At 38.0% G+C, this 142745-nt stretch overlaps 10 protein-coding genes and 1 long non-coding RNA gene across 11 annotated transcripts in view; 6 read left to right on the forward strand and 5 right to left on the reverse strand.

Annotated features, from left to right (window-relative positions):
* The first annotated feature begins 12340 nt into the window (after window positions 1-12340).
* Window positions 12341-22502, forward strand: LOC145214200 (katanin p60 ATPase-containing subunit A-like 2). Its single transcript, XM_080082686.1, has 14 exons — window positions 12341-12527; window positions 13049-13180; window positions 13455-13597; window positions 13994-14136; window positions 14569-14702; window positions 15238-15340; window positions 15788-15942; window positions 17250-17426; window positions 17852-17949; window positions 18504-18614; window positions 19138-19227; window positions 19625-19697; window positions 20206-20313; window positions 21164-22502. The coding sequence occupies exons 1-14, from the start codon at window positions 12471-12473 to the stop codon at window positions 21293-21295; spliced, it is 1656 nt and encodes a 551-aa protein (XP_079938812.1). The 5' UTR covers window positions 12341-12470; the 3' UTR covers window positions 21296-22502.
* Window positions 22503-25138: 2636 nt separating this feature from the next.
* LOC145214144 (uncharacterized) lies at window positions 25139-30719 on the reverse strand. The gene is made up of 6 exons (XM_080082609.1): window positions 30501-30719; window positions 29482-29561; window positions 29247-29419; window positions 28920-29030; window positions 26716-26901; window positions 25139-26053 (listed from the first exon to the last, which is right to left on the reverse strand). Exons 1-6 carry the CDS (start codon window positions 30680-30682, stop codon window positions 25907-25909), a joined length of 879 nt encoding a protein of 292 aa, XP_079938735.1. The 5' UTR covers window positions 30683-30719; the 3' UTR covers window positions 25139-25906.
* A 1403-nt stretch (window positions 30720-32122) lies between these two features.
* On the reverse strand, window positions 32123-37797 carry LOC145214222 (uncharacterized). Its single transcript, XM_080082709.1, has 6 exons — window positions 37507-37797; window positions 37073-37152; window positions 34763-34929; window positions 33881-33991; window positions 33260-33445; window positions 32123-32729 (listed from the first exon to the last, which is right to left on the reverse strand). Exons 1-6 carry the CDS (start codon window positions 37674-37676, stop codon window positions 32541-32543), a joined length of 903 nt encoding a protein of 300 aa, XP_079938835.1. The 5' UTR covers window positions 37677-37797; the 3' UTR covers window positions 32123-32540.
* Window positions 37798-38389: 592 nt separating this feature from the next.
* On the reverse strand, window positions 38390-42275 carry LOC145213874 (uncharacterized). Its single transcript, XM_080082283.1, has 6 exons — window positions 42005-42275; window positions 41686-41765; window positions 41455-41624; window positions 41091-41201; window positions 39573-39758; window positions 38390-38954 (listed from the first exon to the last, which is right to left on the reverse strand). The coding sequence occupies exons 1-6, from the start codon at window positions 42175-42177 to the stop codon at window positions 38766-38768; spliced, it is 909 nt and encodes a 302-aa protein (XP_079938409.1). The 5' UTR covers window positions 42178-42275; the 3' UTR covers window positions 38390-38765.
* Window positions 42276-42551: 276 nt separating this feature from the next.
* Window positions 42552-50845, forward strand: LOC145213780 (cilia- and flagella-associated protein 53-like). Its single transcript, XM_080082170.1, has 11 exons — window positions 42552-42741; window positions 42818-42937; window positions 43575-43684; window positions 44127-44300; window positions 45687-45896; window positions 46359-46529; window positions 47120-47312; window positions 47983-48148; window positions 48424-48526; window positions 49779-49929; window positions 50621-50845. The coding sequence occupies exons 1-11, from the start codon at window positions 42673-42675 to the stop codon at window positions 50717-50719; spliced, it is 1566 nt and encodes a 521-aa protein (XP_079938296.1). The 5' UTR covers window positions 42552-42672; the 3' UTR covers window positions 50720-50845.
* Window positions 50846-51468: 623 nt separating this feature from the next.
* On the reverse strand, window positions 51469-58129 carry LOC145213779 (cholecystokinin receptor type A-like). The gene is made up of 7 exons (XM_080082168.1): window positions 57917-58129; window positions 56621-56840; window positions 55961-56137; window positions 55398-55536; window positions 53253-53710; window positions 52623-52819; window positions 51469-52229 (listed from the first exon to the last, which is right to left on the reverse strand). The coding sequence occupies exons 1-7, from the start codon at window positions 58002-58004 to the stop codon at window positions 51598-51600; spliced, it is 1911 nt and encodes a 636-aa protein (XP_079938294.1). The 5' UTR covers window positions 58005-58129; the 3' UTR covers window positions 51469-51597.
* A 7230-nt stretch (window positions 58130-65359) lies between these two features.
* On the forward strand, window positions 65360-68106 carry LOC145214998 (transcription initiation factor TFIID subunit 11-like). The gene is made up of 3 exons (XM_080083652.1): window positions 65360-65651; window positions 66700-66856; window positions 67434-68106. Exons 1-3 carry the CDS (start codon window positions 65449-65451, stop codon window positions 67587-67589), a joined length of 516 nt encoding a protein of 171 aa, XP_079939778.1. The 5' UTR covers window positions 65360-65448; the 3' UTR covers window positions 67590-68106.
* Window positions 68107-69947: 1841 nt separating this feature from the next.
* On the forward strand, window positions 69948-71412 carry LOC145215049 (protein phosphatase inhibitor 2-like). Its single transcript, XM_080083692.1, has one exon. The coding sequence runs from the start codon at window positions 69995-69997 to the stop codon at window positions 70442-70444; it is 450 nt and encodes a 149-aa protein (XP_079939818.1). The 5' UTR covers window positions 69948-69994; the 3' UTR covers window positions 70445-71412.
* Window positions 71413-72370: 958 nt separating this feature from the next.
* On the forward strand, window positions 72371-81293 carry LOC145214620 (RNA-binding protein 28-like). The gene is made up of 9 exons (XM_080083178.1): window positions 72371-72389; window positions 72471-73256; window positions 73542-73786; window positions 74467-74706; window positions 76185-76342; window positions 77448-77555; window positions 78158-78308; window positions 79269-79429; window positions 79936-81293. The coding sequence occupies exons 2-9, from the start codon at window positions 72484-72486 to the stop codon at window positions 80737-80739; spliced, it is 2640 nt and encodes an 879-aa protein (XP_079939304.1). The 5' UTR covers window positions 72371-72389; window positions 72471-72483; the 3' UTR covers window positions 80740-81293.
* A 4079-nt stretch (window positions 81294-85372) lies between these two features.
* On the forward strand, window positions 85373-87950 carry LOC145215437 (uncharacterized). Its single transcript, XR_013857305.1, has 3 exons — window positions 85373-85452; window positions 85533-85608; window positions 85749-87950. It is a non-coding gene; the product is annotated as an uncharacterized LOC145215437 (long non-coding RNA).
* A 53731-nt stretch (window positions 87951-141681) lies between these two features.
* The window catches only part of LOC145213743 (solute carrier family 2, facilitated glucose transporter member 1-like), a 21767-nt gene continuing 20703 nt past the window's right edge, over window positions 141682-142745 (reverse strand). The window contains exon 10 of the mRNA XM_080082130.1: window positions 141682-142745. This exon is cut by the window's right edge and continues 2089 nt beyond it. The gene's annotated coding sequence lies outside the window, so the exon portion shown is untranslated.

Here is a 142745-nt window from a genome sequence, read left to right on the forward strand (position 1 = left end):
TTTAACCTTTTCTCTACTTGTTTTTCGCCGAAAAATAAATGTGTTTTTTATTGTAAAATGGTTTTTTTAAATCTGTATCAATGCAGCTGAACATACGTCAGTAGCATTCGCGTTTACGCTGCTAATTTACCCCATGTGCATTGTAATTACCATATTTTAAATTGCCCAATCAATGCACACTTACGTATCAAACGCGAATACCTAATATATGTGCCATTCATCAAAGGTATCGAACTGTTTATTGCACATTCCGTACGTACAAAATAAGTGGCTACGCAATGTTATTTCAAAGAGAATAATTCCCAGACACTAAATTGCAAAATGTTTTTAAACTTTAACATGAAATTGAATAAAATAAACCGGGTAAAAGAACTAAAATCGAAGATGGCAATAGTTAACTTCGAAAGTTGTAATATTGCGTACAGATTTCTGGGTTGCTTGTTTTTAGCCATGACGTTACCCTTTTATGTGTTTATAAGATTACTAGTAGCATGCAACTGCAGGGTTGAGATTTTAATAAAACTGGGTTGCTCAAAAACTATTCAACAGAAACGAAAGCCGCGCAACTTGCAACATTTCGAAACACGTGAACAAATCCAACACGCGCGGTTGGCGTCGACCAACAACATAATTAACCTCAATGAAATTACGGGAGCCATTGTTCAGCCCCAGACGCCCGGTTTAAAACGTGTGTTGTCTCAAAACTGAGTGTTCCGGGAGCAGCCATGCGTTACCGGTCAAACAATCATAACACCCGGTGAAATTTCTTGCCAATTTTCTTCAATCAGTTTTTCCTGTAGGGTTTCAAGCGAAATTTGCAAAATGATCGGTGCCTATTTTTGATATAACCGATTCAGTTATGGATATAGTAATGTATTTGAGAGAATAAACAATACAAACGCCTAATCCACAACCTTGAATGACTAAAAATAAATTGTAATTATAAACACGTCGTTGATAATGCTTATTAGCTGTGACACATAAACAAACACTTTACAAAAAGATTGTTGTTGGCGAAACCATGCTTTCTTTAAATCTAAAATATTTTTTATTTTTTTCATTATAGTTTAAACAAGTCAAAGTATAATCAAAGTTTAGAAGAAACAAGTTTCACACTTAGTTACTTTTACCATTTTTGAGCAGAATATCGATACATACTGTTGTGTTATTAGTAAGTTTTTGTAGAACTCATATTTTATCTTTATAGTTTATATCGCGTTTATAAAGTGATTTTATTTTGCTTAAAAAATCACAGGACCATTTTTGTTACCACCTAAGCCTAAACCCTAAAGCATTGGCCAAGGTGCATCGATGCCAAATAACTTTGCAAAGAGTTTTGGTCAATGTGTGGGGCAACGAACAGTCAAAAGCTCGAAATTTCACACGTCTTAGTCTCAAACCATTCATATAAACTAAAAGTCTTCGCTGAAATTGAAAATTTGAGGTTTAACATTCATTTGGTTGGATTACATCGAAACGCTCCTGTTTATAGCAGCTATATCTTCGGATTTTGCTCTTCAATTAAACGGAATCGTGAGGAATTTTACGGCAATTCGTTCAACTGTTTAACCTTTTTGCCCAAACTGAAGATTGACACCTGAACTGACGAATGTTCGGAAGGGAATTTGGCGCGTAATGTCAAGGTCAAGTGAAGGTTAACTTGTTTCACTTGAAAATTGTCAAACGATTTTATGCCACTACGGTCTACTACGGAGAACGTGCAAAGTTGTGAAACTGAAATTGTTAGTGCGAATTTATTTTCTTGTTACTTTTGTCAAATGTTTCTTCTGTGAAACAAACTTTTTTTCTGTGAGAGTTGATTTCATTTTTACCAACTTTCCGCAGATTTTACGATAACACAAGTATTAAGAATTTGCGCTTTGCAGTTTTTTCTGCTGAAGTAAAATTGGTTATTTGTACATAAACCAAATATTGTTGGTTTTTTCAAGTTAAAATATTTATCCAAACGTTTTGCAGTTTAGGGTCAAACAATATTTCTCTTTAAAATACCATTGCATATCATATACTTTATACGTGCAAAATGCAATATAAACTGATCAATATATTTGATGTATGGCACATTTATATTCGGCATTTGCGTTGATCATATCTCCCATCTGTAAAACACAGGTGCGTGTATTGATTAGGCAATTAAAAATAATGTAATCCCTAAGTGCAGGCGTTTAATTAGCAGCGTAAACGCGAATGCTACTGACGTATATGTCAAGCTGGACAATTGCGGAATAGAGAAATATTGTTAATTTGGAAAACGCAACATGCATCTTCTCCTAATCTATAGAAAAGTATACGTGTTAACACATATCTTTCAATTTTCGGACATTTTTTGGCTTGTGTATGATATTCTCAAAATAATTCTTATATCTGCAAAAATGTTTACATTAAGGCCTGTCCTAAACTATCAACAACACCATATATGTAGGGGCCGCTGTTATCTGTATTTCAGTGTCTCTACTTTCAAAAACATGGGGTGAATTTGGTGAGGTTTTCAATTCTGATTGATCGGACAAAAGCATCAAAGCAACGGTGTCAAGTTACAATAAATGGTGGCCCACCCAAATACGATGTTTGTGTTCAACGCGGTGAAAACAGCCTTTTTACATTTCCATTGTAAACATTTAGTTTATACATCATTAACTTTATGAGCAATTTTTATTTTTGAGCAAAATTAATGCATTATTCTGACGTCACAAAACGCAATAGTTTGCGAAAAATTTTATATTGTTACTTTTTCATGCGTCATTGCCTGCACGTAGAGAGGTAATTGTAACCTAATAAACCAGGTTATAAACTAAAATTTATGTTCTGTGGCATCATAATTATACTCGTATTCTATTTAATACAAGATTTAGTGGCTTTTATATTAAATTTTATCACGATTTAAAGATAGGCTAATGTCGGGTTAGTTCATTTACAAATATACTTACGGTTTTCTAAATGGTATTTTACTTAATTAAACCTTCCATTGGCTTATTGGAACTGTAATTTGTTTGAGAAGCAAATGTTCAGTGCATATTGCACCTATTTTATAACTTGTTTATTTATACAGTAGCACAAAGTTCTGTAAATTAGACCAAATACATCTTTATTTAAATGAAATGAGTGCAATGATATTTAAAAACTTAAAATCAAAACAATGTTAGGAAAGCTCAAAGAATTCTAACACTTTGAACATAGCGAAAATACATAAAAATGTTAACAAAAGCACATAAAAAGTAGGTAACATTTTACCCACCAGAGACAATATTAAATATCACAGGCGGATTTCACATAATTCTTCAGTTCTTTCGAGTTGTGCACGCGTATAAAATGACAAGATGCGAATCTTACCAGAAAACCCTCACGTTGAAATCTGACCACAGAGCTTAAGATGTGATGATAGTGAGTATTTCATTTCCCACTGTTTGCAGTTAATATATATTTTTCCTACCAAATTGTATTATTAGGTGTAATAAATTTATTGTGAAGGTATAACATTAAATTACAAAGTTTGTAGCTTTTATCAAAGTTTTATCAAACCGATCAGATTTTTTTTGGTTACTGCAATAAACTGTTACTATTATGCTTTACATTTTGGTAACTATAAACATGTACATAATTATGTGACTTTTTTATTGTTTTAGCAATGCAAATAAAAATAACCAAAACTATGAGATTTGGACTCTTAAATGTTTAAACTAAGTCGGGCGCATAAAATCGACATTTATGGAAACCTTTTCCCAATGACGCAAAATTTCCCTGATAAAATCGAAGAAACTATAAAAATTATGACGCACGCTCATAAGTGTGAACTAAACTTGACCTGAGGTGACCTTTCGCAGATTTGCGCATGACCCTAAACAAAAGGTCAAGTCTTCGATGTCGGCCGCCAGTTAAAATTCCTCACTACAATTCAATGAAACCCGATCTGCGAGTACATGACGTCATAATGACTTACGTGACGTCATAAAGCGCGAGGAGAAACTTGTCGAAGTTGGTTTGGGGGATTAACTGGGAAGCGCTCTTGTCAGTTTGAAAATTCGTGTTTGGTCGACTCTTGCGCGCAAATTAATTTTGTTTTTCAGTCACCTTGAGAGTAAGATAACGTTTAAGTGAGAATCGTGATTTTTGAAACGATTAGTAGGGTTTTAAAACTGTTTTTTTAATTCTTTCTACATTCCCCCTGTTTTTGACGTTATTCTTTTCTCGCTGATTTTGGTTCGTTTTTTCCACTAATATAAACTTACTGTTTTAAAATAACGTTAGTAGAAATGTTGGTGCCTTACTTATCAATATTTGCTGATCGGTATATTGTCACTATTTGAAGGTAGTGTTTTAATTAATATGTTTTGGTAAGTGTTTCATTTAGATCCTTATTATTTTGCATTCATTAAACAATCCATTCTGAATTCTTTTAAATTTACCAATTTATCAAACACTACAATATGCATTGCAAAAATCGTGTATAAAACAAATTGATGTTTGCAGACAAAAATATTCAATTCAAAATGCCCACAAATTAAAATATCATTTTCAATCAAAAATGAATCGAATGTGATATAAAGTTTTAAGTATCTGTCTGACAAACTGTCCAAATCAACTGTGATTGAAAGCAAGGGCTTATACATAAGGCGCAAAACTACAAAAAGCCACCTGTTGGCCTGTAAAGTCACTGTCTTTGTCAAATCAATCAAACTGAAACTTAAAACAATACTTTGATTCAAGACCAGGAAAAGGGTAATGCGTCAATGGCTTAGATTCGTTTCAACTTACAATAAAATTGATAAAGTGAAAAGGTGAGGAACCTGTTAGCCGACCCAGACAGTTCATGTAATCACTTCGTTAACCACATCAGGGAGATTAGACGCCGACCGCAGCACTTTGGCACCTTTTTATCCGCGGAAACTCGTTAATCTTACTGGCCTTTCTCACTACGGATCATATCATGACATCATGCGAAACTAAACCGCATGTAGCCTCAAGTAATTACAAAAGATTATGAAAAGTTACGCAATAATTATGCAAATTTCCATAAAGTCACCAAAAATGCTTCAATTTTGCAGTTTTAATTGATAACATATCAAAATTGTTTTAGCCTTTTTAGGAACGCCTTTTTTAGTGTGAAACAACAGTCCCAAAAAAGCAATTTTCGAACAAATTTCATGTGTGCCTTGAAAGTTAAAGAACAAAATCAACCCATTGTTTCTCAACGGCAGCAGATACATCAAACGCTTGGCCCAGGTGCTTATATGACGTCACAATGCTCGAAAGCGTGACTCGAATTTGATGTCATACTTCTGATAAAGCTGTGGGTGATTTGTTACAATCCAAGCTTGAAGTTGTCTGTATGTTAGATTGCAAGACTAGATAGACACACATAGGTGCTTGCAAAGTAATTTGTAACGGAAATGAAGTTGTTTTCTTAGGTTTTGGAAACTTTTCAAACGTCTGCTAAGTCACGTTTACATATTTATAGGTAAATATTTTGACTGTAAGTGCATGCAAGTTCATGTTTTTGAAGGAAACATATTATTGATAAACCTTCATATATACATATTCAGTTTACACATTATCAATTTATTTAACTTATATATAAACGCTTCAATGTAGTTTTAATCAGTAGTGTGATTCAAATTTGTTGTCAGCCGGTTCTGTCACAAAAGTCATATTTTTCAGCCGGTTGTGTTACAAAAAGTCCATTGACAGTAACCAGTAATGCCAACCGGTTCGTTAATCTTATAAAATTTCGTGAGACGGTTCCATAGAACCGGTGCGAACCGGCTGAATCCCACCACTGATTTTAATTGACTTCATACAATTGTCAGTAACGGAATTAACATTCAACAAGATCACTTAAGAGATTTTAAACCACACACGTATTTAAGTACGCCAATCTCTGTTCAAAACAGTGGGAATTTTGGCAACTGTCGTATTACAAACCACAAACAATGTTTCTGTACTTTGTGGGAATTGGTATTAAAGTTGGCATATTCGCTTTGAATTATTGACCGTGATTTATATGATAAACCTAAGGTGCGGTCAGATCGACCTAATATCGAACTTTTGCAATCAGCTCAACGTAAAGTGTAGGTAATTCCCAGTTTTGATGAGACCACACACAAGGTTAACTTACTACGTGTTATGTCAACGTTGTAGTGTAAATTACCATCTGTCTTTCGGATTTCTATAGACTTTCTTGCTACTTGTTATTGACGTGCTTTGTATAACTATTAAAATATGCATATTGTATAAGTATAATAATTGTGCGTATTAAAACTATGTGAAATTCTTGAGCACTGGTTTATTACGAAGATCAAACATTAGGCCATATTGTATTCAGTTTACAATGTTTTGAAGTATATGCCTTCTTTGTACCTTGCCATTCAATCAAGCGAAGGGTTTTGTTTCAAATCTCACGCAACACGCTACATAATAGCAAAAAGCAAGTTTCAGAAAACGTTAAGCTAGTCATATACATACATCTGATGCGAAGTAAATCCTTACCCAACCTTCCGTAACTAAACAATGTTTTCAGTGCATTAAGTTTATTCGACTCTAAAGTCGGGTTTACCCGGCATGAAATACTGTAAACAAAAGCAGAAAATGCATTTCCTGTCCTTTGGTTTGGTGTATTTTCTGTCTTTTGTTTGGTGACTATTTTCGGTCTAAATGTTTAAAATATCGATTTAAACAGAATTACATAAAGGAAAAAAAATTTTGAACATTTAAAAATTGAAATGATTATCAGTTATAAGTTTTGAAATACTATAAACAGATCTAATTTAAAGCAAAGCAATTGTTGTCTGCAATAAAATGCGTATTCACTATGTGTACACTATTTTGATATGTTGTATGCATTATACAAAATAAACTTTAAATACAGACGCGTTTCCAACAAAAGCGTTTTCAAAACAAACAATTGTTTGATTTCTGACACAACGCAAATAAACATGAAACCGTTTAAACGTTGTCAATCGCAAAAGTTTTCAGATTAGAAACACAAAATTTCGCTGTCACTACAAACTCAAGTTTTGCAACATTCGACCTTGAATGCGTCACGCAAGTTAGGGGTCACAGAAAAAATTCCCCACAACCCGACATTATTGTAACCCTAGGTTTCGCGTGCAACCGCATTTCTTTTCCCCGAGCAAGTTTATATTGGACAAATCCGTTGAAGCTTACAGTTTGCAGATGTTCACTATAATTACTTCACGTGGCGTTGCAACTTAAAAGCAGATGTATTTGTAAGGTGTTATTACACTAAACTTTAACTATATGCTGCCAACTTGACGATTTTTTGCAAAGTTGTGTTTAATATGTTGCCAAAGACCAAACAGAATCGACTTTTATACATACTTTGTCACGTGATATATATTTGAAGCCTATTGTTTTTGAATTATAACAAATATTAACAAAAAATTGCTAATTAACTACTTGCAGTAAAGCAAATGGACTTTCAGTATTTACAGTTCGGCTTACAAAGCAAATGTATTTGTGCAAGAACTTATCAAGCATTTCTTTCTGATTGCAGAAAAGGTAACATCTGATGTATTGTTACCTGTGTTTACTATCACAAAGACTATGAGCGGCATTATTTTGTAAAATAATTTAAAACTTTATTTTCCGTTTGGTTAATTCTTTTGAATAAGAAAACCATTTCAATGGAACTCATATTAGTCATAAAAGTAGCTTTTTGGAGATCTTTTCTATTTCTAACATCAAGCAAATGACATCTGAGTCATAAACACATTGTCGGCGTTTTTTCTCAAGTTTTATTCTTTAAATAGTGTAAGAACATGTTTAAAATATCAAGCACGAATTATTTTTACATCGGGCCCACTTTTACCAGTCAGGGATACGAGAAGTACCGTCAATAAATGTCAACTTAAATTAATCATCAGGTCGTATTTTAAGTGGAATCCACGTTAAATGGTGCCGAGCTGTTTTTCAAAGGAATGTATTCAGACTGTGTAACCTTGCAACAGTTTGTGGTAGCGTGGTTCTGTTAACTCTTTTTAATCTGATTCAACTCCAATTCTCCTTTTAGGTCATACCTATTTCGTAAGTCGTAATACCCCTTGTTACACTGAAAACGAATAATACGTGCCCAAGAATGTACAAAATCAGTGTGTTTCATCAAAGACCTGCCAACTTTAGACAAACAAATTATAAACAATAACTCCTGCGCATAGATTGAATGCTGAACAATGCAAATGTGCTCATGTAATCGTATTACAAAGAGATCAGAACTTCTCCCATACGTCAGTTTAAAAACCACGTGATTAGGAGATGTCCAATGGGGTGTTAGCTGAGTTGATCTGTTGACAAATATCCGTCTAACGCGTTTCTTACAACCTGCAAACCAATGTCATGTCAATGTGGTTTGAATTTATGAATACAAATTCTTGGATTGTATATACACAATGACTTCGCCTGAGATAATTCAATAAACTCAGAGATCATTTTGAAACGGTTTTTCTGACGCTAGCGGCATTCGAACACCTCATAAAAAGGTGGACATGTGGTATTTGTAAACCAAAATAAGAAATGTGCGCTTAATTTTTGTCAAACTTTGATTTGTATTTACTGTTAAGCTACGTGCAAAGTTTTGTTGATAAATTGGTCATCCCTATACCTCAAACTAAAGTGGTTTCTGATCCATTTTAAGCTCGTGTTGGCACACAACTTCTAATCTGCACGATTTCTATGTGGATCAACACTTTATGTCTTCATTCACCACAATCCTGTTGTCAGCACAAATAAACGATGTAATGAAAAATCTATTTTCGAATTCGGTTTTACATTTTATAAGTTGGAAAACTTCGTAGAGACACAACACAATTTTTACTTTTAAGTAAGTGTATTTTGTTGCTATGGTCTAGAAGTAATCATACAAACTTTTACGGGTAAATACTAATTGGAAATTATTAAAATGTACCTCCTTAAAATTTTGGGTATAAAATATGCCACATGAAAAGCTATAGTTTGTTGCAAAGCAGACGTAGTTTACTAGTTTGCAGATAAAACTTGACCTAGATATTAAAACTTATAACTGGGTTTTAACCTCAATTTATTACAAGTGGTACAATTAAGTTTCTACGTCACCTAATGTCAGGTCCTTTTTCAAACACGCTAAGCGACATCTGACAAACGACTTTCACTTTGTAGTTGCCTGTTCAGTGGGATTTAAAGGTAAAATAAAACTTGTTATCTGTCCCATAAGCAGCCCACACACAAAGTGAAGATTTGTGTCGAATATGCGACATTGAATTCGGTTACAAAGCCCAACTCGTTTTAAATAATATAAGTGGTGAACCTGAGCACAAAATAAAACTACACTATGCATGGAATATTAATATTTTTAACATTTCACGTACTTAATTTAATGGTTTGTGACCTAGTGCACTTAAATTAATGGTGAAATATTATATCTCCAAAGTCTAGATGGCTTTGTGACCTAGTGTAGTAGCCTAAAACCATTGCATTATTTCGGTCCTTTTGACTTGGACATGATATCTGCAATACGTTAAAAAAAGCACAAACCACTAAGGGTGGTATATTTCTTCACTTGGTTAGAGGTATTTATAGTGAAAACCAAATCAGTGGTTGAGGCAGAACGACACTCACGGAAAGTTGTGGTTTTGGTTGCGAATTTTTTTATTTCACACCTCACTATGCGTAGGAGCTTGGTTTAATTAGCATATTGCCTGTCTGGCGTTAAAGGGCAACACCACCGTATTTTTCTGCTAAAAATATCTTATTCAGTAAACAGAATTTGATGTAGGCCTAATATTGGATTAATACGCCGTTAGATGCTTATGTTAACGAATATTTCTAAACTTGATTTATTTAATGCATAAGTTTTGAAAAAAAAACATGTTACAAACAAAAGAAACTGAAAAAGCATATTGTTAAAACATGGGCGTATTTAAACCAGAATTAGTTTCACGAATGTTGGTTTTAAATTATGGTTTTGTGCCACAAACTTCCATCAAATAAACTGCACATCTGTATATCTCTACAAGTTTGGTTGGCCCCACCCAAGAAATGTGGTTATACTTTGTCCGACATTTATCGGCGAGATCTCGTAAACTTCAATTACTGTCAGCAAATTACAGGCCAAAGTCGTGCTTGCAGAATTCTGGCGGTTTTGAGAAATTTACCACAAAAGCCACAAGAGAGTTTAACGTCTTCCGACTTCTAACATCTTCTGACGCTTCATGTCAAACTTAGTGTTTTGTGAAGTTCGCGATCGGATCGTTCAGAGTGCAAGGTTTTTAACGCAATTAAAGTGTGGTCGCGCGTTTCAGTATAATTGCCGGTAAAAGGTTGTGGGTGTATAAAGAAGGAAACATCCCACAACTGAAATTCACAGCTGGCATGTTTGACATTTAATGAGATGTAGCTGCTTTGTAGTATATACGTCACTACCAGTATTGATCTGGGTTTAAACAACGCATGCTAAGTCCGTTGAAGTGATAGTTCCGGTTCAAATTAACACAACAAGTCTTCACGCTCTACAGAAGAGACCAAAACGTTTTCGTTTTTATGCGTTATCAAGTATTAGTAAATATTCCTCAAAGCACTTTCACTAAACACGGTTAAAAATTTTAAAATGTTTTTAGAAAAAATCTTTTGCCTTTACGGTTCCTCATATAAAACCACAAAATTTGTTCCTGAAATCCTTGGCTGCGCTACCCCCCTTGAGGTCAAAATTTTTTTATTTTTAAGAAGTAGGAACGATAATATATTACACTATAAGAAATGTATCATGCTTAGCTTTAACTTCCTTTGAAACATGATTAGATTATCTACTTGGTTGGCAAAAAAAGTTGAAAAAACAACACTTATCTTGCAATCCCTTATCTAAACGACAACCTATAACAAAAAGACGATAACATAAGTATTGGCAGCCAAGGGCGATAAAAAATCGGTTTTACGTAATTTTTTGGATTAAAATCCCACATCCAAACCCCTTAGGCTTAAATGCGTCACCGATGACACAACGATTACGTCACTTGTTACTTTCACACATGTTGAGGCGGTTTGTTCGTGAGATTTCTATGTTCAATGTTTACTTAAGTGCGCATTATTAGAATCCCAAACAGCAACATTGAAAACCGCCAGATGGGTTTGCCACTGGGTTTGGCATCTACAAGGATTTTGCATCAATATCCCAGGGCGTAAATACACCTTGATCTCAACCAAGTTTGCATTGCAGTGGTCTGGTAAATTTGTCGGTGGGATTTAGGGTCTTTTGAAGCTGAGATTTGAAAGTCATGAGATTGTGTTTTTGTTTCCTCAAAAGCCGTGTGAAGAGACATTGGTTAATTAAACGATGAATTGCTTTGTGTTTAGCCTTGGTGAATTTGTGAAAACTGTAGGAAGGTCTTGTACACACTTCGAGGTATGGGGATTATCGGTAAGATTTGGGAAATTGTAGTTTTGCACGCAATGTATTTGTTGGTCAAAGCCTTTCAATTTGCACTTTTGTTCTTTCAGCCATTCAAAAAGTTCACAAACTCATCTTTAAGCTTCATACAACATTTAAGTTGTAAACATAAAGGATTACATTTTGTGTACTACATTACCCGTTTTATATGTTTCTTTTATCTTAAGATTTATTTTGTTTGATTTAAAACGCGGTATAACCTTTGCTATATGACAGACTGCAAGTTGATGGTTTTATCCGAACAAAACCACACCCAAACGCAAATCTCATTTAGACAGCCAACAGTGTCTGGATACCGTCTCCCACAAAAATCATATAAGCGGATTACCGCTGATGACGTCAATAAGACCGCAACATCTGAGGAACATTGTCATTTTGGGATTTGTCGCAAATCGGGCTCGTGCTGAGATTGCTGAACTGTCAGGAGGTTTAACGTCGTAATTTCGAGCATTACTGGAGAAGATGATACTTGAGCTTGTAAACTTGATAAACCACTTGATAAAATGCTACGTTGCAAAACGTACTGTATGCAGTGGTGTGGGATGATTATTTGTTAAGCTTTTACCTAATGTTTGCTCTTTGTCGCCACCAGCTGATCAAAGAATTCATTAATTAGCGGTGAATATATCTATTGGTTAGTGTGTAAAGGTTTTAAGTTGGCTTAAACGCTAATAAATCTGTCAAAATGTATTATATTGTGGCACATGGCTGAGAAAACAAACTAAAATAAAATCCCCCTAAAAACGTATTTTGTACAACAAAATTCATCTTAGCTAAGCCTGTAATCGTAATTGGCTTTAATTGAATTAATTTTTTGCTTATAACCTTAGAAAAATCGGTTAAAAAATATGTGGTGTTAACAAAATTCAAACTTTATAGAAATGTTAATGCAAACAAATTTTGGTCTGTGTCGCTCCGGATTAAAGACGCAGCTTCCCTGACTACAGAAGTCGAAGGTTTTCGTTAAGTTTGTTTCATTTAATTTTTATTTTGTGTTGGAAATTACAATTGAAACAAAAGTATGGCCTTGGAATTAAGTTATCAATCAATTAAAACAGCCAACAGCGTCAGGGAATCGGTATGTATTGTTTAATAAAACTGTTGGTTGTTGATTGTTAACATATATAAAAAATGGGAAAATTAAATGCAATTTTTTTTGCATTTTTATGTCTTTCCTAAATAACAGCGCACAAACATTTTTGTATGGCAACAGTATGCTTGCTATGTCATCCATTTTTGTACCATCTATGCTACCAATTTGTCTAAAACTTTTTCATTTTAGTCAATTGAAAAATCTTATCAAAAAATATGACTCTTACATAAACAATGCCACCTCTTCTGGACTTTGTATCACACATCTCGTTGCATTAACTATTACTCTTTCCTTGTTGACTGAGAATAGAAAATGCTTTTCGAGTAACAGAAGCAGTCGATGATTTCTGGGTCTGTTACTTGGAAAATATTTTTCATTATCACAGTTATTTATAGTCGTAAACAGTGATCACCATGCTGTCTGTTGGAGGGTCTGATATTGCTCAGTATAGTCGCTTTCAGTTCTCTTGTTGTTTGGTTTACAAATATTATTTTCTATTCTATTAGGAAGATCAACGACAAGAATCAAGAAAACGGAATCTTCTTATTCTCATTTTGTCTCACCTCACTGATAATGGTTACCTAGAAACAGCTGCATCACTTGAAAAAGAAGGAAACATTAGTTTGAACAGATGGCAGGTATGTAGAGATATGGTGGTCTAAATTAGTGTGTATGCGTTTAAGATCTTTATGTGTGAGTAAATGTTACCGACTTTAAAAGGTTGTGAGTTTTAGAAACGCATTTTTATAGCTTTTATTCTTAAAGTAAAATAGTTTATGTAAAAGCATAAATGATAAGTAAGTTGCCGACATTCCACACTGTTTTCACCTATAATATCTCATCAGTGCAGCTGGTGACAAGACATGGTCATATTGGCTTGACAATTAAAAAATATTTTTCACTTTGTTACAGGTTTGTGACAATATTGATTTGGACAACATACTACAAGAATATGAGTCGTATTATTACATCAAGTTTCAAAAGAATCCAAAGATAACAAGAAAACTAACAACCAGCGCCGATACAAATAAATCAAGAATTAACAGAACAAGAAGGTGAATTAATCGATCGTTTTTTGTTTTTTTTGTTTTTTAAATGGAATACTAGAAATCTTTCTTACCAAACTGTTTTGTTGTTTTTTATAAAAAAATTTATAATCAAGTAGTTTTTAAGTTTAAAAATGTACTGCAACTAGTGTGAGGTGTATAAATGTTGTTTTAGTTCTGGTGTTTTCAATCAGTTGTACGTAAGTATTGTCAGAAAATATTAAAATTATACCTAAATAAGTGCCATTTTATCAACTGGAGGCTATTTGAAAGGCAATACTTGTCACACAAGTTCCAATATCAAACCAGTTTACACATTTATCCAAACATAGGAAATAGGTTAGCAATTTAAATTCAATGTAACACATTCCTCCATTGTTTGACACTTTTATTGATTTTCTACAGACTTGCGAGCAACCCAACTAATGACACAACATCACTTCCACGAATTTCTAATGGAAACCAAAGTGCTCCTGCAGGAAGGGGAAGAAGACCTGGATCGGGAGGTGATTCAAAAAAGAAAAATGTAACTTCAAGAACCACGACAGGTGACAATTTATTTCTACACAAGCATGCCATTCAAATGTTTATTAGCTTTGTTGGACAGAACTTTTGTTGCAATAGCAGACTAACACATATACTTTCATACTGAAGTGTGTTTACACCAGTCCCAAGATTTAAATTAAATGCATTTGTTTGTCTATGTTAAAAGCAAGTCTTATTGAACCTACATTGGTATGATTTGCTAGTTTAATTTTTTACATGCTTTCAAATCAGGGGTTGCTTTAGGACCTCAACTGAACATTATGTATATATTCCATATGGAATGTACAATGAATTATTTTCATAACTAATGATCAGCTACAGTTTCTGATTTGGTAGCAATAAACAGCTGGTTGTAAACAAACAAATCGACTGTGTACTACCATAAAATATGCCCACATGGTATGTAGGTTTAACCAAAACATGTTTTTGTTCAGATTACAGTCGGCAGAACAGCACGATAAGTGAATCTTCTGCCCCTGACAGTGTTTCAGTAAAAGCTTCTGATCTGGGATTAACTGTGTCATCAGTTGGAATAAGAGAAGAAAAAAAGAATGAAAAATGCAGAAAGGTACAAAAATAAATATAAACCAATGCTAAACACAAATTGTGCCATAAGATAACTGCCACAATTTAACATGTTATCCTTAGCAGTAGGGATGGGCCAAGTCGGAACCCGAGTATGCAGTACCTAGCATCACTCTTTTTAATGCTCGGTGCTCAGCGAAGCAGTTGCACAAACTGACCTGAGCGTTAAATTTGCATATTTACGCCCTGAAATGAAACTTCACCGTTTTACTAAATGGGTCAGATGTTGGAATAATGCATATCTCTGAGGTCTGTACTACTTACCGCTGCAAGGGACTTTGGAAAGCTATAAAACTAGCATAGGATTAGGAATGTTTATGACATCACAATGCACTGAGCATACTCGGCCGAGCACAAAGTATGAACATGAGGTGCTCGGTCAAGCAGAACATTTGCAGTTTTGGCACATCCCTACATAGCAGTAATGGGTTTTAAAGTTTTATGTCCTGTGCACATTCATTTATATCCCAATTATGCAATTTTTGGCTTGACATAAATCATTTGTGCATGATGTGCAGGAAATAGTCGATGTCGGTTCCATGTTGCGAGATGCAATTCGTGGTGCATCAAATGATATTCCCATGCACAGCAGCAGTGAACCAAGACTGGTGAAGCCGCTAGGTAATGCTGGTTTGCTTTGCTTTTATTTTAACTTATTGTAAAACAGGCATTACAGGTTCTTTTTAATGGTGATATAGGTCTTCACCTTAAAACAGATGGGTAAAATTTGAGTCAGTTTATCACTGAAAACTGAAAAAAGAGCCAGTTACTTACTTTTTAACACACATCTTTTCCATTGTAAAAGCATTGACCCAATACTTGTTGATTCAAAAAAATGTACACTGTTTCGACCCATAAGGTCTCATCAGAGCAACTCGTGACAAGAGACTGTATGAGCTAATGTAGCCACCTTATAGCACTTTAGTTTGTTGGGAGTACCTTTTCCTTGTTCTCAGAACACCTATCTTTGTAAAACTGTTCAACCAAATAGAAGTAACATTACAGACTGTATTAAAAAACAGATAGTTGAAAATGTTTTATATCGTAACTATATGTTTCTTTTTCCAGGGGGATTTGTTGGTTTCAACCATGAAATGAGGGAACTAGCAACCGTTATCAGTCGGGATATTTATCTACAAGACCCGAATGTTAAATGGAGCGATATCGTTGGGCTCGACCATGCAAAGTGTCTTGTGAAGGAAGCTGTTGTTTACCCGATAAAAGTAAGTTACCATATTACATGTAACAACTTGAACATAACTTTAGAATTTTGTGTAACTTGCTTTAGGCTAGAATATTGACTTAGCCTATGACAACTTCAGCTAATGAAACATTTTATGGCCTACACATGGGGTAAAAGTTTTTAAAGTGTTTGTAGATTTATGGACCAATGGAGATTTTATGTACCATGTGTCAATATAGGATAAGTTGTACGCTTGATGAATTATACCATTTGTATCCAATTTTATAGTCAAAAAAATTATGCCAATGTTAAATCTAACAGAATTAGTAGGGTTGGCAAGCCGGTCAATTGACCGGTCAATTGACAGCACTTTATTTAACCGGTCAAATACTATTTTTAATTTAAAAAATCAAATGTGTTAAATTAGTTTAATTTTTTGTGCCGGAATTAATGTCACTTTAGAATAAGTTAATGTCTGTACAATTATAATTAATACACATGTAGTAATACTAGGAAAAGTCAAACTCATAGCAAAAGTAATTTTTAAGAGGTGCAATTAGAATTATGTGACCTATAACTATTCAATTAAAATCTTTTTCACACATAATATGACCTCCTACAGTGGCCAATATAAAACTCTTATATCTGATTTGGAAATTCGATACAAATTCACCTCTCTTGAAAAGTCCATCTAGCATTCCAACAAACCCTTTCAATGTGACATTTAATTGTCCTTGTTCGACATATTATCCTTGTCTCGCTGTTTAAAACAACAACAATCAGACGCTTGCGCATGTTTTTACAGTACCCAAACGATAACTTACCTAACATGAAATTGCCGTCTTCACTTAAGCAAGCATAAACACTGAACCACGCTTTCAAAAACTCACAACCATTAAGTTTCTATGGATAACCATGTTAACATGACTGTGGTATGTTTTGTAAATACTAAAGTGTTTTAAAGGGATTTAAAAGTGCCAACATTTTGTATAATGACAGACAAGACCGTACAACACATTCACAGATTATACAAAGTACCACAAGGATGGTAGTCTATGACTAAAATATATAATATTTTCCATATTTATCAAACATTTAACTAGTTTAAATGAATGGCCCTACCATACCACTGTACAAAAAGGAATTCATCAAATTTAAATGATTCAAAATGTATTAAACACCCAGAAATTACTATCATGTGAATGGATCCCTTGCGGGGAATTATAAAGCTGTACATGATAAACTTTTAAGATTAACAACCTTTGTTTTAAAGTTTGCAATTTTCTGACACTTCTATTAAGAAATGGTTTGTAACCTATGTCTCAATCTTTCTTTGTTTTGTCACAGTACCCCCAACTTTTTACCGGCATTTTGTCGCCGTGGAAAGGAATTCTTCTTTACGGTCCACCGGGCACAGGAAAGACAATGTTGGCAAAAGCTGTAGCGACAGAATGCAACACAACATTTTTTAATATTTCTGCTTCAACTATCGTCAGCAAATGGAGGGGAGACTCCGAAAAACTGGTAAGTGCATGAAAAATATCTTTACTCCTGGTCTATTTATTTTGTTGATAACTTATGGATGCTTGTAATTGAATTTGGCGGTAATAGGCAGATTAGTAATGTGTTTAAACAGCTTCTAGGAACAGCTAGACCTGCATTTATATACTTTACCTGGGATATCTGGACATTTTTTCGAGCATTTGTGGAATAAAAGTAAAGTGGTACAAGTAAAAAAGTTGACTCAGGAAATCTTTTACAAATTTCAGTTGAAAATATTTTATTGTTTTTTGTTATACTGTACGTTTTAGGAATTATTTGTCTGATTTGATTATTTTATATTTGCACACAAAAGTTAGTAGCTTAGCAACAGTAGTCATGTAGTTGTTTGTGGTTACAATGCTTTCCAGTATTTAGTTTACAACATAACATTTACCTTTTTGTTGCAGGTTCGAGTTTTGTTTGAGCTTGCCCGATTTCATGCCCCTTCCACAATATTTCTAGACGAATTAGAATCAGTTATGAGCCAGAGAGGTTCAGGACCAGGGTAACTATGGTGTTTGTAATAATACATACATTAGTTTATTAACAACAATGATGAAACAACAGTGCTTTTACATCATAATTAGTACCGATGGGTCAAAACTGCAAATGTTCTGTCAAGCCGAGCACCCAGCATCTCACGTTAATGCTTGGTGCTCGGCCAAGCACGCTACATTGTGATGTCACAAACATTTCCAATTTCACACTAGTTTTGTAGCTTTCCAAGGTTCTTTCATTACAACAGTGTATTAAGTTGTACAGGCCCCAGAAGAACATGTTTTTCTACCCTCTAACACACCCTTTCGAACAATAGTTTTGTATATTAGCAGTCCATGAATACACAAATTTAATGCTTGGGTAAGTTTTTGCAACTGTTTGTCGAGCACCAAGAATCAAAAGCAGCGATGCTCGGTATCGAGTACTCGGGTCGGCCTATCCCTAATGATTAATCAACAAGTTTTCAAAACGAAGTATAAATTTTACCCTTGTGGACATCACTAGTCACTCTGCAAGTAACAAAACCATTAGCTTATGTTATGATTTTGATTTGTTGTGCAGAGGAGAACATGAAGGAAGTAGAAGAATGAAAACTGAACTGCTTGTTCAAATGGACGGACTCTCTCGATCAGATGACCTTGTATTTGTCCTTGCTGCTTCTAACTTACCATGGTAATAGCTAGGGATGTGCCAAAACTGCAAATGTTCTGTTTGGTCGAGCAACGAGCATCTCACGTTAATGCTCGATGCTCGGCCGAGCACGCTCGGTGCATTATGACGTCACCAAAAATCTCTTTCTACGTTTTAGCTCTACAAGTTCTCTTAAGACTTAAACAGGGCATAAATATGCAAATTTAATGCTCGGGTCAGTTTGTGCAACTGCTCGGCCGAGCACCGAGCATTAAAAACAGCGATGCTCGGTACCGAGTACTCGGGTTCTGGCTCGGTTCGGCGCATCCCTAGTAATAGCATAACATTTATCCTGTTTCTATGGCCGGTGGTCCAAACTTTTTACTTTTTTCGTTCAATGAGACGTAAAAAGACATGACTGGATGAACTTTTTAGTGTTGTTAACAGACCTTCTTGCAAGGATAATTATTAGCATTTATTATAGTGTGGTTGTAAATTTTTACACAAAATTCTATACTGGTTTGTGATTTTTCATTGATTTTTTAACTTGATTTTGTTTCGGCAGGGAATTGGATCATGCTATGTTAAGGAGATTGGAAAAACGAATTATTGTCGATTTGCCTAAAGAAGATGCCAGAGAGTCAATGTTCAGGAGGTAAATTTGTTTACCTGTTACCAAACTACTATGCACATCTTAAAGGATTTTGGACAAGGTTTTTCTGTCATTAATTACAGAATGTTAATTCTTAAATCAACGTACACACAAAATAGCATTTTTGTTGTTTAATAAACAATTTTCTAACTTTATTTTACAAGTCTCAGATAATGTCACAAGCAGTGTTTTTTTAAGGTGTTTTGGGGGACCGAAACAGTCGCCCAAATTTCTCCAGCGGTTTCCCAAAATTTGGACTTATGGCTATTTTTTGCAAATATGGCTATTTTTTGGTATGTAAATGAAACACTTGCGGTCTCTTAAACTACTTAGCGGTCACCCAAACCAATCCTTAAAAAAAACCTGGTCACAAGTACTAGCATCTTACATTATTTTTCAGGTTTCTTCCCCCATGTAACAAGGAAGGTGGACTTGTCATTAATACAAGGCTGGATTACACTAAACTCGCAGAGGTAAAGATGTGTTTACCACAAAGTATATTTGTATCTTTCATACAACCTATTTTGATGTAGAATATAGGGCTTTCCCAGTGATTTCCAAATGTAATTCGGTAATAAGCTGCAGACAGTGCACTCTATTTCGACTTATTGGCTCCCATTAGTACACCTGGTGACGAGAGATCGGCAGTACGAGCTAAGGTGGCCGAAACTCTAGTTTTGTTGGGAGCAGTAAGCTTCAATACAATGCTCCATCAACCTGTTTGATAAGAGTGCCGTATATGGCCAAACTCTCGCACCAGCTGCACTGATGATACCTTATAGGTTGTAACAGTGTTCACTGTCTCAACTATTGGCTCGATGCTTCATATTAATGCAGATGAATTTGGTAAATTTACATGTAGTTAAATCATGTCTTGCCTCTTATGCTTGACATTGGGATTTTCTAGGCTAGTCACTTTATATGTTGTGGAAAATAATAAGGCTTGTAGTAGAATGTCACATATAGGTTTCGATTTTTCAGAATACTGAAGGATATTCTGGTTCTGACTTAAAACTTGTATGCAAGGAATCAGCTATGAGAGTTGTTCGTAAAATATTTCATGCTCTCGAAGAACACAAAGATGGAGAGGTATAAATTTTTTTTATTACTGTCTTTTTAAAAAACTTTTCATAGAGAACGGGAAAACGATTGAAATTTTACAGATCCAAAAAGAACTTCGGTTTTACCTTTAGAATGAAGTAGCTAATATATGTTCTTTTCCCAACCCTTGTACATCTGCAGATTCAACATACTATTCTATAAGCCTGTATGAAAAAAACATTTCCTAATTAACTGTTAAAAGCAAAAACTCTCCTAATTAACTGTTAAAAGCAAAAAAAACTTTCTAGGGATGTGCCAAAACGGCAAATGTTCTGTTTGGTCGAGCACCGAGCATCTCATTTTAATGCTCGATGCTCGGCCGAGCACGCTCGGTGCATTATGACGTCACAAAAATCCCCTTTCTACGTTTTAGCTCCACTAGGTCTCTTACGTCACGGGCGGTGTTTTATTAAGCTGTACATGACTATGAAGTGCGCGTTTTTTTACCATCTGATACATTTGAAAAATTGTATCGTTTTTGTTCATAGACATGCCTTCAGAACACTAGTTACGTATGTCAGCAGGGTATGAATATGCAAATTTAACGCTCGGATCAGTTTATGCAACTGCTCGGCCGAGCACCGAGCATTAAAAACAGCGATGCTCGGTACCGAGTACTCGGGTTCTGACTCGGCTCGGCCCATCCCTAGTGCTTTCTGCCAACTAAAGATGCCACTTTTAATGACTACTGGTTCGGTACCGATGTCAAAAAATTATGTGAACATTTATCTGTTTTTTGTTGCCAATGTACACATCTTTGTAGATTTTTTTATATTTTGCATATTGTAATAAAGGACTAATAAGGAAAGATTAACAAAAACTGTTTCGTTTTTTACAGCAATTGCCCGACTTTGCCCTTGAAACCATAACAACGAGTGACGTATTAGATGTATTAAATCACACAAAACCGGCATCGGGCAAACTTACTCACAAATATCTGGAATGGAAAACTAAATATGAATCAGTGTGAGGATATATGATCTCTATATCGCATCACCAAAGCCACACAAAATTGAATATTGCACACACTAAGCTGGGAATTGTAAGTCCAGCTTTTAGTGGTGGGCTGGATAAAGACTGTGGTAAGCGTTATCAATTCGAAGAAATTTGTAGCCATATTTTTGTCCACAACATTCGTACTTTTTGTTGCAGAAGGTTTTTGACTTTTTATTGTATTTTGTGTCTAAATTATTGCATCACTCACAGTCTGAAATCACAGTTAACCAAGTTAGTATTCGGGCACTCCGTAATTTTCAGGCGAGTCAGTACTATAGAGTATCATTTTTTTAATACTCGGTAATCGACCAAAAAGTGCTGGTATATTGATGAGCAAAAGTTCAAGTTACGACGCAAAAGCAATAAACTTATTCTAACGTACAGTTTTTAAAGTCGTAAAAAAATAGGCCACTTAACTTCAAGAAGAATAAAATTAAAGAAAATCATCTTGTTTCAAGAATGTTGGGCCGACGTCATGTATGTGTGACGTCATATTTGACGGAGCGACAATTAAGTCTTAATTTGAGACGCGTGTAGTCCAAAAATTGGAAAATTGATTACTAGAAAGTTTTGATCATCTCTGGTTGCACGGTTGTGTTTTCTTGCTACAACTTAACGCGCTAAGGGTTGTTTTATTAGTGTTTCTATTCTTCTTCACACAGTTTATTTGTGATACACGGTTAAACTTCTTAATTTCAAATACACTGTTGCATTGCTTTGTCACTGACAATTGGTTTGGGTCGATGTTTTCTCCTGGTGCCTTCTTTTCAAATTTATATTTTCTATTTTCTGACTCTTTTTCACACTGTACAATCTCGCCACTGTAATTTTACCGTAGGGGGCGCCAGAGCATCGCATAATTTAGCCACTGTGTATTAATTACTTCATAGAATTCCCATTCGCCTATCCCGCTTTAGATTAGCATTAGGCTATAGATGAATTTTAGACCATCTTTTTTCTTCATTTTTCTTTACCGCATAATGCTTATTCGTTTTATTTTGTTTGAGATATTTTCAGTCGAAACTCGTGAGTGCAAAAATATATTAATAGGTATTTTTAAAAACGTTCTCCTTGGTTTATTATTTTTGCATTCCTGGATAAAGCGGCTCTCTTCAGTTTATGACACACTGTTGCTGCCTGACACAATATATAAACTAAATAATGCTCCTTTGGCAAACGTATTGTTTGTTTGTTTGTTTGTTTGTTTGTTTGTTTTTTTTGGGGGGGGGGGGGGGGCAAATATCCCGGGAATGATAAACTAATTTATGTGTTTTCATTGCTAAATATTTGTAGTTTTTTTAAGACCGGTCCGCGATAAAATTTCACTTTCAAAAACGGTTCGCAGAAAAAAAGATTTCCGACCAATGCTGTAAGGCAGGGGTCGGCAACCTTTATTGCACTGCGGACCGTTTTTGAAAGTGAAATTTTATCGCGGACCGGTCTTAAAAAAACTACAAATATTTAGCAATGAAAACGCTTAAATTAGTTTATCATCCCCGGGATACATGGGCAAAATGTTTTATAGCATTTAACCTGAAAAATTATACGGACCGGTAACGAACTCCTCGCGGACCGGTACCGGGCCGCGGACCGGCGGTTGCCGACCACTGCTGTAAGGAACTGACCTCATATTAAACTTCTTGAAAGGAATTTTTTAAAGATGATCTACGGGCCGTTAGCCCTTATTGGGATAAAACGGCAAAATGGTGCGATAAAAATTATGTCATTTCCTTTTCGCACCATTCAGTAATTAGCTATCCTGCGATGGGCGGAACAATCATTTTCTTGGTAAAATTTTGAGTACCCCTTTGTAACCGTGTACCCTTGTGACTGGTGTGGGGCTTTTGCAGTTTAAGAGCACCGTTGAATGCAATTCAGCCCATGCTTAACTGTTTATGATATTTTTTAAACATACTGTTAAAGCTTAACTTTTATTAGAGTCTGAAATTGGCTACCCATAAAACAGCATTTAGTTCTTGCTTTTTGTCTGTCTACGATTTTTCAAGTGCTGTTTTCAAAATGCTTGAGAAATTTTAACTCTGCGCACGAAATTATTGTTACATAGAATACTTATCCCCAAGTTATTAGGTCGCGTAATAAACCAAGGGGAATTATGAGTAAAATTGTGACACAAGACAACAACAAAGTTCCCTGCTAGTAACGACTCCATTTGCCCCGCCCCACAGCAATAATCGAATTGTGACAAAACGTGCTGCACCATTTGGCAGAACGTAACAAAACTTGTTTCTCTTACAACTTGACATTTCACGCTTGAATCACCAGCTGGCACGTCACAATATTACTCATTGTTCTGTCACAACACGTAATTGCCCAATTTATCATTGCTTAAAAAAGTCCCCAAACCAGCTTGTAAAAATTTTTGTTGGTTCGCAGCAAAGTTCTTGAACAGGAATAGTTTTTCATTTTAGTTGTTTTTGGTCAACCTATACTAAGTCCAGATCGATTTTTACTTTATCCATTGAGAAAGCTGAACGATTTGGCAATTAGTATAATATATGGGTATATTATATGTTTCTATCCCAGTAAAGTCCATTTAAACCAGTTTTTCAAAGCTAAATGTCTAGCAAAATAGTTTTCATCAATTCACGCCCGCCACTACAAGAAGTTTAATATAACTTACATGTTCACGGCCGCATAATTGCATTTCCGCGACCGCATGTGGCAGTGCGTCCGCAGGTTGTGCACTCCTGACCTATAAGGCATGGTCAAAATAAACAAAATTTCGAGTCTTTACATTGCATTTTTGCAAGTATTAGATTATTTATGAAGCTGTATTGTGCTATCTCTTGTAGTTGCACTAGTACATTTTTGACCCAATACAACGCTATGCGTTTCACAAATGCAATAAGCTCTCGCTTGTAACCATGGGCGCCGGCAGAATATTTTGCAAGAGGGGGCAAATTTTGGCTGATACTTTACCGCATCAAGTATTTGTTACATATGAAGCCATAAATCGTGTACTTCACAATTGAGTTGCCTAAAAGTTAAAGCATTTAACGATGTAACAAATCCCCACGCTGCCACTTTAATTAGGTTTGCTGCAAAATATGTTAAATTGAGGTACACTGAAATTCCAAGGGGGGGGGGCAAGTGCCCCCTCTTGCCCCTACGTGGCGGCGCCCATGCTTGTAACTATAAAAGTATATTACTGTAAAATGCAACACAATGCAAAAGGCAAGTAAATCGTTGTTTACCAGATTAAAAGTTCACATCGAAATGAAACAATTGTCATTCTAATCTAATTGTTATGTAATACAAAGTATTGTGGCGAAACAATATCATTACCACATCACGAATTTTGCAAGGTTTTGACATTCACAGGTAAGGGTCATTTCCTATAAAATTATGTCTAAAAATTCTGCAAACGAAGCCAAATTTTTGACGAGTATATTGTCTAAAAAATTTCCAAACGTGACCAAAATAATGACAAGAATTTGTTTCGCTTCAAACGCCTAATCTACATTCGCATCCCAATACGCCCAAATATTATATTTCCTATCTGATGAATTGTTGAATGCAAATTAGTTGTTCATTAGGGGTGGTTGTATTTTTAGTTCGTTGTTTTAGTTTTTGTAGCCAAATCGCAAAGCAGAGGCTACTTTTAATATTTGATTATTTCTCATTAGGGCGAGGCTAGGTCATAAAGTTAACTACTTCGTTTAAATATTGCAAAACAGCAATTTAATATTCAATCGCAAGCGAATACCATCAAACTCAATCGCAAGCGAATACCATCAACATCAAACTGACATGGAGGTATCTTAACTAAATCAAGTAGTCGGCAAATTATGCCTTTTTCATTTTTATTAAATCTTTGGCGAAAAAGTAGCGCAAAAGTTACAAATTTACAAAATATGTTAAACACCCCTGAAAAAACAGAAACATAAATAAACGAAATATACAACCAAGTATTGCTCAACCAGCAGTTTTATTGTAAACAATCGACGTTTCGACGTCCTATACAAGACGCCTTCATCAGGATAATGACATACCTTGCAGGACAAAATTCTTATAAAGCGACAAAATGCAAAACACACACAAAAAAAACAGCGATAACAAGATCGCGCGGCTGCAAACTCGCACCAACGCAAACGAAATATACGTTTTGCTTTATTTTTTGGCAAAACATAATGTCAATAAAGGCAACAATTAGGGCAGTTACAACTTTTTAATTAAAAGGCCCCCGAGAGTTTGCTTTTGAAAACCTCAAACCATTAAAAGTGTAAAACCCGGATGCACATTATGGGCTGTTTTATCAGAACATAGTTTCGTAGCATGCCTGATTGTCCTTGCAGAACATAACCCGTGTAACAAACCCATTTCCTTTCGGTTCTTTCCTAGTACGTCATCTTAGCGATGGTACTGAGTGACGGAAATTACAAGAAAGCAGGTTTCGGTGTGAAGTACCCTTTTTGTTCAGTTCATGCATTTCGCTTGTATTTGTTTCTTACTTGACCGAAAAACTTGAGGTTTCTAGTTCAAATCCCACCTCATGCAAGATTGTTTGAGTCACCTTGGTGTCCAACCGACTTTGAAACGAATAGTTCAAAATAGCGAAAGTGTCTCATACAATGTCGTGTTCGACCAATACCAGGTGTTTTAGACGCTCTTGTTCTTCAATAGAAAAACCGATTGCTTCGAGGTATTTAGGCGTAGAGCCATGTTTCTCATCGACGTATTCCAATAATTGTAGAATGACGTTTTCGGGCGTCTACAAATGCATTTTAAATTGAAAACGGCGTTTTGGCAAATTTTCGGATTTCGGATAACGCATCGTTTTATCCAATCACAGCTAATGTGCATTTTTCATGGCATTGTGACGTCATAAAGCGTCTAATTACTTTTTCACGACTTCACTGACTCATTTGCGACGATAAAATTCACAACTAGTCATACAGACAGATGTGTAAAGGGAAAACCCGACATGCAAATTGGAGTTCCTCGAAAAACTCATTCATAATTCTACGAATATAACTTAAACAACAATGTAGTAAAATAGTATATCACTAAAACTCTAATTCTAAAACGGGTTAGAGCATAATGATTGCATATGTACATTCAAAATAGGAAGTACTATTGAGCGAACGACCTTTTCTCTACAAACGAGTATTGCTCTTCTAGCAGTTTTATCATAAACAATCGACGTTTCGACGTCCATGCGAGACACCTTGATCAGAATAATGGCATATCTTGCAAGACAAATTTACCAATGAACTAAGTTTTACCACTCCGTTGGTGCGAGTTTGCAGGCGCACCATCTTGTTATCGCTGTTTTTGTGTCTTCATTGTCGCTTCATAAAAAAATGTCTTGCAAGATATATGCTCATATACTAATGAAGGCGTGTGTCTAATATACATTTGACAGTAGGCTACCTCGTTTTTGCTGTAATCCGCTGCAATAGTTTTTCGGTCAACCCCACACATTTCAAGCAGAAGTGCAGAAACGATCCCTGTTCTGTCTCTTCCCGAATGACAACATATCAAAGCTGGAAGGTTTTCGCTCTTGTTGAGTAATTGCAAACTTGTTCGAATCGAAACACCACAGAAATCGACAGTCATCTGTAAAAAAAGTAAATTAAATATTTGTCACAACGGTTGTTTGGCGCCACAAAGCACCAGGTGTAAAAAGTAGTTTATTTTGATAGAAATTCCATCTAGCTACCCAGTCTATACTATATTGGTCGTGTAAAGCCATTTACTTTTACTTAGCCTTCTCTGTTTAAAATGTGTTGAAGGCTCGAGATTTCACTAAAGTGGTGATTTTAAACTTGTTTAAAAAAGTAAGCAAATATTATAGATTGAATTGATGCCAAAACAACGTATATTATAGAGATACCATATCTGCGTGAGCTAAATTTCAGACGGTTTTAATAACTATTGACACCAAAGTTCCTTTACAATGCGTCATATAGCATGTTGCTACATGTTACCAACCCCCAAAGTGCTATTTTTGATAGAATAGCATGACTATCATAGAGACAAAACGCGCTGTTTTGTGTCATAATAAGTTACAAAACAGAAAAATTCCAGGCATTTAGTTGTCCCGGACATTCAATTAGTAAAATTCCGGATACTCAATTAGTAAAATTCCGGACATTTAAAGTGTTTTGAAAAAAGGTTTTCCGGACACAGATTTTACCCCCGAATTTGGGACACGTACGGGAAATTCCGAATGTCTGACAACCCTAACGTATCCATTACATCAGGGGCGGGCAACATACGGCCCGCGGGCCGGATCCGGCCCGCGACGGGATTTTGAGCGGCCCGCAGACAGAATCCGGTCTTACATGATAATGTGGCCTGCGGCCACAGTCTGCTGCAACCCCCACTACTTGCTTACTACGTCAAATTATAGTTGTAACGGACAGTAACGCTCCCCAATAGCAAAAAAAACTTTCCCGCAGTTGTTACCATTGCACCTTCCGTCCATTGTTACGACATAACTGCCAACCTTGTGTGGGGCCTGCTTTCACGGTTTCCTTTGTTTCCACACGTGTTGCCTAATTAGTAGGGCAAGTTTTTGTTGCACTTAAATCGTGAAAAAGTTGCACTTAATTTTAACAAAAGTTGCAGTAAAAAGTTGCATTAATGCACAAGTTTTTTAATATTGTTAGGGTATGAGATACTCGAAAGGTTCCGTTGTATTACCCAACAGTTTAAGATTTGCAGGGTGTGTGCTTGTTACGTTTCTTTCTTCGCTATTCAATCGATCATGTACACATTTGCATACATGTTCTTTAGGTTTGAAACCTACATGACAGCATTTCGCTGTCAGCTCCTGCAGAGCTGTCAAATTTGGTACTTTCCCAATTCACGGACGACCGCCGAAATTACACTTTTTTGCAAATCAAAGAGAATAGAACCATACTGGAAGTAGTTTTTTAGCATGTTTTTTAAATCACTCCTTAACATTTTGCGCAACACTTGATAAAAGTTGCATGAAAAATAGAAAAAAGTTGCAACATAAAATTCCTGCAAACAGCTCATAACACCATACTACATAAATTCTCAGTATTTAGGAAGCTGCCGGAAGCTGTTAAAAAAAGTTGCAAAAACTTGCCCTACTAATTAGTGTTTCAGCAGTATCTAAGTCTGTGGTGTATGCATTAAATTTGTTGTGGTAAATAATTTTATGTTATATCAGTTAGATTGTTTGGACTGTATTGTAATTGTGACGTTCTTGATTGTATTTGGTTTAGAAGGTCAAAATTCCGTTTTAAATCACTGGATAAATACGCGAATCGATTCAGAAATCCGGCCCGCCAAGCACTTCATTTTCCCATATCAGGCCCGCCGACTGGAGAAGTTGCCCGCCCCTGCATTACATGATAAGTAAGGCACCGACAGTTACACCACTGTTAAGACTCATATGCACGCTATTAATCCATTAGAACTGTTGTGACACAGGATATTAATAGTCAATGTTCTATTTGAAATGACCAAGTACACATTTTTCTGATCCTATATTCCTTCCCAATATCTTGATAATCAGTGAATACAATTTGGCATTGTACTTACAATTACAAACGGGGCTCTGGTGCAAATTTAACCAAATCGCCTTATGGACTATTACTAACCTTGTAAAGATTAAGAGGCCCCACTGATCTCATTAATCTCTTAATGGAACTCGCGAGCAATTTGGTCCCGACAAAAATCGACATCATCCATAGTACAAACATTCGAAATCTCTGTTCAACGAAAACAACATTTTTAAGTAACACTCAAACTTAAGTTTAATCCAGCGGACTTATAAGGTCACGAAAAGTGTTCTCACGTGCGTTTCGAATCAATTCAAAGGAAATCGTTAATCCCGTGAACGCCATGATAATTGACACGAAAATTGGTTTTCAAACAAAGGAAAATTTTTCTGACATGGTAAGAGGTGTAATTAAATCATAACTTACGCGGGACCGTGGGATCATGTCGGAAAACAAAAGCTTTCGCAGAAACATTGGTCCGTAACATTCCACCATGAAGTGACGAATCTCTCCCGTTGCCGTTTTATTTCTTGTTTGTTTCCATATGACGTCTTTTGCTGACTTCATTTCCATTTCACGCACGTCAACCACTTCAACAACTGCAAAGGAATTTGTTAAAACATTTTCTGAGCGAACCAATTATTATCATAACTTATCGTACCTTTGTCGGTTCCGTCTAACAACTTCATACCGTCCTCGTGTAAATATTCGCTTTCATAATTGCGTAAATCAACAACCGTTCTACAGAAGAAAAAAAACAATGACAAAATTTAGGCTCGGTTGTTTTAACCGAAGTGGTTCTGCCGATACTTTTCGGTGTATTGTAAATTAAGGTCACTACATGCACTTTTGCCATGCATTATGTTTACAAGCAAAATCTGCTTAATAATACACGGACTTGTAAGCAATGTAGTAACCGAATATACGTAAATAGTGGTATCCCAAACGTTTCAGCAAAAGACTTAGTGATATGGAATAAAGCGTTTCGCGATTAATGCATATTTAGGCCAAGTAAACCACTTTTCCAAAAACGCATCTGTCAAAGTAGGCTCGTTAAAAAAGCTAAAGAATCACTGGTTAAGAACTTTTTGAAACATGTGGCAAAATACTTCACATTCAGCTAGTCACATAACTGATAACTCCAGGCCCAAAAACTTTCAGCATATTCCGTGGGTTTACCCGACGCAACATAAACAACAAGACGAATTGCTTAACTGTCATTTAACGGTGTTTGACGGCCACACGACCCACAGCGCAGCACTTATGTGGTTTATACTCAAGTGGAATGAAATTTACAGAACCTAAATAACATTTAAGTTGTCATTCATGTATTTGCAAGGGAATAGCGAATGTTTGGAAATGTGCAATTCTTCGGTTATTGGCAATTACATAAGCATGTGTAACCATTTTAACATCAAAAACGGCATAAATGATCAAATATTTATTTTAAATATTCAGCAAAACATTTTTCCCACAAGAGAATTCACACTTATGTGTACAACCATGGCAAATTTGGAGTAATTTTTTTTTACTGACTATGGCCTTTTCAATAAAAAATGGGGCCTTTAAAGTGGTCCTATATTGTTTACGTAACTAATTTTGGCGTTATTTTGTTTTACCACATATGAAACAAAAAAAACGCTAATATGCATAAATTTGACTTGCTCGTAATTTTCGAACCTGATTCCAAATTCATTTTGAAGCTTTTCCAAATCCTCCTTCGTAATATTATCAGGCCTGGCACTTCTGTACACATTACCGATATGTTGGTGGGCAGCATATTGTGATGCTATGTTTTCATTGCAGTTTGCATTTAAGCAATCACAACCAACTGGCCTAAAGTTTTTCACCGATTTTATCATTACCTTTGTTTTAAATCAACGCACAAATGACTTTGTTAACGTCTGTAAGAGAGATAAATGTTATTTCAACATGTAGGATATACCTGACTGTATTGTAAACGTTTCACTGGAATAAATTTAACAAACACTATGCCTCTTTAGATTGCCACATATTATTGCAAAATTCTGATCAAAAATCCTATTGTATCCCATAATTTTATTTGAATAAGAAATTAAAGATGCCAACAAAGGTGAAACATAACCTAAACGATTTTCAAAACATATTTGTTGACTGATTTACAGATGAAAACATTGTCTATAATTGTTAATAGAAAAATGCAATCATCAAGACGTTATTACTAGTGATGTACCGAATCGACGAAATTTCGATTCGGCCGAAACCGAATATTCGGCGGTTTTGCCGAATAAATTCGGCTTGATCAACCGAATCTTTTATGACGTCACGCAAAGTCGTACGCTACGCGTTTGACATGAAAACACAAGTTTTCTTCATGGTTATTATTATAGAATGGTTGTGTTTCGTCCTTATTTTAGTTCTATGGGGTTTAACATTGCCTCAAGCATGATTGCCAACCCGACAATGAATTACTGATTTTTTGTCTGCAGTGGGAAAAGCGTCGATATGTTAAAAAATATAATGATTGACGCGATTTTCGTTGGTACAAAGAAGAAAGGACACGTTTATCGCTTTAAATGGGTGCTCGTAAAAAATTTTGCAAAGATTCGGTTTCGGCCGAATAATTGGTTGCGATTCGGCCGAAACCGAATCTTTGCAAAAGTGACCGATTCGGCCGAATAAATTCGGCAAACCGAATATTCGGTACATCTCTAGTTATTACCATGTTTAAAAGCCAAATGATTTTTGGCAAATTCTTGACAATGACATTTACATTTTTCCAACCGTATATTTTTTCTAACCAACTGTTACTGCTATATAACCTTTCCAAATGCCTATAGTTCTGTTCAAACATCGCAAAGTATCTATCGTACTGTTAATATTCACATTGCCGACTAAGCTTAAATAATCTGCAAACACGGAAAAGTCCCTTTGTAAGCACTGCTTAGTGCTTATATCTCAACAAAAATGCAAAACACGGAACCAATTTCACCGTCACTTCGCAAAGGAATGAATTTTTTTTTGCGCTATACAAACGTGCCAATTACAATTATTTCTGACTGTCACAGAGCGGCCTCTTGAATCTCAATTAATCGCTTTTGTGGTGACAATGCGTCTTGTGACGTCGACAATCGTAATGGAACAAGTTGTTTTTTGCCAAAAAATGTCAAACTCAATCTGCTAATGACACCAACAACTGGCACTAAACACTTCATTTATTGCATATTTGGGAATTAACTCTTGACCTATAATTCAACTTTTACTTGTGTAGTGAAATACTTGTTCTGGCTTTTGGATTGTTTTTTGGAGATTAAAAAGATAAGTATGCTGATCTCTATTTTATTAACAATTATACACATAGAAAAACATCAATAAAAATTAATTTTTATTTTGATATGACACTGCTGGTATGGTGTAAACCTGAGGTGAAAACATTTCAAGGTAAAATTGTAGAGGCGTAGGTTTTTTTTTAAAAAAAGAAAAGGCTGCATAAAGTACACGAATGTAACCAAAACTTTAAAACAACTTTAAAGCATCTTCAGAACGAAACAAATGATAGAGGTAAGTTTGCCAAAATATATTTTGTTTGTGAAAAGTAATGCAAAGGTAGGTGGCTTTTAATAAAAAAAACAGAGGCATTTGTGTTTTCATTAATGCAGAACATCATTGTAAACATACATACGTACCCAAAAAACGTAAAAATTGTAAACATTACATTAAATTTGAACCCAGGTACATAAACTAGCACAGAAGTAACTGTTTTAAATTTTCTTGTTCCTGCATTGAAAATCTGATAGAAACGAGATACTGAGGAACAGATCCGTATTTTTCATCGACGTAATTTAATAGTTGCGTCATAACGTGACGTGGAGCTCCTTTCATATTATCAGCATATCGAGTCAGTTCTTTGTGATCAGAACCAAAGGCAGTCTGGAAATGAGATAAGTTACAGATTATTAAAAAAAAAAAAAAAATCAGTCACTAAATGATTTGATATTGTACAACAAAACCCCACATAATGATAAGATTAGGAGCCTTAGTGTTTTATTTTATGGCGCAAAATGCCATAATGATTTCTAGTGCAGGATTGCCCAATTGGCCAGACAGTTGCTCTCTAGATTTATCGCAAAAAGGCGCATATTAAATAGTAGGTGTAGCAAATTTTGTGTTACAGGTTTGTTTGGAGCAGGGGCGTCAAACACAAACCACTTTGAGGCCAAAAACAAACTTTTAAGTAAGTCGAAGGCCGCATGATTAGAAAGTTAAATGTACATTAATGCCGTTACCTAGATTAAAAAAACGAGTAAAACACATAACTTCTAAAAGTTACTCCACGGACCGCGCATAAACTCTTGGTGGGACTCATGCGGCCCGCAGGCCGTGTTTTTGACACCCCCGATTTAGAGACACCCCTGTTTACAAAATTAAAATAAACCAAAAGTTTCAATAGATAATGTTACCTCAGTTAAGTTGTAATCATCGACTATAATCTTTTGATCAAACCCGCACATCGCAAGAAGCAAAGCTGAGATAATTCCAGTCCTATCTTTTCCAGCATGACAACATACTATAGCTGGCAGGTTCTCCTTGTTATTGAGAAGTTGAAACGTGGATCTGATTGAGACGCCACAGAAATCAACAATCATCTAATAGAAATCAAACATTATATAGTATTAGAGCAAAAAAATCCCAATTCAGCCATTTTAGTTTTAGCTCAGAGGTGTGAGCTTATTTTTAATGTAGCAAATTAGTCATAAAGTATAGCAACGCTTTTTGTAATAAAGCAAAACCAGTGGTGGGATTCGGCCGGTTCGCATCAGTTCTACAGAACCGTCTCACGAAATTTTATAAGATCAGCGAACCGGTTAGCATTACTGGTTAGTGTTAATGGACTTTTTGTAACAGGACCGGCTGGAAAATATGACTTTTGTGATAGAACCGGCTGACAAAAAATTTGAATCCCCACACTGAGCAAAATACACGAAATTTTAGAAAACCAGCAAGTTGAGGTAAAACCAGTAATTCCTTACGTTCAAACTTAGCATATTTGTAGCTGTTGTTATGACAAGCTTCTTTCTTACCTTGTAGAAACTCAACATTCCTTTAGTTTGCATCAAATACGAAGCATATTTCCACACTCCAGCAGTTCCGACAAAATTCGTGAAAAACCAAAGTACCAAGATTTTCATTTGCTGTGAAAAAAATATTTATTATTTTGCTGTTACCAGGAATTTAGGTCATAAGTCGAATATGTACACTCGCGAAAATCGAAACAAAACTATAAAAAAAAAACTGTATGCACACCAATACACACTAAATGTGCTGCAAAAGGTGGCACTATGTCCAATCAAAAACGACCTAAACGAAAGGAGAATTGTTCAACCATAATTCCGCAGGGGTAAATAACCACGTAAATTACGGTTTCGTGGCCACTTCGTGACATATAAAAGCAGGGCAATTTTCATTATCTTACATTTTCACAAAAACCGCGAATAGTTGTGCTAAGGGAAAAAAATTGGATGTACCTTCAAGTCAGTGGTTCTCAAACTGTGGTCTGCGTACCACTAGTAGTACGCCGGAACTTTTTAAGTGGTACGCGAGTAGCTTTCTGCCATACCTAATTTAAGTCCGATCAAAAATTGCAACTCAACTGATCAACCCTCAGCACTCGTTTGGGCGAAACTCGTGTTTTGGACATTCTTTGAAATTGCAAAATATGCTAGCCAGGTTGAGAAAACGGGCCTATTTCTTGGTCTATCTAATCAAACAGGGTTTAGGTTTAGGTGGATATACGCAGCGATAGAAAAAGTTGTCAGGTGGTACGCGATCTGTATAAGTTTGAAAACCACTGCCTTAAGTAGTAGGGAACTCTGGTCTGGGGTACAAGGTAGGGGCACCAATCCCATCTGGGGAACAATAATAAAAAACATCACCAGTTTGCAGTATCACACGCAGAAAAGCACCTGGAATATATTTAACGTCCCGCTGTAGAAAAGTTTCTCAACAAATTGTTTCTCGAAGAAGTTGACCATCACGTGTTGAATGACGTCACGTCTTTTGCTTTGCTTCGTCCACATGAGAATAGTGGAAAGGGTCTTCTCCATTTTGTAAATATCCAGTACTCCAACGTCTGTAAAGATACATTTGTTTTTCTGTATTCAATATTTAAGTTATACCCAATTGCAACGAATTGGGTAATTACAAGATAGCGAGATTGTTGGAGTCATTTACAATATAGGACAGTATATAAACTGTTGCTGGCGTGATATATGTACTTAATAATTCTCTCGTGGCAAGTTTAATCATGATTCGCGAAGGCTGCATAGTTTACAAGCCCCCACTTGTTCCAAACCTGCCCCGCGAGTCGATATTTATCGTACCGCTAAGAGATGGCATTTCCACAATTCTGTTTAGTTTGGCGGTTCACTTGTTAAACTGTAAAGTTTGTCTCATTTTACGAGCAATGCTTCTATGTTACTTCCGAAGTAGCAAAAGAAGGCAATTTTTCGCGCACAATTAAGTCTTGACTGTGACGTAATAAACTGACTTTTGGCCAATCCTGGACGTTGTAATCCTATGTAACTTGGTTATATTAATTCTACATGTCGTTGCAGGAAAACGTTCGTTAAAAGAAAATAATTTTCGAATGTTACAAAGTTATCAATACGATTTGGCAAACCAAGAAATACGGCTGTGGGCCGGATAAAATGACCTCAAAGGCCGCAGACATATGAAGAATTTTCACCTATAACTCGTACTTTTACTACAGTTTCCGTTGTGACCGTACAAAGGTGTGGCCTATCAAATGTATTGTGCCACATCCAATAGATTTAACTGGCCTGTAAAATTATATGAACACTCTAGTTTGTTTTGCTTTGAATCGGTTAATAGGCAGACATGACCTCGAGGGCCGGATCCTGCCCGTGGGCCGTACTTTGGTGAGCCCTGTGCTAGATAATGGGATTAACGAAATTTCGCTTGGTGAACGAAAACAAAAGCGACACAATTGCACTAAAACAATCACCAAGCCGGAAATAGCTGACCAACCAAAACTCATAGTAAAAAAATGCGGGTGTAGAGCACAATTTGTGGATAAATGCTACAGCTACTAACACAGGAACTCACAGACAGGCCTGCTAATTTCCAAAAGGTGGCGCAAGAGAATATAGGCCTTTACCATTGCAATAATTGCTGACTCACCAAACTCATGACTTCTAAAAGCCTATGCTCCGTTGCGTCACGTTTTGGAAATTAGCAGGCCTGTCTGTGAGTTCCTGTGTTAGTAGATTTTCCGAAAGCTAAGCGCACTGCAGCTACACCGTTATCATAATGTGTTATGTGATTTAAAAGAAAGTAAGATTGGCGCATTGAGGTAAGAAGTCAGCGTGGCAGCGCTGCACGACTAAAACATCAATTCTCCGATGTAAATAGCTTTATTGGCACAAAAACCTATTTGTCGTGATGGACTAATGAAGTCCCGACAAGGCTTGTCTAAAATGGCGATTGCCAACCTTGCCTAGCTTGCAGGCCAGAAAAAATCCAAAATAGCTCTCTTACACCACAATAATTTCAAACAATTTAAACTTAAAAGTAATGTACAGCAATGATATCTCTACAATCAGGGTTGCCATACCGTCCTTATTTCTAAGATTTGTCCTTATTTTGAAGGACTATGTCTTAGAAAAGTTCATTGTCCTTTTTTCTAAGAAATGTCCTTATTTTTGACTTGAGTCCTTCTTTTTTTTCAACAATTTCTGGTCAAATCCTTGCTACAAGTAAAAGTAAACCTAGACCTGAGAAGTAGTGAGATGTACAAAGTATTTTCTACGAACAAGAAGTTGCTGGAAGAGATTGTTTCTGGCCAAAATATTGCATATCATATGTCACGGCTCGTATAAATGCAAAGATTTGTTCAAGAACGCGTTTGTTTTGTTTCGTATGAAAATTTAATTTTTCGGTTGTCCTTATTTTTGGTGTTAAGTCGATGGCAACCCATGACTACAGTCTACACTACTGAAACTCAGCCTAAACATTCTGCAACAACAATCCCGGTTTATAACGTCATATGCATCAAATCACATCAAAATTTAAATGTCTGACAACCAATCCAAGATCTTTATTAGTTTGGGTGTTCAATTCTGAACTTATTGCAGCTTAAAAATCGTTTAAATAAGGTGGAAAAACATATTTTTAGGGACCGACCAAAGTTAAAGATAACCAGGGGTAAAAGTCTTGGTTGGTCAAAATATAAATATATTTTTGTTATAACTTACCTTGGTTATTTCCATCCAGTAACTTTAATGCCCCGTTATTCTGATATTCATGATTAAAAGACCGAAAATCAATCACCGACCTGAAACCAATAAAAATGTTTTGAACATTTTTTCTGTTTTTTAGCTACATAGGCTACACTTAAAAAATGATTTTTTTAGCTATATACACTTGTTTTTTTAGCTACATCTATTTTACATTTGTTTTTCCACTTTTGATTATTAATACTATCATTTTGCTCAACGAAGCAAAAAAGCCCGAAATACAAACACGCCGAGCAATTTGTAATATTAACCGTTACTTTTAATGACTTTTACCGTTTAATGATATGAAACAATCTTCCTTACAAAGCCTTAGCGCAGTACATATTATATAAGTATTGTACAAAAGTGTGTAACTGTTACAGACCATAAGCGAAATGACTGCAAATGCTTACTTAATGCCAAGTGTTTTACTCAGTAAATCCAAATCCCCTTGGGTGGCATTGTCCAATCTTCCACTTCTATAAACTCGAATCTTTTCAGCTTTGTTTTCTACATTCTCGGACCTAATCTCTGAAAACAGAAGCCCTCCAATCGGTCGAAAATTATGCATTGCAGTGTACATGTTCAGTAATATAACAGCAACATATCACTTCTACAACTACCAAAGCTCAACTAAACGACTTGGAACAGCTGCAGGCACGCAAAATTCCGCGAAAGAATAGACATAATTGGTAAATGCGTGACCAATTTTCAACAAACATACCAATTTCCTGAAATCGCAACCCTAAAACACAATGCTTTAACACGATGGTGGGAAAATGTTTGTGACGTAACATGTCTGTTTCCGGTTCCTGTGTGACTGATGATTGACCTTTGGTCGCAGACATACCAGGCATTTTGTAAGTCGTACTTTTACCACAGTTTTGAACTGAATGCCCGCGCAAAGGTTTGATCTAGAAAATGTATTGTTCCACATACAATAGAATTAAATGGTGTGTAAAATTACACGAACAGTCTAGTTTGTTTTGCTTTGAATGGGTCGAAACGCAGACACATAAAAAACGTGCCTAGCATTGTAAACACTGTATTTGGTCGGCTGGGTTCGGGTTTAGGTTTGCGCAAAACGTGCTTGATTTTTCGCACTTGGTCACGTTTGTTTCGTTTCACCTCGATAACTTTTGGGCCGAATTCTAGTCCCTATTTTTGAAAATCGGTTGGGTTTGTACTAAGGCGATTTGGGGTTTCGGTCCCAATTTCAGGGTGACTTACAACTATAGTTCATTTATGTCGTTGCATACCCGACAGAAACAACACCAGGGTACAAAACTAACATGCTTTACAGTGTTTCATGTTTTAATATTGCCATTTTTCCATGAAGCAAAATTAGAAGTAGAGTTTGGTCAGTACGGTGAAAATAAACAATCATACAGTACATTGGGTCCAGTACAATATCACATAAACTCCAAAACATATGTACGTTTCAAAACTGCATTTAAAAACTGAACAAAGTCTTTAACAATGTGTTTAAGCATGTAAAGCAGCATTCCGTTGAATGGAATATTTAGTTTTGCACAGCTAGTACAACAGCACATTTATATGTTATATATCAACTAAAATAAAATGCAAAAAACAAATTTTGGAACCTTTATAACTTGGTTAAAATCAATTAAGTGCAAAGCAATTACATGAAACTTCATTTACCGCACACAGCTCACAACATAATGCGTTGTTTTAGCTCATTTTGTTCTTGCACAGAGAAACCAATAGAAACCAGGTATAATTCAATTGATCCATATTTTTCTTCAATATATTCAAACAAATCTGACATTACATGTTGAGGTGCTCTTCTTATTTTTTCACTGTAATCACTTAAATCATTTCCACCAACAGGAAAAGCAATCTGAAATTCAGTGATGAATGATAAGTTGTAACAAATTGTTTCGAATGGTATTTATTTTTAAGACTAATTAGGAAAAAAGTGCCTGGTATAGAATTGTCTTGGAACTACAAATTTGTTAAATATGCAACGTGGTGGACAAAATGCTCGTTCAGCATTTTTTTACAGAATTGTTTGTGGTGCAAACACGTTTTCCTAATTTAGAGTAGTTATTCTAATTCTGGATCCAATCATAACCCTTGATTGACAAGGTTATTGTCAGTTAAGAACTGAATCTTTAAGCACAAAAAATAAAACAGAAAGAATTGTAACAGTGAGAAGTTTTTTATATATTTTAAAAAACAAAACTTTCTTAAAAAAGTGACATGCTTTATTATTCAAAAGTTTCAGCAAATGCTCATGCCTACATTCAACTTTTTACAGCGATTCAGGCCACTATAATTTAAGTAAAACTTCCATAACTTCTTGACACTTCTACAACTGGGTAACTTCTGAACTAGTAATTCAAATTATAGTCAAAAGCTAAACTAGTTTAACATGATTTGCAAAAAAGATTAATACAATGCACATGTACTTGTGATCATATTAAATCCTGGAATAAGCAATGGTAGTTATTCCCACCTCTGTAACAGAATAATCATAAACAATCGCCTTTTTGCTAAATCCACAAATTGCAAGTAACAGTGCTGACATAATTCCAGTTCTATCTTTTCCAGCATGGCAACAAATAATAGCAGGCAGATTCTCTTCAGTGTTTAATAACTGGAGACTTGTTCGTATAGAAACTCCACAAGTGTCAATGATCATCTACAAAGCAAACATCATTATGAGACTATTATGAAACAGACCATTATAACTAGAAGGGTGTCTTAGCACATATTGCCCTTGCACATACACTATGATCTATTTTAAAACATAAATATATTTCCTATGCTTATTTTGTATTGGGTGCCATATTAGCCATTGTCTTTTATAACCTTGGTTGTTTCTGCAAGCAAAAACTCATGGGTCCCCACACATGCAAAGTTGTAGATAATGCATTTCAACACATAACAATGAGTAAGTTTGGTATTGTGAAGACAAACACAGTGATTGGTACTGTCCATATCTAAATATGCTATATGGAGTAAAAACTAGTTAAATTAAAACACTCATTTTAGGGGGCTAGTATGATAACTAATGGAGGTTCAACACACACAAACTTAAAAGTAGGAAACCACAATGACTCAATTACTAGTACTGCAAAATTTCAGTCCAATCTGCCAACGTTTACAATTTCAACCACTAGAGGTGTTTTGAGCAACAACCGTTAATGTTTCTGACATCAAAGGGCTGTTAACAACCCCCAAACTGCAATGGCGCAATAACGATAATTGGCATACTTTACAAGCTATCTAAATTTTAACCAATTCTGACATTGTTTACAAACTCACCCCTTTTAGGGGGCTAGCGGGGTAAATACTAGGGTTATCCGGACAAACAAAGTGGGATGCACATCTACATAACTATATCTACCATCTGTATAAGTTTCAGCCACATCCATCAAGCATTTGATGGCAAACGAGTCAGACAAACTTTGGGGGAAAAACTATTTTAGGGGCTAGCGGGTTTAACACTGGGGTTACCAACAAAAACAAAGTGGGATGCACATCTACATAACTACATCTACCATCTGTGAAAATTTCAGCCGAAACCATCAAACATTTGATAGAAAAACAAGTCGGACAAACTTCGGGGGGAAAATACCCATTTTAGGGGGCTAGCGAGGTAAATACTGGGGTTATCAACAAAAACAAAGTGGGATGCACATCTACATAACTACATCTACCATCTGTGTAAATTTCAGCCAAATCCATCACACATTTGATGGAAAAACAAGTCGGACAAGCTTCGGGGAAAAATACCCATTTTAGGGGGCTAGCGGGGTAAATACTGGGGTTATCAACAAAAACAAAGTGGGTGCACATCTACATAACTACATCTACCATCTGTGTAAATTTCATCCAAATCCATCAAGGATTTGATTGAAAAACGAGTCGGACAAACTTTGGGTAGAAGAAAAAACAAGAAAAAAAACAAAACATTTTGAGTAAAATCAATATGTGTCCCCTTAAGGGAAGGGGATCCATAAATAGTTACCTTGTAGAGAAACAAAAGGCCTTTTTGATCAATTAAACTCCTAATGTAGAACCAAATTTGTCTTGTACCGATGAATATGGATAAAATGGAAAGAAGTAGAACCCAAAATATCTAAGATTGAAAATAAAACACAGTTAAAACTTAAATTGCAAGAAAGTGCATAAAATGTAGGCAAGAAGTGTAAAATTATAGAAACACTTCTTACATTTTATATTTAATTGTTTATAAGTTTATTTATCAAAATGTAGTTTCTTTTTAGAAACAATGTTCAAACAATACATACAGAAAAATAGTTTAGTTTGTTTAATTTAATCTGTTAAATCCAACAGAAAACCAAAATACATTTACTAAAATTTATCTTTACCTGCCATAGGGACAGTACACCTCCAAATGCCAAACCTTTTACAAACTCCTTGCCAAAAAAGTTGACCATTATATGCTGAATATCCTGATTCTTATCCAAGTCACTGTTTGTTTTCCATTTTATCGATGTTGATGACTTGTCCATGTTTTCTGTATCCACAACTTTTACATCTGAAACAAAGTGAAGAATAAAACTCACAAAAATAGATAATCACCGCAGATAAATTTTTACTTTGGTAGTTTCCATCTAACAGCTTTGGTCCATTTTCTTTTTTGTACTCTGTATTAAAAGCTCGAAAGTCAATGACTGACCTGTAAAAGTGTAAACTACATATTATGCAAATATTATTACTTTGCTTTTAGCCTTCTACCAATGCAATGATGTTCTTTGAGCAAAGTTTAAAATCATGTTAATATTTGTTTTAAGGTTGTGCGTTTGTGCCACACTTTTTCTGTGCTAAGTAAGGTGTGGCCTTAAAACTGTATTGTTTCGCGCACAATGAAATTAACTGGTGCAAAACTATAATAAACCAGCATATGCAACAACTTACCTTACTCCAAGTCTTCCAGCAATTTCATCCAAATCCTCTTTAGTAATGAAATCGGGTCTGGCGCTTCGAAAAACTTTCACTTTTTGTGTATTGAACTCAGACAATGAACCATAATTTCGTGAAGAAAACAATTCACCTCCAACGGGTCGAAAGTTTTTAAGTGACTTAAACATGTTCACTGCCTAAAATAACTCTGCAAGTCAGTTTGATTTGATTTTGTCTTTTACAACTGCAAATAAAACTTTACCTCGCAAAGTTTGCAGTTTTCTGAAAGTCAGTTTATGACTGGGGATTTTACCACTTTTGATAATTTTACCCAAAAGAAAAAAAACAAATATTTTAAACTTGGGAGAAAAAACATTATTTAGTGTCAAAAAATACATATTTCCTAAAAAGTTGTTTTATAAAGCAAAAATAATGCAAAATTACTTTTTAAATATTTTTGTACAAAATCCTTAAAAAAATCATTTATTGTGGCGTCACCAAGTGGCAGATCGGTTGTCTTGGCAACTTTCGTACAAAAGATAATTCGATTTGTTCAATATCGAATTCGCATTTGGGCGTTATCGCTTAATGTCATGAGAAATTATCAACGTAGCTAATCACATAATTGTTTTGTAATCGTAAGGTATCAAGTCTTCATTACCTTCTGACTCAAATCAAGCACAATGTTGGCTACGCAAAGGACAAGACGGACCCGTGAGCACACTGGACCAACACCGCATTCAGTTGCTATTGTAAGAACATTGATTGGATGTAATAAGCGTGTTTTGGCAATTTTTTATAACACTGTTTGACTTTTGGTGTATTTAGAGGGCAAAGATGCCTTCGGCAAAGCTCCCCGAGCATTTGATTCTGGAACGACGCAGGCAAGAAGATTTACGTGAAGAAGCAATTCAGATCACCAAATATAACAAAATGTTTGACCTAAAGGTACTTTGTTTGTGTTGGCTAGGTTTTTTTTGTTGATTTGACTCAATAAACCCTTCCACAGGTTAAAAAGTTTAGATCATGAAAAATGTATTGTCCTGCAAATTTTTTCATAAAGTTCTCTTTTGTAATGTAAACATAATGTGGACCCAGTCTGCAGAACATGGCAGTTCCCGACGAGATCTCGTGCATGCAGGACCTACATGTCCCGCGTGCGCGCGTGCACGACCCGTAAGTTCGCGTGCAAGACCAATTTCAGCAGGCGCAAAGCAAGTAAAAGGTCAAGACAGCCCAATTAAATGGCTTAGGGGCAATTTTCGCGTGCAAACCCCAAAACTTGGCGTGCAAAAATTGTTTTTCACAAAAAAACCTGCCACACTCTGCAGACTGGATGTGGACCATTTCTGATCTTAGTTTTAAGGTGACACTGAGAACCAGGGTGTAAATTACAGTGATTAAGATTTAGAAACACAGACTTGAAGAGTAATTTATATTGTGTTTGTGATTAAATAAAGATTTAAAAAAAACACTGTCAAATTTTTCTGTACATTATCACCTTAACATTATTATGTGAAGACAGCTACAAGATGTTAATTGAGCACACAACAAAAGTGGTTAATGCTTGTATTTTTATGTACAGAATGACTGGGAAAGAATCACAGATCGATCAATTCAGAAAAACACAATTCAACGTCGTGTTAAGGAAATTATGGATCAGGGAAAACTGGATTTAGATGAACGCCGTCAGAGGTTAGAACCTGTTTTCAACTGTTTGTTTTCTTATGTTTTATATCTTAATTGAGTGTGCTATTACATGTATGCTATTAAATAAACATATGTTGAACAGTTGACTTCAGTTAATTGCATACACAATTTGCCATAGTTTTTTTACAATTAATCAGGTTATGCAATTAACTGAACGTTCTTCTTAACAAATGGCTATGCTTAGAATTAAAGATCTCTATGCAATTAATCAACTGGATTTGTCTGTGCTAACTAGTAAATATTTAAATACAAAGCAAAATGTTTTAATTTTAACACTAATTTAAAAAGGTAAAAAGAGGATAAAGTGTTTGCAATGTTTAAAAAATATAAAATTGCCCATAATGCAACTTATTTTAACAACTTACAAAGTTCAAGCCAGATTGACTGAAGAAGATAAGTTTAGTGATTTGTATTTCTGTGTGAACAGACTTCGAGAAAAGTTGGCTGCAGAAGAGCAACAATATCTCGAAGAAATGGAAGCTAAACAAGAGACCATTGAAGCGCGTCAGGATAAAATGCTTAAACGAGCAAAAGTTTTGAAGGAAAAACGAGAAAAGGAACGATTGCAGATTGTTGAGGAAAAACTTGACCAGCAATGGAGGTAAACAATCTGAATAATATACGAACTGATAAGACCTTACAGGTCGAACTAGTGTGCTCTGTTTACAGCTTAACATACAAACTGTTTGTTACAAATTAAATTTAGATTGCTGCTTGTGTGTACGTGTTTGGTTAAAAAAAGTCTTGCTTGGACTTGTTTGGTTGAATTGACACAAATTCTACAGCATCCAGTAATTTACACCAACAATAGAGGGAAAAGATCACATGAAAACACATGTTGTATAATATGCAGATTTAAGTTAATAATCTCAAAGTGAAAGAATTTACTCCCTTTGTTCAATAGGCATGACATTTGGGAATAACCACAACTATCCACAATCCATATTTGAATTGTTCTAAATGTCCCACTGGGTAAAGATATCAGTCCACAATCTTTTTCTTGTCATGTGGCAATTTAGTTAACTTGTTATGTGTCTTTTTGTAATTGTGGTTTGTGCCAGATGATTCAAAACATAATCACTAAAAAAACAGTTCTCATACCAAACTAACTGAATATAAACTCGGAAATCTTTTGGCTGGCCATTAAATTTACCAATAAATCATTGCCCTCCCTTGGTTTAGGGATTCACACACTTTCAGATTCAATAATTTTTAACAACATGTGCCAATATCGCCAATGTGAAACATCATGAATCAACTACCGTATTTACTCGATTGTAAGCCGCGGCTTATACTGCTTTTTAGCTGCCGTTTGTGCAGCTTATAATCGAGGGCGGCTTACAATCGATGGCGTCTTATATTTTAATTTTATACCGAAATTATTTCTACACTCCAATATTTTAAATTATTTGGGGTTTAAAACATGTATGAGTGTACAGATTATACGTCGACATACGTTCTGTGGGGTACAGTTATCAACGTAACTAGCAGATATGGGCAAACAGTCATACCATATAACAACAGAATGATGTGTTGAGAAACAATCGTATCTAAAATTCCAGGGTGCGGCTTACAATCGAGGGCGGCGTACATTATTTTTTTAACACCTCAACATGCGACTTACAATCAAGGGCGGCTTATAAACGAGTAAATACGTTGTCAGCAATATATTATCAGTTTAGTAAATCATATGCATTAAGTAAATGATTTTGCTGTGTTGTTATCAAGGTTACTTGCATCAACAACACAAGGTTCAGGTAAAAACAACAATCAGAAATTCCGCCTAATTCTGACAAAATTATTCTGCCTTTTAGCTGAATATTCGGTTTTGACCCAGACCTTTTGAAAGGGGGTTCGGTGCATCACTAGTATTAAGGAGTGTATGACATAGTGCTATAATTTGCTTAACATTACATTTTTAAAACCTTTATACTGTAGCTATTCTACTGTGTATATCTTTATTTCAATTCAATTTGACTTTTTACAGAGAGCAGTGTGAAGAACTGCGTGGTGTGTTGTCACGGCGACATCAAGATGAGGTTTGCATCGATCGTATGAATCAACTCGCCATAAAATCAGATCTGGAGAGAAGACGACAGGAAGAGGAAAGGATGTATGCAGAATTATGGGAGAAAGATCGACTTGCAAAAGCTGCCAGAGAAGAAATGGAAGCACAGCAACAAATTGAAAGGAACAGGTGGGGATTGTGTTTTGCTAAAACACTAAAGATGTAATGTAAAGAAAATGTGTACTTTGTTCAATTCAGACATCAAATACAAATGCACGAAACTTGTTCCTTCATTTTGACTGATATTAGGCTATCTATCAAATTTAACGACTATTGCTTTGTACTTAAAGTGTTTCTTGCACCAATAAATACTTTATTACTTTGTTGTGATACACACCTGGCTTAAAAGGCAACGAGAAGTGCCTAATTTTTTTTTTGAGTAAGTGCAGCCTATCTCAAAACCCAAAGATTGTTTCATGTAAAAACATATCCCTTTTTGAACAATGCTACTGTGTTGTGGGTTTTAACACAACCACATTGTGTGTTGTTCTATTGTTTACTTTAGCCTATTGTTACAACAGTATCCGGTTTTAACATAAGTTAACTCACAGTGTTTGTCCAATACTTTTATTTTCACCCCCTTTCATTCAGAGCCATGGTAGACACACTTCGAACACAGAAGGCATCGTTGGAAGCAAAGAAACAAGAGGAGAAAAGATTAATTGAAGAGGAAGCCAAGCTCCTGTCAGAGGAGAGAGATTTACGTCAGCTGGAAGAGCAAAGAGCAAGCAAACAAAAGAGACTCCTGCAGAAACAACATAAGTAGGTTTATGTTTCTTGCAGCAAGTTTTTAGACCTTGTTTAAACTGGATTTCCAGATCTCTGCCTAATTCGGACCAAACGTAAGGTACATATAATTTATAAGGTTTCAAGCAATTGAGATCGGTTAATCCAGATCTTCGCCTAATCCAGACAAATCCAGTTTTTGGTCCCGGTTAACAGAGGTTTACTGCACTTGCAATCTGCGTTAGGCCACATCGCAAGTCTTATAAAAAGTTGTTCTAAAACTGTGGTACCTTTAAATTTTAAACAACTTTTAGCTTATGAAAGAATTAATAGCATGACCTCATGTATCTGACATTGCTTTTGTGTTTATTAAACATCTTTTAGTTATTGTTTATTTAAATTTATATCTATACTTTCCCTGGCACAAATACAAGTTTTTTGACATTTGATTTTTATCACACGTCTACATTCAAAATGTAACAAAAAACAGCAACAACCCATAAGGGTATAAAAACCATTTAGCTGAATCAAGTTGTTAAAAACTATTTTATTGTCTTTATGAAGTTACCAATCCTATATTAGCTCAATTTTTTTGCCTCACCTTTTTTTATTACTGCAACTTTCAGGGCCTCTTTGGAAAAATCGATGAAGATTAAACTCCAGCGGGAGGCACAAGAGAGGCAGGAGGAGCTGGCTCTTGACATGAAGATCCTCGAACAACTCCTGGAGGAGTCAAGGAACGAAGCACAAGAGAAAGTTCAAAAGAAAGCTCAAAAGAGAGATGAGGAAAAGAAATATCGTGACTACCTTCGTCAGCAGGTCTGTGATTGTGCTTCAACAAACGTTAAAATCAAGTCCATCAACTAAGTTTTGTGATCGCTGGTCTGCATCAACGCTTTAGGGCTGAACCTAATAACGATTGTATGTTCATCTTTTACCCATGGGTGAACCAGCGATCACGGCATACTCATTTACAAATCATAGTACGCTAGGTCTATTGACGGCGTTATGTCAGTTCAAGCCGGTTTTATAAGCATTTCCATATGACAAGACACAGACTAGAAAAATTTAGTTTGCAGTGGGATTGGAAGACCTGTTTGATTCGGTATTACACCTTCAACCATCGCCATGCATTATTTAGGTTGCCCCACTTGTTATCTTCATGTACCTATACATTAACGTTTATAACAATCACTAAGCCTGAGATTTAGATGCTATGCAATGTAGCACAAGGATTCGAAGGCTATTTGAGCGCCCCCACATGTTCTTTGGAAAACATGTTTTGATGGCTTTGCTTTCTTGGCAAATCTTTTGCTAAGTAAAACTTGTCCTTTCAGACAATTTTGTTTTATAAACATTTCAAGTGTGCACCACGGAGCTATGTCAGTGCTCTACAGAGCAACCCTTTTAAACAGTGTTTAAGTTTTTGCCCACCCACAATCTCGAAGTATTAAGACTTTTTTTCAACTAATATGTTTTTGTATTTCAGCTTGAGGAGGAAATTCGTCGCGAAAAGGAGTTGGATCGTTTGGTTGAAGCAGATGTTGCTGCGATGTGGGCGAAGAGAGTTAATCAGTGGAAGTTGGAGAAAGAAGCAAGAAACAGATTGATGTTGGATGTCATGGCAACCAGGAGAAAACAATTGCAGGAGAAACGTAAGACAATCAGATTACTTTGATGGTGACATTACAAACGTTTGGAATATTGGTCAAGGGAAATGTATGAGGGAATTTTGCCTTAAATTTAAAAAAGTCTAGCTTAAGAATGTTTTTGATGCAGTATTGTAATAAATTTTATTTGAAATGGGAATCGATTATACTGTGAGCAACATATATGTAGTGTTTTTGTTTCACAGAATTAGAATTTGCTTGTTTTTTAAACACGGCTGTTACCGCCATGTTTTATGTTGCAATTGACCGTTTGTGCGCAGTGACGGTGTTGGCACGTGACCGAGAGGAACTCAAGCGTGACCGAGAGGAAGTGGCGAAGGCAATCGAGGAACACCACAAGATGGAGGAAGAGCGCATTACAAGGTCAGTCGCTTGCGCTCACTTTCCGAAACATTACTCATAACGTATATTAGCTTCATTTATTTGATTTATTTACATATTTATATCGTGGCTTCTATCTTGGACACAGGTGCCCAAATATGAGCATTGTACTAATTTAGGTTAGTGGTTCTCAAAATTTTTTGATCGCTGGCTCGGAATTCACCACATGCTGCAAACGTTTAAATATATATTAAACTGCATGGTCAAAATTTGTTTGGACACTATGAAAACTTAAAGTATATAAACTTTTAAACCAGTACAGTATCCACATAAAATGTATTTGTAGCCCATTACATCATGACCAGCAGTTAGAGGATCAGCACTTTAGGTAGTCGTGATTACACACAATGCGGCAAAATGACTTTCTTATCACTTTAAGTCACATATCGCCTTGAAACGAGGGCGTAGCTGCAGCGCGTTCAGCGATGATCCATCGGTTGTGCCCTATTGCCTTCAAAATTATCTTGCGCAGCTATTTTCTGGTTTGGTGAATGTTTTAGTGGTACAGTCAAACTTCGATACTATGCCACCCTTTGGGACCGAGAGAAAGTGGCACAGTAGCGAGGGTGGCATAATAGCGAGGGTTGGTTGTAAAAATAGCCTTGTGACGTGACAATGTACTGTAATGCCACGTTGTGTTGTACGATTATAATTTATTACAGTATACAGTATAAGGTATAGTATACAGTATAATTTATTACAAAAAACGGCTAGATCGTGCATAGAACAAACAAGATCTGTTAGTTTTGTTGTGACACAAGCACGGAACGGCGTTTACATAACTCGCTGCAAAGCCGTGAAACCTCTTAACATGACCACGTTTATTTACTCAATGATTTGTTTTTCATTTTTTCTCTGTTTTATCATGAGCTCAAACCGAAAATTGTCAGAAGGCCCAATTTTTAATCCGGAACCAGACCGTTAATACAGTAATACTGTACTCTCATGTGTCATAGTATCAAGGGTAAGGGGTGGCATAGTAAATATATTTTCTATTGAATTTAGTTGGTGACGATCAAAAGTGGTATAGTAGCGAGGGTGGCATAATATCAAGGTGGCATAGTATCGAAGTTTGACTGTATTCTGTTTTGCTATGTTTTTTTTCCTCCAAAACAAGGCAAACTGAACTTACATTACATTAGAGTCAGTTTGTGGCAAAATAATGTCGCAGAAGTGATCGATTAAGTGAAAAACTGTTTACGTTGTGTTTTTACCACTCAATCGTGTGACGTAGGACAAAGATGATCAACAAGCAGTACGAGAGCGACCTCTTGTGTCAGATTGAACACGAGCATTCGAACAAAAATGCGAAGAAAGATGAAGAATTGCGTGAATATGAGGAAGGATTGAAAACTGAGGCCCGATATCAGGAAAGACTTAAGAATGTAAGTTTAAATACTTTGATGTCATCTTAATCGAAGTGAAAAAAGAATTTTGGCTCACATCATAAGTAGAACATAATTCACAACATCGATCAAAAAGCCATGAATCCTCTGGGTATAAACAAAACGGACAGGTGTTTAACTAACCGGCCGCTGCCTGATATGTGTTATTCTGTTTTTTACCACTTTTTACTGACAACGACAATGTAAAATTGATTCTTTATGTCAGTCAATTCTACTCACTGAGTATATAGCAAATGGGTAGGTCTTTAATTGACCTGTTCTTAGATAAGTACATTCCTGTTTTCACCACTTGCCTGCTTTTTTCTGCTTTTCTTACTATGGTGCGAAATAAAATAATAATCTTTATGGATTGGCCGAGCCCAGCCAGAACCGAGTAATTGGTACCGAGCATCGTTATTTTAGATGCTCGGTGCTCGGCCGAGCAGTTGCACAAACTGACCCGAGCATTAAATTTGATTAACACACTGGCAACGTAAGAAACTTGGAGAGCTACAAAACTAGCGTGGAATTGGAAATGTATATGACATCACAATTGCGCCGCGAGTATTAACGTGAGATACTCGGTGTTCGACCAAACAGAACATTTGCAGTTTTGGCCCATATTAGTCTTATTTTATTCTCACAAGTCACAATCAAGCAGAACATTAATTTACGCCACTTTTCTATCCAGGTTCTTTCATCAGCATCAGCTCACCAAAAAACCCACCCTATGCGACGTCAGCCAACCCAGTCGCCTCAGTTTCAAGTTGTTGGCAACCAACTTAAATGATTCCTCCCATGTACATTTCTTATGTGTTTGTCGCCTGTGATTGATTGTTCACTTTTTTGATACTGTGCCTTAGTCAGAGTCCACGCGTTTTCCGTTATTTTAGCGCAATAAAAAATATCTGTTGTTTTTGTTTTGTCTGAAATTAAATCCTGTATTTTCTCGAATTTATAACTTATAATATTATTGGGTGTCATACCATGGAATACTAACCATATATTGTGCGTGATCTGTGGCCATAAGATACCATATTGTACTTGTTTTAATTTTTAGGTGTTTTTAATTTTTGCGTGATTGCCAATACCATGTTAGTAAACCTGATTTGCAAGCCGGGTTCGGGCTTGGGTTTCTTTTAAAAAAGTTTTTTAAAAAAAAAACGGGCTTGATTCTGGCCTGACTTTACACTCTGTGTTAGTATTTGTTTCAAATAGATTTAATTAGCTACATGCTGGAACTGGCCCAATGTCAAACAGCCCTAAAATGCCTTGTTCATGACCAATTGTCTATTGTGTTGGTTGTCTTGGTCTTTCCTGAGGCTTAATGTATACGCCTGTTAATCAAACTTTTGTGCCTAAACGGGCTTCTCAAAATGATTCGGTTTCGGGTTGAGGCTCCAGTTTCAGGCCCGTTTACAACTCTGTAGTAAACTGTTTATCTGGTATCGATGAAATTTTCACAGCTTAACGGCGTGGTTTTGATGCTAATAGCCTACGACATTAGGTCTCATTTGTTCGGTGAATAGCTAAAACAAATTTGGCCAACAAAATTTTGTTTATTTTTTTACAAACATCAAAAAGGTGAGGTACGTATGATGACAACTGTGAGGAAATATTGCATTCGGTGAAGTTAAAAAAACAAACAACAAAAAATAACAAGAAAATTTAAAGATCGGTTTCGGAGCGGTGGAAAGGTTTGCTCCGAGGTTTTTCGTAAAGCTTTTCTCTGCTTCGTGCAATTTGCCAGGAAAGTGAATTTTCCCTCAACTCATCCGATAACACCGGATCAGCGGATCGTTGCGGGGACAGGGGGAGCAAAGTCCTTCTCACCACTGGAGGGCTCAAATCGGGATTATGGGGTCGTGGGAGGGTGGAAACTACACTAACTGCCACATTGTGGTGACTTATACCCTCAATTCCGTACATCCTGTGAACATTTATACAATCCAAACATTCACGTTTATTTCTGCGACTTCGATCCGGCAACGTCATTGCGCCATTGTTTGTGACGTCATAATGTGACGTTTGAGGCGTCATGAAAGTAGAAATAGTCGAAAGCGGTTCTTGTGGATTTTCCTCAATATGAACTTGAACATTGTGGATGGAGGTGATGACGTCATCGTCGCTGTCGTCATCCATGACGAATGACGCGTTTTGTGCTGACGTCAGTGAACGTTGACGTTGGTCGTCGCTTCTAGAACGTCGACGTAAAGCAGCGACGCCATTTGACGATGCTTCTCCAGCTTCTGAAGTAACAGTTTGAATCGATTCAGCCCCATGTAAAGACAAACGCCATTCTGCAGAAAAATTGAAAGTGTTAATTTGCCAAAAAGACGATAATTCACATTTTCTCATCGGTTTGTGGGGGGTCGGCTGCTCTTTACCGAGCCGTATAATTTTTCAGGCTAAATGCTTAGAAATATTTTTCCAAATATCCCGGGGATGATAAACTAATTTATGCGTTTTTATTGCCCAATATTGCAGTGTTTTTAAGGGCCGGTCCGCGATAAAATTTCAGTTTGAAAAACGGTCCCCAGTGCAAAAAAGGTTGCCGAACCCTGTTTTATACTCTTTAACTTAAAAAAAGTCGTGTCACCTATCTATTTAAAGTTTTGAGCAAAAATGTCATTTTTACTAAACTCTGTTTGTTGTTTTGTTTTTTAATTTCATTTTTAACACTGACATGTTACCTTCATTTTCCTGGTGCGATTTTCTTTTTAGACTTGATTTGAGTTTTTTGTGCCATGGCTGCGTGGCATTCTGTAATTGGCTCACACCGTTGGCATGTGACAAGTTTCTAGTTCCTGATTGGTTGCTGGTAGCTGCGTGAGTCAAGTACGCCCTCGAGCGGTCAAACGGTGTTTGCTTTCGGCACATAAACAGGTTTCTGCGCAAACCAAACATTTCATGCTATTTTTTACGAATGATACTTTTTGCTAATTGCTCAAAAACACGGTTAAACATTAGAATCAGGGTTGCCATCGACATGGACCCCAAAATAAGGACAACCGAAAAAACTAAATTTCCATATAAAACGAAACAAACGGTTTTGAACAAATCTTTGCATTTATACGAGCCATGATATGTCACATGCCATATTTTTCGCCAGAAAGAATCAGTTTCAGAAACTCCTTGTTTTAACAGTTCAGGTCTAGGTTTAATGTTACTTGTAGCATGACTTGTAATGGTTGAAGATAAGGCAAAATAAGGACAAATCTTAGAAAAATGACGGTATGGCAACCCTGGTTAGAACTATCCAAACAAGCACCAAAACTGCTTTGTCATGATTAGTCAGCAAAGCACCACATTATATTACTTACATAAAATGCGCTTTAAAGTTCTGGGTGCAAGCTCCATACAACAGCGGGTCCCAAACACACGTGCTCATCGACAGCCACGTGACTGTAAACTCGATCCATTGTGACGTCATAGTGGTAGGGCGTCGCAGACCGTGGAAACCGAAAGCCAGATAAAGAGCGTGTCCAAAGTACGGGGCCCAGCAGACGACAAAAACGGTCAGAACAAAGATGATAGTTTGCGTGGCTCTGCTATCCATCGTAGCGTGTGTTTGGCCACTAGATATCGTGAAGAGGTTGTAGCGAGACGAGAAGTACGACATGAAGTTGCGTTTCTGGGGATTCACCGCGTTACCGTTCACCGTGTTGATTTGCCTCCGACTCTCGCCGTTAGGGAGAGCGCCAGAGGTAGCGTGTTGTGCCATGTTGCTGTGGCTGCGTTTCACCGTTTTTCTGTGTTTCTCAGCTTGTGATTTGGTAACCTAGAAAATATTTTTTCGTTAAAATACCTATTTTGTTGAACTCACACATAGCCTTAATCATAACTTGGTACACAAAGCGTTAAAGTGCATGTAGCTTTTTTGTCATTTACCCTTGGGAGAATTTGGAGAAAAAAGTATTCCCAAATTTCTTTTACAGTCTAAGTATGCATGCCTGATAATTTTGGTTAATTAAACTTGCCCTGAAAGCAGTGGTGGGATTCAGCCGGTTCGCACCGGTTCTATAGAACCGTCTCACGAAATGTTATGAGATCAGCAAACCGGTTAGCATTACTGGTTATTGTCAATGGACTCTTTTTGTAACAGAACCGGCGGAAAAATACGACTCTTGTGATAGAACCGACTGGCAAAACAATTTGAATCCCACCACTGCCTGAAAGCATGGCAAATTTACCTTCGGGGACTTTACTTTAATATAAACTTAAACAAAGCGGCTTTCTGCGGAATACCTAGACAAAATGCGCAATGCTCAGACAGTCTTGGTAGCATGACTTGATGATGGATTATACCGCACTTAAGTATAATAAATCCGAAGATGAGGTTTTTAAAATCGGCGTCATAGCGCTTGACCTACTTCGGGTAATCCAATGACGTCACCCGCAGAGAACAGCCAATAAACAAAAACGCGTGAAATCGACAACCAAGTCGTGGTGTCATTATAAACTTTGTGACGTCATAAATCTAAATAAAGACAATTCGCAACCTTCAAATGACACTTTTTACGGAATTGTACAATGCCAAACTTACAATTTTGTCTCGTAGCAAATTTTCTACTGGTTTTGTAACCATAGCGGAAATATAGGGTTCGCTGACTTGCGGAAACGTAGACCTGTAGTTTGCAAACTTTTTGGTCAGTGGTTCTTAACCGGGGTTCGATCGAACCCCAGGGGTTCCGCAACGCCGAATCAGGGGTTCGACGAAGGTCTTTTTGAAGTACAATACAAATACTCGTTTTTGTCAAACTTTAGGGTCTTTAGTGGCTAAAAACGGCAATTTGTATTTGCTTAATATCAAAACACTGGAAGGTTAAACTTAGGCAGGGGTGCTTTAAACTGCTCTAAACAGTTTTGGGGTACTAAAAAGAGTATTACCAGCCTAATAACCAAATGTGTCAGACTTTTTGTACGCCTATTGTGTGCCAACAATGCGAACAAAACAGGTACCACAAGCATCACAATATACATTATGACATCATAAACACTTAAGACTGATCTCCTCGCTGTGCAGCTCAATCTGTGCACCGAGCTAGAAATTAATCTGGGCTTTTGGTTTTATTTTCTTTTTTTGACGTAACAAAGAGCATTGTTCGCGTTGTTCGTAAGCATAAACACAACGAAATTTTGTTGGCAGCAAAAACTATTACTTCATCTTTTTCATGTTTGTGTACAGATGCCAAAAAGACAATGCTTCATTTTGGTAAAAACTAAAAATTGCCGGAATTAAAGCAATCATGAAACAAGTTGTTTGTACTATTATTTCAGAATATAACAAAATGACAAACAGTAACTGTTGTCACTGCGTTTGAACAAAAACTAATTATGATCCACCAAAGAAAATGGGTTTAAAACCTAGGATGTAAATTTGGGGTTCGACCAAAGGCTGAAGAATATCGTAGGGGTTCGGCCGTTATAAAAAGGTTAAGAACCACTGTTTTAGGTGATCAACTGACCTTGTATATAAGAGCGTAGGAAGAAAATGCTGCGAGTCCAGTGGTGATGTAAACTGATGTAATGTAGAAAACTGAATAAACCGCAGCACTACCTCCCAGCATCCAACTTATACCGCAGATATGGCCGTTATTCGAATACCTGAAACAAAATCGTTATTGTTAAAATATGCAAAGTTCATTAAGTCACAAAATTTTATTACGCGGTCACCAATTAATTTGTTATTTGAGGTTTTATTTTGTGAAAATAAATCATCCGTTATTTGAATACCTGCAGTAAAATTGTCCATAAAATGACATAATCGTATCGCGGTGACAATTTAATTTGGAATTTGGTGCTTTATTTTGTGAAAACTAAAATGTTTAAGGCACAAAAATGTCTTAGCGGTTAAGATTGGCGCCTGCAAAAGACATTTAGATTGAGATTTTTTTACAATGCCACGTTTAATTTGTACTTATTTAACAGACCTTCTTAGACTTATCCATGCAATTTTTAGTCAATATAATTGGTAAATAATAACGTTGGTGGAATTAAAATGAAACACGAATCACCTGGCAGCACTTACCTATATCTTCCTAGTCCAGTCAGTGGAAAAACGCAAGACACTGCTGCCGACCACCACGAAAGGAAGATCAACTTTTTCGCTGTTCCCTTTTTCATGCGTTTGCTAAAAGGTCGGCTGATCACGTGATAACGATCCATTGCAATGCCGGCGACGGACAAAATTGAAACTGTGCGAAATCTGAGAAAAAACAAGCCCTTGTAAAAATGGTTTCGCGTGAAATGAACTCTTAGGTGTAGTGTACTGTACAGTTTTGTTTCTAAGTATTTAAAAATCCATGTTTATTTCAAACAAGTAGTTATTTTTTGATTTAACAAACTTAATTGTTGTTCAAATGGAGTAATGCTAAACAAAATACTCGCAAATTAATAACTTTTTTGCTCTGCAGAAGCCCTACGTTCTGGTGGGCAAAACGTCAACAAAATTGTAAGTTCTCAAAAAAAAACTAGTTTTAAGTTTAACATCACGCCAGCTGCATGACAAAACCGAAACGGTCCCCCAAATTTCTCCAGCGGTTTCCCAAAATTTGGAAATGGCTATTTTTTGGTATTTAAATGAAACACTTGCGGTCTCTCAAAACTACTCAGCGGTCACCCAAACCAAACCTTAAAAAAAACCTGTCCCTAATAAAAAACAGAAATATAACAACTTTTTGCCACTTACATAAACGTGAAAAAGCCGTAGACCTGACAGAATTCATCACCTAGCAACCAGTCTCCAACGACCGTTGCCATGACGATAAAAGGTATGGAGAAAACGCTTGTAAGTAGTTGACTAGCACATAGGGACACAACCCACATATTTGTGATCGTCCGTAAAGTTCGTTTCTTGTAAACCAGCCAGATGATGGCGCTGTTAAACACCAAACCGAAAACCATCAAAGCTGTAGAAAAATAAAAAAAACATATCATAAGTGGTTTAGTTGTATGTATTTTCGTTGCTGTATAAATTTAGGTTGGTTAAAACTAGTGATGCACCGAAGTTTTGGTTGTCCGAAACATGTCAGCCGCGATATGCCGTTTCCCATGTTTAGGGCTCGGCCCGAACTTTTTGAAAAAATTCTGCCGAAACCGAACTGTTTTGATTAATGCCTCTAATGACAACTTTGCCAATATGAAACATTGTAAATTAACTATATGTTGCATCTAAAAAATACGAGCCAAGTTATCCGCAAAATATTAGAACTTTAGTAAGGTACGCATTTTTAAAGTGATTTTGGAGTGTCATAAACCAGTTTACTCGCATCAACAACACAAGATTTAGTTGAAAACATCCATAGGAAAGGGAACTTTAGGTTCGGCCTGATTCGGCCGAATTTATTGGGCCTCGTGGCCGAATATTCGGTTTCGGCCCGAACCTTTTAGGCGGGTTCGGTGCATCACTAGTTAAAACTGCTTTTCAAACGTCTGGCGGTATTGTAAAAGTACTACAAAAACGTTAACACTTTTAAAGGAACAAAACTAGTGAGTCAAACTATGGTCCCTAAACGACTACTTTACAAACAGCTGACTCAATGTTTGTTATCCAATGCGAACTCGTAAAATGCTGGACATAGCATCAAAGTTTCAAAAAATGCCAAACTGGCCCCAATAACATGCCACAAGGATTAAGACTAAACCCGTGCTACTTGAAAATTCAAAGCTAGCGCATCGAAAAAGACTCCAATTTTACGGCCTTTTGAGTGCAGTGATTGCTAGTCTTTTAAACATGTTCTGCAGCTTATGATAAACGTGCCACAATTTAGCTTAGTGAACATCGTTTATCATATTTTTGCTTCGTTGCGTTTGTACACGGATCAACGACCTGCATTATATGCCCTTTTACCCTTCACCAAAATAACTAAAAGTACAATATAAAACTACTTTTTGCATATCTTTAGCAATGAGTTGTACTAGATTCTATAAAGTCAAAATATGGAAGGATTCTAAAAACAGAAAGGTTAATAGTGACGTAACAAACCTGATAACAATATGCATTGTACGATGGTTGCAGCCAGTGTTATTGGATAACCTTGCGTTTCAAACGTTGTATTGTCTTCTAAGGCCATTTCTTTTGCCTTTTTGTAGAAACTAGCTTCACCTTTGATGTCAACAAAACATTTCAATGGTTTCTCCTAGCTTTAATGTTTAACAACCTTATATTGCAACACAATCTGAAACGAAGTAAGGAATCATTAGAATTTAAATCAACTCTTTTGATTTTAGCAAACGCTAACATGCTCCAAATAGTGAAACGTTCTTAAATGCTTGTCACTTGTAACATGTAGGCCTGTGCCTGTATAAAAGACAACAGAAATGTATCTTTCCTTCAAAATAGAAACAAAGTAACATTCAAACTTTTTATGCTCTGTCAATTTTCGTTTTTAGGATTGACTTCATTATGTTTTCAAACCGACACAAAAGTTCTAACGTGCTAAACTTGCAAAACCACAAAAAAAACGTGAAGCAATACTCATGCTCCTATTGGTATGCGAAGCAACACTGCGTAACCAATTTGTTCCACATAACTGGGCCCATGGCTTTGCACATGACCAATTTCTGGTTCTGTAGTCTGCCTTTATATGCTGCATGAACGTTCTCCTCATATCTGACATCTGCCCTGCAACAATTTAAGCCCTATTTCGTAAACTGAATGAATTATTGACAAAGCGACAAGCGCACATTTAGCGTTTTTTTTCGCGAGCATCCTTATTTGACCGGGTACCGTAATAGAACAATAGTACATATTTTGCATTAATAAATAAAGCAATTTTTTATCAAAATCCGTAAGGTTCGCAAAGCAAAAATAACCCTTTTGGCGTGCAAAAACTGTTGTTCTAGTGTCCTATATTATTTGCGTTTTTCTTATTTTAACATAATATTGTCAATCAAAATGAGGTTTTTAGATTACGAAAACGCACTTTTTTGTAATTTTCTACTTTATAAACTCTTTTTATCATAAAGGTTAAAAACCTGGTTGAAATCTTTATTATTGTTTAGTCAACTTGAAACAGATAGGTGCTTGGTATTTAGATGTATGGTTAGTATTCTTAAACACAGCATATTCAAAAGCCGATAGAACGGTATCTAGTCTAGTGGCTGCTTCCCGCTAATGGCCCGCGCTTATAGCAACATCCATTTAGAGATGTACGTTTGGAATTTACACAACCTAAGAGAATTGGTCCTTTATCAAAACACAAGGCGTATTGTGTGAACGATTTTCCGCCTTGAATTTCTGTAAGCGTAGACTTTGCAGCAACTAGTTTTAAACTAGAATGAATGGCAACAACACCGTACTATTCTAGCATTGCGTGTACTGATTCTATTGCGTCGTAATGTTAGTTTATTGCAACTACAAGATTTCCTTGTACAAATTTTCGGCGTTTTCTTAACATCTAGTCACTAGTGCGAATGCATCCACCAACAAACAGGTAACCGCCTTTTTCTATTTTTTCTATGATTCACAAAAAAATCGTTTTTGCTATTTTAAGCATTAACGCAATTACGAATGCTGGATTTGGATTGTTCAAATGTCCTGGAAATAGCAAAAATCCCTAAAATCGATTTATTGCAATTCCTGAAAGACTGACGATGCAAAACAACAGCAAAAAAAACATTTGTAGCTATGCCTAATTGGCAACTAGAAGGCCTTGCTTACAATCGCTGTTTTAAGTAACAGTAGCAATTTGCCAGGAAATGTTTCTCCTCGCGGCTCTGGGAGCTATTTCTTTGGTCAAATATAGTGCATAAGGCCCTATTCCCAGTGGTGGGGTTTAATTTTTTTTGTCAACCAGTTCTATCGCAAAAGTCATATTTTTCAGCCAGTTCTGTTACAAAAAGTCCATCGAATAGTAATCCCAACTTGTTCGCTGATCTCATAAAATTTCGTGAGACGGTTCTATAGGAACCTGTGCGAACCGCCTGAATCCAACCACTGCCTATTCACTATAAGCGCCAATATAATCAATTTAATTACGGCTATTTCTCTCATTTTATGTCAACGTGTAAATAGTACAGTAATATCACACTTAAAACAGTAACGTAGGCTACCGTTAAAACAGTAATTTCATCTGGCAATTGAACAACTTTTAAAATTAGCTGTGTCACTGTTTTTAAACGTTGTGAACTGCCTCCGGAATCGAAAAATCACGTAGGCTTAGTATAGATAAGTGGTGCTTAACCCGATACGCATGACTGATTCTGTAAGGTAGCAAACCAACAACTTCTATGTGAAAACATATTTTGTGAGGGTTTTCAAAACTTGAGTGCCTATGATGGGTTCTTAAGATTATACCTTGATGAGTATATTCAAAATTTTACATGAGATTTTTTGTATCAAAGAATTGGAATTAAAAAGATTGTAAAAAGCTTTTTACAAGTCGAAATGTATTTTTTTGACAAATCTTTACTAAATACGAAATAGAACATTCATATTTCCAATAGTGACTACCACAAATACCCACTTTAACTGTATAGTCAAAATAATTTACAATCTATTGTGCAATATCCAATCGAAAGTTGTTCAAGTTGCTTTGTGACGTAGCATTGATGATTAATTGACGTAACAAGTGCCATTGTCAAAGAACATTACCATTGTTAGCAAGTCAACAAGTAGGTTATATCCTCAACGAGGCAAAAGAAAACATATTGCTTTGACAATTTCTTCACAAATATTAGCTGTTGGAAAAGTACTGCTAAAAAGATCAATACACCTAATAAACCTCTACATTCTGTACTAAGTATTAAAAAAACGTTTCCCACAAATACCTTTTTAACAAAAGTCTGAAGTACTGAAACTGTCTGATACAAACGTCTTGCCTCAGATACTTTCTAGTTGCAAATAACGCTTTGGTCATGCGTTTTTCACATGAAAGAATGCGTAACTAGCTGTAACCAAGCAATTACCAATTTACCGCTCCACCCTTTCCTCGTTTTGCGCTCCAACGATTGCAAACCATTGTGTCGTGTTCTACAATCGCTCCCCAATGGATTGAAAGTGATTAAAGGCCGTGGACCGAGACATGACCCCAGCAATGATCTTAGAAACAAAAAAATGGCGATGTAAGATTGTTGGACCTCGATGCGGGAGATCTTGGCCTCCATGGCACTATTGTGTCAGCTAGCTGTGTTTGTCCCCAGGAAGTTAGCTGTTAGTCGCCAACTACAGTCAGTAAACACCAGACACACGCTTCTATCGCACCTTTGCAAGAAGAAAAAAGAAATAAATACGTGACCAGGTCATTAATGATCGCACAACAAAAGTTAAAAAGTGATTGAAACCGACTAGGTTAACAAATGATACTTCAAACATGTTTATACTTATACATCGTTTGGAGCTATGATGTGTTTTTTCTCAATTCAGAATAATTTTGTTTTGTTTTATCTTATTTCTTGCTAATTGTTACAATCAAGCACAATAATACACCCACCTGTGTTAAAAATATGTTTCTCACTGTAAAATACATCGATTTTTGTCAGTTCGGAAGTGTATTTTAATGCATTTCTGCAATGGCTGAAAATAGATCTGAACATATATCCGGTAATATTGCTTAAAACAGCCTAACAATTTGTCTCACAATATTTCACGTACAAAGCTATCATACGTTAACAAATGGTAATCCAAAAGCGGATATCCGGAAACTCACTGATCCATCATCGGATTTTAATAATCTAATATACAACAACATCCGTATACACAACATAACAACATGTTTCCATATATAGCACAATAATTGATGTCTCAAATTGCCACGTGCATACGCCAGCAGCTGTACCTAACATCTGTTGTTGGGCCGATGCATATTTCTGACTCTATTATTTTGCACGCTGCCTGCACCGACATGACTCTTGTCTTAATTAAAGCCGTAAGGGGATCATCGCTTATGTGAACTTGTTTATGCGACCTTTCTTCAGGCAATGTTACATCGTAGTCTGTCATGCACTGCCCTGTGTTAGCTTCAATCTATGCCAGCTGCTCAAACTTTTTTTTAATTTTTTGTCATATAGGTCCCTTCGTAATTTTTTCGAGCTAAATATATTTATACCACTGATAACACCATGGCAAATTAAAACTGTCGAATTACCAACTACAAGTTAATTTATTCTTTTTGAAAATATTCCTACTACAACATGCAATGAATTTAGTTTAGATTCGTAAGATCACTTATCGTAAGATTGCGTGGGAATATTTCACAGGAAATTTATTAAGTCACAAACAAGACTAAAACAATATATATGTATATATAGTGCACGAACAATCGCTTTGTTTTTTACCTATAACTGAAGCAATTAAACCACTTCTTGTCACAGAAAACTCATTTGTCTGACTAATTTTTACTTATGCAAAATTAAACATATGCAAACACATGCAAAATCTCATTAACAGTGGTCGGCAACCGCCGGTCCGCGAGGAGTTAGTTACCGGGCCGTATAATTTTTTTAGGTTAAATGCTATAAAACATTTTGTCCATGTATTCCAGGGATGATAACTAATTTAGACGTTTTTATTGCTAAATATTTGTAGTTTTTTAAAGACCGGTCCGCGATAAAATTTTAGTTTTAAAAACGGTCCGCAGTGCAAAAAAGGTTGCCGACCCCTGTTCTATAAGACGGTAGAAATACTTTAGGCTCCTCGCGATCCCTCTGAAATCGCGTGGCGGACTCAAAAGGGAACGCGGACCCCAGTTTGAGAACCGCATATCTCTGCTGATTGAAATGTGTTTCTGAAATTATTTTAATCGTCACATTTTGTAGACCATATTTTGGGTGATATAATTTTCAGGCTTTCTTGGATTTCATAATAACGGCAAACTATTTATTTTTCAAAAACGTTTTCTGTATGTGGAAAATCATTCCATAAAAATGTGATTACTCAAAACGTTTAGGACTATAAGTTAAGCTAGTATGAGTCGTAGTAGAAAGCCTGACTGGTTCTTCAACAAAACGAACCAGTACCAGAAGTCCATCAACATAAAACTGGTATACATCTTTTTTACGCTTGGAATTTAACAAATTGCTCTAAAATTCTGATGTCATAAAAATCGAAGTTATAATCTGCTGCTACCTTTACTCATTTACCAAATCTTTGCTTTTTTACTGACAGTTGTGTTTAAATTCCGTTCGTAGAACATTATAAACTAATCAAGTTTGAAACAACTACGAATCAAAGTTTTTCTGTGGTCGAAGCGCAAAGCTGGGTGGAAATTTACTCATGCGGAACTTTTAAGTCAACTTCCCATGTCTGTCACGCTTAAAGTATTTCAAAAATTTGTTTGAGATACATCTGCTCTTTGGCAATGATAGTGGCCATTATTTTATTTTGAAAGTGACCATTAGTTTATAACTTATCCAAAAATATCTTCTTAAAGCCAGTGAATGTGTTATACATAGTTTTAATTGGGTAAAAACCTTTTCCTAACGTGAATTTTAACCAGTGCACAAGTAAGGCTAACAAACAAATCTTCAAAATGAGTTGAAATTTTTCACAATAGACCACTCACTGTCCAGCGATGATATAAGATATATTTTTTCATGCTTTGAACTGTTTATTTACGAAGTTTTCATTCAGGCTGAGCAATCTTGACCTAATTGCCCTGATACTTTTGTGAATCGTCAATTCGGCCATGTCCAACGCTGCGCAGAATATGTACATTTAGGCTACACGCAAATGTGACTCCTGTTATCAAACTCACCACAACGAAGAATAGATAACAAACTTTCCGATGACCAAGATTAGTCGTCCTGTTATTAAATATCTTTCCTGCAACAACAGATTTAATGATCATGGGATTTTATCAACTTATCACCACAAAGACCAGAAGCGATTTGTAAAGTCAACAAACCCATCCACAATCCATTGTGTTCAGGGATTTGTCTGGGCGTGATCCAACTTTACTGAGGTAAGTTGTTTGTATTTGCCCCTCCAATTATTATCAATGATGCCGCTTATGTCCACAAGGCGATAAAATTAAATCAGTTTAAATATCTTGTCAGAGTCTTGCTGTCTTGTTTCAAATGCTTTTGGCTACATTTTTGTACAAAAAAAAGTTTTAGCTACGTACATCTTTTGCACAATACTATAATTGCGAGTGTTTCGTAATGCAGACAAACGTCGACACGTAAGTATTCACTTTAAATGCGAACCACCTGCAGCATTGCATTGTCCTTTGGGTCGGATAATTTGCTTATTTTTACCCTCTTAGTGGGGTTTTGTATTTTTTTTTCTGTTTCCACCAATCGGCTTTTACCAGGGAGTAATGTAAGTTCATAGATAGTTTGTGATCCGCAATACCGTTTGCTTTGATGACGCTTTAAGCGTACGAGGTGTAGCTTTATTCACTTATTTCATGTTTGTATGAAAATAAACTCGGTGACAACACTTGTTTTGCAATTTAAATATTCATATGACAATTTATACTTGATCTGATACAAAACCACACTGAATTGAAGTGCCTCAATATATTTTTTCAAGATGAGAAGAATACCTTTAAGCACAAAATATAAAATATGTAAATCATCATAAGTTTATATTTAGTAACAGTTGAAAACGGTCAGTGAATTAGCAATGAAGTATAAACTCAACTGTGTCATATTCTTTTTAAACATGATGGTAGAAAACCAAAATGACAGCATTGACAAATGCTAGACGAGCTTTAGACCAGTGCTCTTCATCCTTTTTTGGTCTGGTGAACCCTTAACTTGTTGTGACGAACTCATGCACCTTGTTTACTTAAAATCAAAACTGTTAATGTAAACATTTTTGATCAAAAACTTTTGGCGTAAATTAACGTCAATCTGCACTGTGCACAAAGCGTCTTTTGAAGTAGATATACGTCGACCGGCCTGAAAGTGTTAGACATCAACATTTTAAAAAACGAAAGGTTCATTTATACATCAATTGAAACAATGGTTCATTAAAAGTTTGTGATGCACCCTTGTATACCCTTTCGTACTGGTGCACCCCATATATATTTTTGTGCACCCTATGGTACACCGTGCACACCGGTTGAAGAGCACTGCTTTAGACCACGTAGCCAAGATGTTTACTCACTCCAAAATTGATTTTGGCTTCGAGCCAATGCGGCCACGTGCGGTAACTGCACGTACCCCACACAAGTCCACAACATGTCGTATATTGAATAGATGCTAACACTAGGCTTTAAATCAGACTTGTACAACACAACTATGCATGTACAACACAACTATCCAAGTCTTTTTTCAGTTTTCTAGTCCATGTATTGGACACAATTTTTTTTACCTTGGTGGGTCTATGACATTTACAATTTAAAAACGTTTCATAAGTCTTTCTAATCTTCGGTATTGACTGCAAAAGCTGATTTTGTTTTACAAAAGGTTGGTGATTCAATTTAACTTTCGTTTTTCTTTTTCAAACTGTTTCACTCATCCGATAAATACGATGTCTATGAGGAATATTGTGTTTGCTTTGCAGCAATACATTTTCTGTCAAAGTTTGTTTTGAAATAAATTCCTTTTCTCAAAAGGTTTTGAATTAATATGAGTGCCCAGCAGCATGCGGTGTCTAGCGGTAAAATAAACCGGAAGCGAACCCATTCGTCGACTTCCGATTCTTCTTTCAAATCGCCAAATGAAGCGAGCAAGAAACCAATATTAGAAAGAGCCCAAAGCGTTGGTGAAGACGGCCTCACTGCCAAGAAGAAGAAGGAATTATTGGATGCTGAGGAACGTTTAAGAATGCAGTAAGTAAAACATAAAGTTACAAAACATATTTTTAACATTAACTTAGTGTGAAAAATTTTGTATCACATATAGGGTTCCTCTATTTCTCGACTTTTTCGTTTCTCGAGAAACAAGAAATTAAAAATCCATTTCTCGAGAATCTCGAGAGTCTCGAAATTTTTATTTAGGTCGAGTTTCTAACAAAAACAAACAAACAAATTTCCGATTGTCTGTTTTTTCGCTTCTAGTAGCGATCGCAAGTAGTGACTCGCTAGCAAACCAGCAAAAAACGAAGCGACTGTAAAAGATCTTACGCAACCAGGCGTGACTACTGCCTGGGAAAGGTGAAAGTTAAGCGGCAACAAACGCTAAAAATCGCTGTTTCGCAAGCAAAATAAGAAAGTTATGTGTCCAGTCCGCTCTAGAGGCGAGTTGAAACGAAAAATACACGTAATAAGAGGTGTCATATTTACTTTTTGTTTAAGATACATGACGTAATATTTCTCGAGAAATTTTTATTTATTTCTCGAGAATCGAGACTTGATTTTTTCGAGATTTCTCGAGAAGGAACCCTAGTATCACATCACACTTATATCTCTGTTTGAAGCAGTGGTTCTCAAACTTTTTTATTGTCAGGGCCAAATGGTAGTTTTTTTAAGTGTTTAGGGAGCTGCAAAAAATGAAACCTTGAGAAAATCCCAAAGGACCATTACCTTGAAAGCTAAAATAGCAATCTTTTGGTGGTAGCTTGCATATTTTGGAGGAGCCCTTTGAGAATCACTGGTCTGGAGTGTCTGTATTTCGTACTCCTAAGAAAATATTGATTTTAGGAAAAATTAAAATGAATAAAATGTGTTGCTAAATAAATACTAAAAGAAATAAAACGATTGTTGTGTTATTACTAAAATATATAAAATGTGTGTTGTGTTTCATTTTATTTATTTAAGATTTGGCAGAAAAAAATACAATGTAAAAAGATTATCAGCTTGTTGCCTGCTGGTATCCACACAATTTTAAAAAGATTTAATGTATGATTCAAATAAAAAAAACACTGTTGTGCACTTCCAGTAGATTGGTGACATCTTTTTCTGATGATCAACTCAACAGATATGAGATGTATAGAAGATCTTCGTTTCCAAAAGCCTCCATAAAACGATTAATGCAAAATATTGCTGGATGCAGTGTATCTCAAAATGTTGTCATTGCCATGTCTGGAGTTGCCAAGGTAAGCAAATATGAATCGAACAGATTTATATTTTTAAACCATCAAAGTGGTTACATGTGTGTTGTTAGAAAGGCCACTTGCACAACTTTGGATTTTAAACAGCACTGGGGAATCAAACACTTCCATCAACAATTATAGTTGGATTTGGTAAAAATTAAAAATATTTAAAAAAAATCACTAATTGAACATTACATTTTTGAAAACAAACTATAACCTGCCATTATTGACCAATTACTCAAACATTTATGCCAAAAAAGTCATTTAATCAAGTGTATATTTACTTCGCTATTAACAAGAAGGATTGGGAATAGATCTTTGCTTTTACTCCTCAGTCCTGATTTTAAGTTCAATTTCATAATCCCTTTTCATTTGTAAACTGTTTTTTTTTTACAAACCGTTACTAAGACGCATGAGAATTTATACTACATGATATTCAAACTCAAACAGATAAACATTTTTCTGTTGTGGGTAAAAATGAAGTCTTCAGTCTGAGAAAATAGTCTTGGAAGTGTTGACTTTTGCTAAACAACAGCTTTTTGCACACCCTCTTTTTATTTGTTTGCTTGTTAATTTGCAGGTGTATGTTGGTGAAATCATGGAACAAGCTCTTGATGTGATGGAAGGATTAGGAGAACAACCACCCGTAAAACCACGTCACATTCGTGAAGCAGTTAGAAGATTAAAAGCTCAAAAAACAGTTCCCTACTCCTCGGCACATGGACCACCATTCTGAAATTTAATCAGTCACAGTTCATAAATCAGATGAAGACAGCCAAGATAGGACATTCTTGGTGGACAGTATTGAAGATAGAGCACTGATGGGTGCATGAGAGTCAATTTTGGCACCAGTATTGCAATGCATACTTTTTCTCTGCTCTTTTTATATACTTCGTTATTGAACACAAATTAGTGGCACATTGTTTCAATTAACTTTTTCGAGCCTTGGCCATTGAAAAAAATGTCTGTCTATGTTTTTACGGTTAACTACAAAGTTTTTGTGATTGCAGTTTTAATAGATTGTTTTACAGTAATGGGTATAACATTTTTTTACATCAGCCTGTAGTTAAAACTTCTTTTACACGTTTAGTTATGGATTTTATCCTGTTACCAAACACGATGGTTTGATAGATGAACTTTGAAATATTGCAAGAAACACCCATACATTCAACCAAAACAATTGTTTGAATGAACTGTATTTTGTGCAGAACTATTTACCTGGGTTTAAAAATAAAGCAAGAACAAAATTTGAATTTGACCTAACTTTACTGATGCGACAAGATTAAGTGCAAGTGGGTTTAGAGTTAGACAAGCCAATGAAAAAATATCTCCCTATTTTTTCGATTCAATAAAAAGTTTATTGGACTGCAGTTTCTATGATTTGTGTCACAACAGTGGAATAATTTTTCATCAAGCTGTTGGTTGATATTTTTTTAATTGGAGATCAATTTTTCAGGTTTCATTTTGCTAGCTAAACGATGGCTAAATAGGTGAAATATTGCAATCAGCATTCAATAGATTATAAGTACACTAGTCCAAATCAACTGAAAACAGTGTTTTGTACAAGGTCATTCAATAGCCTTAAAGACATAGCAAAAACGAAGTCTGATTTCGACCTTGATGTAACAAGATTCGAGAGTTAAACATGAATTTCTAGAGATTTGTCATTGCCGGTACTTAAAAATCCCTGTCACGTGACTGGTAACATAAACTAGTGATGTACCGAATCGGCGAAATTTCGATTCGGCCGAAACCGAATATTCGGCGGTTTTGCCAAATAAATTCGGCCGAATCAACCGAATCATTTATGACGTCATGCGAATTCGTACCCTACGCGTTTGACATGAAAACATAAGTTGATATACCAGGCAATAAGTGCAGAATGGTTTTGTTTCGTCCTTATTTTAGTTCAGTGAGGTATAACATTGCCAACCCGACAATGAATTACTGATTTTCGTCTGCAGTGGGAAAAGCTACAATGTGTTAAAAAATATTCGGCCGAAACCGAATCTTTGCAAAAGTGGCCGATTCGGCCGAATAAATTCGGCAAACCGAATATTCGGTACATCTCTAATATAAAGTTAAACCCCTTGAGACTTTATGTCTAAAGCTTATTATCAACAATTCTATTATAATTTTTCGTATGTAGATTTTTCCCTTCCGCCATTTAAGTGCCCGTATGTTTTGCATGATTTATTCAAAATCGAGCTGCAAATTAAATTAAATTCTGCCACCTGTCGATCGCCTGTCGATGAGAAACCAAATGTCACGTGACTTTTTGCCCTGGTGGTCAAATTTGCTGGGGGTGATTGACATTTCGGTCTGGGGCCGCCGAGGTTACGAAAAAGGTCCGTACGTGATGTTACGACCGTAGCTTGCATGAGTGGGCTGTGGCGACTGACAAAAACAAACCAGCAGGGTTAGACAGAGTCGACAGCGAAGGCCAAATGCACGGAGACTAGATTTAAGAGATAAAAATACCAGCTGAAAGTCGATTGCCTGACGTAAATGAAAATTGCTATGCGATCCCGAATTAATTGCTTGTCTGTTGCTGCGTTCTTGTCGGTCATACGCTGTTGTCATGCAACATTACTGATTTTCGAAGTAATAGTGCTTAATATCGAGCGTTAGTACAACTTATGGCGCCGGATTCAGTTGATTTAATTTGAATGCTGTCTAAAGTGGTCAGCGGTTTAGGTTTACGATGCCACAAATCATCCCAAGGCGTTGTTAAATTAGACGAAATGTTCACGTTTAGATTAAGATTTTAATAATATTATAATGTCTAACAAAAAGTGTAATAATTATGTAACTTTATCATTACTTTTATCTGAAAACAGCAACAGTTTTCTTTTTTCAGACCAGTGATGTAAAACTATTTTGTAGCAGGGTATTTGTTATCTTTATTGTAATGTAAAGTATGTTTTATCAAATAACCTAAATCATTAAAGAATATGATATATATTATTTTACATGATAAAAGTTATTGCTGCACTAGGTTGTATGCTTGTTTTTACAGACTGTTGTGAAACATCAAATATAAAGGCCTAATTATTGTGTGTTAAGTATATGTAAGTACATTTTGTTTTTTGTTACATTATTTGTTTTGTTACAAAGGTGAAAGTAAATTATAAATCTGCAATGGCTTCAACATCTTCAAAACCTCACAAAGATCCTGCAAAAAGTATTTTAAAGAAACCCAACACCAATCATGATCATAAGCATAAAGATGCAAAATTTGATGAAATGAATATTCTTGCAACGTATCACCCTGCTGACAAAGATTATGGACACATGAAAATTGATGAACCAAAGACTCCATATAGACCTAACAGCGAAGAGAATGAAAACATTGATGTTGAGGATATTTCACGGCGACTCGCTGACGGCAATGACCCCAAAGCGCTTCGTACTCGTCGAGACAGTGGCAGCGGACGCTCCGATGATGATGATGAAATGTTAAGTCCAGAGGAGCGAGAGAAAAGAAGGAAGTTTAGGGAAATGAGGAGACAACACTATAACATGAAAGAGCAAATGAAAAAAGCTAAAGAGCTTCTAGCAAAGGAGATGGCAGAATTAGAGGATGATTGATCAGTGTTTCACAAAATAACTTTTGCAATAATTGTGCACCTTGTGTAACTGCCCATGCTAACAGCTTGTTTTGTTCAATGTCCAAGGAACCTAAAGAAAATTTGTGAAGAGATTATTAGATAAAAATGTGTCATATGTAGCATTATATGACTGACCTGACAGAGTATGCTTGTGTAATGTTCTTTATAAAATCGTGTGCCTTAAATGTTACTTTGAGTTAATATTAAAAAATGTTTTTACTAAAGTGCAGACAATATTGTTCCAATTAGCTCCCTATTACATGAAAAAAGAAAATTTTCATGATGTTTTTTCACATATGTATACTAACTTCCAGCACATACATTACATTAAGCACATTATTGGTGAATGAACACATATTATATTATCAAAAAGACTGTTCACAAATCTACTTGGTCCTAAAATCATAATTTTCATGTACTATTGTAAGACCTTTCTTGTAAACATCTACTATTCTTTGTCATAAATTATTAACAGCAAAATGGTGTCTTACCATAACAAATGTGTGCTAAAACAGGCAATTACTATGTGCTGTTTTCAGTTTTATTTGTGCACCCCTACTTTTAAGCATGATCGCTGTATTTGTTGTATAGTCGATTGTAGGACAAGCGCTTGATTCATCCTGAACGCTATCACTTGTGATATAAATGGCACCTCACATTTTTACATGTATATTCCCAAAGTCTGTTAATTATGCCTCTTGGGTATGTATATCAACAAGTAAACTAATAGCATGCATATTTTGGCACAGACTTTTCCACACTTTGCCTTACTATTCAGCTTATTGTGTGTTGTAATTGGCTGCCATTACCAATTTTTTGTCATGTACCCACACCAATGAATACATTTGACTGCTTTGCATTAAGTTGCTTTCCTATTTAATCAAGCAACCATAAAATGCATTTTGCTCTAATTTACAATAAAAGCAGTGATTTTTTTCACAGATGCTGTTTAGTTTGTGCTCCCTAGAGGGTGTGTTGTTTATGAAGAAGACTTAGTAAGGGATATTGGGTGGGACTTTCTGTTAAATCAAATATGGTTCAGAAAAATTACATGATGTTTTGGTTCCAAAAAGGCCCGGTTCTAAATACTACAGAAAGGAAATCGTATAATAAAGTCAAAAAACCCAACTGGCCATAAGCTTTTTGAAGGGGTGTGTATTAATCTTTTCAAAACTGTCCTAACTGGTGTATTTCCGTTGTGTGCGTTGCAAATATGAATAGCGGAAATTTGACCCGAACGTAAACAAATCATTGCGCGAAAGTCCTGTCGCTCAAGGAAATGGATTGTTGTAGCTACATGGCAACCTGTGAAAGTGTTTATTGATACAAAACAAAGTGTTTTTGAACTAATTTGAAGGGTTTTCGATAAAATCGTTAATTAACACTAATTACCGAAATAAAATTAATTATTATTAGATAGTTGTTTGTTGTTTTAACAAGTCATATATATTTGGCCTAAAGCATACGTTTGTTGTTGTTGTTGTTTAATTAGCAGTTTGAATTTAGTACACAAAAGGATAACTTTAAAAGTATCCCGGTAAACATAAAAATATCGTATTTTTTAACAGAAACAAACAAAATTAAAGGTGATTTCCCCAAATCGATTTGACCAAGTGTAGTTTGTCACAAATGTGTTTTCAAAAATAAATTGTAAGTGACACTACTTGAAGAATTTATCTACGAAACTGCAATATTTAGAAAATAATTCTTGTTAAGTTGCTTATTTTTGAAAGAAACAATTTTGTAAAAGACAGAATTTGCTTGTGTCATTTAGAATATGTTTTTTTTTTATAAAAGATGAAGAGTGTTGTAAACAAAGATATGGTAAGCGGCTTTTTTTGCCATGCGTAATTTTTTAGTTTCATACAACACGTGTAGAAGTAAACTGTATGAAATAATTTGATGATTATAGGAATGCGGAATAAGTAAGATTGTAGTGTGTGATTTGTATAATTGACAACTTTTTGCTTTTTTCTACAACGTAATTCACCGCTTATTACTTTCAGACTTTAGGACAAAATGGAAGGGACTGTCAGTCATACGACAGTTTTTGTTCAAGGAATTCCAGCAGCCTGTTCGAATGATCAATTGAACGAAATTTTCAGCGTTGTTGGTCCTATTAAGAAATGCTTTGTCATAAAAAAGAAAGACTCAGCAGAAAATGACTCAGAAAAACTACGATATGTCGGACTTGTAAGTTACCAAACAGTGGATGATGCCCGTAAAGCTGTGAATTCTCCACCAGATAAGTTTGAAGTTAATGGGTCAGCTCTTAAGGTATGTTTTGCTCGAAAGAAGAAGTTCTCCAAAGCTGCTTTGAAAAAGGAAAAGCAAAACACAACTTCTAGTGATTTTGAAGTAGTAAAAAATAAGGCAGAGGATAGGCCAGAGGATTCTAATACAACTGACAAAAATTCTACGAAACCCAAATCTGGTTCAAAATCAGACACTTTATCAAAATGTACAGTTGCTGTGAGCGGTCTCCCTTCAACTTTTACCAAATCCAAATTAAAAGAAGTCTTTAAAAAGAAAAACTTAGGATCAGTTTTGGATGTTTCGCTTCACAGCAAAGAGCCCAAAGTGTTTCATGTTTCTATGGCGAATAAACAGTCAGCACTAAAGGCAATCTTTCAATTAACTGGAAAAGTAATTGACAATTGCACAATCAAAGCGGTTTTGGTTGTTGATACTACATCAAAAGATTTTCGGAAATCATCGAAACGATCCCGTTTAATCATTCGGAATCTGAGTTTCAATTGTTCAGAAGAAGAATTAAAGTCAGCTTTTGAAGTGTAAGTAGCATCACCTTAATGTATACATTAATAGCTGCTTTACTATAAATGGTGCATTAAATAAACAGTTTTATTTCTAATGAAGAGGCAATTACACGTTCCACAAAAACGAATCATAAGAACCGACTTTATAAATTTTAAAGTCTGTGTACTATAGGTCTCTTATTCCATAGAGTAAGCTTGTTCTGGGGGAATAGACTGATTTCATCTCTTAAACTTATTTGCTGTGATTGTTAAAGTTTTGTAAAATAACTACTAATTTCTGTTTTTTGCACACTTTTTCAGGTATGGTGAGATTACAGATGTGCAGATTCCAACAAAACCAAATGGAAAGAAACTTGGTTTTGGTTTCATTCAATACACTCATGTGTTTGAGGCACAAAAAGCAATTGAGGAGTTAAACAAGACTGAAATAAGTGGAAGAAAAATTGCAGTGGATTGGGCTTTACCACGAGAAAAGTACAAACAGATGAAGGGACAACAAGAACCACAGAAATCAGATGATAGTGCGATGGACAATAACGATACAGGTTGTTGTGATAATCTAAAATATAAATAGTCTTCTGCTTTAATATACCTATGAACAGTAAATGTTTATCTCTACGAGGGGTTGCAGGTTTTATGTAAATATTTTTTTTGAATTAAAATATACTGGATCAATTGAATCGCTTGGTGCATTAACACCAGTGCTTGGTGCTTCTCTACAAAGCGTTGTGTATCATAACATCACTATCTTTGTTTTGTATCACATGGTGCACCTCTATATCACTTGATGGAACTTAATATCACATGCTGTTACAGTGCACCAAACAAATTTGTAGCAATACAGGGGCGCACAAAACAATCCAATCTGGTAATATTAATGTGCACCAAATGATCCAAGCGATCCTATATATTTTAGAAGCTCCTCTTAAACAAATTTCAACACATTTAATTTTTAACGAAAAATGCCTATGTCTATGGAGCTTGACAAACAAACTGATTAAATAAATAACCTTTTTTTCAACCAAATTATCTTGACTGCTACCCCCAACAAACTGGAGCGCTACACTAGCCAATACAGCTGATCTCTCATCACCAGCTGCACTGATGAGCCCTCACAGGTCAAAACAGTGTGTCTGCAGCTTATCTGGACTTAGGTTGACAAAAACACATTTCAGCATAAAATAAGTTAATAAAATTGAGTTTATATTCATTTTCGTTACTTCAGATGTAGATGAAAGTGCTGAAATTGATGCAGAAGGAAGTTCAGATGAAGATGGGGATGTAGATTCTGAAGAGGACTCTGGATTAGATTCTGAAGGAGAAGTAGATGAAAGTGGAACAGAGGAACATGATCAGGAGGAGGAGGATAGTGAGATGTCTGATGATCCTGATGACTCAGATGAAGATTCTGATGATCACAATGATTTAAAAGAGGATAAAAACTACAAAAAGCAATTAACCAAAGGTAAAATATTTGGCAGAGTTTGGACTGTACCAAATATTTAGAAACAAAATTTTGAACAAATATAGTCAAATGGGGTAAAAAAAAAATTTGCTGAAGTTGGGGTAAAAAAAACAATACCCTCACAGATAAACCAAAAATTTTTTTAAAATACTTTCTTTTTCATAGGATGTATTTATTCTCTGCCAAAAAAATAAGCCATAAACCATTCTCAGATGTTCTGCAGGTTGAAAAAACAGTACTTAAATTCGTCTCTTAAAAAAACAACCTTTAGAAACTTTCCTGCAGATTTTTTATTACAAGTTTGGTGTCAATGACCTTTGTTCTGTGTTGTGTCATAACTATGACCTTTTAAACAAAAAAGACTCCACTTGGCTAGCTTCTAAATTTTTTCAGATATCTTGTTGTTCATTTTTACCCCAAACGGTTCAAAAGGAATGGGGTAATGAAAAACTATGTATTTTTTACACCTCAAAAAATTTTTTTGATCCAGGCCTAAAGAAAAATGATACAAAGTAAGAAAAAGAGGTTATCAAATCATTATGTGGTAATTCAATCAGTTTGGGATAGAAAATTAAACTTTATTTCAATAAGGTTTTAGGTTACATGACCGGTCAGCAAGTGGGTGAGCTCTATTTAAACCTAGTTGCATACCAACAAAAGACTGGTAAATGAAAAAAAAGACCAAATCAAAGGCAATAAATGCAGTGCAAATAAGGTACAAAGCCATGGAAAGTCTTAGCACCAATTTGAAAGTGTTCGATTAATTTACAAACAGCTTACTAACTGCTGTAAGTTTGGTTTGCAAAATTTCCAAAACAAAGAATTTTATGTGGCTTGTGTTTTTTTGGCTTATTTATTGTAACAGAGTTTTTAATGAAATTTCTGTCTTATCTTTGACTTTAAGATGGTTTATAAGGTTCATATAATTGAATTGAAGTTCCAACTGCCACTTAATTTTTTTAAATGGTCCTAATGTCCACTTGTTTTTTCATGCCGACATTGTTTTTTTGTACCTTTTTCGGGTTAAAAAAGAACAACAGTTTTTGTCAAATATTTTTTTTTTTAGTAAAATCAAAAACTTGTCACATAACTATAAAAGTAGACCTATCAGCTTTGTTGGGAAGAAAAACTGACCTTTTGTTGCCTGAAATAAAAGTTTGGCAACAAAGTTTCAAAAAAATGTTTTTTTTTACCCCACTTGACTATACAATTTTTTCAAAATTGTAATAGTTGGTGTGATTTAAGTTATTGTGTAGTTTAAATGTTTGTGTGATACATAATTAAACAGGAAAGACATGTTTGATGCTATGAAAAGATTTGGATTTGGCTGAAATTGCAACAATTTTTTCGATATAAGCAACCTGTCTTTGTTAATTAAAGATCGTTATCAACTGGAAATTACAAAGAACTGTAGTTAACTTTTAAAAACAAGTGCATCCTTTTTGGAACATGTTGTTATTTGTTTTCACATTTTTTAGCTGCTGAAGATACAAAAAAAGCAAAACAGAAAAGCAAGGATTATTCGTCCGATGTACACGAAGGGAAAACAGTGTTCATCAGAAATTTATCATTTGATACACAAGAGGAAGACCTGGAAGAGGAGATGGGAAAACTCGGAGACATCAAGTATTGTAAAGTAAGCGAACTGAAAAAATCAAACACTGTAAATAAGCCACCAATTGTAAATAAATTAAACACGGAAACAGCGATGTGGTTTTAAATTCTAGGTTTATTTAGATTTATTATAGTGTCTTCAATAGACTTCATTTTCATTTTCATTTTCAGAGGTTCATTTGATTTCTATATCAGTATGTCGCAATTACTGTTCTGCATTACCGTATTTACTCGATTGTAAGCCGCCCTCGATTGTAAGCCGCATGTTAAGGTGTTAAAAAAATAATGTAAGCCGCCCTCGATTGTAAGCCGCATGCTGAAATTTTAGATACGATTGTTTCTTAATACATCGTTCTGTTGTTATATGGTATAACTATTTGCCCATATCTGTAAGTCACGTTGATAACTGTACCCATCAGAACGTATATCGACGTATAATCTGTACACGCATACATGTTTTGAACCCCAAATAATTTAAAATGTTGGAGTGTAGAAATAATTTCAGTATAAAATTAAAATATAAGCCACCCTCGATTGTAAGCCGCCCTTGATTATAAGCCGCACAAACGGCAGCTAAAAAACAATATAAGCCGCGGCTTACAATCGAGTAAATACGGTATATACTGCTTTGGGCCTGATCTTAGTTAAGAAAGTATGTACATCAAAAATTTTATCAGGTGGTTGGTTTTCTGCCTGTTTTGTTAAATGTTTTTGTGCATGTCAATTTTTACATGTTTCTGCTATAACAACAGGGTTTTTTTCTGAACCTTAATTGTCCCAATCGGTCATTAAAAACCCAAAGTAACTAATTGTTATCCCCATGAACCACATTATCTGCCTGATATTTTGTTAAAAAAATTATAATCTTACATGTCATTAAATTGTTTTATAGTGTCATAATTAAGGTTGATTGCATTAACAAAATAAGGTTTCATATATATACCAAAGGTGGCCTTTAGGATAAGTTTAACTCAAATTATTTGTGCTTATTAGACAGATTTGGTACATTACTGGTTGTTACTAGAATAGATTGAATAAGTTTTTGTATATGTACTGGTATTGGTGTTAGGTTGATGACTATACCTCCTATATTTTGTTCCAGAATCTAATAAAATATTTGTTTTTAGGTCGTAATAAACCAAGCTAACGGATTATCGAAGGGTTGTGCCTTCATCCAATACTTAAATCTTGAGGCTGCTGAGAATTGCATTTCAACCCTGAACAATGAAGCTAGTGTAAGTTCATCATACATCTTTATTTAATTGAAGTGTTTGACAACGATTTTTTACTGAATGTTGTTGAAACTCCTGGAGTTTTACAGTATCTGATTTCAATAAAAGCTAACAGTTAAATTTGCTGGTTTACTTACTTGCTAAAACCCAATGCTTCACAAATGATATATACCACTTGTTTGTTATGTCCAGTAAATGGTTCACAATCGTTATTAAGTACACTGGATAATGTGTTTCAGTTTGGTATTCTTTATGAATTATTATTGGCTTAAAAAAGTGCAGGGACGTTTGTGAATACCTACTACAGCCGCCTCCCTGTGCATAACACAGGCAAAAAAAGTTTAGCAGTTTGATCTACCTGTTAATGTAAGTCATACCTGTGAAATCGACATCCTAGTTCACCTGTGAAAACTAGATTATTTCTGTTCTAAATTGGCCATGTAACATACAAAGAAAGTGCAGGGATTTTTCATGTTTATTTTTTTATTTCTACACCCCACTTTCACATATATATCTATTGCAGGTAAAAATATTCTTTTGCTATAAATATGCTGTGAAACATATAAATATATTTGAGTTAAAAATATTGTTTCATCTTCAAACAGAAACTTGTGTTGGATGGAAGGGAACTGTTTGCAACTGTAGCAATGAGTCGGCCTGATGCGAGGAAACATGTAAAAGTTCAACACGAGGAGAAGAATGAAAAAGATGACAAGAGAAATCTATATCTCGCTAATGAAGGATTGATAAGACCAGGTGGGACATTGGACATGTTTCCCCCACAAAGTTAAGACTAGGGATTGGCCAAGCCCAGTCAGAACCCGAGCACTCCGTACCAGCATCGCTATTTTGGATGCACGGTGCTAGGCCGAGCAGTTACAAACTGACCCGAGCGTTAAATTTGCATATTCATGCCTTGCTAACAGATGTAACTAGTGTTCGAAAGGGTATCCAAGAACATAATTGACTGTTTTATTTGTGATTTATTAGATGGTAAAAAACGCATTTTTCTGGTTCTGGCGCATGTACGACTTAGTACACCGGTGGTGGCGTAAGTGACCTTGTAATGCTAAAACTTGCGAGGAATTGGGAATGTTTGTGACGTCACAGTGCACCCGAGCGTGCTCAGCCGAGCACCGAGCATTAACGTGAGATGCTCGGTGCTCGACCAAACTGATGATTTGCAATTTTGGCCTATCTCTAGTTAAGGCTGTTCAATATTGTTGTGGAAGAAAACAATTATTAACAAAGGCTAGTTTAGTCCCTAATTAGTATGCAATGTATTCGTTATATACTGAACCTGCTATAAGTTTGAGCCAAAGCCAAAACGGTACGTTTAAACCAAAAGATTGGAACCTGTAAGCCAAAAGTTGCCCTTCACGCCACATCTGTAAGCATGCTAAAACTTTAGGCCAGAACCCAACTTTTCATAAGCCCTATTAGAGCCACAAAATGTTTAAATAAAAAGTAAACTGTGACGAAAATGTATCTGAGCTCAGGCCCAAACTGTGACGTTCGTCGCGAAAAACGTATACCCGAAACTTTAGGGTTTAAGGCCTAAAGTAATGCATAAGTAATAGGTTTTTGCTGAAGTAACCACCAGTGACCGAGACAGCATTAGAACGCACATCCTGAACAAGACACTCGGCAATCTTGGCTGACAGTCGAAAAAACAATATTTAGATGTCAATAAAAAACTTTTTGCGTCTTTACCAGGAACTCAGCCTGCGATGGGATTAAGTGAAATCGAACTAAACAAGCGGAGAAAAATTGATGAAGCGAAACGAATGAAGTTGAAAAACCCAAATATTTTCGTCTCAACAACACGAATTTGTGTTCACAATATTCCAAGGGCGTATGACGACAACAAGATTCGGGTAAGTGACGTCATTTCGCAAAAAAATAGATGGTTATAAAACCTGAAATCTAAATGAGACTCGAATTGATAAATCTGAACACTTTTTCTCGAATAAAAAAATTGATATTTGGCAATAAAAACGCTCAAATTAGTTTATCATCTCCGGAATACGTGGGCAAAATGTTTTATAGCATCTACCCTGAAAAATTATACGGACCGGTAACGAACTCCTCGCGGACCGGTACCGGGCCTCGGACCGGCGGTTGCCGACCACTGTGTTACATCACATATGTTGATTGTAACGTCATATTTGTTACATCACGTATCTTGGTAGTGACGTCATTATGTTGCATCACATATGTTTATTTTTACGTCATACTTATCAAATCACACATGTTGATTGTTACGTCATATTTGTTACGTCACATATGTTAAATGTGACGTCATATGTGACCGCACACCCAGGTATTTCATGGCATTTGGATTTCAAATTTTGTATATTTATCAACTTATCTATTTTCACAGGAGGTATTTCTAAAAGCTGTGAAAGGGGCCAAGATAACTGAAGCCAGAATTATGCGAGATCGAAACACAGTGAACTCAGACGGTGTGGCGAGATCCCTGGGATTTGGCTTCATAAACTTCACCAAGCATGAACACGCGTTGGCCGCACTGCGAGAAGTTAACAACAATCCTAAGGTGTTTGGTGCCACCAAGCGACCAATAGTTGAGTTCTCACTAGAAAACAAGCTCGCGCTCGCCACCCAGCGGCAAAGACGCAAGCGACAATTGGCCAAGAACGATTTGCAACGAAGAATGCGACCTGCTGCTGGTAGCGAAAAGGGGGAAACCCCAGCCTCTAAGCGACAGAAACGTTGGGAACGAAAACGAGAGAGAAGGGAAAAGGAAAAAGGCAGCGAAGGCGGGGAGAGAAAAAGGAAGAAGGCACAGGAGGGTGACGTTGCCCCGCAAGAGAAGAAACCTTACCAAGGTAGCACTGGTACGACATCTAGTGGTAAGAAGTTGCGCATGCCGAAACACACGGGCCCAAAAATTCGAAAGCGGAATAAAGGGCAAGTGCTTGAACAGCTACGGATTAGCAAGAAGCTGAATAAACAGGCAAGAGCGCCCCCTGGTGTCGAAAAGAAGAAGCGCCAGCCTGCTCCGGTCAAAACTGACGTCACAAAGCCTGCCGGAAGACGTCACAATGGAAAAATGTCCCAGGATTTGCGCGAAGATAAGGAGTTTAACTCTTTGGTTGCAAAATACACGAATAAGTTTAAATCAGGTGTGAGTGGAAACTCAAAACCGAAGTGGTTTGAAACTTGAATCTAAAATTCCGGATTAAATTTGACTTTGTGAAAAAAATCGTTTTTTGTGTTGTTGTAATTTTAGTGGTTCCTAAATTTTTAACGAACTAAATTGTGTTTTGTCTCACACTTTTCGAAGGCTAAATTCCATTGAAGTTTGAGGAAAATACTTTTTTATAGTTTAGTATGATGGGTGAGGCTGCTTTTGGTAACAAATGAGACCAAATTGAGGTTTAAATCTTGTCAATTGAGGCCACAAGTTCTACGAAATAGGACAGAAGCTGTACTGTGCAAAATTAAATATTATTTGTGCAACATTTGAAAACACGGTCCTCAGTTTACACTCGTGTTTTTTCAATGTTGGCGTGAATTTATTTGCTCAAAATACGATGTTTTACGAGTAAAAGTTAAACACAGATCCAGTGATAAACAATATAATTCTACTTCAGTAAAACTATCCTATTGCAATCTGGGGCTATAAACTGCTACAAAATGTTGGTGAAAACCGTTCAGCCTTGATTATGGTGGTTGTGTTCGCTGATAAATTTGCAAATACAATCGAGCAGAATATCACCTTATTGGATCTTGTTGTTTTAGGTTTAGCATCAGAAATCTCTCGGACTATGGCAATTGTTATAACTGCCACAGGTTTTGCCCACTGGTGTAATGACTCGAGACAGTTGGTCGTATGGATTAGTGCAAGGGTTCCCAACCTGTGGTACGCGTACCACTAGTGGTGCTAGTGTACCACTAATGGTTTCGCGTACCACTAGTGGTTTTGTTCACTTCATGGTTTTGTTTACGGAAAAACATTCCCCAGGCCTATTGTTATTGTTACGTAACTATTCCTGTTGTTTCATATCATTACGATCTTCAAAATACAGGTCATGTAAATTCTCAACAAAAAGCATAGTTGCTACTTGCTATGAAAAGCCGAACAACGCTGTGGCACAGTGGGCGTTAATTATGTCAAATGATTGCTCTTGATAGATATCATCTACTGTTTTGTAGCTTAAGCTATAGCTCTGAATGAAATATGATTCGAACAAATTAATTAGTTGGTACCATGAAGGCATAGAGCACATTGATGGATTGACGCGTGGCAGTGCAGAGCGTCCAAGTGGTACGGGATCGTCAAAAGGTTGGGAACCCCTGGATTAGTGGTTGAAACTAAGATTAAAGGTCACCGAAACATTGTAAACAGAATGTGAAAAAACAAATCATTTTTATGTTTTTCAATGTACGTTGTTAATTGGGCAGAGATTAAACAAAAATTTTGGTTTTAAAACTGGTGACACGCAACCAAATTAGCTAAAAAAAAACTACTAAAACAGGTAAAAAGTTTAAAATTGAAAAACGTTTCACAAAAAACATAAAATTCCTGCGCAATTTTAGTATATTTTCCCAAACCAAAATTGAAAAAGCAAGGCTAGTCCAAAAAAACATGTGTCCAAATAAAACACAAACTAATCTAAAATATAGCAATTCCAACGAAACTGACACTATTAATGTACAAAACAGATGCACTTCCTAAAACAATGTGCAAAAACCTTTCCAAAAAAATATTTTTCCCGCGCAAAATCACCACGATTAACACGCATGAGTAAGTTTTACATCGACTCAACCAATCAGCGCTTAGTGAGTTTTTGGCGTGCCAAAGTCCTGACAGAGTCATTTGTCTCGTGTTGTTGTTGATATGCGGAGGTGGGAAGCATCCAGAAGCTACAAGGTGAACTAAATGTGCAAATACATAACAACTATTGTTACCATAATGACCCTCACGTATGTTTCAAAGCATAACTTTTGTAATATCCACATATAGTTTTATTTGTATTCATGTAGTTATTGTATTATTGCAAAATACAACATGTTATTAATGTAGTAATAAAGCCAAAGTTTAAATATAATTAAGACTTTAAACAAAAAAGGTTCACTTTAGATCATTTGATAACAGTTGAATATTCAATAATACATAAATCTGCCGACAAAAACTGTAAACCTGCAAAAGTTGGAACAAATCTTAAAATATTATAATATACCGTGCGCGTATGTCTAACAAGTTAAAACTGTATTTATAAATATTTTAAAATACAGGCAAAAGTCTTGTTGAAAAGCAATTACTAAAACCTGTACAAAATGTTAACTACATGTGCCAGCTGCAACAAACGCACTTGGGGCATTGTGACGTCACACACGCAGGCGCGTTTTTAAAATCGGCACTGATTTTGGAAAACGCCTTGTGCATGTTATATGGCCATGTGCTTGTATAACATGGCTTCCAATTGCTTTTGCTGTGAATTTGCGACAGACGACCAATTTATTATTTTTGTTTTCAGATTTCCAATCAATGCAATTTCATCAAGACTTCATTTCAACGTTTCTCAACTTTAAATATTTACTTGTATGTAAACATACGAGTCCGTCGTGGGTCAACCGGGTTTGCGGAACTGTTAGGCCTAACTTAGGTTAACTGGCGCTAGGGTTGAGTGACCTATTCTTTGTCCGAGGTGGACCCGTAAAGGAAGTCTTCCTCGGCCAAAGAAAGGCCCAAGTCTGTAGGAGTGCTACTATATCAGCAAGTTGGCGCTAGGGCTAGAACTACGAGTGGCACTCATTAACTAAGGGTAGGTTAGGTAACATAGGTGGGGTACGTTTGGGATTCGCGCGCCACGTAGGGCCTTAGTTTAGATCGATTTCTAGCTAGGCGTGGCGCGTTGCTAAACGGCTTTAGCTAAAATAAGGTGCGCATAGAAACACGGCCTGGGCATGGCCTCCACCGCATTGCATTGGTCGCGGTGCAGACGACACCTAGTAAGGACACCGCTATTTCCAATGAAGGTCCAGGCTCGTGGACCAGAGGAGAACGGCTTTGCATATGGCCCGAAAAGTTTCGTGATCCACCCTGGTAGGGCGCAAAAATTTTTCCCAGCCTGCGTTTGCGTAAAACATTTGGGTCCTTGAGGGGGGACTCGGAGGGCAGGGGCAGTGACACGATGTTGTTGAGTTATACGCCTTAAAACGTCACTGTCCCTTTTTAAAAAAAAATCTTGCGCCTATGCTAACTGTAAAATTAGGGATGTTGTGGATTTTTTTCGAGTTTTGACCACCTTGTTTTTGTCAATGCTTGTACATCCGGGTCAAGGTTTTCTTTCCTAAAAAGAGGCCGCGAATTGGATATCAAGCATGTGATGTAATAATTCCTGTTAATCGCAATATAATGTTCATGCTAACTTAAATTTTCGCCAATTATAAAGCCCCACATTCCATTGTGCTGGTCAACCCATTTTTTTCGTGGATTTAGGCTAACTTACTTACTATTAAGTTCAGTTCCGTATTTCTGCTTGGCCCGGCCATCCAGTCATTATGGAGCGGTGGCATTTTGGGTGGCTGTAAAACACGACAGACTCACTTTCTACTTTTCTAGGCTAATTTGCGACGGTTGTTTGCAGGGCAGTTAGTTGAGGCAAGTTTGTGTACTTTTACGTCGCGCGCGCAGGGACGATGGCGGTTCCAACGTTCTTTCAGAAACTTATCGAACGAAGCAGACGAACAACTGAATCGTTACTTAATTCATCGACTTTGTTTTAAAAATTAAAAGTTGTTACATTTCTCTGTCGTTTTCCCTCTTTCATCAACAAAACTGTGTGCGGAGTCCACTTTTTCTATCCTTTCATTTCTTTTTAAGCAGACCAGTTCTTGGGGGGGTGTTGTGCCTTTTACATCAGCCGACAGGTCCTTTGTAATCCTATTGTGCATTTTTTATCGCCCGTCGCTCGCTGTAACCATGCGAACCGCCATCGTCAAGTGTCAGAACGCGAAAGTTTAGTTGTGACAGAAGTCAGCTTTTTGTCCAACTTCAAGTCAACTTGCTCAATTGTAAGTTTCTTGTTGTTGATCCAATTTATTGTTGAAAACTAATCTTGTTGTTGTTTTTCAGGTTTTTGGTGAAAATATTGGTTTTTTGAAAAAATGGAAGTTAAAAAATGTAAAAATACATGCAAAACTTATAAAAACATGTCATGCAATCGATGATTTCAGGTATATTTGATATTTGTGTTTTTAACCTTCATGTGTTTTTTCTGCAGGATCTAACTTTTATATTTTTTTACAGGTTTAAACTTCCGTTTTGTTTTTCAGATTTCAATATTCTTTTTTTGCAGGATAAACAAATCATTTTGTTCTCCAGATTCCAAAGGCGCTTTAAAAGATTTAAATTGATAGCGATTTGTCTTGTTTTTCAGGTTTTAGGATTTTAGAATTTGTTTTGTTTTTCAGATTAGGGTTTTGTTAGTAACTTCTGTTCTGTAGGTGTTGAAAAAAAAAAACGTTTTAATTTCTAAGTAATAATTCTTTCATTTTTCAGGCTTTTCCAAACCAGTATTTGTCTCCAGGTGTTTAGGGATTTTATTTAGGGATACATTTATATTTACATTTATAATAACATTTAGGGATAGGGATGTTTAGGATTATGCAATATATTGTATGTTTGATGTTTAAAATTGGCCGTCTTTTGTTAACTGGCCAAAGAAAATATCTACGTTAATTATTTAAAGATTAGCCTTTTTTTGCAGGTTTACCAAATTTTGTTTTGTGTTTCAGCTTTTTAAGGTTTGAGCAGTTTAGAAATTTAGGTCTTTTGTTTCCACAGGTTTACTAATTAACATTTTTCAAAACTGTGACAAAAACAATAACTAACCAAGAAAAAAATGAAACTGTCACTCGAAAACCCAACGTAAGTAGAAACTTTGTTCCAAATAGTTTTATTCCCCCTTAAACACGTGGTAAACTAAAATTTTCAAATTTGTTTTTTAGATCCTTCAACGAAGAATGACGTCATACCCCTATCCAGCAAACGACGGAGACAGCAATTATTTCAACCACAAAAAAGGCGAGAAAGTTTACTTGAAATACTCATGGCTTTTGTACCTAAAACTTATGGATTAATTTGTATGACTTAACTTGTTGTGTTCATAAAGGAAGTTGTTTTTTTTTTAGTTCAAAGTTTAACCAAATTTTTCTTTATTTTAGACTTGGTCCTCAATTCACTGGTGTCCAACGCACGGCTGCCTTCAGCACGGGAGTTCGCCCTGACATCATCGTCAATGACGTCATGACACTGCGTCAGATGATGTCACCTGAAGCACATCATCTGGCCATCACGGTGACGTAACATCGTGCAACGTCGCTCCATGTTGCCATCGCAACATCATACGTCACACTGACGTAAACAGCGTGACGTCAAGCTGGATTCTATTCTTGGGTGAACCTGTTTCACAGTAAGCCCCCAGAAGGCGGCGCCCTACAAAGAGTGGGCTTCTCTACGTCACTTTGACGTAGATTTCTGACGTCATGATGCAATTTCACAACTTGGTGGAGTTCTTGTTCAGGAACTGTTGTTGCACCCTCACACTTTTGATTGGACGATGTCGGGTACTGTTACTGTTTTACACGAAAACACGCGCACATGCCAACACAACGACACTGCGGCATGTTATAATCGAGTATGTTTGGTTTCAACAACACGGCGATGCTTTTAATAATTCCGCCCTGTAACATACTTAATTCGAAATGTTGAATTGTAATGCATAAGTGCATGGTGACAGAGACATTTTGCTTCTATACGCGATATTTTATGCATCGTAATGTAATGTGTTTGTATTGTGGAACCCATTTTCTCATTCATCATAAACTAGGCCCGTTTAGTTACTGTTTTTCACTTCCATGCAATCTGTTGGCAAACTTGACAATTTATAACTAGAGATGTAAGCTAACAAGACTAACTGTTTATTGTAAGAAACATCAAATTTCCTTGCAACGTAGCAGTATTAAACGTATAACTTGCTCTGATTTGTATAAACACAACTGATTTTGTGGGTTATGTTATTGTGTTTTGAATTAAAGTTTTGGTTTATGTGTTTGCCTAACGTCATTCATGTTTTGCTATACCTCATTTTCATCTTATATTTACCTTACATAACTATAACTATAATCTCATTACAAAGTTGCAACATTAAACTAAAACCATCTGCAGTACGTTTAACATGAATGACACTTATATGTTTTGTATACTTGTGTTATATTGTTAATTACTTACCTGCCATACTGGTCTTGTGTTGCTGTTTTCTGTTATTACCATCTTCAACTAGAGCAGTGTTTCTTAACCTTTTTTTCGCTCGTACCCTTTGAGCTTTCATAAAATTTTCTCGTACCCACTGTCGTAAAATGGCCGACTAAAGTAAATAAAATTGTAACAATTAAACTCAGTGTATTTATAACTTGGGTGTTGAATGCATGCATGAAAACAGTATTGTAAGTAGTACAAAACTAACCCGTTCTGGATACTGTACGTAACAAAGTAAATTGTTACGCATTCTTTACAATAATACCTAAATAGCATATAATTTCACACTGCATGTCGCACCCCCTGCTTTGATGCTTCGTACCCCCAAGGGGTACATGTACCCCTGGTTAAGAACCCCTGAACTAGAGACTCTTCAAAACTTGTTTTTCATTACTACGTATCCGAAACAGTAGCATATTAATGACAGGTATATGTTATTTTGTATTCGTGCGTTTTTGTTAATTATTTATTTGCCATACTGGTCTTGTGTTGTTTCTACTGTTACCATTTTACCACTAGAGGCGCTGTGAAACTTGATTTTCTTTAATACGTACTCAATACAGTTGCTTATTAATGACAGTTATGTGTTTTCAGTAGATATGTATCTGCTATACTGGTCGTGTGTTGTTATCGTCCGCTAGAGGCGCTTTCCATCTTTGTTTAACAGAGCCATTATTTTTCCCTCATAAGTAAAGTCTATAGTTTAATACGTAAAAGCTATTAATGCATCTTAAAATGTAGGAAAACGAAATTTTCCATCCGTGCCCTTAGATGTTGTCTTATTTCCAATCAAACGCCATTTGTTGTGCTTTGCTTCTTGGAAGTTTGCACTAACCATTCTCGCCTCAATTGCATTTCTCGCCTAAAGTTTGCCAAACTATTGTAACCTCACAACGCATACTGTACAGTAATAAATGGAGATTTGATTCTTAGCTGAGATACTGTCCCAAGTGTATGTGTGCAAAACAAGTATGTTCGAATTTAAGGCGCGCTTTCTTCTGACGTACATGTTTATGTCTACATTGCGACGTAACATTCACCAACCTTTGTTCAATATTCTTTTGTACTGTTGTTGTCGCAAAAAAGGAATACATGGATAAGAATTTTAATAGTTTGATTATTTTGCATAGATGATTGGTAATGGTAAGGTTTCATTATGTTCAGTATTGGTGGAAGTAAGTGTAGTGGGATTTTCTAACATCGCCTGGTAATCAATAAAAAGCAATGGAATTCGCATGCAAAGTCTGAACTCTTAACGAATGTCTCTTATCCGTCCATACGTTATCTGCAGTTTTCACTCCGTTAGATATCCCATTACATCCGTGATACAATCATCCCCATCATATTGTGACCACACTACTTCGAACGAGCTTTTTTGTGCGAAAATTTTATGTAAAATTGTTTGCATTGTTTAGAGGCAGAAAACACAAATCTATTCCAGGCGTCCGCATTTTTAGCTTTAGGTGGACTTGAACTTTATTTAAAACAGGCAACAGCAACGAATTCATCTAAGTCGCGATAATTATATGCATCGAAATAATATCACAGAATAACCAGCAACAATCTCTGCATGGAAACTGATCGAGTTTAAACCAAATTTTTTTCAGCCAGTTGTTCCCAACAAACTGGAGAATCGTAAGATGGTTATACAAGCCGATACAACCAATCTCTTGGCTCCAGCTGCACTGATGAGACGTTGGTCGAAAACATAGTGCACTTTCAGATACAGACAAATAAATTAATTTAACATGGTGGGGTAATAATCTTCCGGTTCAAATCGGAATCGGAGAACCAGTTTAAAACGGGAATAATACGGCGTGTTTTGAGCATCAAAATTCGCAAAACCAAAACCGGATTTTTCTTCGATTTTTTGAGCCTCAAAACTCGAAAAAAACGGAAAAGCTATAGCCTTGGGGATTTTTCGAAAATCGGGTCAAAATTATTGGTTTTCGATTCCGGTTTAAACCGATTTGGAGGTTCGGTAGGAGGCTAAAACCTGCCAGAACCAGTTTGAAACTGGAATATTCCGGCGAAAACCCACTCAAAACCTGATTTTTCTTCGATTTTTTTGAGCTTTAAAACTCGAAACAACGGAAAGGCTATAGCCTTAGGGATTTTTCGAAAATCGGGTCAAAATTATTGGTTTTCGATTCCGGTTTAAACCGGTTTGGAGGTTCGGTAGGAGGCTAAAACCGGCCAGAACCAGTTTGAAACTGGAATATTCCGGCGAAAACCCACTCAAAACCTGATTTTTCTTCGATTTTTTGAGCCTCAAAACTCGAAAAAACGGAAAGGCTATAGCCTTAGGGATTTTTCGAAAATCGGGTCAAAATTATTGGTTTTCGATTCCGGTTTAAACCGGTTTGGAGGTTCGGTAGGAGGCTAAAACCGGCCAGAACCAGTTTGAAACTGGAATATTCCGGCGAAAACCCACTCAAAACCGGGTTTTTCTTCGATTTTTTGAGCCTCAAAACTGGAAAAAACGGAAAGGCTGTAGCCTTAGGGATTTTTCAAAAATCGGGTCAAAATTATTGGTTTTCGATTCCGGTTTAAACCGGTTTGGAGGTTCGGTAGGAGGCTAAAACCTGCCAGAACCAGTTTGAAACTGGAATATTCCGGCGAAAACCCACCGAAAACCGCAATTTTCTTCGATTCATTGAGCTTTAAAACTCGAAAAAACGGAAAGGCCTTAGGGATTTTTCGAAAATCGGGTCAAAATTATTGGTTTTCGATTCCGGTTTAAACCGGTTTGGAGGTTCGGTAGGAGGCTAAAACCGGCCAGAACCAGTTTGAAACTGGAATATTCCGGCGAAAACCCACTCAAAACCTGATTTTTCTTCGATTTTTTGAGCCTCAAAACTCGAAAAAACGGAAAGGCTATAGCCTTAGGGATTTTTCGAAAATCGGGTCAAAATTATTGGTTTTCGATTCCGGTTCAACCTGGTTTGGAGGTTCGGTAGGAGGCTAAAACCGGCCAGAACCAGTTTGAAACTGGAATATTCCGGCGAAAACCCACTCAAAACCGGGTTTTTCTTCGATTCTTTGAGCCTCAAAACTCGAAACAACGGAAAGGCTATAGCCTTGGGGATTTTTCGAAAATCGGGTCAAAATTATTGGTTTTCGATTCCGGTTTAAACCGGTTTGGAGGTTCGGTAGGAGGCTAAAACCGGCCAGAACCAGTTTGAAACTGGAATATTCCGGCGAAAACCCACCGAAAACCGCAATTTTCTTCGATTCTTTGAGCCTCAAAACTCGAAAAAACGGAAAGGCAATAGCCTTGGGGATTTTTCGAAAATCGGGTCAAAATTATTGGTTTTCGATTCCGGTTTAAACCGGTTTGGAGGTTCGGTAGGAGGCTAAAACCTGCCAGAACCAGTTTGAAACTGGAATATTCCGGCGAAAACCCACTCAAAACCTGATTTTTCTTCGATTTTTTGAGCTTTAAAACTGGAAACAACGGAAAGGCTATAGCCTTAGGGATTTTTCGAAAATCGGGTCAAAATTATTGGTTTTCGATTCCGGTTTAAACCGGTTTGGAGGTTCGGTAGGAGGCTAAAACCGGCCAGAACCAGTTTGAAACTGGAATATTCCGGCGAAAACCCACTCAAAACCTGATTTTTCTTCGATTTTTTGAGCCTCAAAACTCGAAAAAACGGAAAGGCTATAGCCTTAGGGATTTTTCGAAAATCGGGTCAAAATTATTGGTTTTCGATTCCGGTTTAAACCGGTTTGGAGGTTCGGTAGGAGGCTAAAACCGGCCAGAACCAGTTTGAAACTGGAATATTCCGGCGAAAACCCACTCAAACCTGATTTTTCTTCGATTTTTTGAGCCTCAAAACTCGAAACAACGGAAAGGCTATAGCCTTAGGGATTTTTCGAAAATCGGGTCAAAATATTGGTTTTCGATTCCGGTTTAAACCGGTTTGGAGGTTCGGTAGGAGGCTAAAACCGGCCAGAACCAGTTTGAAACTGGAATATTCCGGCGAAAACCCACTCAAAACCGGGTTTTTCTTCGATTTTTTGAGCCTCAAAACTGGAAAAAACGGAAAGGCTGTAGCCTTAGGGATTTTTCAAAAATCGGGTCAAAATTATTGGTTTTCGATTCCGGTTTAAACCGGTTTGGAGGTTCGGTAGGAGGCTAAAACCTGCCAGAACCAGTTTGAAACTGGAATATTCCGGCGAAAACCCACCGAAAACCGCAATTTTCTTCGATTCTTTGAGCTTTAAAACTCGAAAAAACGGAAAGGCCTTAGGGATTTTTCGAAAATCGGGTCAAAATTATTGGTTTTCGATTCCGGTTTAAACCGGTTTGGAGGTTCGGTAGGAGGTTAAAACCGGCCAGAACCAGTTTGAAACTGGAATATTCCGGCGAAAACCCACTCAAACCTGATTTTTCTTCGATTTTTTGAGCCTCAAAACTCGAAACAACGGAAAGGCTATAGCCTTAGGGATTTTTCGAAAATCGGGTCAAAATATTGGTTTTCGATTCCGGTTTAAACCGGTTTGGAGGTTCGGTAGGAGGCTAAAACCGGCCAGAACCAGTTTGAAACTGGAATATTCCGGCGAAAACCCACCGAAAACCGCAATTTTCTTCGATTCTTTGAGCCTCAAAACTCGAAAAAACGGAAAGGCTATAGCCTTAGGGATTTTTCGAATATCGGGTCAAAATTATTGGTTTTCGATTCCGGTTCAAACCGGTTTGGAGGTTCGGTAGGAGGCTAAAACCTGCCAGAACCAGTTTGAAACTGGAATATTCCGGCGAAAACCCACTCAAAACCGGGTTTTTCTTCGATTTTTTGAGCCTCAAAACTGGAAAAAACGGAAAGGCTATAGCCTTAGGGATTTTTCAAAAATCGGGTCAAAATTATTGGTTTTCGATTCCGGTTTAGACCGGTTTGGAGGTTCGGTAGGAGGCTAAAACCGGCCAGAACCAGTTTGAAACTGGAATATTCCGGCGAAAACCAACCGAAAACCGCAATTTTCTTCGATTCTTTGAGCCTCAAAACTCGAAAAAACGGAAAGGCTATAGCCTTAGGGATTTTTCGAAAATCGGGTCAAAATTATTGGTTTTCGATTCCGGTTTAAACCGATTTGGAGGTTCGGTAGGAGGCTAAAACCGGCCAGAACCAGTTTGAAACTGGAATATTCCGGCGAAAACCCACCGAAAACCGGATTTTTCTTCGATTTTTTGAGCCTCAAAACTCGAAAAAACGGAAAGGCTATAGCCTTAGGGATTTTTCGAAAATCGGGTCAAAATTATTGGTTTTCGATTCCGGTTTAAACCGGTTTGGAGGTTCGGTAGGAGGCTAAAACCGGCCAGAACCAGTTTGAAACTGGAATATTCCGGCGAAAACCCACTCAAACCTGATTTTTCTTCGATTTTTTGAGCCTCAAAACTCGAAACAACGGAAAGGCTATAGCCTTAGGGATTTTTCGAAAATCGGGTCAAAATATTGGTTTTCGATTCCGGTTTAAACCGGTTTGGAGGTTCGGTAGGAGGCTAAAACCGGCCAGAACCAGTTTGAAACTGGAATATTCCGGCGAAAACCCACCGAAAACCGCAATTTTCTTCGATTCTTTGAGCCTCAAAACTCGAAAAAACGGAAAGGCTATAGCCTTAGGGATTTTTCGAATATCGGGTCAAAATTATTGGTTTTCGATTCCGGTTCAAACCGGTTTGGAGGTTCGGTAGGAGGCTAAAACCTGCCAGAACCAGTTTGAAACTGGAATATTCCGGCGAAAACCCACTCAAAACCGGGTTTTTCTTCGATTTTTTGAGCCTCAAAACTGGAAAAAACGGAAAGGCTATAGCCTTAGGGATTTTTCAAAAATCGGGTCAAAATTATTGGTTTTCGATTCCGGTTCAAACCGGTTTGGAGGTTCGGTAGGAGGCTAAAACCTGCCAGAACCAGTTTGAAACTGGAATATTCCGGCGAAAACCCACTCAAAACCGGGTTTTTCTTCGATTTTTTGAGCCTCAAAACTGGAAAAAACGGAAAGGCTATAGCCTTAGGGATTTTTCAAAAATCGGGTCAAAATTATTGGTTTTCGATTCCGGTTTAGACCGGTTTGGAGGTTCGGTAGGAGGCTAAAACCGGCCAGAACCAGTTTGAAACTGGAATATTCCGGCGAAAACCAACCGAAAACCGCAATTTTCTTCGATTCTTTGAGCCTCAAAACTCGAAAAAACGGAAAGGCTATAGCCTTAGGGATTTTTCGAAAATCGGGTCAAAATTATTGGTTTTCGATTCCGGTTTAAACCGATTTGGAGGTTCGGTAGGAGGCTAAAACCGGCCAGAACCAGTTTGAAACTGGAATATTCCGGCGAAAACCCACCGAAAACCGGATTTTTCTTCGATTTTTTGAGCCTCAAAACTCGAAAAAACGGAAAGGCTATAGCCTTAGGGATTTTTCGAAAATCGGGTCAAAATTATTGGTTTTCGATTCCGGTTTAAACCGGTTTGGAGGTTCGGTAGGAGGCTAAAACCGGTCAGAACCAGTTTGAAACTGGAATATTCCGGCGAAAACCCACTCAAAACCGAATTTTTCTTCGATTTTTTGAGCCTCAAAACTGGAAAAAACGGAAAGGCTGTAGCCTTAGGGATTTTTCGAAAATCGGGTCAAAATTATTGGTTTTCGATTCCGGTTTAAACCGGTTTGGAGGTTCGGTAGGAGGCTAAAACCGGCCAGAACCAGTTTGAAACTGGAATATTCCGGCGAAAACCCACTCAAACCTGATTTTTCTTCGATTTTTTGAGCCTCAAAACTGGAAACAACGGAAAGGCTATAGCCTTAGGGATTTTTCGAAAATCGGGTCCAAATTATTGGTTTTCGATTCCGGTTTAAACCGATTTGGAGATTCGGTAGGAGGCTAAAACCTGCCAGAACCAGTTTGAAACTGGAATATTCCGGCGAAAACCAACCGAAAACCGCAATTTTCTTCGATTCTTTGAGCCTCAAAACTCGAAAAAACGGAAAGGCTATAGCCTTAGGGATTTTTCGAAAATCGGGTCAAAATTATTGGTTTTCGATTCCGGTTTAAACCGATTTGTAGGTTCGGTAGGAGGCTAAAACCGGCCAGAACCAGTTTGAAACTGGAATATTCCGGCGAAAACCCACCGAAAACCGGATTTTTCTTCGATTTTTTGAGCCTCAAAACTGGAAAAAACGGAAAGGCTATAGCCTTAGGGATTTTTCGAAAATCGGGTCAAAATTATTGGTTTTCGATTCCGGTTTAAACCGGTTTGGAGGTTCGGTAGGAGGCTAAAACCGGTCAGAACCAGTTTGAAACTGGAATATTCCGGCGAAAACCCACTCAAAACCGAATTTTTCTTCGATTTTTTGAGCCTCAAAACTCGAAAAAACGGAAAGGCTATAGCCTTAGGGATTTTTCGAAAATCGGGTCAAAATTATTGGTTTTCGATTCCGGTTTAAACCGGTTTAGAGGTTCGGTAGGAGGCTAAAACCTGCCAGAACCAGTTTGAAACTGGAATATTCCGGCGAAAACCCACTCAAAACCGGGTTTTTCTTCGATTCTTTGAGCCTCAAAACTCGAAACAACGGAAAGGCTATAGCCTTGGGGATTTTTCGAAAATCGGGTCAAAATTATTGGTTTTCGATTCCGGTTTAAACCGGTTTGGAGGTTCGGTAGGAGGCTAAAACCGGCCAGAACCAGTTTGAAACTGGAATATTCCGGCGAAAACCCACCGAAAACCGCAATTTTCTTCGATTCTTTGAGCCTCAAAACTCGAAAAAACGGAAAGGCAATAGCCTTGGGGATTTTTCGAAAATCGGGTCAAAATTATTGGTTTTCGATTCCGGTTTAAACCGGTTTGGAGGTTCGGTAGGAGGCTAAAACCTGCCAGAACCAGTTTGAAACTGGAATATTCCGGCGAAAACCCACTCAAAACCTGATTTTTCTTCGATTTTTTGAGCTTTAAAACTGGAAACAACGGAAAGGCTATAGCCTTAGGGATTTTTCGAAAATCGGGTCAAAATTATTGGTTTTCGATTCCGGTTTAAACCGGTTTGGAGGTTCGGTAGGAGGCTAAAACCGGCCAGAACCAGTTTGAAACTGGAATATTCCGGCGAAAACCCACTCAAAACCTGATTTTTCTTCGATTTTTTGAGCCTCAAAACTCGAAAAAACGGAAAGGCTATAGCCTTAGGGATTTTTCGAAAATCGGGTCAAAATTATTGGTTTTCGATTCCGGTTTAAACCGGTTTGGAGGTTCGGTAGGAGGCTAAAACCGGCCAGAACCAGTTTGAAACTGGAATATTCCGGCGAAAACCCACTCAAACCTGATTTTTCTTCGATTTTTTGAGCCTCAAAACTCGAAACAACGGAAAGGCTATAGCCTTAGGGATTTTTCGAAAATCGGGTCAAAATATTGGTTTTCGATTCCGGTTTAAACCGGTTTGGAGGTTCGGTAGGAGGCTAAAACCGGCCAGAACCAGTTTGAAACTGGAATATTCCGGCGAAAACCCACTCAAAACCGGGTTTTTCTTCGATTTTTTGAGCCTCAAAACTGGAAAAAACGGAAAGGCTGTAGCCTTAGGGATTTTTCAAAAATCGGGTCAAAATTATTGGTTTTCGATTCCGGTTTAAACCGGTTTGGAGGTTCGGTAGGAGGCTAAAACCTGCCAGAACCAGTTTGAAACTGGAATATTCCGGCGAAAACCCACCGAAAACCGCAATTTTCTTCGATTCTTTGAGCTTTAAAACTCGAAAAAACGGAAAGGCCTTAGGGATTTTTCGAAAATCGGGTCAAAATTATTGGTTTTCGATTCCGGTTTAAACCGGTTTGGAGGTTCGGTAGGAGGTTAAAACCGGCCAGAACCAGTTTGAAACTGGAATATTCCGGCGAAAACCCACTCAAACCTGATTTTTCTTCGATTTTTTGAGCCTCAAAACTCGAAACAACGGAAAGGCTATAGCCTTAGGGATTTTTCGAAAATCGGGTCAAAATATTGGTTTTCGATTCCGGTTTAAACCGGTTTGGAGGTTCGGTAGGAGGCTAAAACCGGCCAGAACCAGTTTGAAACTGGAATATTCCGGCGAAAACCCACCGAAAACCGCAATTTTCTTCGATTCTTTGAGCCTCAAAACTCGAAAAAACGGAAAGGCTATAGCCTTAGGGATTTTTCGAATATCGGGTCAAAATTATTGGTTTTCGATTCCGGTTCAAACCGGTTTGGAGGTTCGGTAGGAGGCTAAAACCTGCCAGAACCAGTTTGAAACTGGAATATTCCGGCGAAAACCCACTCAAAACCGGGTTTTTCTTCGATTTTTTGAGCCTCAAAACTGGAAAAAACGGAAAGGCTATAGCCTTAGGGATTTTTCAAAAATCGGGTCAAAATTATTGGTTTTCGATTCCGGTTTAGACCGGTTTGGAGGTTCGGTAGGAGGCTAAAACCGGCCAGAACCAGTTTGAAACTGGAATATTCCGGCGAAAACCAACCGAAAACCGCAATTTTCTTCGATTCTTTGAGCCTCAAAACTCGAAAAAACGGAAAGGCTATAGCCTTAGGGATTTTTCGAAAATCGGGTCAAAATTATTGGTTTTCGATTCCGGTTTAAACCGATTTGGAGGTTCGGTAGGAGGCTAAAACCGGCCAGAACCAGTTTGAAACTGGAATATTCCGGCGAAAACCCACCGAAAACCGGATTTTTCTTCGATTTTTTGAGCCTCAAAACTCGAAAAAACGGAAAGGCTATAGCCTTAGGGATTTTTCGAAAATCGGGTCAAAATTATTGGTTTTCGATTCCGGTTTAAACCGGTTTGGAGGTTCGGTAGGAGGCTAAAACCGGCCAGAACCAGTTTGAAACTGGAATATTCCGGCGAAAACCCACTCAAACCTGATTTTTCTTCGATTTTTTGAGCCTCAAAACTCGAAACAACGGAAAGGCTATAGCCTTAGGGATTTTTCGAAAATCGGGTCAAAATATTGGTTTTCGATTCCGGTTTAAACCGGTTTGGAGGTTCGGTAGGAGGCTAAAACCGGCCAGAACCAGTTTGAAACTGGAATATTCCGGCGAAAACCCACCGAAAACCGCAATTTTCTTCGATTCTTTGAGCCTCAAAACTCGAAAAAACGGAAAGGCTATAGCCTTAGGGATTTTTCGAATATCGGGTCAAAATTATTGGTTTTCGATTCCGGTTCAAACCGGTTTGGAGGTTCGGTAGGAGGCTAAAACCTGCCAGAACCAGTTTGAAACTGGAATATTCCGGCGAAAACCCACTCAAAACCGGGTTTTTCTTCGATTTTTTGAGCCTCAAAACTGGAAAAAACGGAAAGGCTATAGCCTTAGGGATTTTTCAAAAATCGGGTCAAAATTATTGGTTTTCGATTCCGGTTCAAACCGGTTTGGAGGTTCGGTAGGAGGCTAAAACCTGCCAGAACCAGTTTGAAACTGGAATATTCCGGCGAAAACCCACTCAAAACCGGGTTTTTCTTCGATTTTTTGAGCCTCAAAACTGGAAAAAACGGAAAGGCTATAGCCTTAGGGATTTTTCAAAAATCGGGTCAAAATTATTGGTTTTCGATTCCGGTTTAGACCGGTTTGGAGGTTCGGTAGGAGGCTAAAACCGGCCAGAACCAGTTTGAAACTGGAATATTCCGGCGAAAACCAACCGAAAACCGCAATTTTCTTCGATTCTTTGAGCCTCAAAACTCGAAAAAACGGAAAGGCTATAGCCTTAGGGATTTTTCGAAAATCGGGTCAAAATTATTGGTTTTCGATTCCGGTTTAAACCGATTTGGAGGTTCGGTAGGAGGCTAAAACCGGCCAGAACCAGTTTGAAACTGGAATATTCCGGCGAAAACCCACCGAAAACCGGATTTTTCTTCGATTTTTTGAGCCTCAAAACTCGAAAAAACGGAAAGGCTATAGCCTTAGGGATTTTTCGAAAATCGGGTCAAAATTATTGGTTTTCGATTCCGGTTTAAACCGGTTTGGAGGTTCGGTAGGAGGCTAAAACCGGTCAGAACCAGTTTGAAACTGGAATATTCCGGCGAAAACCCACTCAAAACCGAATTTTTCTTCGATTTTTTGAGCCTCAAAACTGGAAAAAACGGAAAGGCTGTAGCCTTAGGGATTTTTCGAAAATCGGGTCAAAATTATTGGTTTTCGATTCCGGTTTAAACCGGTTTGGAGGTTCGGTAGGAGGCTAAAACCGGCCAGAACCAGTTTGAAACTGGAATATTCCGGCGAAAACCCACTCAAACCTGATTTTTCTTCGATTTTTTGAGCCTCAAAACTGGAAACAACGGAAAGGCTATAGCCTTAGGGATTTTTCGAAAATCGGGTCCAAATTATTGGTTTTCGATTCCGGTTTAAACCGATTTGGAGATTCGGTAGGAGGCTAAAACCTGCCAGAACCAGTTTGAAACTGGAATATTCCGGCGAAAACCAACCGAAAACCGCAATTTTCTTCGATTCTTTGAGCCTCAAAACTCGAAAAAACGGAAAGGCTATAGCCTTAGGGATTTTTCGAAAATCGGGTCAAAATTATTGGTTTTCGATTCCGGTTTAAACCGATTTGTAGGTTCGGTAGGAGGCTAAAACCGGCCAGAACCAGTTTGAAACTGGAATATTCCGGCGAAAACCCACCGAAAACCGGATTTTTCTTCGATTTTTTGAGCCTCAAAACTGGAAAAAACGGAAAGGCTATAGCCTTAGGGATTTTTCGAAAATCGGGTCAAAATTATTGGTTTTCGATTCCGGTTTAAACCGGTTTGGAGGTTCGGTAGGAGGCTAAAACCGGTCAGAACCAGTTTGAAACTGGAATATTCCGGCGAAAACCCACTCAAAACCGAATTTTTCTTCGATTTTTTGAGCCTCAAAACTCGAAAAAACGGAAAGGCTATAGCCTTAGGGATTTTTCGAAAATCGGGTCAAAATTATTGGTTTTCGATTCCGGTTTAAACCGGTTTAGAGGTTCGGTAGGAGGCTAAAACCTGCCAGAACCAGTTTGAAACTGGAATATTCCGGCGAAAACCCACTAAAACCTGATTTTTCTTCGATTTTTTTAGCCTTAAAACTCGAAAAAACGGAAAGGCTATAGCCTTAGGGATTTTTCGAAAATCGGGTCAAAATTATTGGTTTTCGATTCCGGTTTAAACCGGTTTGGAGGTTCGGTAGGAGGCTAAAACCGGTCAGAACCAGTTTAAAACTGGAATATTCCGGCGAAAACCCACTCAAAACCGAATTTTTCTTCGATTTTTTGAGCCTCAAAACTGGAAAAAACGGAAAGGCTATAGCCTTAGGGATTTTTCAAAAATCGGGTCAAAATTATTGGTTTTCGATTCCGGTTTAGACCGGTTTGGAGGTTCGGTAGGAGGCTAAAACCGGCCAGAACCAGTTTGAAACTGGAATATTCCGGCGAAAACCCACCGAAAACCGCAATTTTCTTCGATTCTTTGAGCCTCAAAACTCGAAAAAACGGAAAGGCTATAGCCTTAGGGATTTTTCGAAAATCGGGTCAAAATTATTGGTTTTCGATTCCGGTTTAAACCGATTTGGAGGTTCGGTAGGAGGCTAAAACCGGCCAGAACCAGTTTGAAACTGGAATATTCCGGCGAAAACCCACCGAAAACCGGATTTTTCTTCGATTTTTTGAGCCTCAAAACTCGAAAAAACGGAAAGGCTATAGCCTTAGGGATTTTTCGAAAATCGGGTCAAAATTATTGGTTTTCGATTCCGGTTTAAACCGGTTTGGAGGTTCGGTAGGAGGCTAAAACCGGTCAGAACCAGTTTGAAACTGGAATATTCCGGCGAAAACCCACTCAAAACCGAATTTTTCTTCGATTTTTTGAGCCTCAAAACTGGAAAAAACGGAAAGGCTGTAGCCTTAGGGATTTTTCGAAAATCGGGTCAAAATTATTGGTTTTCGATTCCGGTTTAAACCGGTTTGGAGGTTCGGTAGGAGGCTAAAACCGGCCAGAACCAGTTTGAAACTGGAATATTCCGGCGAAAACCCACTCAAACCTGATTTTTCTTCGATTTTTTGAGCCTCAAAACTGGAAACAACGGAAAGGCTATAGCCTTAGGGATTTTTCGAAAATCGGGTCCAAATTATTGGTTTTCGATTCCGGTTTAAACCGGTTTGGAGATTCGGTAGGAGGCTAAAACCAGCCAGAACCAGTTTGAAACTGGAATATTCCGGCGAAAACCAACCGAAAACCGCAATTTTCTTCGATTCTTTGAGCCTCAAAACTCGAAAAAACGGAAAGGCTATAGCCTTAGGGATTTTTCGAAAATCGGGTCAAAATTATTGGTTTTCGATTCCGGTTTAAACCGATTTGGAGGTTCGGTAGGAGGCTAAAACCGGCCAGAACCAGTTTGAAACTGGAATATTCCGGCGAAAACCCACCGAAAACCGGATTTTTCTTCGATTTTTTGAGCCTCAAAACTGGAAAAAACGGAAAGGCTATAGCCTTAGGGATTTTTCGAAAATCGGGTCAAAATTATTGGTTTTCGATTCCGGTTTAAACCGGTTTGGAGGTTCGGTAGGAGGCTAAAACCGGTCAGAACCAGTTTGAAACTGGAATATTCCGGCGAAAACCCACTAAAACCTGATTTTTCTTCGATTTTTTTAGCCTTAAAACTCGAAAAAACGGAAAGGCTATAGCCTTAGGGATTTTTCGAAAATCGGGTCAAAATTATTGGTTTTCGATTCCGGTTTAAACCGGTTTGGAGGTTCGGTAGGAGGCTAAAACCGGTCAGAACCAGTTTAAAACTGGAATATTCCGGCGAAAACCAACCGAAAACCGCAATTTTCTTCGATTCTTTGAGCCTCAAAACTCGAAAAAACGGAAAGGCTATAGCCTTAGGGATTTTTCGAAAATCGGGTCAAAATTATTGGTTTTCGATTCCGGTTTAAACCGATTTGGAGGTTCGGTAGGAGGCTAAAACCGGCCAGAACCAGTTTGAAACTGGAATATTCCGGCGAAAACCCACCGAAAACCGGATTTTTCTTCGATTTTTTGAGCCTCAAAACTCGAAAAAACGGAAAGGCTATAGCCTTAGGGATTTTTCGAAAATCGGGTCAAAATTATTGGTTTTCGATTCCGGTTTAAACCGGTTTGGAGGTTCGGTAGGAGGCTAAAACCGGTCAGAACCAGTTTGAAACTGGAATATTCCGGCGAAAACCCACTCAAAACCGAATTTTTCTTCGATTTTTTGAGCCTCAAAACTGGAAAAAACGGAAAGGCTGTAGCCTTAGGGATTTTTCGAAAATCGGGTCAAAATTATTGGTTTTCGATTCCGGTTTAAACCGGTTTGGAGGTTCGGTAGGAGGCTAAAACCGGCCAGAACCAGTTTGAAACTGGAATATTCCGGCGAAAACCCACTCAAACCTGATTTTTCTTCGATTTTTTGAGCCTCAAAACTGGAAACAACGGAAAGGCTGTAGCCTTAGGGATTTTTCGAAAATCGGGTCAAAATTATTGGTTTTCGATTCCGGTTTAAACCGGTTTGGAGGTTCGGTAGGAGGCTAAAACCGGCCAGAACCAGTTTGAAACTGGAATATTCCGGCGAAAACCCACTCAAACCTGATTTTTCTTCGATTTTTTGAGCCTCAAAACTGGAAACAACGGAAAGGCTATAGCCTTAGGGATTTTTCGAAAATCGGGTCCAAATTATTGGTTTTCGATTCCGGTTTAAACCGGTTTGGAGATTCGGTAGGAGGCTAAAACCTGCCAGAACCAGTTTGAAACTGGAATATTCCGGCGAAAACCAACCGAAAACCGCAATTTTCTTCGATTCTTTGAGCCTCAAAACTCGAAAAAACGGAAAGGCTATAGCCTTAGGGATTTTTCGAAAATCGGGTCAAAATTATTGGTTTTCGATTCCGGTTTAAACCGATTTGGAGGTTCGGTAGGAGGCTAAAACCGGCCAGAACCAGTTTGAAACTGGAATATTCCGGCGAAAACCCACCGAAAACCGGATTTTTCTTCGATTTTTTGAGCCTCAAAACTGGAAAAAACGGAAAGGCTATAGCCTTAGGGATTTTTCGAAAATCGGGTCAAAATTATTGGTTTTCGATTCCGGTTTAAACCGGTTTGGAGGTTCGGTAGGAGGCTAAAACCGGTCAGAACCAGTTTGAAACTGGAATATTCCGGCGAAAACCCACTCAAAACCGAATTTTTCTTCGATTTTTTGAGCCTCAAAACTCGAAAAAACGGAAAGGCTATAGCCTTAGGGATTTTTCGAAAATCGGGTCAAAATTATTGGTTTTCGATTCCGGTTTAAACCGGTTTAGAGGTTCGGTAGGAGGCTAAAACCTGCCAGAACCAGTTTGAAACTGGAATATTCCGGCGAAAACCCACTAAAACCTGATTTTTCTTCGATTTTTTTAGCCTTAAAACTCGAAAAAACGGAAAGGCTATAGCCTTAGGGATTTTTCGAAAATCGGGTCAAAATTATTGGTTTTCGATTCCGGTTTAAACCGGTTTGGAGGTTCGGTAGGAGGCTAAAACCGGTCAGAACCAGTTTAAAACTGGAATATTCCGGCGAAAACCCACTCAAAACCGAATTTTTCTTCGATTTTTTGAGCCTCAAAACTGGAAAAAACGGAAAGGCTATAGCCTTAGGGATTTTTCAAAAATCGGGTCAAAATTATTGGTTTTCGATTCCGGTTTAGACCGGTTTGGAGGTTCGGTAGGAGGCTAAAACCGGCCAGAACCAGTTTGAAACTGGAATATTCCGGCGAAAACCAACCGAAAACCGCAATTTTCTTCGATTCTTTGAGCCTCAAAACTCGAAAAAACGGAAAGGCTATAGCCTTAGGGATTTTTCGAAAATCGGGTCAAAATTATTGGTTTTCGATTCCGGTTTAAACCGATTTGGAGGTTCGGTAGGAGGCTAAAACCGGCCAGAACCAGTTTGAAACTGGAATATTCCGGCGAAAACCCACTCAAAACCGAATTTTTCTTCGATTTTTTGAGCCTCAAAACTGGAAAAAACGGAAAGGCTGTAGCCTTAGGGATTTTTCGAAAATCGGGTCAAAATTATTGGTTTTCGATTCCGGTTTAAACCGGTTTGGAGGTTCGGTAGGAGGCTAAAACCGGCCAGAACCAGTTTGAAACTGGAATATTCCGGCGAAAACCCACTCAAACCTGATTTTTCTTCGATTTTTTGAGCCTCAAAACTGGAAACAACGGAAAGGCTATAGCCTTAGGGATTTTTCGAAAATCGGGTCCAAATTATTGGTTTTCGATTCCGGTTTAAACCGGTTTGGAGATTCGGTAGGAGGCTAAAACCTGCCAGAACCAGTTTGAAACTGGAATATTCCGGCGAAAACCAACCGAAAACCGCAATTTTCTTCGATTCTTTGAGCCTCAAAACTCGAAAAAACGGAAAGGCTATAGCCTTAGGGATTTTTCGAAAATCGGGTCAAAATTATTGGTTTTCGATTCCGGTTTAAACCGATTTGGAGGTTCGGTAGGAGGCTAAAACCGGTCAGAACCAGTTTGAAACTGGAATATTCCGGCGAAAACCCACCGAAAACCGGATTTTTCTTCGATTTTTTGAGCCTCAAAACTGGAAAAAACGGAAAGGCTATAGCCTTAGGGATTTTTCGAAAATCGGGTCAAAATTATTGGTTTTCGATTCCGGTTTAAACCGGTTTGGAGGTTCGGTAGGAGGCTAAAACCGGCCAGAACCAGTTTGAAACTGGAATATTCCGGCGAAAACCCACTAAAACCTGATTTTTCTTCGATTTTTTTAGCCTTAAAACTCGAAAAAACGGAAAGGCTATAGCCTTAGGGATTTTTCGAAAATCGGGTCAAAATTATTGGTTTTCGATTCCGGTTTAAACCGGTTTGGAGGTTCGGTAGGAGGCTAAAACCGGTCAGAACCAGTTTAAAACTGGAATATTCCGGCGAAAACCCACTCAAAACCGAATTTTTCTTCGATTTTTTGAGCCTCAAAACTGGAAAAAACGGAAAGGCTATAGCCTTAGGGATTTTTCGAAAATCGGGTCAAAATTATTGGTTTTCGATTCCGGTTTAAACCGGTTTGGAGGTTCGGTAGGAGGCTAAAACCTGCCAGAACCAGTTTGAAACTGGAATATTCCGGCGAAAACCCACCGAAAACCGGATTTTTCTTTCGATTTTTTGAGCGTCAAAACTCGAAAAAACGGAAAGGCTATAGCCTTAGGGATTTTTCGAAAATCGGGTCAAAATTATTGGTTTTCGATTCCGGTTTAAACCGGTTTGGAGGTTCGGTAGGAGGCTAAAACCGGTCAGAACCAGTTTGAAACTGGAATATTCCTGCGAAAACCCAATCAAAACCGAATTTTGAGTCTAAAAAACCCACTCAAAACCGGATTTTTCTTCGATTTTTTGAGCCTCAAAACTCGAAAAAACGGAAAGGCTATAGCCTTAGGGATTTTTCGAAAATCGGGTCAAAATTATTGGTTTTCGATTCCGGTTTAAACCGGTTTGGAGGTTCGGTAGGAGGCTAAAACCGGCCAGAACCAGTTTGAAACTGGAATATTCCGGCGAAAACCCACCGAAAACCGGATTTTTCTTCGATTTTTTGAGCCTCAAAACTCGAAAAAACGGAAAGGCTATAGCGTTAGGGATTTTTCGAAAATCGGGTCAAAATTATTGGTTTTCGATTCCGGTTTAAACCGGTTTGGAGGTTCGGTAGGAGGCTAAAACCGGTCAGAACCAGTTTGAAACTGGAATATTCCGGCGAAAACCCACTCAAAACCGAATTTTTCTTCGATTTTTTGAGCCTCAAAACTCGAAAAAACGGAAAGGCTATAGCCTTAGGGATTTTTCGAAAATCGGGTCAAAATTATTGGTTTTCGATTCCGGTTTAAACCGGTTTGGAGGTTCGGTAGGAGGCTAAAACCGGCCACAACCAGTTTGAAACTGGAATATTCCGGCGAAAACCAACCGAAAACCGGATTTTTCTTCGATTTTTTGAGCCTCAAAACTCGAAAAAACGGAAAGGCTATAGCCTTAGGGATTTTTCGAAAATCGGGTCAAAATTATTGGTTTTCGATTCCGGTTTAAACCGATTTGGAGGTTCGGTAGGAGGCTAAAACCTGCCAGAACCAGTTTGAAACTGGAATATTCCGGCGAAAACCCACTCAAAACCGGGTTTTTCTTCGATTTTTTGAGCCTCAAAACTCGAAAAAACGGAAAGGCTATAGCCTTAGGGATTTTTCAAAAATCGGGTCAAAATTATTGGTTTTCGATTCCGGTTTAAACCGGTTTGGAGGTTCGGTAGGAGGCTAAAACCTGCCAGAACCAGTTTGAAACTGGAATATTCCGGCGAAAACCCACCGAAAACCGCAATTTTCTTCGATTCTTTGAGCTTTAAAACTCGAAAAAACGGAAAGGCCTTAGGGATTTTTCGAAAATCGGGTTAAAATTATTGGTTTTCGATTCCGGTTTAAACCGGTTTGGAGGTTCGGTAGGAGGCTAAAACCGGCCAGAACCAGTTTGAAACTGGAATATTCCGGCGAAAACCCACTCAAAACCGGATTTTTCTTCGATTTTTTGAGCCTCAAAACTGGAAAAAACGGAAAGGCTATAGCCTTAGGGATTTTTCGAAAATCGGGTCAAAATTATTGGTTTTCGATTCCGGTTTAAACCGGTTTGGAGGTTCGGTAGGAGGCTAAAACCGGCCAGAACCAGTTTGAAACTGGAATATTCCGGCGAAAACCCACCGAAAACCGCAATTTTCTTCGATTCTTTGAGCCTCAAAACTCGAAAAAACGGAAAGGCTATAGCCTTAGGGATTTTTCGAAAATCGGGTCAAAATTATTGGTTTTCGATTCCGGTTTAAACCGATTTGGAGGTTCGGTAGGAGGCTAAAACCGGCCAGAACCAGTTTGAAACTGGAATATTCCGGCGAAAACCCACCGAAAACCGGATTTTTCTTCGATTTTTTTAGCCTCAAAACTCGAAAAAACGGAAAGGCTATAGCCTTAGGGATTTTTCGAAAATCGGGTCAAAATTATTGGTTTTCGATTCCGGTTTAAACCGGTTTGGAGGTTCGGTAGGAGGCTAAAACCGGTCAGAACCAGTTTGAAACTGGAATATTCCGGCGAAAACCCACTCAAAACCGAATTTTTCTTCGATTTTTTGAGCCTCAAAACTCGAAAAAACGGAAAGGCTATAGCGTTAGGGATTTTTCGAAAATCGGGTCAAAATTATTGGTTTTCGATTCCGGTTTAAACCGGTTTGGAGGTTCGGTAGGAGGCTAAAACCGGTCAGAACCAGTTTGAAACTGGAATATTCCGGCGAAAACCCACTCAAAACCGAATTTTTCTTCGATTTTTTGAGCCTCAAAACTCGAAAAAACGGAAAGGCTATAGCCTTAGGGATTTTTCGAAAATCGGGTCAAAATTATTGGTTTTCGATTCCGGTTTAAACCGGTTTGGAGGTTCGGTAGGAGGCTAAAACCGGCCACAACCAGTTTGAAACTGGAATATTCCGGCGAAAACCCACCGAAAACCGGATTTTTCTTCGATTTTTTGAGCCTCAAAACTCGAAAAAACGGAAAGGCTATAGCCTTAGGGATTTTTCGAAAATCGGGTCAAAATTATTGGTTTTCGATTCCGGTTTAAACCGATTTGGAGGTTCGGTAGGAGGCTAAAACCTGCCAGAACCAGTTTGAAACTGGAATATTCCGGCGAAAACCCACTCAAAACCGGGTTTTTCTTCGATTTTTTGAGCCTCAAAACTCGAAAAAACGGAAAGGCTATAGCCTTAGGGATTTTTCAAAAATCGGGTCAAAATTATTGGTTTTCGATTCCGGTTTAAACCGGTTTGGAGGTTCGGTAGGAGGCTAAAACCTGCCAGAACCAGTTTGAAACTGGAATATTCCGGCGAAAACCCACCGAAAACCGCAATTTTCTTCGATTCTTTGAGCTTTAAAACTCGAAAAAACGGAAAGGCCTTAGGGATTTTTCGAAAATCGGGTTAAAATTATTGGTTTTCGATTCCGGTTTAAACCGGTTTGGAGGTTCGGTAGGAGGCTAAAACCGGCCAGAACCAGTTTGAAACTGGAATATTCCGGCGAAAACCCACTCAAAACCGGATTTTTCTTCGATTTTTTGAGCCTCAAAACTGGAAAAAACGGAAAGGCTATAGCCTTAGGGATTTTTCGAAAATCGGGTCAAAATTATTGGTTTTCGATTCCGCTTTAAACCGGTTTGGAGGTTCGGTAGGAGGCTAAAACCGGCCAGAACCAGTTTGAAACTGGAATATTCCGGCGAAAACCCACCGAAAACCGCAATTTTCTTCGATTCTTTGAGCCTCAAAACTCGAAAAAACGGAAAGGCTATAGCCTTAGGGATTTTTCGAAAATCGGGTCAAAATTATTGGTTTTCGATTCCGGTTTAAACCGATTTGGAGGTTCGGTAGGAGGCTAAAACCGGCCAGAACCAGTTTGAAACTGGAATATTCCGGCGAAAACCCACCGAAAACCGGATTTTTCTTCGATTTTTTGAGCCTCAAAACTCGAAAAAACGGAAAGGCTATAGCCTTAGGGATTTTTCGAAAATCGGGTCAAAATTATTGGTTTTCGATTCCGGTTTAAACCGGTTTGGAGATTCGGTAGGAGGCTAAAACCGGTCAGAACCAGTTTGAAACTGGAATATTCCGGCGAAAACCCACTCAAAACCGAATTTTTCTTCGATTTTTTGAGCCTCAAAACTCGAAAAAACGGAAAGGCTATAGCCTTAGGGATTTTTCGAAAATCGGGTCAAAATTATTGGTTTTCGATTCCGGTTTAAACCGGTTTGGAGGTTCGGTAGGAGGCTAAAACCGGCCAGAACCAGTTTGAAACTGGAATATTCCGGCGAAAACCCACCGAAAACCGGATTTTTCTTCGATTTTTTGAGCCTCAAAACTCGAAAAAACGGAAAGGCTATAGCGTTAGGGATTTTTCGAAAATCGGGTCAAAATTATTGGTTTTCGATTCCGGTTTAAACCGGTTTGGAGGTTCGGTAGGAGGCTAAAACCGGTCAGAACCAGTTTGAAACTGGAATATTCCGGCGAAAACCCACTCAAAACCGAATTTTTCTTCGATTTTTTGAGCCTCAAAACTCGAAAAAACGGAAAGGCTATAGCCTTAGGGATTTTTCGAAAATCGGGTCAAAATTATTGGTTTTCGATTCCGGTTTAAACCGGTTTGGAGGTTCGGTAGGAGGCTAAAACCGGCCACAACCAGTTTGAAACTGGAATATTCCGGCGAAAACCCACCGAAAACCGGATTTTTCTTCGATTTTTTGAGCCTCAAAACTCGAAAAAACGGAAAGGCTATAGCCTTAGGGATTTTTCGAAAATCGGGTCAAAATTATTGGTTTTCGATTCCGGTTTAAACCGATTTGGAGGTTCGGTAGGAGGCTAAAACCTGCCAGAACCAGTTTGAAACTGGAATATTCCGGCGAAAACCCACTCAAAACCGGGTTTTTCTTCGATTTTTTGAGCCTCAAAACTCGAAAAAACGGAAAGGCTATAGCCTTAGGGATTTTTCAAAAATCGGGTCAAAATTATTGGTTTTCGATTCCGGTTTAAACCGGTTTGGAGGTTCGGTAGGAGGCTAAAACCTGCCAGAACCAGTTTGAAACTGGAATATTCCGGCGAAAACCCACCGAAAACCGCAATTTTCTTCGATTCTTTGAGCTTTAAAACTCGAAAAAACGGAAAGGCCTTAGGGATTTTTCGAAAATCGGGTTAAAATTATTGGTTTTCGATTCCGGTTTAAACCGGTTTGGAGGTTCGGTAGGAGGCTAAAACCGGCCACAACCAGTTTGAAACTGGAATATTCCGGCGAAAACCAACCGAAAACCGGATTTTTCTTCGATTTTTTGAGCCTCAAAACTCGAAAAAACGGAAAGGCTATAGCCTTAGGGATTTTTCGAAAATCGGGTCAAAATTATTGGTTTTCGATTCCGGTTTAAACCGGGTTGGAGGTTCGGTAGGAGGCTAAAACCGGCCAGAACCAGTTTGAAACTGGAATATTCCGGCGAAAACCCACCGAAAACCGCAATTTTCTTCGATTCTTTGAGCCTCAAAACTCGAAAAAACGGAAAGGCTATAGCCTTAGGGATTTTTCGAAAATCGGGTCAAAATTATTGGTTTTCGATTCCGGTTTAAACCGATTTGGAGGTTCGGTAGGAGGCTAAAACCGGCCAGAACCAGTTTGAAACTGGAATATTCCGGCGAAAACCCACCGAAAACCGGATTTTTCTTCGATTTTTTTAGCCTCAAAACTCGAAAAAACGGAAAGGCTATAGCCTTAGGGATTTTTCGAAAATCGGGTCAAAATTATTGGTTTTCGATTCCGGTTTAAACCGGTTTGGAGGTTCGGTAGGAGGCTAAAACCGGTCAGAACCAGTTTGAAACTGGAATATTCCGGCGAAAACCCACTCAAAACCGAATTTTTCTTCGATTTTTTGAGCCTCAAAACTCGAAAAAACGGAAAGGCTATAGCGTTAGGGATTTTTCGAAAATCGGGTCAAAATTATTGGTTTTCGATTCCGGTTTAAACCGGTTTGGAGGTTCGGTAGGAGGCTAAAACCGGTCAGAACCAGTTTGAAACTGGAATATTCCGGCGAAAACCCACTCAAAACCGAATTTTTCTTCGATTTTTTGAGCCTCAAAACTCGAAAAAACGGAAAGGCTATAGCCTTAGGGATTTTTCGAAAATCGGGTCAAAATTATTGGTTTTCGATTCCGGTTTAAACCGGTTTGGAGGTTCGGTAGGAGGCTAAAACCGGCCACAACCAGTTTGAAACTGGAATATTCCGGCGAAAACCCACCGAAAACCGGATTTTTCTTCGATTTTTTGAGCCTCAAAACTCGAAAAAACGGAAAGGCTATAGCCTTAGGGATTTTTCGAAAATCGGGTCAAAATTATTGGTTTTCGATTCCGGTTTAAACCGATTTGGAGGTTCGGTAGGAGGCTAAAACCTGCCAGAACCAGTTTGAAACTGGAATATTCCGGCGAAAACCCACTCAAAACCGGGTTTTTCTTCGATTTTTTGAGCCTCAAAACTCGAAAAAACGGAAAGGCTATAGCCTTAGGGATTTTTCAAAAATCGGGTCAAAATTATTGGTTTTCGATTCCGGTTTAAACCGGTTTGGAGGTTCGGTAGGAGGCTAAAACCTGCCAGAACCAGTTTGAAACTGGAATATTCCGGCGAAAACCCACCGAAAACCGCAATTTTCTTCGATTCTTTGAGCTTTAAAACTCGAAAAAACGGAAAGGCCTTAGGGATTTTTCGAAAATCGGGTTAAAATTATTGGTTTTCGATTCCGGTTTAAACCGGTTTGGAGGTTCGGTAGGAGGCTAAAACCGGCCAGAACCAGTTTGAAACTGGAATATTCCGGCGAAAACCCACTCAAAACCGGATTTTTCTTCGATTTTTTGAGCCTCAAAACTGGAAAAAACGGAAAGGCTGTAGCCTTAGGGATTTTTCGAAAATCGGGTCAAAATTATTGGTTTTCGATTCCGGTTTAAACCGATTTGGAGGTTCGGTAGGAGGCTAAAACCGGCCAGAACCAGTTTGAAACTGGAATATTCCGGCGAAAACCCACCGAAAACCGGATTTTTCTTCGATTTTTTTAGCCTCAAAACTCGAAAAAACGGAAAGGCTATAGCCTTAGGGATTTTTCGAAAATCGGGTCAAAATTATTGGTTTTCGATTCCGGTTTAAACCGGTTTGGAGGTTCGGTAGGAGGCTAAAACCGGTCAGAACCAGTTTGAAACTGGAATATTCCGGCGAAAACCCACTCAAAACCGAATTTTTCTTCGATTTTTTGAGCCTCAAAACTCGAAAAAACGGAAAGGCTATAGCCTTAGGGATTTTTCGAAAATCGGGTCAAAATTATTGGTTTTCGATTCCGGTTTAAACCGGTTTGGAGGTTCGGTAGGAGGCTAAAACCGGCCACAACCAGTTTGAAACTGGAATATTCCGGCGAAAACCCACTCAAAACCGAATTTTTCTTCGATTTTTTGAGCCTCAAAACTCGAAAAAACGGAAAGGCTATAGCCTTAGGGATTTTTCGAAAATCGGGTCAAAATTATTGGTTTTCGATTCCGGTTTAAACCGGTTTGGAGGTTCGGTAGGAGGCTAAAACCGGCCAGAACCAGTTTGAAACTGGAATATTCCGGCGAAAACCCAATCAAAACCGAATTTTGAGGCTAAAAAACCTACTCAAAACCGAATTTTTCTTCGATTTTTTGAGCCTCAAAACTCGAAAAAACGGAAAGGCTATAGCCTTAGGGATTTTTCGAAAATCGGGTCAAAATTATTGGTTTTCGATTCCGGTTTAAACCGGTTTGGAGGTTCGGTAGGAGGCTAAAACCGGTCAGAACCAGTTTGAAACTGGAATATTCCGGCGAAAACCCACTCAAAACCGAATTTTTCTTCGATTTTTTGAGCCTCAAAACTCGAAAAAGCGGAAAGGCTATAGCCTTAGGGATTTTTCGAAAATCGGGTCAAAATTATTGGTTTTCGATTCCGGTTTAAACCGGTTTGGAGGTTCGGTAGGAGGCTAAAACCGGCCAGAACCAGTTTGAAACTGGAATATTCCGGCGAAAACCCACCGAAAACCGGATTTTTCTTCGATTTTTTGAGCCTCAAAACTCGAAAAAACGGAAAGGCTATAGCCTTAGGGATTTTTCGAAAATCGGGTCAAAATTATTGGTTTTCGATTCCGGTTTAAACCGGTTTGGAGGTTCGGTAGGAGGCTAAAACCGGCCAGAACCAGTTTGAAACTGGAATATTCCGGCGAAAACCCACTCAAAACCGAATTTTTCTTCGATTTTTTGAGCCTCAAAACTCGAAAAAACGGAAAGGCTATAGCCTTAGGGATTTTTCGAAAATCGGGTCAAAATTATTGGTTTTCGATTCCGGTTTAAACCGGTTTGGAGGTTCGGTAGGAGGCTAAAACCGGCCAGAACCAGTTTGAAACTGGAATATTCCGGCGAAAACCCACCGAAAACCGGATTTTTCTTCGATTTTTTTAGCCTCAAAACTCGAAAAAACGGAAAGGCTATAGCCTTAGGGATTTTTCGAAAATCGGGTCAAAATTATTGGTTTTCGATTCCGGTTTAAACCGGTTTGGAGGTTCGGTAGGAGGCTAAAACCGGTCAGAACCAGTTTGAAACTGGAATATTCCGGCGAAAACCCACTCAAAACCGAATTTTTCTTCGATTTTTTGAGCCTCAAAACTCGAAAAAACGGAAAGGCTATAGCCTTAGGGATTTTTCGAAAATCGGGTCAAAATTATTGGTTTTCGATTCCGGTTTAAACCGGTTTGGAGGTTCGGTAGGAGGCTAAAACCGGCCAGAACCAGTTTGAAACTGGAATATTCCGGCGAAAACCCACCGAAAACCGGATTTTTCTTCGATTTTTTGAGCCTCAAAACTCGAAAAAACGGAAAGGCTATAGCGTTAGGGATTTTTCGAAAATCGGGTCAAAATTATTGGTTTTCGATTCCGGTTTAAACCCGTTTGGAGGTTCGGTAGGAGGCTAAAACCGGCCAGAACCAGTTTGAAACTGGAATATTCCGGCGAAAACCCACTCAAAACCGGGTTTTTCTTCGATTTTTTGAGCCTCAAAACTCGAAAAAACGGAAAGGCTATAGCCTTAGGGATTTTTCAAAAATCGGGTCAAAATTATTGGTTTTCGATTCCGGTTTAAACCGGTTTGGAGGTTCGGTAGGAGGCTAAAACCTGCCAGAACCAGTTTGAAACTGGAATATTCCGGCGAAAACCCACCGAAAACCGCAATTTTCTTCGATTCTTTGAGCTTTAAAACTCGAAAAAACGGAAAGGCCTTAGGGATTTTTCGAAAATCGGGTTAAAATTATTGGTTTTCGATTCCGGTTCAAACCGGTTTGGAGGTTCGGTAGGAGGCTAAAACCGGCCAGAACCAGTTTGAAACTGGAATATTCCGGCGAAAACCAACCGAAAACCGCAATTTTCTTCGATTCTTTGAGCCTCAAAACTCGAAAAAACGGAAAGGCTATAGCCTTAGGGATTTTTCGAAAATCGGGTCAAAATTATTGGTTTTCGATTCCGGTTTATACCGATTTGGAGGTTCGGTAGGAGGCTAAAACCGGCCAGAACCAGTTTGAAACTGGAATATTCCGGCGAAAACCCACCGAAAACCGGATTTTTCTTCGATTTTTTTAGCCTCAAAACTCGAAAAAACGGAAAGGCTATAGCCTTAGGGATTTTTCGAAAATCGGGTCAAAATTATTGGTTTTCGATTCCGGTTTAAACCGGTTTGGAGGTTCGGTAGGAGGCTAAAACCGGTCAGAACCAGTTTGAAACTGGAATATTCCGGCGAAAACCCACTCAAAACCGAATTTTTCTTCGATTTTTTGAGCCTCAAAACTGGAAAAAACGGAAAGGCTATAGCCTTAGGGATTTTTCGAAAATCGGGTCAAAATTACTGGTTTTCGATTCCGGTTTAAACCGGTTTGGAGGTTCGGTAGGAGGCTAAAACCGGCCAGAACCAGTTTGAAACTGGAATATTCCGGCGAAAACCCACTCAAAACCGAATTTTTCTTCGATTTTTTGAGCCTCAAAACTCGAAAAAACGGAAAGGCTATAGCCTTAGGGATTTTTCGAAAATCGGGTCAAAATTATTGGTTTTCGATTCCGGTTTAAACCGGTTTGGAGGTTCGGTAGGAGGCTAAAACCGGTCAGAACCAGTTTGAAACTGGAATATTCCGGCGAAAACCCACCGAAAACCGGATTTTTCTTCGATTTTTTGAGCCTCAAAACTCGAAAAAACGGAAAGGCTATAGCCTTAGGGATTTTTCGAAAATCGGGTCAAAATTATTGGTTTTCGATTCCGGTTTAAACCGGTTTGGAGGTTCGGTAGGAGGCTAAAACCGGTCAGAACCAGTTTGAAACTGGAATATTCCGGCGAAAACCCACTCAAAACCGAATTTTTCTTCGATTTTTTGAGCCTCAAAACTGGAAAAAACGGAAAGGCTATAGCCTTAGGGATTTTTCGAAAATCGGGTCAAAATTATTGGTTTTCGATTCCGGTTTAAACCGGTTTGGAGGTTCGGTAGGAGGCTAAAACCGGTCAGAACCAGTTTGAAACTGGAATATTCCGGCGAAAACCCACTCAAAACCGAATTTTTCTTCGATTTTTTGAGCCTCAAAACTCGAAAAAACGGAAAGGCTATAGCCTTAGGGATTTTTCGAAAATCGGGTCAAAATTATTGGTTTTCGATTCCGGTTTAAACCGGTTTGGAGGTTCGGTAGGAGGCTAAAACCGGCCAGAACCAGTTTGAAACTGGAATATTCCGGCGAAAACCCACCGAAAACCGGATTTTTCTTCGATTTTTTTAGCCTCAAAACTCGAAAAAACGGAAAGGCTATAGCCTTAGGGATTTTTCGAAAATCGGGTCAAAATTATTGGTTTTCGATTCCGGTTTAAACCGGTTTGGAGGTTCGGTAGGAGGCAAAAACCAGTCAGAACCAGTTTGAAACTGGAATATTCCGGCGAAAACCAACCGAAAACCGCAATTTTCTTCGATTCTTTGAGCCTCAAAACTCGAAAAAACGGAAAGGCTATAGCCTTAGGGATTTTTCGAAAATCGGGTCAAAATTATTGGTTTTCGATTCCGGTTTAAACCGATTTGGAGGTTCGGTAGGAGGCTAAAACCGGCCAGAACCAGTTTGAAACTGGAATATTCCGGCGAAAACCCACCGAAAACCGGATTTTTCTTCGATTTTTTTAGCCTCAAAACTCGAAAAAACGGAAAGGCTATAGCCTTAGGGATTTTTCGAAAATCGGGTCAAAATTATTGGTTTTCGATTCCGGTTTAAACCGGTTTGGAGGTTCGGTAGGAGGCTAAAACCGGTCAGAACCAGTTTGAAACTGGAATATTCCGGCGAAAACCCACTCAAAACCGAATTTTTCTTCGATTTTTTGAGCCTCAAAACTGGAAAAAACGGAAAGGCTATAGCCTTAGGGATTTTTCGAAAATCGGGTCAAAATTATTGGTTTTCGATTCCGGTTTAAACCGGTTTGGAGGTTCGGTAGGAGGCTAAAACCGGCCAGAACCAGTTTGAAACTGGAATATTCCGGCGAAAACCCACCGAAAACCGGATTTTTCTTCGATTTTTTGAGCCTCAAAACTGGAAAAAACGGAAAGGCTATAGCCTTAGGGATTTTTCGAAAATCGGGTCAAAATTATTGGTTTTCGATTCCGGTTTAAACCGGTTTGGAGGTTCGGTAGGAGGCTAAAACCGGTCAGAACCAGTTTGAAACTGGAATATTCCGGCGAAAACCCACTCAAAACCGAATTTTTCTTCGATTTTTTGAGCCACAAAACTCGAAAAAACGGAAAGGCTATAGCCTTAGGGATTTTTTGAAAATCGGGTCAAAATTATTGGTTTTCGATTCCGATTTAAACCGGTTTGGAGGTTCGGTAGGAGGCTAAAACCGGCCAGAACCAGTTTGAAACTGGAATATTCCGGCGAAAACCCACCGAAAACCGGATTTTTCTTCGATTTTTTGAGCCTCAAAACTCGAAAAAACGGAAAGGCTATAGCCTTAGGGATTTTTCGAAAATCGGGTCAAAATTATTGGTTTTCGATTCCGGTTTAAACCGGTTTGGAGGTTCGGTAGGAGGCTAAAACCGGTCAGAACCAGTTTGAAACTGGAATATTCCGGCGAAAACCCAATCAAAACCGAATTTTGAGGCTAAAAAACCCACTCAAAACCGAATTTTTCTTCGATTTTTTGAGCCTCAAAACTCGAAAAAACGGAAAGGCTATAGCCTTAGGGATTTTTCGAAAATCGGGTCAAAATTATTGGTTTTCGATTCCGGTTTAAACCGGTTTGGAGGTTCGGTAGGAGGCTAAAACCGGCCAGAACCAGTTTGAAACTGGAATATTCCGGCGAAAACCCACCGAAAACCGGATTTTTCTTCGATTTTTTGAGCCTCAAAACTCGAAAAAACGGAAAGGCTATAGCCTTAGGGATTTTTCGAAAATCGGGTCAAAATTATTGGTTTTCGATTCCGGTTTAAACCGGTTTGGAGGTTCGGTAGGAGGCTAAAACCGGCCAGAACCAGTTTGAAACTGGAATATTCCGGCGAAAACCCACTCAAAACCGAATTTTTCTTCGATTTTTTGAGCCTCAAAACTGGAAAAAACGGAAAGGCTATAGCCTTAGGGATTTTTCGAAAATCGGGTCAAAATTATTGGTTTTCGATTCCGGTTTAAACCGGTTTGGAGGTTCGGTAGGAGGCTAAAACCGGTCAGAACCAGTTTGAAACTGGAATATTCCGGCGAAAACCCACTCAAAACCGAATTTTTCTTCGATTTTTTGAGCCTCAAAACTGGAAAAAACGGAAAGGCTATAGCCTTAGGGATTTTTCGAAAATCGGGTCAAAATTATTGGTTTTCGATTCCGGTTTAAACCGGTTTGGAGGTTCGGTAGGAGGCTAAAACCGGTCAGAACCAGTTTGAAACTGGAATATTCCGGCGAAAACCCACTCAAAACCGAATTTTTCTTCGATTTTTTGAGCCTCAAAACTCGAAAAAACGGAAAGGCTATAGCCTTAGGGATTTTTCGAAAATCGGGTCAAAATTATTGGTTTTCGATTCCGGTTTAAACCGGTTTGGAGGTTCGGTAGGAGGCTAAAACCGGTCAGAACCAGTTTGAAACTGGAATATTCCGGCGAAAACCCACTCAAAACCGAATTTTTCTTCGATTTTTTGAGCCTCAAAACTCGAAAAAACGGAAAGGCTATAGCCTTAGGGATTTTTCGAAAATCGGGTCAAAATTATTGGTTTTCGATTCCGGTTTAAACCGGTTTGGAGGTTCGGTAGGAGGCTAAAACCGGCCAGAACCAGTTTGAAACTGGAATATTCCGGCGAAAACCCACCGAAAACCGGATTTTTCTTCGATTTTTTGAGCCTCAAAACTGGAAAAAACGGAAAGGCTATAGCCTTAGGGATTTTTCGAAAATCGGGTCAAAATTATTGGTTTTCGATTCCGGTTTAAACCGGTTTGGAGGTTCGGTAGGAGGCTAAAACCGGTCAGAACCAGTTTGAAACTGGAATATTCCGGCGAAAACCAACCGAAAACCGCAATTTTCTTCGATTCTTTGAGCCTCAAAACTCGAAAAAACGGAAAGGCTATAGCCTTAGGGATTTTTCGAAAATCGGGTCAAAATTATTGGTTTTCGATTCCGGTTTAAACCGATTTGGAGGTTCGGTAGGAGGCTAAAACCGGCCAGAACCAGTTTGAAACTGGAATATTCCGGCGAAAACCCACCGAAAACCGGATTTTTCTTCGATTTTTTGAGCCTCAAAACTCGAAAAAACGGAAAGGCTATAGCCTTAGGGATTTTTCGAAAATCGGGTCAAAATTATTGGTTTTCGATTCCGGTTTAAACCGGTTTGGAGGTTCGGTAGGAGGCTAAAACCGGTCAGAACCAGTTTGAAACTGGAATATTCCGGCGAAAACCCACTCAAAACCGGATTTTTCTTCGATTTTTTGAGCCTCAAAACTGGAAAAAACGGAAAGGCTATAGCCTTAGGGATTTTTCGAAAATCGGGTCAAAATTATTGGTTTTCGATTCCGGTTTAAACCGGTTTGGAGGTTCGGTAGGAGGCTAAAACCGGCCAGAACCAGTTTGAAACTGGAATATTCCGGCGAAAACCCACCGAAAACCGGATTTTTCTTCGATTTTTTGAGCCTCAAAACTGGAAAAAACGGAAAGGCTATAGCCTTAGGGATTTTTCGAAAATCGGGTCAAAATTATTGGTTTTCGATTCCGGTTTAAACCGGTTTGGAGGTTCGGTAGGAGGCTAAAACCGGTCAGAACCAGTTTGAAACTGGAATATTCCGGCGAAAACCCACTCAAAACCGAATTTTTCTTCGATTTTTTGAGCCTCAAAACTCGAAAAAACGGAAAGGCTATAGCCTTAGGGATTTTTTGAAAATCGGGTCAAAATTATTGGTTTTCGATTCCGATTTAAACCGGTTTGGAGGTTCGGTAGGAGGCTAAAACCGGCCAGAACCAGTTTGAAACTGGAATATTCCGGCGAAAACCCACCGAAAACCGGATTTTTCTTCGATTTTTTGAGCCTCAAAACTCGAAAAAACGGAAAGGCTATAGCCTTAGGGATTTTTCGAAAATCGGGTCAAAATTATTGGTTTTCGATTCCGGTTTAAACCGGTTTGGAGGTTCGGTAGGAGGCTAAAACCGGTCAGAACCAGTTTGAAACTGGAATATTCCGGCGAAAACCCAATCAAAACCGAATTTTGAGGCTAAAAAACCCACTCAAAACCGAATTTTTCTTCGATTTTTTGAGCCTCAAAACTCGAAAAAACGGAAAGGCTATAGCCTTAGGGATTTTTCGAAAATCGGGTCAAAATTATTGGTTTTCGATTCCGGTTTAAACCGGTTTGGAGGTTCGGTAGGAGGCTAAAACCGGCCAGAACCAGTTTGAAACTGGAATATTCCGGCGAAAACCCACCGAAAACCGGATTTTTCTTCGATTTTTTGAGCCTCAAAACTCGAAAAAACGGAAAGGCTATAGCCTTAGGGATTTTTCGAAAATCGGGTCAAAATTATTGGTTTTCGATTCCGGTTTAAACCGGTTTGGAGGTTCGGTAGGAGGCTAAAACCGGTCAGAACCAGTTTGAAACTGGAATATTCCGGCGAAAACCCACTCAAAACCGAATTTTTCTTCGATTTTTTGAGCCTCAAAACTGGAAAAAACGGAAAGGCTATAGCCTTAGGGATTTTTCGAAAATCGGGTCAAAATTATTGGTTTTCGATTCCGGTTTAAACCGGTTTGGAGGTTCGGTAGGAGGCTAAAACCGGTCAGAACCAGTTTGAAACTGGAATATTCCGGCGAAAACCCACTCAAAACCGAATTTTTCTTCGATTTTTTGAGCCTCAAAACTCGAAAAAACGGAAAGGCTATAGCCTTAGGGATTTTTCGAAAATCGGGTCAAAATTATTGGTTTTCGATTCCGGTTTAAACCGGTTTGGAGGTTCGGTAGGAGGCTAAAACCGGCCAGAACCAGTTTGAAACTGGAATATTCCGGCGAAAACCCACCGAAAACCGGATTTTTCTTCGATTTTTTTAGCCTCAAAACTCGAAAAAACGGAAAGGCTATAGCCTTAGGGATTTTTCGAAAATCGGGTCAAAATTATTGGTTTTCGATTCCGGTTTAAACCGGTTTGGAGGTTCGGTAGGAGGCTAAAACCGGTCAGAACCAGTTTGAAACTGGAATATTCCGGCGAAAACCCACTCAAAACCGAATTTTTCTTCGATTTTTTGAGCCTCAAAACTGGAAAAAACGGAAAGGCTATAGCCTTAGGGATTTTTCGAAAATCGGGTCAAAATTATTGGTTTTCGATTCCGGTTTAAACCGGTTTGGAGGTTCGGTAGGAGGCTAAAACCGGTCAGAACCAGTTTGAAACTGGAATATTCCGGCGAAAACCCACTCAAAACCGAATTTTTCTTCGATTTTTTGAGCCTCAAAACTCGAAAAAACGGAAAGGCTATAGCCTTAGGGATTTTTCGAAAATCGGGTCAAAATTATTGGTTTTCGATTCCGGTTTAAACCGGTTTGGAGGTTCGGTAGGAGGCTAAAACCGGCCAGAACCAGTTTGAAACTGGAATATTCCGGCGAAAACCCACCGAAAACCGGATTTTTCTTCGATTTTTTGAGCCTCAAAACTGGAAAAAACGGAAAGGCTATAGCCTTAGGGATTTTTCGAAAATCGGGTCAAAATTATTGGTTTTCGATTCCGGTTTAAACCGGTTTGGAGGTTCGGTAGGAGGCTAAAACCGGTCAGAACCAGTTTGAAACTGGAATATTCCGGCGAAAACCAACCGAAAACCGCAATTTTCTTCGATTCTTTGAGCCTCAAAACTCGAAAAAACGGAAAGGCTATAGCCTTAGGGATTTTTCGAAAATCGGGTCAAAATTATTGGTTTTCGATTCCGGTTTAAACCGATTTGGAGGTTCGGTAGGAGGCTAAAACCGGCCAGAACCAGTTTGAAACTGGAATATTCCGGCGAAAACCCACCGAAAACCGGATTTTTCTTCGATTTTTTGAGCCTCAAAACTCGAAAAAACGGAAAGGCTATAGCCTTAGGGATTTTTCGAAAATCGGGTCAAAATTATTGGTTTTCGATTCCGGTTTAAACCGGTTTGGAGGTTCGGTAGGAGGCTAAAACCGGTCAGAACCAGTTTGAAACTGGAATATTCCGGCGAAAACCCACTCAAAACCGAATTTTTCTTCGATTTTTTGAGCCTCAAAACTGGAAAAAACGGAAAGGCTATAGCCTTAGGGATTTTTCGAAAATCGGGTCAAAATTATTGGTTTTCGATTCCGGTTTAAACCGGTTTGGAGGTTCGGTAGGAGGCTAAAACCGGCCAGAACCAGTTTGAAACTGGAATATTCCGGCGAAAACCCACCGAAAACCGGATTTTTCTTCGATTTTTTGAGCCTCAAAACTGGAAAAAACGGAAAGGCTATAGCCTTAGGGATTTTTCGAAAATCGGGTCAAAATTATTGGTTTTCGATTCCGGTTTAAACCGGTTTGGAGGTTCGGTAGGAGGCTAAAACCGGTCAGAACCAGTTTGAAACTGGAATATTCCGGCGAAAACCCACTCAAAACCGAATTTTTCTTCGATTTTTTGAGCCTCAAAACTCGAAAAAACGGAAAGGCTATAGCCTTAGGGATTTTTTGAAAATCGGGTCAAAATTATTGGTTTTCGATTCCGATTTAAACCGGTTTGGAGGTTCGGTAGGAGGCTAAAACCGGCCAGAACCAGTTTGAAACTGGAATATTCCGGCGAAAACCCACCGAAAACCGGATTTTTCTTCGATTTTTTGAGCCTCAAAACTCGAAATAACGGAAAGGCTATAGCCTTAGGGATTTCTCGAAAATCGGATCAAAATTATTGGTTTTCGATTCCGGTTTAAACCGGTTTGGAGGTTCGGTAGGAGGCTAAAACCGGCCAGAACCAGTTTGAAACTGGAATATTCCGGCGAAAACCCACCGAAAACCGGATTTTTCTTCGATTTTTTGAGCCTCAAAACTCGAAAAAACGGAAAGGCTATAGCCTTAGGGATTTTTCGAAAATCGGGTCAAAATTATTGGTTTTCGATTCCGGTTTAAACCGGTTTGGAGGTTCGGTAGGAGGCTAAAACCGGCCAGAACCAGTTTGAAACTGGAATATTCCGGCGAAAACCCACCGAAAAACGGATTTTTCTTCGATTTTTTGAGCCTCAAAACTGGAAAAAACGGAAAGGCTATAGCCTTAGGGATTTTTCGAAAATCGGATCAAAATTATTGGTTTTCGATTCCGGTTTAAACCGGTTTGGAGGTTCGGTAGGAGGCTAAAACCGGCCAGAACCAGTTTGAAACTGGAATATTCCGGCGAAAACCCACTCAAAACCGAATTTTTCTTCGATTTTTTGAGCCTCAAAACTCGAAAAAACGGAAAGGCTACAGCCTTAGGGATTTTTCGAAAATCGGGTCAAAATTATTGGTTTTCGATTCCGGTTTAAACCGGTTTGGAGGTTCGGTAGGAGGCTAAAACCGGCCAGAACCAGTTTGAAACTGGAATATTCCGGCGAAAACCCACCGAAAACCGGATTTTTCTTCGATTTTTTGAGCCTCAAAACTGGAAAAAACGGAAAGGCTATAGCCTTAGGGATTTTTCGAAAATCGGGTCAAAATTATTGGTTTTCGATTCCGGTTTAAACCGGTTTGGAGGTTCGGTAGGAGGCTAAAACCGGTCAGAACCAGTTTGAAACTGGAATATTCCGGCGAAAACCCACTCAAAACCGAATTTTTCTTCGATTTTTTGAGCCTCAAAACTCGAAAAAACGGAAAGGCTATAGCCTTAGGGATTTTTTGAAAATCGGGTCAAAATTATTGGTTTTCGATTCCGATTTAAACCGGTTTGGAGGTTCGGTAGGAGGCTAAAACCGGCCAGAACCAGTTTGAAACTGGAATATTCCGGCGAAAACCCACCGAAAACCGGATTTTTCTTCGATTTTTTGAGCCTCAAAACTCGAAATAACGGAAAGGCTATAGCCTTAGGGATTTCTCGAAAATCGGGTCAAAATTATTGGTTTTCGATTCCGGTTTAAACCGGTTTGGAGGTTCAGTAGGAGGCTAAAACCGGTCAGAACCAGTTTGAAACTGGAATATTCCGGCGAAAACCCACTCAAAACCGAATTTTTCTTCGATTTTTTGAGCCTCAAAACTGGAAAAAACGGAAAGGCTATAGCCTTAGGGATTTTTCGAAAATCGGGTCAAAATTATTGGTTTTCGATTCCGGTTTAAACCGGTTTGGAGGTTCGGTAGGAGGCTAAAACCGGTCAGAACCAGTTTGAAACTGGAATATTCCGGCGAAAACCCACTCAAAACCGAATTTTTCTTCGATTTTTTGAGCCTCAAAACTCGAAAAAACGGAAAGGCTATAGCCTTAGGGATTTTTCGAAAATCGGGTCAAAATTATTGGTTTTCGATTCCGGTTTAAACCGGTTTGGAGGTTCGGTAGGAGGCTAAAACCGGCCAGAACCAGTTTGAAACTGGAATATTCCGGCGAAAACCCACCGAAAACCGGATTTTTCTTCGATTTTTTGAGCCTCAAAACTGGAAAAAACGGAAAGGCTATAGCCTTAGGGATTTTTCGAAAATCGGGTCAAAATTATTGGTTTTCGATTCCGGTTTAAACCGGTTTGGAGGTTCGGTAGGAGGCTAAAACCGGTCAGAACCAGTTTGAAACTGGAATATTCCGGCGAAAACCAACCGAAAACCGCAATTTTCTTCGATTCTTTGAGCCTCAAAACTCGAAAAAACGGAAAGGCTATAGCCTTAGGGATTTTTCGAAAATCGGGTCAAAATTATTGGTTTTCGATTCCGGTTTAAACCGATTTGGAGGTTCGGTAGGAGGCTAAAACCGGCCAGAACCAGTTTGAAACTGGAATATTCCGGCGAAAACCCACCGAAAACCGGATTTTTCTTCGATTTTTTGAGCCTCAAAACTCGAAAAAACGGAAAGGCTATAGCCTTAGGGATTTTTCGAAAATCGGGTCAAAATTATTGGTTTTCGATTCCGGTTTAAACCGGTTTGGAGGTTCGGTAGGAGGCTAAAACCGGTCAGAACCAGTTTGAAACTGGAATATTCCGGCGAAAACCCACTCAAAACCGAATTTTTCTTCGATTTTTTGAGCCTCAAAACTGGAAAAAACGGAAAGGCTATAGCCTTAGGGATTTTTCGAAAATCGGGTCAAAATTATTGGTTTTCGATTCCGGTTTAAACCGGTTTGGAGGTTCGGTAGGAGGCTAAAACCGGCCAGAACCAGTTTGAAACTGGAATATTCCGGCGAAAACCCACCGAAAACCGGATTTTTCTTCGATTTTTTGAGCCTCAAAACTGGAAAAAACGGAAAGGCTATAGCCTTAGGGATTTTTCGAAAATCGGGTCAAAATTATTGGTTTTCGATTCCGGTTTAAACCGGTTTGGAGGTTCGGTAGGAGGCTAAAACCGGTCAGAACCAGTTTGAAACTGGAATATTCCGGCGAAAACCCACTCAAAACCGAATTTTTCTTCGATTTTTTGAGCCTCAAAACTCGAAAAAACGGAAAGGCTATAGCCTTAGGGATTTTTTGAAAATCGGGTCAAAATTATTGGTTTTCGATTCCGATTTAAACCGGTTTGGAGGTTCGGTAGGAGGCTAAAACCGGCCAGAACCAGTTTGAAACTGGAATATTCCGGCGAAAACCCACCGAAAACCGGATTTTTCTTCGATTTTTTGAGCCTCAAAACTCGAAATAACGGAAAGGCTATAGCCTTAGGGATTTCTCGAAAATCGGATCAAAATTATTGGTTTTCGATTCCGGTTTAAACCGGTTTGGAGGTTCGGTAGGAGGCTAAAACCGGCCAGAACCAGTTTGAAACTGGAATATTCCGGCGAAAACCCACCGAAAACCGGATTTTTCTTCGATTTTTTGAGCCTCAAAACTCGAAAAAACGGAAAGGCTATAGCCTTAGGGATTTTTCGAAAATCGGGTCAAAATTATTGGTTTTCGATTCCGGTTTAAACCGGTTTGGAGGTTCGGTAGGAGGCTAAAACCGGCCAGAACCAGTTTGAAACTGGAATATTCCGGCGAAAACCCACCGAAAAACGGATTTTTCTTCGATTTTTTGAGCCTCAAAACTGGAAAAAACGGAAAGGCTATAGCCTTAGGGATTTTTCGAAAATCGGATCAAAATTATTGGTTTTCGATTCCGGTTTAAACCGGTTTGGAGGTTCGGTAGGAGGCTAAAACCGGCCAGAACCAGTTTGAAACTGGAATATTCCGGCGAAAACCCACTCAAAACCGAATTTTTCTTCGATTTTTTGAGCCTCAAAACTCGAAAAAACGGAAAGGCTACAGCCTTAGGGATTTTTCGAAAATCGGGTCAAAATTATTGGTTTTCGATTCCGGTTTAAACCGGTTTGGAGGTTCGGTAGGAGGCTAAAACCGGCCAGAACCAGTTTGAAACTGGAATATTCCGGCGAAAACCCACCGAAAACCGGATTTTTCTTCGATTTTTTGAGCCTCAAAACTGGAAAAAACGGAAAGGCTATAGCCTTAGGGATTTTTCGAAAATCGGGTCAAAATTATTGGTTTTCGATTCCGGTTTAAACCGGTTTGGAGGTTCGGTAGGAGGCTAAAACCGGTCAGAACCAGTTTGAAACTGGAATATTCCGGCGAAAACCCACTCAAAACCGAATTTTTCTTCGATTTTTTGAGCCTCAAAACTCGAAAAAACGGAAAGGCTATAGCCTTAGGGATTTTTTGAAAATCGGGTCAAAATTATTGGTTTTCGATTCCGATTTAAACCGGTTTGGAGGTTCGGTAGGAGGCTAAAACCGGCCAGAACCAGTTTGAAACTGGAATATTCCGGCGAAAACCCACCGAAAACCGGATTTTTCTTCGATTTTTTGAGCCTCAAAACTCGAAATAACGGAAAGGCTATAGCCTTAGGGATTTCTCGAAAATCGGGTCAAAATTATTGGTTTTCGATTCCGGTTTAAACCGGTTTGGAGGTTCAGTAGGAGGCTAAAACCGGCCAGAACCAGTTTGAAACTGGAATATTCCGGCGAAAACCCACCGAAAACCGGATTTTTCTTCGATTTTTTGAGCCTCAAAACTCGAAAAAACGGAAAGGCTATAGCCTTAGGGATTTTTCGAAAATCGGGTCAAAATTATTGGTTTTCGATTCCGGTTTAAACCGGTTTGGAGGTTCGGTAGGAGGCTAAAACCGGTCAGAACCAGTTTGAAACTGGAATATTCCGGCGAAAACCCAATCAAAACCGAATTTTGAGGCTAAAAAACCCACTCAAAACCGAATTTTTCTTCGATTTTTTGAGCCTCAAAACTCGAAAAAACGGAAAGGCTATAGCCTTAGGGATTTTTCGAAAATCGGGTCAAAATTATTGGTTTTCGATTCCGGTTTAAACCGGTTTGGAGGTTCGGTAGGAGGCTAAAACCGGCCAGAACCAGTTTGAAACTGGAATATTCCGGCGAAAACCCACCGAAAACCGGATTTTTCTTCGATTTTTTGAGCCTCAAAACTCGAAAAAACGGAAAGGCTATAGCCTTAGGGATTTTTCGAAAATCGGGTCAAAATTATTGGTTTTCGATTCCGGTTTAAACCGGTTTGGAGGTTCGGTAGGAGGCTAAAACCGGCCAGAACCAGTTTGAAACTGGAATATTCCGGCGAAAACCCACTCAAAACCGAATTTTTCTTCGATTTTTTGAGCCTCAAAACTGGAAAAAACGGAAAGGCTATAGCCTTAGGGATTTTTCGAAAATCGGGTCAAAATTATTGGTTTTCGATTCCGGTTTAAACCGGTTTGGAGGTTCGGTAGGAGGCTAAAACCGGTCAGAACCAGTTTGAAACTGGAATATTCCGGCGAAAACCCACTCAAAACCGAATTTTTCTTCGATTTTTTGAGCCTCAAAACTCGAAAAAACGGAAAGGCTATAGCCTTAGGGATTTTTCGAAAATCGGGTCAAAATTATTGGTTTTCGATTCCGGTTTAAACCGGTTTGGAGGTTCGGTAGGAGGCTAAAACCGGCCAGAACCAGTTTGAAACTGGAATATTCCGGCGAAAACCCACCGAAAACCGGATTTTTCTTCGATTTTTTGAGCCTCAAAACTCGAAAAAACGGAAAGGCTATAGCCTTAGGGATTTTTCGAAAATCGGGTCAAAATTATTGGTTTTCGATTCCGGTTTAAACCGGTTTGGAGGTTCGGTAGGAGGCTAAAACCGGTCAGAACCAGTTTGAAACTGGAATATTCCGGCGAAAACCAACCGAAAACCGCAATTTTCTTCGATTCTTTGAGCCTCAAAACTCGAAAAAACGGAAAGGCTATAGCCTTAGGGATTTTTCGAAAATCGGGTCAAAATTATTGGTTTTCGATTCCGGTTTAAACCGATTTGGAGGTTCGGTAGGAGGCTAAAACCGGCCAGAACCAGTTTGAAACTGGAATATTCCGGCGAAAACCCACCGAAAACCGGATTTTTCTTCGATTTTTTGAGCCTCAAAACTCGAAAAAACGGAAAGGCTATAGCCTTAGGGATTTTTCGAAAATCGGGTCAAAATTATTGGTTTTCGATTCCGGTTTAAACCGGTTTGGAGGTTCGGTAGGAGGCTAAAACCGGTCAGAACCAGTTTGAAACTGGAATATTCCGGCGAAAACCCACTCAAAACCGAATTTTTCTTCGATTTTTTGAGCCTCAAAACTGGAAAAAACGGAAAGGCTATAGCCTTAGGGATTTTTCGAAAATCGGGTCAAAATTATTGGTTTTCGATTCCGGTTTAAACCGGTTTGGAGGTTCGGTAGGAGGCTAAAACCGGCCAGAACCAGTTTGAAACTGGAATATTCCGGCGAAAACCCACCGAAAACCGGATTTTTCTTCGATTTTTTGAGCCTCAAAACTGGAAAAAACGGAAAGGCTATAGCCTTAGGGATTTTTCGAAAATCGGGTCAAAATTATTGGTTTTCGATTCCGGTTTAAACCGGTTTGGAGGTTCGGTAGGAGGCTAAAACCGGTCAGAACCAGTTTGAAACTGGAATATTCCGGCGAAAACCCACCGAAAACCGGATTTTTCTTCGATTTTTTGAGCCTCAAAACTCGAAATAACGGAAAGGCTATAGCCTTAGGGATTTCTCGAAAATCGGGTCAAAATTATTGGTTTTCGATTCCGGTTTAAACCGGTTTGGAGGTTCGGTAGGAGGCTAAAACCGGCCAGAACCAGTTTGAAACTGGAATATTCCGGCGAAAACCCACCGAAAACCGGATTTTTCTTCGATTTTTTGAGCCTCAAAACTCGAAAAAACGGAAAGGCTATAGCCTTAGGGATTTTTCGAAAATCGGGTCAAAATTATTGGTTTTCGATTCCGGTTTAAACCGGTTTGGAGGTTCGGTAGGAGGCTAAAACCGGCCAGAACCAGTTTGAAACTGGAATATTCCGGCGAAAACCCACCGAAAACCGGATTTTTCTTCGATTTTTTGAGCCTCAAAACTGGAAATCACGGAAAGGCTATAGCCTTAGGGATTTTTCGAAAATCGGATCAAAATTATTGGTTTTCGATTCCGGTTTAAACCGGTTTGGAGGTTCGGTAGGAGGCTAAAACCGGCCAGAACCAGTTTGAAACTGGAATATTCCGGCGAAAACCCACTCAAAACCGAATTTTTCTTCGATTTTTTGAGCCTCAAAACTCGAAAAAACGGAAAGGCTACAGCCTTAGGGATTTTTCGAAAATCGGGTCAAAATTATTGGTTTTCGATTCCGGTTTAAACCGGTTTGGAGGTTCGGTAGGAGGCTAAAACCGGCCAGAACCAGTTTGAAACTGGAATATTCCGGCGAAAACCCACCGAAAACCGGATTTTTCTTCGATTTTTTGAGCCTCAAAACTCGAAAAAACGGAAAGGCTATAGCCTTAGGGATTTTTCGAAAATCGGGTCAAAATTATTGGTTTTCGATTCCGGTTTAAACCGGTTTGGAGGTTCGGTAGGAGGCTCAAACCGGTCAGAACCAGTTTGAAACTGGAATATTCCGGCGAAAACCCACTCAAAACCGAATTTTTCTTCGATTTTTTGAGCCTCAAAACTCGAAAAAACGGAAAGGCTATAGCCTTAGGGATTTTTTGAAGATCGGGTCAAAATTATTGGTTTTCGATTCCGATTTAAACCGGTTTGGAGGTTCGGTAGGAGGCTAAAACCGGCCAGAACCAGTTTGAAACTGGAATATTCCGGCGAAAACCCACCGAAAACCGGATTTTTCTTCGATTTTTTGAGCCTCAAAACTCGAAATAACGGAAAGGCTATAGCCTTAGGGATTTCTCGAAAATCGGGTCAAAATTATTGGTTTTCGATTCCGGTTTAAACCGGTTTGGAGGTTCAGTAGGAGGCTAAAACCGGCCAGAACCAGTTTGAAACTGGAATATTCCGGCGAAAACCCACCGAAAACCGGATTTTTCTTCGATTTTTTGAGCCTCAAAACTCGAAAAAACGGAAAGGCTATAGCCTTAGGGATTTTTCGAAAATCGGGTCAAAATTATTGGTTTTCGATTCCGGTTTAAACCGGTTTGGAGGTTCGGTAGGAGGCTAAAACCGGTCAGAACCAGTTTGAAACTGGAATATTCCGGCGAAAACCCAATCAAAACCGAATTTTGAGGCTAAAAAACCCACTCAAAACCGAATTTTTCTTCGATTTTTTGAGCCTCAAAACTCGAAAAAACGGAAAGGCTATAGCCTTAGGGATTTTTCGAAAATCGGGTCAAAATTATTGGTTTTCGATTCCGGTTTAAACCGGTTTGGAGGTTCGGTAGGAGGCTAAAACCGGCCAGAACCAGTTTGAAACTGGAATATTCCGGCGAAAACCCACCGAAAACCGGATTTTTCTTCGATTTTTTGAGCCTCAAAACTCGAAAAAACGGAAAGGCTATAGCCTTAGGGATTTTTCGAAAATCGGGTCAAAATTATTGGTTTTCGATTCCGGTTTAAACCGGTTTGGAGGTTCGGTAGGAGGCTAAAACCGGCCAGAACCAGTTTGAAACTGGAATATTCCGGCGAAAACCCACTCAAAACCGAATTTTTCTTCGATTTTTTGAGCCTCAAAACTGGAAAAAACGGAAAGGCTATAGCCTTAGGGATTTTTCGAAAATCGGGTCAAAATTATTGGTTTTCGATTCCGGTTTAAACCGGTTTGGAGGTTCGGTAGGAGGCTAAAACCGGTCAGAACCAGTTTGAAACTGGAATATTCCGGCGAAAACCCACTCAAAACCGAATTTTTCTTCGATTTTTTGAGCCTCAAAACTCGAAAAAACGGAAAGGCTATAGCCTTAGGGATTTTTTGAAAATCGGGTCAAAATTATTGGTTTTCGATTCCGATTTAAACCGGTTTGGAGGTTCGGTAGGAGGCTAAAACCGGCCAGAACCAGTTTGAAACTGGAATATTCCGGCGAAAACCCACCGAAAACCGGATTTTTCTTCGATTTTTTGAGCCTCAAAACTCGAAATAACGGAAAGGCTATAGCCTTAGGGATTTCTCGAAAATCGGGTCAAAATTATTGGTTTTCGATTCCGGTTTAAACCGGTTTGGAGGTTCAGTAGGAGGCTAAAACCGGCCAGAACCAGTTTGAAACTGGAATATTCCGGCGAAAACCCACCGAAAACCGGATTTTTCTTCGATTTTTTGAGCCTCAAAACTCGAAAAAACGGAAAGGCTATAGCCTTAGGGATTTTTCGAAAATCGGGTCAAAATTATTGGTTTTCGATTCCGGTTTAAACCGGTTTGGAGGTTCGGTAGGAGGCTAAAACCGGTCAGAACCAGTTTGAAACTGGAATATTCCGGCGAAAACCCAATCAAAACCGAATTTTGAGGCTAAAAAACCCACTCAAAACCGAATTTTTCTTCGATTTTTTGAGCCTCAAAACTCGAAAAAACGGAAAGGCTATAGCCTTAGGGATTTTTCGAAAATCGGGTCAAAATTATTGGTTTTCGATTCCGGTTTAAACCGGTTTGGAGGTTCGGTAGGAGGCTAAAACCGGCCAGAACCAGTTTGAAACTGGAATATTCCGGCGAAAACCCACCGAAAACCGGATTTTTCTTCGATTTTTTGAGCCTCAAAACTCGAAAAAACGGAAAGGCTATAGCCTTAGGGATTTTTCGAAAATCGGGTCAAAATTATTGGTTTTCGATTCCGGTTTAAACCGGTTTGGAGGTTCGGTAGGAGGCTAAAACCGGCCAGAACCAGTTTGAAACTGGAATATTCCGGCGAAAACCCACTCAAAACCGAATTTTTCTTCGATTTTTTGAGCCTCAAAACTGGAAAAAACGGAAAGGCTATAGCCTTAGGGATTTTTCGAAAATCGGGTCAAAATTATTGGTTTTCGATTCCGGTTTAAACCGGTTTGGAGGTTCGGTAGGAGGCTAAAACCGGTCAGAACCAGTTTGAAACTGGAATATTCCGGCGAAAACCCACTCAAAACCGAATTTTTCTTCGATTTTTTGAGCCTCAAAACTCGAAAAAACGGAAAGGCTATAGCCTTAGGGATTTTTCGAAAATCGGGTCAAAATTATTGGTTTTCGATTCCGGTTTAAACCGGTTTGGAGGTTCGGTAGGAGGCTAAAACCGGCCAGAACCAGTTTGAAACTGGAATATTCCGGCGAAAACCCACCGAAAACCGGATTTTTCTTCGATTTTTTGAGCCTCAAAACTCGAAAAAACGGAAAGGCTATAGCCTTAGGGATTTTTCGAAAATCGGGTCAAAATTATTGGTTTTCGATTCCGGTTTAAACCGGTTTGGAGGTTCGGTAGGAGGCTAAAACCGGTCAGAACCAGTTTGAAACTGGAATATTCCGGCGAAAACCAACCGAAAACCGCAATTTTCTTCGATTCTTTGAGCCTCAAAACTCGAAAAAACGGAAAGGCTATAGCCTTAGGGATTTTTCGAAAATCGGGTCAAAATTATTGGTTTTCGATTCCGGTTTAAACCGATTTGGAGGTTCGGTAGGAGGCTAAAACCGGCCAGAACCAGTTTGAAACTGGAATATTCCGGCGAAAACCCACCGAAAACCGGATTTTTCTTCGATTTTTTGAGCCTCAAAACTCGAAAAAACGGAAAGGCTATAGCCTTAGGGATTTTTCGAAAATCGGGTCAAAATTATTGGTTTTCGATTCCGGTTTAAACCGGTTTGGAGGTTCGGTAGGAGGCTAAAACCGGTCAGAACCAGTTTGAAACTGGAATATTCCGGCGAAAACCCACTCAAAACCGAATTTTTCTTCGATTTTTTGAGCCTCAAAACTGGAAAAAACGGAAAGGCTATAGCCTTAGGGATTTTTCGAAAATCGGGTCAAAATTATTGGTTTTCGATTCCGGTTTAAACCGGTTTGGAGGTTCGGTAGGAGGCTAAAACCGGCCAGAACCAGTTTGAAACTGGAATATTCCGGCGAAAACCCACCGAAAACCGGATTTTTCTTCGATTTTTTGAGCCTCAAAACTGGAAAAAACGGAAAGGCTATAGCCTTAGGGATTTTTCGAAAATCGGGTCAAAATTATTGGTTTTCGATTCCGGTTTAAACCGGTTTGGAGGTTCGGTAGGAGGCTAAAACCGGTCAGAACCAGTTTGAAACTGGAATATTCCGGCGAAAACCCACTCAAAACCGAATTTTTCTTCGATTTTTTGAGCCTCAAAACTCGAAAAAACGGAAAGGCTATAGCCTTAGGGATTTTTTGAAAATCGGGTCAAAATTATTGGTTTTCGATTCCGATTTAAACCGGTTTGGAGGTTCGGTAGGAGGCTAAAACCGGCCAGAACCAGTTTGAAACTGGAATATTCCGGCGAAAACACACCGAAAACCGGATTTTTCTTCGATTTTTTGAGCCTCAAAACTCGAAATAACGGAAAGGCTATAGCCTTAGGGATTTCTCGAAAATCGGGTCAAAATTATTGGTTTTCGATTCCGGTTTAAACCGGTTTGGAGGTTCGGTAGGAGGCTAAAACCGGCCAGAACCAGTTTGAAACTGGAATATTCCGGCGAAAACCCACCGAAAACCGGATTTTTCTTCGATTTTTTGAGCCTCAAAACTCGAAAAAACGGAAAGGCTATAGCCTTAGGGATTTTTCGAAAATCGGGTCAAAATTATTGGTTTTCGATTCCGGTTTAAACCGGTTTGGAGGTTCGGTAGGAGGCTAAAACCGGCCAGAACCAGTTTGAAACTGGAATATTCCGGCGAAAACCCACCGAAAACCGGATTTTTCTTCGATTTTTTGAGCCTCAAAACTGGAAAAAACGGAAAGGCTATAGCCTTAGGGATTTTTCGAAAATCGGATCAAAATTATTGGTTTTCGATTCCGGTTTAAACCGGTTTGGAGGTTCGGTAGGAGGCTAAAACCGGCCAGAACCAGTTTGAAACTGGAATATTCCGGCGAAAACCCACTCAAAACCGAATTTTTCTTCGATTTTTTGAGCCTCAAAACTCGAAAAAACGGAAAGGCTACAGCCTTAGGGATTTTTCGAAAATCGGGTCAAAATTATTGGTTTTCGATTCCGGTTTAAACCGGTTTGGAGGTTCGGTAGGAGGCTAAAACCGGCCAGAACCAGTTTGAAACTGGAATATTCCGGCGAAAACCCACCGAAAACCGGATTTTTCTTCGATTTTTTGAGCCTCAAAACTCGAAAAAACGGAAAGGCTATAGCCTTAGGGATTTTTCGAAAATCGGGTCAAAATTATTGGTTTTCGATTCCGGTTTAAACCGGTTTGGAGGTTCGGTAGGAGGCTAAAACCGGTCAGAACCAGTTTGAAACTGGAATATTCCGGCGAAAACCCACTCAAAACCGAATTTTTCTTCGATTTTTTGAGCCTCAAAACTCGAAAAAACGGAAAGGCTATAGCCTTAGGGATTTTTTGAAGATCGGGTCAAAATTATTGGTTTTCGATTCCGATTTAAACCGGTTTGGAGGTTCGGTAGGAGGCTAAAACCGGCCAGAACCAGTTTGAAACTGGAATATTCCGGCGAAAACCCACCGAAAACCGGATTTTTCTTCGATTTTTTGAGCCTCAAAACTCGAAATAACGGAAAGGCTATAGCCTTAGGGATATCTCGAAAATCGGGTCAAAATTATTGGTTTTCGATTCCGGTTTAAACCGGTTTGGAGGTTCAGTAGGAGGCTAAAACCGGCCAGAACCAGTTTGAAACTGGAATATTCCGGCGAAAACCCACCGAAAACCGGATTTTTCTTCGATTTTTTGAGCCTCAAAACTCGAAAAAACGGAAAGGCTATAGCCTTAGGGATTTTTCGAAAATCGGGTCAAAATTATTGGTTTTCGATTCCGGTTTAAACCGGTTTGGAGGTTCGGTAGGAGGCTAAAACCGGTCAGAACCAGTTTGAAACTGGAATATTCCGGCGAAAACCCAATCAAAACCGAATTTTGAGGCTAAAAAACCCACTCAAAACCGAATTTTTCTTCGATTTTTTGAGCCTCAAAACTCGAAAAAACGGAAAGGCTATAGCCTTAGGGATTTTTCGAAAATCGGGTCAAAATTATTGGTTTTCGATTCCGGTTTAAACCGGTTTGGAGGTTCGGTAGGAGGCTAAAACCGGCCAGAACCAGTTTGAAACTGGAATATTCCGGCGAAAACCCACCGAAAACCGGATTTTTCTTCGATTTTTTGAGCCTCAAAACTCGAAAAAACGGAAAGGCTATAGCCTTAGGGATTTTTCGAAAATCGGGTCAAAATTATTGGTTTTCGATTCCGGTTTAAACCGGTTTGGAGGTTCGGTAGGAGGCTAAAACCGGCCAGAACCAGTTTGAAACTGGAATATTCCGGCGAAAACCCACTCAAAACCGAATTTTTCTTCGATTTTTTGAGCCTCAAAACTGGAAAAAACGGAAAGGCTATAGCCTTAGGGATTTTTCGAAAATCGGGTCAAAATTATTGGTTTTCGATTCCGGTTTAAACCGGTTTGGAGGTTCGGTAGGAGGCTAAAACCGGTCAGAACCAGTTTGAAACTGGAATATTCCGGCGAAAACCCACCGAAAACCGGATTTTTCTTCGATTTTTTGAGCCTCAAAACTCGAAATAACGGAAAGGCTATAGCCTTAGGGATATCTCGAAAATCGGGTCAAAATTATTGGTTTTCGATTCCGGTTTAAACCGGTTTGGAGGTTCAGTAGGAGGCTAAAACCGGCCAGAACCAGTTTGAAACTGGAATATTCCGGCGAAAACCCACCGAAAACCGGATTTTTCTTCGATTTTTTGAGCCTCAAAACTCGAAATAACGGAAAGGCTATAGCCTTAGGGATTTCTCGAAAATCGGGTCAAAATTATTGGTTTTCGATTCCGGTTTAAACCGGTTTGGAGGTTCGGTAGGAGGCTAAAACCGGCCAGAACCAGTTTGAAACTGGAATATTCCGGCGAAAACCCACCAAACACCGCAATTTTCTTCGATTTTTTGAGCCTCAAAACTGGAAAAAACGGATAGGCTTTTCGGATCCACAAATACATCTTTAACAGGTGTTTGTATTTATAACAGCACCAAACCACATTGTAAGTAATTTGCAGACAATACAAGCCTAAAAATTCTGGTTTGAACCGAATAGATTATGACCCCAACATGTTAAATTAGTTTATTTATCTGTATGTATCAAATCGCACATTCCCTTGAAAACAATACTTTAAAAACAATACGGATACACAAAACAATGCTTAAGAATACGATTGCAGAAAGTGCACTGTGTTTTCGACCAACGTCTCATCAGTGCAGCTGGAGCCAAGAGATTGGTTGTATCGGCTTGTATAACCATCTTACGATTCTCCAGTTTGTTGGGAACAACTGGCTGAAAAAAATTTGGTTTAAACTCGATCAGTTTCCATGCAGAGATTGTTGCTGGTTATTCTGTGATATTATTTCGATGCATATAATTATCGCGACTTAGATGAATTCGTTGCTGTTGCCTGTTTTAAATAAAGTTCAAATCTATCTAAAGCTAAACACGAGGAGGTTTTTTTAAGGTTTGGTTTGGGTGACCGCTAAGTAGTTTTAAGAGACCACAAGTGTTTCATTTAAATACCGAAAAATAGCCATTTCCAAATTTTGGGAAACCGCTGGAGAAATTTGCACCTTAAAAAAAAACACTGAACACGAGGACGCCTGGGATAGATTTGTGTTTTCTGCCTCTAAATAATGCAAACAATTTTACATGAACATTTTCGCACAAAAAAGCTCGTTCCAAGTAGTGTGGTCACAATATGATGGGGATGTATCACGGATGTAATGGGATATCTAACGGAGTGAAAACTGCAGATAACGTATGGACGGATAAGAGACATTCGTTAAGAGTTTAGACTTTGCATGCGAATTCCATTGCTTTTTATTGATTACCCGGCGATGTTAGAAAATCCCACTACACTTACTTCCACCAATACTGAACATAATGAAACCTTACCATTACCAATCATCTATGCAAAATAATCAAACCATCAAAATTCTTATCCATGTATTCCTTTTTTGCGACAACAACAGTACAAAAGAATATTGAACAAAGGTTGGTGAATGTTACGTCGCAATGTAGACATAAACATGTACGTCAGGAGAAAGCGCGCCTTAAATTCGAACATACTTGTTTTGCACACATACACTTGGGACAGTATCTCAGCTAAGAATCTCATCTCCATTTATTACTGTACAGTATGCGCTGTGAGGTGACAATAGTTTCACAAACTTTAGTTGAGAAATGCCATTGAGGCGAGAATGGTTAGTGCAAACTTCCAAGAATCAAAGCACAACAAATGGCGTTTGATTGGAGTAAGACAACATCTAGGGCACGGATGGAAAATTTCGTTTTGCTACATTTCAAGAATCATTAATAGCTTTTACGTATTAAACTAGACTTTACTAATGACGGAAAAATAATGGCTCTGTTAAACAAAGATGGAAAGCGCCTCTAGCGGAAGTTAACACACGTATAGCAGATACACATGTACTGAAAACACATAACTGTCATTAATAAGCAACTGTATTGAGTACGTATTAAAGAAAATCAAGTTTCACAGCGCCTCTAGTGGTAAAATGGTAACAGTAGAAACAACACAAGGCCAGTATGGCAAATAAATAAATAAATAGCAAGAAAACACGAATACAAAATAACATATAACTGTCATTAATATGCTACTGTTTTGGATACATATTATTAAAAAACAAGTTTTAAAGAGCCTCCAGTTAAAGATGGTAATAACAGAAAACAACAACACAAGGCCAGTATGGCAGATAACAATATAACACAAGTACACAAAACAATACAACTGTCATTCATGTTAAACGTACTGCAGATGGTTTGGGTTTGATGTTGAAACTTTGTAATGATATAATTGTTAAGGCAGATGTTGCAGTTAACTACAGTTCTCCAACAGCAGTGTTAAACGGGGAACAGCGCCCCCAGCGGATAATAAGGATGTAACCAAAGCAAAATAGCGAAGTAACACATTCATGACGGTTAAGCACATAAATAAACAGTTTAAATCAAAACACAATAACATAAATAACCCACAAAAGAAATTGTGTTTAGTATATACAGAAAACATCATCGCAAGTTATGAAGTTAGATATTGCTACGTTGCAAGGAAATTTGTTGAATGTTCTTACTATAAACAACAGTTTGTGCTGTCCGCTATAATCTATGTTTGAAATAAGTCAAGTTTGCCTAAAGATTGCATGGAAGTGAAAAAACAGTGAATAATAAGAGCGTACACTAGTTTATGATAAATGAGAAAACGGGTTCCACAATACCAACACATTACATTACGATGCATAGAATATCGCGTATAAGCAAAATGTCTTTGTCACCATGCACTTGTGCATTACAATTCAAAATCTCGAATTAAATATGTTACAGGCGCGGAATTATTAAAAGCATGGCCGTGCTTTTTTACACATCGCAGGGTTGTTGAAACCAAACATGCTCGATTATAACATGCCGCTGTGACGCTGTGTTTGTGCGCGTGTGTTTTCGTGTGAAGCAGTAATACTGCCCAGCATTGTCCAGTCAAAAGTGTGAGGGGCAACAACAGTTCCTGAACAAGAACTCCACCAAGCTGTGGAATTGCATCATGACGTCAGAAATCCACGTCACAGTGACGTTGGAGAAGCCTTAGTATTTTAGGGCGCCGTCTTTCGGGGGCTTACTGTGGAACTGTTTCACCCCAGAATGGAACCCAGCTTGAAGTCACGTTGTTTACGTCAGTGTGACGTATGAAGTTGCGATGGCAACATGCAGCTTTGATATCACCGGTTGAGTGTTGTTACGTCATCGTTTAAGGGGTGTACGACGTCACTGTGATGGCGAGATGGTGTTATGCGTCAGGTGACATCCTCTGACGAAATGTCATGACGTCCTTGACTCCCGTGCTGTGCGTCGCAAACCAGTGAAGTGTGGACGACGTCTGAAATACAGAAGAGATTGGTTGACTTTCAATTTAAAAAAATCTTGCCTAAATATGAACACAACTATTTAAGACATTAATCTATAAATTTGAGGTACATATATCCATTAGTATTTGAAGTAAACATTTGTCACCTTTTTTCTTAATGGTTGAAATCATTGCTGTGGCCGTCGTTTGCTTGATCGTGGAGTGACGTCACTATTCGTTGAAGGTTTTGAAAAGCAAATTGGAAAATTTAATTTTACCACTTGTTTGAAGGGGAATAAAACTATGGAACAAAGTTTCGCCATACTTACGTTGAGTTTTTTAAGTGACAGCTTTATTTTTTCTTGGTTATTAAAATGTTAATTAGTAAAGCTGTGGAAACATAAGACCTAAATTTCTAAACTGCTTAAACCTTAAAAAGCTGAAAAACAAAAACACAGTTTGGTAAACCTGCAAAAAAGAAGGTTAATCTTTAAATATTTACCTTGTTTATTTACTAATAAAGTGTAAATCACTAAACAAAAGACTGTTAAGTTTCAAATCGCAAACTCATCAGAAAATGTATTAAAGCCCCTGAACACCTGGAGACAAAACATATGTGGTTACGCCTGCAAAACAAAATTATTACTTAGAAATTAAAACTCTACTTTTTCCAACACCTGCAGAACAGTTATTAACAAACCCCTAATCTGAAAAACAAAACAAATTTTTGTAAATTTAAATATTTTAAAAACCCTTCTGGAATCTGAAAAACAGAATGATTTATTAATCCTGCAGAAATTAATATTAACATCTGAAAAACAAAACAGAAGTTTAAACCTGTAAAAAATAAATAAGTTATTTCCTGAAGATAAAACACATGAAGGTAAAAAACACAAATGTAAAATATACCTGAAATCATGTATTGCATGGCATGGTTTTACAAGTTTTGCATGTATTTTACATTTTTTTACTTCCATTTTTTCAAAATACCAATATTTTCACCAAAAACCTGAAAAACAAAACAAAACAAGATTAGTTTTCAACAATAAATTGGATCAACAACAAGAAACTTACAATTTAGCAAGTTGACTTGGAAATAGCCAACTGCAAAACCTGACTTCTGTCACAATTTAACTTTGCGTTGTAACACTTGACGATGGCGGTTCGCATGGTTAGAGCGAGCGACGAGCGATAAAAAATACATAAGATTACAAAGGCCTGTCGGCTAATGTAAAAGGCACAACACCCCCCAAGAACTGGTCTGCTTAAAAAGAAATGAAAGGATAGAAAAAGTGGACTCCACACACAGTTTTGTTGATGAAAGAGGGAAAACGACAGAAAAATCTAATAACACTGTTTGATTAATTATTAAACTTAAAAAGATTGTGGTGAAAACGATGTTAGCGTCGCTTAACTCGAACACTAATAAGTTGTTCGTCTGCTTCGTTGGTTGTAAGAAAGTTTCTGAAAAAACGTTGGAACCGCCATCGTCCCTGCGCCGCCGACGTATAAGTACACACACTTGCCTCAACTAACTGCCCTGCATACAACCGTCGCACATTAGCCTAGAAAAGTAGAAGTTGAGTCTGTCGTGTTTTGCAACCACCCAATTGTCACTGCCCCATAATGACTGAGTGGCCGGGTCAAGCAGGAACGGAACTGAACTTAATAGTAAGTAAGTTAGCCTAAATCCACGAAAAAAATGGGCTTGACCAGCAAAATGGGATATGGGGCTTTATAATTGACAAAAATAAAAGTTAGCATGACCATTATATTGCGATTAACAGGAGTTATTACATCACATGCTTGATATCCAATTCGCGGCCTCTTTTTAGAAAAGAAAACCTTGAGCCCGATGTACAAGCATTGATAAAAACAAGCTGGTCAAAACCCGAAAAAAAATCCACAACATCCCTAATGTTACGGTTAGCATAGGCGCAAGAGTTTGTTTGAAAGGAACAGTGACGTTTTAAGGCGTATAACTCAACAACATCTGTCACTGCCCCTGCCCTACGAGTCCCCCCGCAAGGACCCAAATGTTTTACGCAAACGCAGGGCTGGGAAAAAAATTAACAACAGTTTGCGCCCTACCAGGGTGGATCACGAAACTTTTCGGGCTATATGCAAAGCCGTTCTCCTCTGGTCCACGAGCCTGGACCTTCATTGGAAATAGCGGTGTCCCTACTAGGTGTCGTCTACACCGCGGCCAATGCAATGCGGTGGAGGCCATGCCCAGGCCGTGTTTCTAAGCGCACCTTATTTTAGATAAAGCCATTTAGCAACGCGCCACACCTAACTAGAAAACGTTCTAATCTAAAGTCCCTACGTGGCGCGCGAATCCCAAACGTACCCCATCTATGTTACCTAACCTACCCTTAGTTAATGAGTGCCACTCGTAGTTCTAGCCCTAGCGCCAACTTGCTGATATAGTAGCACTCCTACAGTCTTGGACCATTTTTTGACCGAGGAAGACTTCCTTTTAGGGGCCCAACTCGGACAAAGAATAGGTCACTCAACCCTAGCGCCAGTTAACCTAAGTTAGGCGTAGCAGTTCCGCAAACCCGATTGACCCACGACAGACTCCTATGTTTACATACAAGTAAATATTTAAAGTTGAGAAACGTTGAAATGAAGTCTTGATGAAATTGCGTTGACTGGAAATCTGTAAACAAAATAATAAATTGGTCGCGTGTCGCAAATTCACAGCAAAAGCAATTGTAAGCCATGTTATACAAGCACATGGCCATACAACTAGGCGACTTCCAAAATCAGATTTTAAAAACGCGCCTGCGTGCATGACGTCATAATGCCCGAAGTGCGCTTGTTGCACCTGGCACATGCAGTTAACATTTTGTACTGGTTTTATAGTTTTAGTTTATGACTGCTTTAAAACAAGACTTTTAACTGTATTTTAAACTATTTACAAGTAGAGTTTTAACTTATTAAACATAGGCATATAGTACATTATAATGTATTTAGTTTCTATTAACTTTTGCAAGTTTAGAGTTTTCTTCAGTTGCTTAATGTATTATTGAATATTCAACTGTTATCAAATGATCTAAAGTAAATCTTTTTTGTTTAAAGTCTTAATTATATTTAAACTTTGGCTTTATTACTACATTAATAACATGTTGTAATTTGCAATAATACAATAACTACATGAATACAAATAAAACTATATGTGGATATTACAAAAGTTATGCTTTGAAACATACGTGAGGGTCATTATGGTAACAATAGTTGTCACGTATTTGCACATTTAGTTAAGCAAGCAACAACTTCAATTCACCTTGTAGCTTCTGGATGCTTCCCACCTCCGCATATCAACAACAACACGAGACAAATGACTCTGTCAGGACTTTGGCACGCCAAAAACTCACTAAGCGCTGATTGGTTGAGTCGATGTAAAACTTACTCATGTGTGTTAATCGTGGTGATGTGGCGCGGGAAAAGAATTTTGGGAAAGGTTTTTATTTGTTCATGTGGTAAAAAAGTCACTAAGCGCTTATTGTTGGGTTGGGTTTCAAAAGGGTGTGTAAGAAATAAAACAATTTTTGTTGATTTTATGATGGTTTTGTTTTCGACTGATTTCCCATGACCAATTCAAAATTTAAAATTCTGAAATCACTTTAAAACCACTTTACAGGCTGAAAAGCCATACAAAATAGTTTATTTTTTCGCCGATAACGGCGATTGTCAAATTAAGGCCCAGTAAACAATATGCTATATCCTTTAGGGATATGTGAAGGATTTATTACCCTTGCATAAAAACAGAAGTTGTAAGTGATTCTGAAATTTAACGTAGGAACTCACAACAGACTGAGTACGATGACTACCGATAAATGGCGTAAAGAGCGCAGTTGTTTAGTGTAACAGTGAGACTGGGGTAGAGTTATGAACTAAGTTTATAACTAATAGCCCGAAACCGTCAGCATTTTCTCACAATTTGCGTTGAAATATTCGAAAATGCTTCATCCATCGGTATTTAGCGAAATTTGTGTGAAGTGAGTTCTTACGTTGATAGCATTTCCTGAAATTTAAAGCCTAAACTCAACGAATTTGTTACTAATATGGAAAATACATGTGGCACCGTTCCCCAGCCCAGGCGCGAAAGTAAAGCGCAAACCACGGACGAAAATGATTTGTTGTTTAAACAAGCCCAAATTCAGCCCGAAAGGCGGTGAATGTACGACACAAACAAGACCCAGTATTAAGTCAGGTCCGAAACAAGCCCGTTTTACTCAAACATAAACCCGACCCAAAAGGCAGGTCCGACTTACAACTAAAAAACTAACATTTGAAACCAGTTCTAGGTATTGTATTGGTAAAGCAAATTTAAATTTCGGATACACTAGAACGGGTAGATTGTTTTATTTCAAAATGACACCATAACCACAAACCCGAAAGGACCAACAAAAATACGCAACTGCATTGAATGAAATAAAACACAACAACCGAAAAAGAAAAAATCAGCAGCATGTTAACGAGTTTTCAGTCTTTGGAGAGATTTCACAATATACAAACAATACTTCGTGATGAAATAGAACCTTTTCAAGTAATTTGGATTGATACATGAATATGCTGAACAATGTATTCGATTGTACACAATGATTTTGAAACGAATAACTTTCAGCATTATGTACATAAGTACTAATTTTAATTTTAGGCAAACTGTTTTAAATTTGAGGTTTTCAAATGGGGTAAATTTCCCCCTAGGAGTAAAATTAAGGGATAAAAAAGCAAGAAAATTTTGTAAGATACGAAATCATGCTGTTAAACCAGGGGTGTCCAACACGTGGCACGCGTGCCAAAAGTAGCACGCAGAGCATTTAAAAGTGGCACACAAGCTTTTGCAAATTCAGATGGTAAACATTAGGATTTGTCACGCAATGAAATTTGTTTCTTTTGATTCTTCGTGTCCTTTATTCTAACTTCAGCAAAGATTATAAAGTTACACAACCCACTAATTAAATAGTTAGTTTTTTGACAAAACTTAAGCCCCGTGGCAAACTATTTGTATCTTGTGTCGCATAAACATAATAAAAGGTTTTTAGAGTATCATCAATTGATCCCGTACCGTTAAGACGTTTAAGAAATGATTTGGAAAAAGTACCAAACGTTGGCACGCGAGTATATTTTAAAACTAAATTTGGCACGGCGGTGTGTTCGAGTTGGACACCCCTGTGTTAAACAAACTAGGGCGAAAATTTCACCATACAAATTTACAAAGGGGTAAACAATAGAAGAAAAGAGGATCTCTACATAGTATGCTGAATTTGTTCCATTCATAAGACAAAGTTTGCTATGTTGCATTTCATACATTGTTTAAGTTGCCAGTAATTGCTTGACAAAAATTAAACCCAATCATTTAAAATGCAACAAAATAGAAAAAGCACCGTTGAACAAATAGCACCAAAAA

Source organism: Phallusia mammillata, chromosome 2 (genome assembly GCF_965637545.1).
Source record: "Phallusia mammillata chromosome 2, kaPhaMamm4.hap1.1, whole genome shotgun sequence".
NCBI lineage: Eukaryota > Metazoa > Chordata > Ascidiacea > Phlebobranchia > Ascidiidae > Phallusia > Phallusia mammillata.

Bases quoted from the DNA above. Each gene is read 5' to 3' on its own strand.
- LOC145214200 (XM_080082686.1), top strand. From the start codon at position 12,471: ATGGCCTTGGAATTAAGTTATCAATCAATTAAAACAGCCAACAGCGTC. The intron at 12,528-13,048 runs GTATGTATTGTT...CTATTCTATTAG, and splicing joins CCAACAGCGTCAGGGAATCG to GAAGATCAACGACAAGAATC. The intron at 17,427-17,851 runs GTAAGTGCATGA...TTTTTGTTGCAG, and splicing joins GGGGAGACTCCGAAAAACTG to GTTCGAGTTTTGTTTGAGCT.
- LOC145214144 (XM_080082609.1), bottom strand. From the start codon at position 30,682: ATGATAAAATCGGTGAAAAACTTTAGGCCAGTTGGTTGTGATTGCTTA. The intron at 29,562-30,500 runs GTTCGAAAATTA...TTTCTTCTGTAG, and splicing joins CAAAATGAATTTGGAATCAG to AACGGTTGTTGATTTACGCA. The intron at 29,031-29,246 runs GTAAGTTATGAT...TTCGTTGAACAG, and splicing joins ACATGATCCCACGGTCCCGC to AGATTTCGAATGTTTGTACT.
- LOC145214222 (XM_080082709.1), bottom strand. From the start codon at position 37,676: ATGTACACTGCAATGCATAATTTTCGACCGATTGGAGGGCTTCTGTTT. The intron at 34,930-37,072 runs GTAAGTTATAAC...GTATCTTTACAG, and splicing joins ACTGGATGGAAATAACCAAG to ACGTTGGAGTACTGGATATT. The intron at 32,730-33,259 runs GTAACATTATCT...TCTCATTTCCAG, and splicing joins ATGATTACAACTTAACTGAG to ACTGCCTTTGGTTCTGATCA.
- LOC145213874 (XM_080082283.1), bottom strand. From the start codon at position 42,177: ATGTTTAAGTCACTTAAAAACTTTCGACCCGTTGGAGGTGAATTGTTT. The intron at 41,766-42,004 runs GTAAGTTGTTGC...ACACTTTTACAG, and splicing joins GCTGGAAGACTTGGAGTAAG to GTCAGTCATTGACTTTCGAG. The intron at 41,202-41,454 runs GTAAAGATAAAT...TTTCAATCTTAG, and splicing joins GTGTACTGTCCCTATGGCAG to ATATTTTGGGTTCTACTTCT.
- LOC145213780 (XM_080082170.1), top strand. From the start codon at position 42,673: ATGTTGGCTACGCAAAGGACAAGACGGACCCGTGAGCACACTGGACCA. The intron at 42,742-42,817 runs GTAAGAACATTG...TGGTGTATTTAG, and splicing joins CACCGCATTCAGTTGCTATT to AGGGCAAAGATGCCTTCGGC. The intron at 42,938-43,574 runs GTACTTTGTTTG...TTTTATGTACAG, and splicing joins ACAAAATGTTTGACCTAAAG to AATGACTGGGAAAGAATCAC.
- LOC145213779 (XM_080082168.1), bottom strand. From the start codon at position 58,004: ATGGCCTTAGAAGACAATACAACGTTTGAAACGCAAGGTTATCCAATA. The intron at 56,841-57,916 runs GTTTGTTACGTC...ATTTTTCTACAG, and splicing joins ACAATGCATATTGTTATCAG to CTTTGATGGTTTTCGGTTTG. The intron at 56,138-56,620 runs GTAAGTGGCAAA...GTTTTTTCTCAG, and splicing joins TACGGCTTTTTCACGTTTAT to ATTTCGCACAGTTTCAATTT.
- LOC145214998 (XM_080083652.1), top strand. From the start codon at position 65,449: ATGAGTGCCCAGCAGCATGCGGTGTCTAGCGGTAAAATAAACCGGAAG. The intron at 65,652-66,699 runs GTAAGTAAAACA...GTGCACTTCCAG, and splicing joins GAGGAACGTTTAAGAATGCA to TAGATTGGTGACATCTTTTT. The intron at 66,857-67,433 runs GTAAGCAAATAT...GTTAATTTGCAG, and splicing joins CCATGTCTGGAGTTGCCAAG to GTGTATGTTGGTGAAATCAT.
- LOC145215049 (XM_080083692.1), top strand. From the start codon at position 69,995: ATGGCTTCAACATCTTCAAAACCTCACAAAGATCCTGCAAAAAGTATT.
- LOC145214620 (XM_080083178.1), top strand. From the start codon at position 72,484: ATGGAAGGGACTGTCAGTCATACGACAGTTTTTGTTCAAGGAATTCCA. The intron at 73,787-74,466 runs GTTGTTGTGATA...TCGTTACTTCAG, and splicing joins GATGGACAATAACGATACAG to ATGTAGATGAAAGTGCTGAA. The intron at 76,343-77,447 runs GTAAGCGAACTG...ATTTGTTTTTAG, and splicing joins GAGACATCAAGTATTGTAAA to GTCGTAATAAACCAAGCTAA.